General features: G+C 40.2%; 2 protein-coding genes across 2 annotated transcripts; both read left to right on the top strand.

Moving 5' to 3' along the window:
• The first annotated feature begins 2,069 nt into the window (after positions 1 to 2,069).
• On the top strand, positions 2,070 to 9,643 carry IFNG (interferon gamma). Its single transcript, XM_089674207.1, has 4 exons — positions 2,070 to 2,256; positions 4,999 to 5,070; positions 6,221 to 6,409; positions 9,316 to 9,643. Exons 1-4 carry the CDS (start codon positions 2,134 to 2,136, stop codon positions 9,463 to 9,465), a joined length of 534 nt encoding a protein of 177 aa, XP_089530333.1. The 5' UTR covers positions 2,070 to 2,133; the 3' UTR covers positions 9,466 to 9,643.
• A 33,152-nt stretch (positions 9,644 to 42,795) lies between these two features.
• On the top strand, positions 42,796 to 133,096 carry LOC149464859 (uncharacterized). Its single transcript, XM_089674187.1, has 11 exons — positions 42,796 to 43,266; positions 43,361 to 43,420; positions 65,760 to 65,906; positions 77,184 to 77,228; positions 89,211 to 89,255; positions 104,232 to 104,276; positions 105,563 to 105,607; positions 111,866 to 111,898; positions 118,482 to 118,526; positions 119,759 to 119,845; positions 130,278 to 133,096. Exons 1-11 carry the CDS (start codon positions 43,135 to 43,137, stop codon positions 130,386 to 130,388), a joined length of 795 nt encoding a protein of 264 aa, XP_089530313.1. The 5' UTR covers positions 42,796 to 43,134; the 3' UTR covers positions 130,389 to 133,096.
• Positions 133,097 to 144,179: the final 11,083 nt, after the last annotated feature.

Raw genomic sequence — 144,179 nt, 5'->3', positions numbered from 1 at the left:
CTCCAGGTAGCTCCAGGCCAGGGATTTTCTTGGGCAACTGGGTGTAGAGCAGATTTCATATGGGGTCGGAGGTGGTACACAAGGAGAGGCTGGCTGGCTCTCCAAGAAGAGAAAACCCTTCTGACTACTTGTACATAGTTTCAGGAAGTTGTCCTCAGTTTTACAGTTCCTTGGGCAACCCATGTGTCCCTCATCCCCATCCAAGTTATCAATCCCCTAATAAAATCCAAAAAAACAAGTTCAAGGACTGTTTACGGTCTCTGAAGTGCAAGTCCGAAAGGAAATGCGTGTTGCCTGGTTGTTCAGGACTATAGGGGGACCCAAAACTCTAGCAACTCCTAAGGGGATAGCGCTACATCAGTATCTGTAAGATTCTGACATAATGGAGCCAAATTTTGGGACAATGTAGCATGCATAAACAGGATTTACATCATCTATGCCTGCCCAATGACTAAAAAATAAAGATACTGGATGAAGCTTATTAAAATCTAAGTAGAGTAAAGTATCAACTTACAGTTAAAGGATAAATGTAATTTTAGACCAGCAGGCTTCCATTTTTCTATCCTTTCTCCCTTTAGTTCACATCTTATTCTTACTTGCATTCATACTGGGCACTACACAGCCTCCTCTTCAAAAGTCTCCGGATCTTCCTCATGCTGTGATCTCCATTCCCTCCTATGACATCTATCTTTAATCCCAATGGTGGAAGGCCTTTTCATAACAATGAATGGAGATTGTGACCTTTTGAAGAGCAGGCTTTGCATGTTCAGCAGGCCCTCTCTGAAGGTAAGCTAAACCTGCATTCACACCTAGGTAGAGCATATTCCTGGTGATTTTGAAGCATTTTTTTTCAGGCATAGTACAGATATTTTTGCGCATGTATTAATCTTCAGGAATTTGCGTCCTGAGCTAGGCAAGGAGACCAGTTTTTTGGGCATAAAAGTGCAGGTACAAAATTGACAAAAAAAAAGCAAAAAGAGAATAGGGTGACTGAGCATACAAGTGTGAACAGGGACAATCAGAAGGAATGGGACTTTGTGTAGTCAGGTGTAGTAAGGTGTACGGAAACAAGCAGAAAAATGCTCAAGTGTAAACAAGTGTTAAATGTTCAACTGAAAGGTTGCTGGGGAAGTGGTGGGAATAACCAAAAGTGCAGTTTTCCTTGAGATTATTGACTAACACTGCCATATTTGCTAGAAATGAATTGCTTGCTAAACAGATGGGACAAATTGCTCCCAAATGTGTAAATTGCAGAAGTAATATCTTGCATCAATTGCAATATTAAAAATCCTGTATGTAGTTCTAGGCTCAATAAAGAGTGGCATTTCACAATCAAACTATTTGAAATTCCTTGTTTAGCATCTGTCATAAAAACGAATGTCATACAAAGCAATTGAGACACACATTAACAGGATTTTAATGGTCATGTATCCATTGCATTTATCTCTTTTTTGTGGTCATACAACTTGCACCACAGTTTTAAAATCAAATACAGTTTTGCTGAATGAGAGTTCCTAAGCATTTGTCCATTTGCAATTAATTGGTAAATAATTTATCTGTTTGCATATTTTGAAAAGATTCTAAAATGACTAAAAATGTTATTACATGTGATTTTAGATACACTATACAGTAAATTAAAATGTAGTATATTGTTATGACAAAGTTTAAGTACACAGATGAGTGTATGCATTTTTGCACCTAAAGTGACACTTGCATGATTAAAATGTATATTATACATTTATTTTCCATTTGAAATATTTCCACTACTTAGGTCTTCAGCAATACTTTCTAAGGATTTCTTGATTTCCCAAAGCCCTTTACATTTAAGGTGGGCCTGCTTGCTGTGTCACTTAGAGGAAACTTAAACTTCAAAGCAGAAAATCCCACAAACCAAATCTACAACTACAGAAAAAACAGAAGTATCACACCGCCTATCTAACACCATCTACTTTTTTTTTTTTTCAAGCCTATGAAAAATGACTAATTGTGACGTCGTACAAAAAGTTAGGTGGGCTATAAATACCTGCTGTAGTCTCTATGAAAGATATTGTTTTTTTCACAATCTTGGTTCACTGACCTGAACCTGGTAAAAGGACACTAATTTCAATTCTGTGATTGATATCCTGAGAAACAATGACACATTTTAAGGTGCTTTTGCTCTGCAGCACTCTTCTTTACTGTATTGGACAAGTCATTGGACATAACATAGACCTCAACAGGGCAACTGCTGACATTGAAAAGCTGATAAAACACTTGGTAAGTATATCTTGTACTGTGTAGGTAACTATATGATATTTGCATAAACTGTTTGCATTTATAATATTCGTCAGATAATTTATGGTCTAATTTCCTTTTCCAGTTGTCGATAGACAAGTATTTTCTTCACCTATAAACTGACAAGTGATGGTTTTTTTCTTTTTCTTTTTTTTTTTTTACATAGATTTGTTAGCATCTCATCATATAAATATGGTAACTTTTCTATAATATGCTACCAATGTAAAAGTCCCTGGCAATGTCATAAAGAGTGAGTGATATGCTGCAAATAGTCATTATGATTTGCTAGAGTAAATACTTTTTGAACACTATTGTGACTATTCAAGTAAAGTAAAATACTCAAGTAAATGTAAGAAGCTGCCGACATGAGATGAGATTGCCTAACGTTTAGACTGCATGATTTTTTGGGAACATAGATGCCGTTTTTAGGCAACAATAATGACTTAGGCTCAATGGTTGTGGAACAAGTAGGCAACCCAGGAGACAGACATTTGAGGCTTTTGAAACATATATTGCTTTGTGACAGGTTCCCTTTAGATTGTCAGACATAGCACTAAATATTTCATACCTACAACAGTATAACGCTCATGGCGAATTGAGTGTTGTGAGTTACATTACACTTGACATTCTTTTTATTATAAATTGGCTCCTTTACTGTGCTTTAACCTATGTGTTATCTGCCATACCGCCTATTATTTTTTCTGCCAGGTGATTAGTATATTCAGTTTTCAGTGACTCTCATCATTGAGAGGAGTAACCTGCATGGAAAAGCATGATTGTGAATTGAGAAAATTGCCATTTATATCTGTCATGTGTGTCTACCTACATATCTGTTGATCGTGATACACTATATAGTTTTGGTAATGGATTTGAGGGTCATATCATGATCAGAACAGCTGTTACTGTCACAGCTGAAGCTCCTGTTCATCTTTGGAGCCAAGGCAGGTCTTTGGAGACAAGGAGATCACTGTGGGGTTTACTAAAGCTGTAAAGTGCAAAACCACTCTCACTTCAGCTTCTAACAGGCGCGGACTGACAACTCATGGGACCCCGGGGCAATAGGGGATCATGGGCCCCCTGCGTCCTTGCCCAAACTCAAAAAAGCCTATGAAAAAGGTACCAGGGGCATCTCATGGGGCCCCCTACTGACCCTGGCCCTCGGGCAGTGCCCAAGTTTCCAAATGGTCAGTCCGCCCCTGGCTTCTAACCTCTGCTTGTTCAATGAAGCTTTGACAATAAAACCTGGAAGCGGATTGGTTTCTATGCAGAAGTGAGTCTGATTTTGCACTCTCCAGCTTTATAAATAAACCCCTTTGTGTGGTGCTGCATGGAACAGATCTGCCTCATAACTATTACCACTTCCAGAAGATGAAGAAAGACAATCTCCAGCTTTGAAGGGCTGTTGGCTGTGGAAGTTAATAGCTGTGATGGCAAGTTTTGTGTACATATTTTGTATATGACAGCATAGAGAAGAATCTTGTAGTGATAGTTCAGTAATATTTAATGATTGAAATGTACTTGTTGGTCTGGAAACTTTGATGGAAACTGTGTATGTGGTCAAACATTTAACAAGTTGCTGCTTTCTGTAAGAGGAAATGGCACTGCAGCACAAAAGTTACACTACTCAGTTTTTAACTATAACCAGAACGTTTGCTAAGGTATTTTAAAAGAATATTTCTACTAGTATTTGTTTCTTTGCACCCCATAATGGAAGCTACTGAACACTCATAACTGCTCAGTTGCCTTTTTACCATCACGATGAAAATGACCTGTTTTTGTAAATGAAAGTGTCTTGACATGCACATAGTTGCAAGATAGTTTTGCAATATGACAGGTTAAGGTGAAATTTGTAAGCAGTCTTAAGTCTGTATAAACCCTTGTATGCAGTATAAGGTCAGATACAGTATATGACTATTGTACAGCATATATCTATTTCATAACACTATTGAACACAAGGTATTTAATATTGCAAGTGAAGCAATGAATACAATGCTGCCTTGCTACCGGCAGCTTCTAATTGTGAGGATTATCTGACGCTAAGTTCATTGTTCTTGGCAGATCCTAGAGAATCAATGAAAATTAAAATAAAAAAAGGGCACAAAGTAAATTATCTTGTCTCACCTTACTATTAAATGTGTACCATTTCTTCAGTCTGTTATAGACAAATGGTACAAATGTAATATAATATTTATAATTCTATAGCTGGTTCAAGTGAAAACTGTCTCCAACAGGTTTCTGAAATACTTCACTTATATAATAATGATCTGTGCTAAATAATTAATTAATAGTAAACAAATTAAAGGATCCATGCACCAAAACTTCTTGTTCAGTTCTGGAATGAAGCTGTAGAGACCATGTAATGTTTTTTACATTTTGTGACACCTCTTTTCGTGGCTCCCGGGTCTGCATATATGTTATGCCTGCATACCTGCAACACTTGTTGAATTTTTAGTTTTTTTTTTTAACAGATGTAGAATGCAATAGAAGGAGTAGGAACAGTAAAGACAAGTGGTAAAGATAAGTGAACTAAAAGTAGGCAGTGGAGGGCTAGGAACTGTGGCCAGAAAATCTCAGTATTTGAATTCCCAAAAGATATTAGAATCCAGAGGGTAACTTAACCAACCAGACTCCTCGCAGCTAAAATCTAACTTGTAAGCTGATCAATCTTTGAATCACTTGCTTTTATTTTTATTTTTAATGACAACGCCTTCTTTATAATTTCAGAATTCCAAAGACAAAAGTGATACTGATGATACAGATCAAATATTTGCAAAAGTACTGGATTCTTTTAAGGAGGTATGTTGACATAAGTTTAATAATACATTTCTTATAACAGCCAGGTAAATACCTACTGAGATACTAATGGAAAAAAATTATGGTTCTCTGAGACATTTAAATATTTTACTTAAATAACACAATACTAAGATGAATGTTGTGTTATTCATGATATTAATGTTTCAATAATATTAATAATACATGGTAAGTTGACTCCTTTATCTTTTTTAAGGCAACCAAGTCAAGTCTTTTTAGACTTTGTAGCTTTCTTTTTTGTGATCTTAAATGGAAGCTGCCATTCACTGGCTATTAGGAGTCATACTAAATATGTATCAATGTAGCCTTTATCCAATGTATTGGAAGTAAAGTCACTGTTGTGATTCCTTCCCCTTCAGAATATGTCATTATTCCAAGTGAATTTCATGTAATGAGATGTCTATTTTTTGCAATGATTATCTGTGCATAACACCATTTACAAAGGGCTTGTTTACAAGCTAAAACGCACGCGGGCTCGTTGGCATTGTATAGAGGAGGTGAGGAGTGGGGTAATATGTTGGGACAATGCATCAAGCTGTTTACTTTTTTATTTTTTTTTAAGTTATTGAAAAGTCAGAAAATGCCACTTCAGCTCTCTGCATTACAGTGTAATTATTTTCTATATGCCCTTTCATTGAGTCTGTATTGATCTATGCAGATCAGAGACGCTCAACTGACATGCTGTAAACAAACCCGGGGATACTGGATGGTAATTTTAAAGAAGCATTTGGAAATTAATATCATCAAAATAGAATGACTTATAATCATTGTTACAGGTGTACAGATGGCAGCTAGCCTATTGGTTCTGTAGTTAATATAGATCCAGACTTTTGTTTTTAAAACATATATGAAAAATCCACAAAACATTCACAAAATATGAAACATCCACAAAGATACTGTTATATCTAAAGAAAATATTGTATTGCAGGGTAAGATAGGAACTGTATTGTGCAACAATCTCAACATGCATGAACTATGGCAAAATTATGGCAAAATCAGAATTATTTATAAAGTCCACAAAGTACATTTATTAATATTATTGTTACAATTGTGGAAAAGTGTTATATATAGCTGGAAACTTTTCAACTTTTTTTCTAAGATTGCATCTCACAAAATATTCTCTTTAACTTTACAGGAAGGAGAAAAGAAACTATTGCTTAGCCAGATTGTTCCTATGTATCTGAAGATGCTTAGTTCTGTTGAAGCTACAGAAGTGAAAGACAGCATCACTAACTTGTCACTGATGTTGACTCAATCCAATGATGATTACTTGAAGCCAACTGAGCAGAAACTGAAACTACTGTTGAAGCTTAAGGATAAGCAGGTATGATTATAAAGTACTCATAATAAAACCAAAGAGCATGGAAACGCACATCAGGAGACCGCCTGGTCAAGGGGATTACAGATCAGCTTTTTATTTAGAATATTTGAATCAAAAGAAACAAAGTCAAAAGCAATATTATGTTTCTTAATTATAAAATAAGTTCAGTTTGGTCAGTTATATCAAAATCGACTTGACGGGACCTGTTGGAATTAAAAATAGTAATAAAAAGAGTTCATATCCCCAAATCACATTGTAGAGTATTTAATTTGTTAGTTGGTCAATGGATTGCAGGAGCAATGCAGTATTGTTTATAATTCTCTTCAGCAAGGGGGCTCAGCCATTTTTACAAGGAGCCCCAAATGTTAATGTGCCATTGTTCTGGGATCACAAGAGTATCTTTGCTAGTACTGGGACCCTAAGATCATATTGTTCTATTTTTTATTAGATCAAACATGTTTTATTAAAATCCTGTGCATGCATATAACCGCTTTGCAGAGAGTTACATACCAACAAAATTTATCATGTCCTTTCAGTAAAGCTCACAGTACATAATGGTGTTTTCCGGCCCAGTTTAAAATATGAATATATATGTCAGGAATACCTGGCAATGTATGACACCCCATTAAAATTTACTGTATGTATAAGGTTCACTAACACATGATGGTGATATTCCCAAAGTTATAATGGCAATATACAAAGAAGGGGGGGGGGGTTGTTTGATGCTACACTTAGAAAACTGAACCAGGAGTCTATGTTTTTGGCATGATTGACATTTCTTTAGCATAGGGAAATACTAGAAAGGTGATGGATCTTCCATCTGTCCCTGATGCATGTATTCATACCTAAATGCCTTTCTGACCAATGACACCACAAAACAGCTTATCCATGCCTTGGTTTTATCCTGCCTTGATTACTGCAACTTCCTCCTTACTGGTCTACCGTTACACAGGCTATCCCCCCTTCAGACTATTATGAATGCTGCTGCTAGACTCATACACCTTACCAACCGATCAGTGACTGCTGCCCCTCTCTGCCAATCCCTTCACTGGCTTCCACCAACCCAATGTATAAAATTCAAAATACTACCCACAGCTTACAAAGCCACCCACAACACTGTCCCTAGCTACATCACCACCCTGATCCACAGATACCACCCAAATTGCCCACTCCGCTCCTCCAAAGATATTTTCCTCTCTAGCTCCCTCATCACCTCCTCCCACGCTCGCCTCCAGGACTTCTCCAGAGCCTCTCCCATCCTCTGGAACTTCCTACCACAGTATGTTCGTCAGTCTCCACCCTGTCTGCCTTTAGGCGATCTTTGAAAACTCACTTATTCAGGGAAGCCTACCCCACCTCCGCCTAAGAACTGTACTTGAATCACCTCCACCAGATCATTCCCCGCAGCTATCATCTTTTGTATCACCTCCCCCTTCCTTTAGATTGTAAGCTCCACGAGCAGGGCCCTCATATTACTTCTGTACTGAACTGTATTGTAATTGTACTGTGTCCCTTATATTGTAAAGCACTGAGCAAACTGTTGGCGCTATATAAATACTGTATAATAATAAATGCTTAGTCTTAATGTAGCGAGTATAAAGGGATATATACTGTGTGTGTATATATATATATATATATATATATATATTCAAAACTAGTTTAAAGGCACTCACGGTTCTTGCAGAGGAGGAAGAACAAAAACAGCAGTGTTTTTATTGTCAACGTTTCGCTGAAGTTCAGTCCATCCTTCTCCATCTTGAGAAAGATGGACCGAGCTTCATCGAAACATTGGCAATAACAACACTGCTGTTTTTGATCTTTCTCCTCTGCAAGACCCGTGAGTGCTTCTAAACTAGTTTGGAATTTATATGGATTTCTTTGTGGGTGAGCACCTGGGCATTTATCTCAAATATAGAATGCCGTGGCTACCTTTTGGAACTATATATATTATATATATTCAATTGTGTTTATATCTCCATTGATGTGTTAGATCAATGCTGCAACTTTTAAAGACTGGTGCAACAACATGCACATTTATGTCCTGGGAAAGGAGGGGGGGGGGAGAAGCATAGCCAGCCATGCAGCCACTTCTGACATTAGCTTATTTTACAGGAAAATAATAGCAACCAATTCAAATGGTCTAACACATCTAATTATTATTTTCTCCAAAATCTGTTTCCCAAAGGTGTCTAGTGGGACCCATAGGCTGAAATCTGCCACACATAGCTATAGTTAACTTATTTCTATGATCGCTTTAAAATATTTAATAATTTATTCTGTTATACTCAGGCAAGAAACAATAAGAGAGGTTCAAAGTCATTTCATAATTTTAATTAACAGCCATTTTTATTATGGTATTGCTTTATAAATCATCATAGTCATGCCTAAATACAGTTAACATTTGTGAATATGTCAGTGACACCTTGGACTGCTTTTGTGCATTTTCTTTATTAGTTATTAAAGTAATATGGAGAGTATCACACATAATAACGTGAAAATGTGCTGCAGAAGGCACTCCTATAAACAATACCTATATCATTTTGAAAGTAGAAAGGGGATAGTAATACACCGAATCAGGGGCGGACTGACCATTTGGAAACTCGGGCACTGCCCGAGGGCCCGGGGTCAGTAGGGGGCCCCATGAGATGCCCCTGGTACCTTTTATCATAGGCTTTTTTGAGTTTGGGCAAGGACACAGGGGCCCCATGATCCCCTATTGCCCAGGGGCCCCATGATCCCCTATTGCCCGGGGGCCCAATGAGTTATCAGTCCGCCCCTGCACCGAATAGATGGACAGTACTAAACACAATACAATGTGTAAATAGATACTTTGATACACCACAATACAAGCACATAAACAGTGCATGCTCGTATTTTTATTAAGTTTCCATTATGTGTTCTTTTACTAGGTGTCAGATATTAAATTCCAGCGATCAGCCATGAAAAACCTGTTACGAATTTTCCGATGCACTTTTGACATTTTTGAATCTCAACATGCAAAAGAACCAAACACCCAAAAATGCAAAAGAGAAAGCAGACGAAGGAGAAGAGGATGTTAGACAGGATGAGTTTATTTCAGTCAATACTAATTTAAACAATGCTAGCTAACTTAATTTATATTATTTATCATTGTATCATTGTTTTACTATTATATATTTATATAAATAACACATTAATTTATATTTTATTTATCTGCTGCTAATGGACTAAATAAAAGTTTACAGTGTTTTCACAGTTTGATGACTCCGCTATTTTCTTCGGTACATTACATCTTAGACTTGATAGTTCCAAAATACATTTCCTTGCTAGGCTGCTAAACGGCAGAGGTACTAATTCTGTGAAATAGCTGATGATCTCATTCTGTACTTGTGAAGTGATTACCTAAAATTTCACTGCAGTATTTTCACAGAATTTAAATACAGTATCTGCATATACCGTGCCTGCATTACCTAAAATTTCACTGCAGTATTTTCACAGAAAGTTACTCATAGAACAATGGTATGGGTCGCCTGTCAGCCTTTCTGAATGTTGAATCAGCAGATGGAACCACTTAATGAAATCCCAAAGTTTGTTTATAACAGGTGGCAGTTGTAGGGGACTTTCAAGCCAAGTTACCTCAAGTGCATAAGGAGCATATGCAAGAAACTGGACCCTAGAAATAAGACACTCATATAGAAAGGAGTGGGCTATATCTCAGCAGAGATGTAAAGAATGTATTTTTTTGGTTTTGTTTTGGTTGGGGGTTTGGAGGGATTGTTGAGGGGTGGTTGGGGTTTCTGGGGGCAGTGGTGGTGGTGGGGAGGTGGGGATGGGGGATTTGGGTCCCTATTGAGGAGGTGCAGGTGCTGTGTGCACACAGAGGAGATCTTTGGTACCATCAGTGAGTGTCTATTGTGGGGAAGTTACTCCATGCCAGGGGAGGGGGCTTTCACGATTAGGAGTGATCACCAGGTCCCCGATGCAATGTGTTTTACTTTGTATGTTTTCTATGAATAAATACATTTTTGAGGTTAGCCTTTTAGGTCTGTAGCCTATTTTCTGTTTTCCTTGGTTTTTGTATTATATGCCTTAGGTAGCATTCTTCCAGATTGCTCTGGAGGCACCTCAACATTTTTTCTTGAATTCCAGTGGACTCCCCTGCTTCCCTCTGCTCCCCCCTTTTTTCCGCTTTTTTTTATAAGAATGTGAACAACTTCTATATCAGAACATAGGCTTAGTGTACCCTTAAACACTTGGGGATGGGAGCATATCCAGTAAACCAGGAAGTGGGCTGCACATGGCAGTAGCAATTAGACTCAGGAATGTTATCACAATATAACTAGACGTAGGCTTCTATTAATTTAGTCCTACAGTTGAATAGATTTTACCTTTACTACGCATTTGAGCTTAGTTTAGTATCTTGAAGCAATCCCCTTCTCCAGAATTACCCCCTGCTCTTCTGAGCAGAATAAATCCGACACAAGCAGAAAAATGGTGTCGCCACTCCCCTTCTCCTGTGAGTGAAAGGCTGTGCTGAAGACAAGCCCAGCATGAGCCTCCATGTAATACACTGCAAAAGGATGGGGGAGCGGGTGTCCTCTCCCTGCTGATCTCTGCCTTCACAAGATCGAGAACTCAGCAGCAGTGATTTATGACATAGATCGGCATCACTTCAGTAATGCTGTAGTTATCTAGGTAAGTCTGCTGACAGCTGATTAATGTCCTGCTCTATTCACAGCACCTAGCTTGTGAATTGCTGCTTACAGAATTTTACATGAGAATGTATCCTGGTCCACATTGCCACTTTAGACTGCAGGATTCCTAGAATTTTTAACATTAACCCCTTCCTATCAGCTCCTGATTAGCACAGCTCCTGTGCTGTAAGCAGAGCTGACATAGTCACTGGCACCTATGTATTCCCCTGAATGCACTCAGGAGACATGCTCGCAGGCATAGAGATGTCAGATAGCTGTGCATGTTGAGCCGAGGCTGGAGTGTGTGTATAACTGAGAGATTGTGTGACACCACATCTCCGCCTACTATTCTCTAGTCCAAAGCCACATCCACAGGCCAGCAGTTTTTGGAGGGCTGAGACAAGCTAAGGAAGCATTTTCTGAGGTACACTCACAGCTGTATTTATGTTCACATTAAAATGTATTCATTTATGGCAAAAAGTAATTTTTTTGGGGGGGTTTACAACCACTTTAATGTAGAACTATAGGCAAAACCTTTTTAAATTTCATTTTGAATAGAGTAAGGGAGGGTTTTAACCCCTGTAAGGTTTATTTTTGCCCTCGTTATCGCATTAGTCAAAACAGGAAGTGAAAGGAAGTCCCTGCAAATTAAAGGGGTTTCTTGGGGACTGCCAGGTCACCAGACCTAGTCCCCATTGGAAGATTTCCCCTCTATTACTTTCCTGGGGACAACCCTAAATTTGGGATTTTCTTTTCCATTTGATAATAACAGTAAATAGGACAAATAGAAAAAGTGAATCTCCCTAACAGGAGCACAGGCAGCAATAATACCTGACAGGTGTTCCAATCCCTCTCCACTCTATCCAAAAAAAACTAGAAAAAAAGTTTTGCCTTTAGTTATACATAATTTGTTTTACAGTTTGTGACCTGGTGTTAAGATTTTCCTTTACTTCCTGTCCCAGAGACACAATAGGATGTAATGGGAAATCCATTATTAGACAGTCAACACCACAACAGATGTCCCCATTGGAAAATTTCCCCTTACCACTTGTCCCAGAGTCAAACTGTCAGGGATCCGGGTATGACCAGAAATGTGTGGACTGACACAAGGAAGTAACAGGCTTCAGGAATGATATAATAATAATATAATTTATTATTAGCCACCCAAATATACAAACACACAGTAAACACACCAACCTTCCACTAATATTAGTATGCGCAGGAACACAGGCGTAGTCAGGGCTGGAGAGGTGGAATGGTCAGGCCGGCCGCATGGTTCTGTTAACAACCGTCTGGTGGTACCTCTAGCAGTCCTCAGGACAGGATTCCCCAGGGCGCGGAGTCTAAGTCCTAGTCTGCTTATTCAACAGGGCCCCTGATGGATGGACTTGGAGCAGACAGGAACCAGGTCACGGCCCCTGAGTACACCTGCTCATGGTAGAGGGTACCGCCAGAGGTATATGCAGCTAGAGAGCCTGATGTGAAGAGGCAGAAGGTGTGAGCAGGGATGGCTGGATCCAAGCAGGATGGATGGATGGCAGAGTTATTAGCGTAGTCAGATGGGCCGGGTCGGTAACAGCAGGTCAGCGTGGTACTAGGCAGCAGGCAGAAGAGTAGTTGGGTCACTCGCCGGGGGTCAGTAACAGGAGTTCAGATCAGATTAGGGATGTCCAGGAGAGTAGCCAAACAAGCCAGGGATCAAGCAGGAGAAGTCAGCAGAGGTCAGGATCAGGCAGGGTCGGCAGCAAATCAGATAGGCAGAAGAACAGGAACACAGGATACAAGGTACAGGGGCTCATGAGAGACAACACCAAGGGACTGATTGCAGGCCTGGTCCTGCTTAAATAGACCTCCTGCAATCAGCCTCAGGTGATGGCTTGATTGCAGGAGTGAGACCCTGGCTGCTGAAAGCACCCTCTGGTAGGAGCTGGTACTGCAGCCCACAGAGCAAGTGAGCCACAGCACCACCAGTGGTGAGTCCATTCCTGACACAAACGTAAAACTTTGGATTTGCCATTACTCTCTGTTCTGGTAAGAATGGCCACCAGGACAAACAGAATGGGTGAATCACTACTGCAGGGAAACAGACAGCAATATAAACCTTAAATATTATTATTATACAGTATTTATATAGCGCCAACGGTTTGCTCAGCGCTTTACATTATAGTGGGAGACAATACAGTAACAATACAGTTCAATACAAGAGGGATTTGAGGGCCCGGCTCCTTAGAGCTTACACTCTAGGAGGGAGGTGGGGATTATAAAAACTAATCATCCATCTGCTGCACCTCAACTCAAAAACAAAAATTAAAGAACGAAGTCTGATTCAAAATATATTTTGCTATAAAGCCCAAAAGGGAAAAGTGGTAAGTTATTGGATGCGGTCAACATTTGAAACTAAAATACTTTATTTATACTTTTAATAAACAGATATTATATTCAGTCCTCAAAATTTTCACTCGCCCGCATGCATTGGGTGAGTGGAAATAACATGGGGGTGAGCAGCACTGAGACTAGGGGTGGGTGGGAGTGGCGGCACTGATCTCCCTGCATGGCTTTCAATGAAGCAGCTGAAAACTGTGGTAGGGAGAGGAGAAGATGCGGCTTCCAGCTGCTTTATTGAAGGCCATACAGATCAGTGCTTGTAACTGCCCCACCACTGCATCGATCATCTCTGATCCTTCAATTTCTTTCCGGGCCCTCCTGTGTGCTCATCAGGGCCCAATCCCTCTGCCCCATCCTCTGCAGCAATAGGAGAAGATAGGTGAGAGGCTGGATCTGCTCTGCCTCCCCCTATGCCCACCCATACTTTAGTTTGTGCAGTGCAGAAGAGGATGTGTGGGCTGGAAATTGTATACAGAACAAGTGGCGGCTCTGTGATGCTTCTGACTGAGCATGCAAGCTGGGGACAATCCATGTAAGTTTGACCTTCCTTTCTTCCACCCCTTCCTTCCCTCCCTTCCTTCCTTTCATCCTTCCTTCCTTCCTTCCTTCCCTCCCTTCTTCCTTTCTTTTCCTTTCTTCCTTCCTTCCCTCCCTCCCTCCATTCCTTCTTCCTTTCTTTTCCTTTCTTCCTTCCTTCCCTCCCTCCCATCTCTACTTTTCCTTCCTTCCTTCCTTCTTTCCTTCCTTCCTTCCTTCCCTTCTTTTACTCCCTCCCTCTATTTCTTCCTTAATTTCTTTCCCTTCCTTCCCTCCCTTCCTTCCTCCCTTCCTTCCTCTCCTTCCTCCTTTCCTTTCCTTCATTCCTCCCTTTCCTCCTCCCTTCCTTCCTTCCTTCCTTCCTTCCTTCCTTCCTTCCTTTCTTCCTTCCTCCCCTTCCTTCCTTCCTTCCTTCCTTCCCTCCTTCCTTCCCTTCTTTCTTCCTTCTCTTCTTTTCCTCCATCCCTCCCTCCCTCCCTCCCTCCCTTTCTTCCTTCCTCTCCTCTCCTTCCTCCCTGTCTCCCCACCTTCCTTCCTTCCTCCCTTCCTACTCCTCTCTCCCTTTCTTCCCTTTCTTCCCTTCTGACTGAGCATGTGAGCTGGGAGGCAATCCATGTAAGTTTGACCTTCCTTTCTTCCACCCCTCCCTTCCTTCCTTCCCTCCCTTCCTCCATTATTTCCCTTCTTTTCCATCTTCCCTTCCTTCCTTCCTTCCTTCCTTCCTTCCCTCCATTCCTTCTTCCTTCCTTTTTCTTTCTTCCTTCCTTCCCTCCCTCCCTTTTCTTCTTTTCCACCCTTCCTTCTTTCCTTCCCTCTCTTTCTTCCTTAAATTCTTTCCCTTTCTTCCTCCCTTCGTTCCTCTCCTTTCCTTTCCTTCATTCCTGCCTTTCCTCCTCCTTCCCTTCCTTCCTTCCCTCCCATCCTCCTCTCCTTCCTTCCTTCCTTCCTTCCTTAATTCCTTTCCCTTCCTTCCTTCTTTCTTTCTTTCATCTCGTCCCTCCGTCTCCCTTCCTCCCTTCCTACTCCTTTCTCCCTTCCTTCCATTCTGACTGAGCATGTGAGCTATGGACAATCCATGTAAGTTTGACCTTCCTTTCTTCCACCCCTCCCTTCCTTCCTTCCCTCCCTTCCTCCATTATTTCCCTTCTTTTCCATCTTCCATTCCCTTCCATCCTTCCTTCCTTCCTTCCTTCCCTCCCTTCCTTCCTTCCTTCCCTCCCTCCCTTCCCTTCTTTTCCATCTTCCCTTTCTTCCTTCCTTCCCTCCTTCCCTCCATTCCTTCTTCCTCCCTCCATTCCTTCCTCCCCTTCCTCCTTTCCTTCATTCCTCCATTTCCTCCTCCTCCTTCCCTTCCTTCCTTCCATTTTCCTTCCTTCCTCCCCTTCCTTCCATCTCTCCCTTCCTCCCCTCATTTCCTTCCTTCCTTCCTCCCTCCCTTCCTTCCTTCCTTCCTTCCTTCCTTCCTTCCTTCCTTCCTTCCTTCCCTCCTTCCTTCCCTCCTTTCTTCCTTCTCTTCTTTTCCTCCATCCCTCCCTCCCTTTCTTCCTTCCTCTCCTCTCCTCCCTCCCTGTCTCCCCACCTTCCTTCCTTCCTCCCTTCCTACTCCTCTCTCCCTTTCTTCCCTTTCTTCCCTTCTGACTGAGCATGTGAGCTGGGAGGCAATCCATGTAAGTTTGACCTTCCTTTCTTCCACCCCTCCCTTCCTTCCTTCCCTCCCTTCCTCCATTATTTCCCTTCTTTTCCATCTTCCCTTCCTTCCTTCCTTCCTTCCTTCCCTCCATTCCTTCTTCCTTCCTTTTTCTTTCTTCCTTCCTTCCCTCCCTCCCTTTTCTTCTTTTCCACCCTTCCTTCCTCCTTTCCTTCATTCCTCCATTTCCTCCTCCTTCCCTTCCTTCCTTCCATTTTCCTTCCTTCTCTCCCTCTCTTCCTTTCCTTCCTTTCTTCCTTCTTTTCTTCCTATCTTCCTTCCTTCCTTTCTTCCTTTTCTTCTTTCCTTCCTTCCTTTCTTCCTTTTCTTCCTTTTCTTCTTTTCCTCCCTCCCTCCCTTTCTTGCTTCATTCCTTTTCCTTCCTTCCTTCCTTCCTTCCTTCCTTCCTTCCTTCCTTCCTTCCTTCCTTCCCTTATTTCCATTCTTTTCCATCTTCCCTTCCTTCCTTTCATTCTTCCTTCCTTCCTTCATTCCTTACCTCCCTCCATTCCTTCTTCCTTTCTTTTCCTTTCTTCCTTCCTTCCCTCCCTCCCTTCTTTTCCACCCTCCCTTCCTTCCTTCCTTCCTTCCTTCCTTCCCTCTCTTTCTTCCCTAATTTCTTTCCCTTCCTTCCTCCCTTCCTTCCTCTCCTTCCTCCTTTCCTTTCCTTCATTCCTCCCTTTCCTCCTCCTTCCCTTCCTTCCTTCCCTCCCATCCTCCTCTCCTTCCCTTCCTTTCTTAATTCCTTTCCCTTCCTTCTTTCCTTCCTTCCTCTCGTCCCTCTGTCTCCCTCACTCCCTTCCTTCCTCCCTTCCTACTCCTTTCTCCCTTCCTTCTGTTCTGACTGAGCATGTGAGCTGTGGACAATCCATGTAAGTTTGACCTTCCTTTCTTCCACCCCTCCCTTCCTTCCTTCCTTCCCTCCCTTCCTCCATTCTTTTCCTTCTTTTCCATCTTCCCTTCCTTCCTTTCCTTCTTCCTCCCTTCCTTCCTTAACTCCCTTCCTTCCCTTCTTTTCCATCTTCCCTTTCTTCCTTCCTCTCTTCTTTCCTTTCCTCCCTCCATTCCTTCTTCCTCCCTCCCTTCTTTCCTCCCCTTCCTTCTTTCCTTTCCTTCATTCCTCCCTTTCCTCCTCCTTCCCTTTCCTTCCTTCCTTCCTTCCTTCCTTTTTCCTTCCATCTCTCCCTCCCTTCCTTCCTTCCTTCCTTCCTTCCTTCCTTCCTTCCTTTTTCCTTCCATCTCTCCCTCCCTCCCTTCCTTCCTTCCTTCCTTCCATTTTCCTTCCTTCTCTCCCTCCCTTCCTATCTTCCTTCCTTCCTTTCTTCCTTTTCTTCCTTCCTTCCTTTCTTCCTTTTCTTCTTTTCCTCACTCCCTCCCTTTCTTGCTTCATTCCTTTCCCTTCCACCCCTTCCTTCCTTCCCTTCCTTCCCTTCCCTCCCTCTATTCCTTCTTCCTTTCTTTTCCTTTCTTCCTTCCTTCCCTCCCTTCTTTTCCACCCTTCCTTCCTTCCCTCCCTTCTCTTCTTTTCCTCCTTCCCTCTCTTTCTTCTCTAATTTCTTTCCCTTCCTTCCTCTCCTTCCTCCTTTCCTTTCCTTCATTCCTCCCTTTCCTCCTCCTTCCCTTTCTTCCTTCCCTCCCATCCTCCTCTCCTTCCCTTCCTTTCTTAATTCCTTTCCCTTCCTTCCTTCTTTCCTTCCTTCCTCTCGTCCCTCTGTCTCCCTCGCTCCCTTCCTTCCTCTCTTCCTACTCCTTTCTCCCTTCCTTCTGTTCTGACTGAGCATGTGAGCTGTGGACAATCCATGTAAGTTTGACCTTCCTTTCTTCCACCCCTCCCTTCCTTCCTTCCTTCCCTCCCTGCATTCTTTTCCTTCTTTTCCATCTTCCCTTCCTTCCTTTCATTCTTCCTCCCTTCCTTCCTTAACTCCCTTCCTTCCCTTCTTTTCCATCTTCCCTTTCTTCCTTCCTCTCTTCTTCCTTTCCTCCCTCCATTCCTTCTTCCTCCCTTCCTTCCTTCCTCCCCTTCCTCCTTTCCTTTCCTTCATTCCTCCCTTTCCTCCTCCTTCCCTTCCTTCCTTCCTTCCTTTTTCCTTCCATCTCTCCCTCCCTTCCTTTCCTTTCCTTCCTTCCTTTCTTCCTTTTCTTCTTTTCCTTACTCCCTCCCTTTCTTGCTTCATTCCTTTCCCTTCCTTCCTTCTCTCCTTCCTTCCCTCCTTCCTCTCCTCCCTCCCTGTTTCCCTCCCTCCCTTCCTTCCTCCCTTCCTACTCCTTCCTCCCTTCCTTCCCTCCATTCCTCCTTTTCTTTCTCCTTCCCGTCCTTCCTTTCTTCCTTCCTTCCTCCCCTCCCTTTTCCTTCCTGGCTCCCTCTTTTCCTCCCTTCCTTCCTTTCCTCCTTTCCTTCCTTTCTTTCATTCCATCCTTTATTCCACCTAAAATATTTAACAGTGCCATTTCATGAGATAATTTATGAGGGCATGTTTAGGGGTGGAATTAGGGGTGGGGCAGAGTAGGTGCTGGGTGGGGCAACTGGTGGCGAGTAACTCTTGAGTCCTGGCTAGTAGCTCAGGACTTGAAATTTTGAGCCCTGATTATATTGGACTTTGAATACATGCCCAATATTGAATTTCACATACATTTAAAACATTTTGGTTGTCTTTATCTTAAGTGATAGTAAAGCTTTGATTTTCTTTTTAATTAAAATAATAAACATGGCATACTTACCTGCTCTGTGCACTGATATTGTAAAGAGCAGCCCCGATCCTTCTCTTCTCAGGTCCCCTTCCAGTGCTCCTGGCTCTTCCTCTTCAGTGAGTGCCCCAATAGGAAGCTGATTCCTATGACACTGCATGGCTTGTTTTCAAGTCACCCTGTCTGTGTCTATACATACAGACTGTGCAGTTCAGCCCTGTTCCCCAGCTTCTTCATAGAATTTGATCGACAGCACTGGGAGCCAATGGGTCCCGCTGCTATCAATCTGCCGAGTGAGGAAAGAGCCGAGAGAGCTACTGTTAATGCTGGATCGAGATCGGCTCAGCTAAGTTTAAGGTTGGGGGGGGGGATCTTTTGGCACAGAAGGTTTTTTTTTAACCCTAAAGTGTTACAGTAAAATCAGTCTGTATATGCAGTAAAGCATACTTATTATACTCACTGTGAAACTTAAGAGACTCCCTCCTTCCTTCCCTTCCTTCCTTCCTTTCTTCCTTCCCTCCTTTCTTTCCTTCCTTCCTTCCTTCCTTCCTTCCTTCCTTCCTTCGTTTCCTCCCTTTGTTTCCTTCTTTTCCTCCCTCCATGTATTTCCTTCCTTCCCTTCTCTTACCTCATTCCTTCCTTTATTCTGCATAAAACATTTAACAGTGCCATTTCACAAGATAATTGGTATGTGTGTGTGTGGGGGGGGGGTTTAACCTTCAAGTGTTACTAAACCCAAAACAGTAAAAATCAGTCTGTATATGCAGTAAAACATGCTTATTATACTCACTGTGGAACTTAAGGGGGTAATCCTCCACATTGTTTAAAAGGGCTGTTTGATCCTGTCTTCTCTGATCCTCCCCCTCTTTTACTGTCCCCAGTCCATCTGCTGAGAGTACAGAGCCCTAGGAGGCACTCTGTACATGCTCAGTTTGGTGTGTAGTGCTAGAGAATTTTTTCTTTTTTTGGAGGGCACATATGATAATCATAGGGCCAATCAGCATTGTCCAGACAGAGGGTCAGGGGTCATGCAGCATCATAGGACAGTCAGAGGAGAATGAAAACTCCTCCTACAAGATTAACCAGTGCTCGGCTGGACACTGATAGAAGTCACAAGACTGCTATATACTATTGATTAGAAAAAGTATTCAGCAGTTTATATTTAATAAAATAATTGCATTTCCATGCTCTGTATACTGTGGGAGACCATATATAGTGAATACAGGGTCCTGGGTTTAGTAGCACTTTTATGCATAGAATGTATTAAGTGAAAATACTAAAGTAAAACATTTTTAGCTTTAGTATCACTTTAAGGCTTTAGAACCACTTTTAGCTTTCAGATCTATTATAGCTGATCATTTATATGCTACTGCTAGTAAATTATAAAAAAAACAAACAGTACTGCATAAATGATGTGCTCCCATCTTCAGAACATAATACCTGGCCGTTTGCAATATGGATGCTGTTCAGGTCATTCGTATATGACTTTGCCCATCTATACTGGTCAATGTCTTCATCATATGAGATTCAAAACTAAACGTATATTTCAGTGGAAAAAAGTTTATACTATTTTCCATGCCTATTTCTGTGTACTCAGGTTGATTTAAAATATGTTTGTATGAAATTGCAAGTGATGGGTATTTATAAACAGTTTGCTGTTTTGTTCTGGCTATTTTCAGTGTCTTTTTATAAGACTGACCACCTGTCTGTCTCTAATTTAGCAATTACACAACTTCTACAAATTACTCCCCTTTTTCAAATAGACATTTGCTGATCTCCCTCCCCTCTACACAGCGGCATCCACCATGCTGGTTCCAGGCATGCCAATGGGTGGTTTGAGCCTAGGAAACATGGTGCAGGTGCATGCAGGTGGGCACCATTACCGGAATGTGTGGAAGTGATCTGAGGGCTGCACAGACACCAGATCACTTCCATCTGACAGTAGACAGTTGACTTGTCAGATTTACACACACCCCTGGCAGCTGAAGTCAAGAGTGTGTAAACCCCCCACCCCCCCGAAAAGCCAGTGTATCAGTGTATTCTGGGGAACTCGTACTTTTTAGCAGCATTGCTTGTGATGTGGCTTTAAGCTTAAGACATGAAACTGGGAGCTCTCAATGTTGTATGACAGCTTTTTGCTAAATAAATGATAGCCACTGCTTATAGCAATCTAACAGCCCCCTGGAAGAATTTGATAGGAGATACTCTGGTACCATCCAAATTAATTCTGACCTATCATTAATAGCATGGAAAGGTGTAGAAGGCAAATACATTACTGTCTGAAACATGGAAGTTTTGAATAGCTTTGATTATAATGGAATACATTTTGTATATTTTTTATAATAACTGAGGCCACATATGTCATTAAGGTAACCACTTTAATCCCTGTACATGGATTTCTATACCTAGGTCCTGGGTTTTTTTAAAAAATTAAGGAATCCCATGCAGTCATACTGAAGTGAATGTACTGTATGTGGACAGAATTGGCTTTAAAGGCTATAGAAGAGATATAGAACTAAGATGCAGCAAAGGATGAAAAAAAAGGCAAAAACTAATATTTTTTTTAAAATAGCATTTTCTTACCCTTAGGGATGAGCTCAAGGTTTAGATCGGATACAAGTTCAGGCTGAACTATGACTGTTTGTGCATTCAGCCAAACTCCTGGCTCTTTTGATTGGACCTGAATGTCATTTTGGCATCAGAGACTCCGCTCTCTCATGGCTCTCCTCCTATCTATCCCAACGTTCTTTCAGCGTTACCTATAATGCTACCACCTCCCCCTCTCTGTTGGGGTCCCCCAAGGCTCTGTCCTCGGGCCCCTTCTCTTCTCTATCTACACCTCCTCCCTCGGCAAATTGATACACTCCCACGGCTTCAACTATCACCTCTACGCCGATGACATGCAAATTTACCTCTCCACCCCTCAACTCACCCCTTCAGTCTCCGCCCGTATCACCCACCTACTGAACGACATATCAGACTGGATGTTGCTCCTTTTCCTCAAATTGAACCTTTCCAAAACCGAGCTCCTGATTTTCCCCCCAGCCCGTGCCCCCCCCCCACCCTTTCCATCACGACCAACTATGCCACCATCAGTCCCACCCCACAAGCCAAAGTCCTAGGTGTCGCTCTAGACTCAAACCTGTCCTTCCAACCCCATGTCCAATCATTGGCAAACTCATGCAGGCTCCACCTCCGCAACATCTCCAAAATACATTCGTTCCTAACCCCAGACACTACTAAACTACTCATTCACTCCCTTATTGTCTCATGTCTGGACTACTGCAACTCCCTTCTCACCAGCCTACCTCGTCGCAGACTATCCCCGCTTCAGTCTATCCTGAACTCAGCGGCCAGACTCATCCACATTACCAACCGCTCCGCTTCTGCCACCCCCCTCTGTCATTCCCTCTACTGGCTCCCCATTGCCCAACGCATTAAATTCAAACTACTAACACAGACATACAAAGCCATTCATAACGCTGCCCCAAACTACCTCACCGACCTGATACCCAAATACCACCCTACTCGTAATCTTCACTCCTCACAAGACTGCAGGACTTCTCCAGGTTTTCCCCCATCCTCTGGAACTCACTACCCCAATCCATCAGACTGTCACCTACCCTCCTCACCTTTAGGCGCACCCCGAAAACCCATCTCTTCAGGGAAGCCTACCCCGCCCTCACCTAACAGCCGATCTCCTCCACTCCTCCCACCACTCCATCCCCCACAGCCACTTCCTCCTGTACCACTATCCCCTCCCTCCTAGATTGTAAGCTCGAAAGAGCAGGGCCCTTGAATCCCTCGTGTTCTGTTTTGTTACTGTATTGTCTCATGCACTGTCCCCCACTATAATGTACAGCGCTGAGCAAACCTTTTAGCGCTATATAAATACTGTATAACAATAATAATAATTTAAAGTAGTGATTTTACTACTGCTACTATGTATGACGGCTTCCTTCCTGTCAAAGCTTGTTAACAAAGTAGGAGGTGATGCAGCTTTAGCAACCAGTGATGCCTATGGACACCATTCATTTACTGTCATCACTGACCAAATATTGACACATGGCCATATTTGGTTAACCATTGCTCCATTGCTATATTTGGTCAATGACATCACAAGAGAGACCTGCCCCCTTTACATTTTACAGCTGGGCCTGCGAGATGTCAGTTGGCATGAGTGAGAGATGGGATTGGATTGGCTGAATAGTTTTTTTCTGGACAGTCATCATGTATTATTCATTGTTAATGACATGGATTTGCATTGCTGGACCATGTGACCAATGCTGGATTTACATTGTGGGACTTTTTTTTAATAAAGGACTTGACAAAACTGTGGTGTCAAAAATTACTGTTTACTTTTTTTTTTTGAATGAGTAGGGGTACTATGCATCCCTTACTCATGGTTTTTTTTTGCCTTCCTCTGGATCAAATGTGGGTATAGGATTATAACTTCTTTTTTTTAATGGTTGAACTGGATGGACTTTTGTCTTTTTTTCAGCTAGACTAAATATGTACCTATGTAACATGGGGAAGTTACATCCAGGGGCTACCTTATCTGAAAAGGGATAACAGATTCTTGGAAGCCCACCGACTGGAGACCTCCCCAAAAACTGAACTAGGACTGTGGGGAGGAGGCGCTTTCCTTCATTAAAAAGTTGCTTTTCAGTGGATTTCCCCTGGTGAGATACACTTCCCATGTTGAGGGCATGTGACCTGGTATGCTTCAAGAGGTTGTTCCTCCCTTCCTGGCCTGCCAAGTTGCATGCCTGGATAAGGGTCTGACATTGATTGTTATTCTTGTTTTTTGTATGGGGTTTCCTCTTAAAATTCCTACCAGACCCTTTGGGCTGGACCCCACCCTTTGACATCCATAGCAGACCCTCACCAAGGAAAAAAGTCTGGTATGTGTTTTAGGGGGAACTCCAAGATTTTTTTTGTGTGTGTGGGGTCCCCTATTAACATGTATACCAGACCCTCATCTAGAATAAAGGTCTGGTATAGCTGAAGAGAATCCCCAGCCACTATATTTACAAACAAAAGTAAATGGCCAAAGTTGTAATTTACTGGCAATTTAAAAAGCATTTTTTTTTTTAAATGTCAGTTGTGTACAGGTTGTATGCATTGTACAGATGTGCCATTTCACAGGCAGGTTAAGGGCATCCGGTTGCATGTTATTTAAATTAATTTTAACATCTTTATTGTTTTACTTTAAGGATTAAAAAATATTGCTGCTCCCTGCCAAACTTTGATGCATATTCCCGAGGGCAGTGCCCAGAACCCCCTATGCCATTTGTCTGAAAAAAACCTTGGCTATTGGCTTTTTTAAAATTTATCCCCCATTAAAGTTTGCCAAACCCACCTTGAACCAAGCCCAGGTACATTCAGCTTCTCCGTACTTGTGATACACAATGTTTAGTGTGCAAGCAAAATGTCATTCTGTTAGGGTTTACATGTCTACCATAAAGGCAGTTATTTACAGCAATGAAAGAAGACAGCCATCCTACAAGGCACAAGGCCATGCATGGTATCATATCTTTTCCTTTCTTTTCTTGTGGACCTTTTGCTAACAGTTCAATCATTTGAAAGGTCTAAGGGAGAGTTGCCTGGATTTTATGTGTGTTGTGTTGCACAGCTGCAGAAATGTGAGCTTCAGTCTCCATGCGAACGCTGCAAAAATCCGCCAGGTAGAGTGATGCTGCTTCTTTTAAAGTATGACTGGTACTAGTCCTTGCACCATAGTTCTGCAGCTTGGCAACCAGATATACCATTCTCTATAATGTGTGTCAACTTGAAGTTTAGTAATAAGTTATTATTTAACAGACAGAGAAGGCATATCTGTGTCTGTAAGGAGCGTTTTCTGCAAAGCAGCTTATGTTTCAATCCCTTTGTTTCTAGGCCAAACCAGACTAGTTGAACAGGTCTTTTCATTGTTCTTTTGTAACATTGCACTTTGTTAACATGACCTTGTTTGGTCTTTTGTAACACAGCAGTCTTGGAAACATTTGTCATTTGTAACACTGCATTATTTTGCGTTTTGCAACTTGGCATGTCTGGCAATACTGTATTGTTCTCAGTTTAATGGATTGTTATAGGAGGTGCCATGTTATACTGCAACATGGTACATCTGCTAACCTTGCACTATTTTGTCATTTGTAGTAAAGCAATTGATTTCTACTAACTGTTTTTTCATATTTTACACAACGCTATTCAAGAGTGTGCCATTGGGGACTGCATCTGATGGAAATCAGCAGGAATACTCTAGCCACAAGTGAGCCGGTATGCAGAGAGCTAGCGGCTCTACTAAATTAGTTTGTTAGCTGCACTACACATATGCATATGACAGCTGTACTGCACATACTGTATGTGTATGACAGCCATGTAATAGGGTTACTGATACAATATCAGTGACACCAAAAGGTGTATAATAGGGCAATTTTTTACTTTGTTAATAAAACAAATAAGAGAATGCACACCCTAATCAGTACAAAAGCATAGTTTTTTCAACTATAATTTGAAAAGAAATTATGGATACTCGAACTATAAATAAGGTTTTATCACAAAATCCAAATATTAGTACAGTGTTAAAAAAATGGCAGCACACCAGACAGCTAGTGTTTCAAATAATTGTGCATATTTTTGTAAATAGCTTAGAATAGAAAGTATACATCACAATACATACAATATAAGTAAATACATCTGATATCACCCTCCGATCCACTCACCTACTATGAGCTGCATAATTGCAATAGATAACAGTGAGATAATGGGGAGATTCAGAGTAACAGTACAAAAGGATACATTAATACACATAAATTGACTTTTAAAAATCAAATCCACCTGTCATAACAGTGTTTAGGTGTTTAAATGGGCGATGACATCACATATCCCTAGTCCCACTGCTTCTCCTGGCCAGTGTGACATTGCATATGGTAATGGTAGTCATGACGTTGTCAGGTATTGGAAGAAATCTCCAACCAGGGGCATGGAGTCTGTCTGACCTAGGAGAGGTAGACCTCTCTGGCTGCTTTAAGAAGCAAACATGGTATCTTAGAAACAAAGACAAACAACAGCAGAATGGGAAGTGAATCTTGAGTCTGAAGCATGCAATTTTGAGAAAAAGACCCAAGCAATGCATAAGCTAGAAAGAACAGTAACAAGTGCAAAACAAGTGTATAAACAAATATATAAAATATCAAAGTCCACAGGGGAACTTGATAGGATAGATGACATTCTGATTGGAGTAGCTGAAAAAGATTTGAAGATACACTGGGAGCCGTGCTCACAGGGAAACATACTCTGTGGTGCTTTTCGGCCCATGAGTTAGTTGGTACTGATGTTAGAGCTGGGGTTACTCTAAAACTCAGCTTGTATCACAGCATTCTTTACCGCATTTCATCTCTTGTGGGCATATATGGGTGCTTCCCTGAACACATCTTCAAGTTTGGGGTCACTAGCCAGGACACCTGGGATACCTGTTTCCTGATAAATTGATACATCTGGCAGTCTGCATTGAATAGGTGAGTTTGACAGGGATGCTCTTGGATGGAGACTTTGCATTGAATTTGAATAAGGATGCCCTTTCTTCAGCAAAGGCTTTATTCAGAAATTGTTATTTTTCGTCATCTTATCTTATCCTGACCAACTGACTATACAGCAATCTATTCTTCAATTTTTTTAGTTGGAAAATATTTTAATGGTGGTATAAATTTATATAAGAAAGTTTTGGATATATAAGTAGGTTTCGGAGTTGGTACTATACGCTATAGTAAAACTGATTGTGGAAGCACAGTTGTCAAAGTAATTTTTAACCTGAAGAAGCTGAAATTCAGGACACTGCTGTATGAAAAATATCTACTCAATCTAGTGATAGCAAATTGACATGCTGTAGAGAGAGTAGGTTACTATAGACATAATTTTTTCCAAAATGGAATACGAGGGAAACTCAAGTCAAACCAGAACTTTTGAGTTTATATAATAAAAGAACAAATTTCAAGGAGTGGAAACTGCATTTATTTTTCTACGTACTCCTCTGCTACATTTATACACATATCCCAGCATTTAACTAATGCCTGGAAAGCTTTAAAGAAAGATTTATCAGTACACCTGAACCCCTGAACCATCTCAGGACATTCATGAATGATTGTGCAATTTCACAACAGCTTATGGGTCGATTATCCACTATCAGGTGTCCCATGCCTTGAATATTCACAGGAATGACTGCTGTGGGCTGGGAACCACCATGGCCAGCATTATCACTGACGGATGTACAACCTTCTTTGAAATGTTTACACCATTCAAATGTCTTATTGTGGCTGAGCGTCTCATCACCGTACTGTGCTTGAAGTCTTCTGTAGATATCCGCAGGTTTTTTTGCCTTTGTTCACAAGAAACGATATCACCACACACACTAACACTGTTGTCTGCCATCTTGATTAACGGTCTCTGGACTGGCCAATAACATGTGCAACACCTATCAGTAATAGGACACACTTGCCACTTACTACTGCGTGTAGTACCACCACGCTAGAATCCCTGTTTATACTTGTAAAATTAAAAGTCCGGGTTTGACTTGAACGCCCCTCATACAAATTGGCAAAGCTTGGTGACACATTAGAGCCCGTGGCCGTGTTCTACAGGTGCTGGAAAAAGCTGGTTATCAAATAAAAAAAATTAAAGTGTAAGAGCTATTTTCAGCAGCTGCACGTCAACCAGGCATGTGGGGAGATGTAGCCAAAACCCCTTCTGTTACTCTCAATCTTATCATAATGTGGTGTAGATGTGTACAGACTATTTACTTCCATACTTCATTAGAAGCAGTCAGTCAGTAAATTGTCTACATGGCCAAGTGATTAAAAAAAATGTGTGGTGTCAAGGCTAAATGACCACATGCCTGCAGAGTGGGTCCAGAAAGATAGCCAAGGGTGGGATGATACAGTCAGGTCCATAAATATTGGGACATCGACACAATTCTAACATTTTTGGCTCTATACACCACCACAATGGATTTGAAATGAAACGAACAAGATGTGCTTTAACTGCAGACTGTCAGCTTTAATTTGAGGGTATTTACATCCAAATCAGGTGAACAGTGTTGGAATTACAACACTTTGCATATGTGCCTCCCACTTCTTAAGGGACCAAAAGTAATAGGACAGAATAATAATCATAAATCAAACTTTCACTTTTTAATACTTGGTTGCCAATCCTTTGCAGTCAATTACAGCCTGAAGTCTGGAACGCATAGACATCACCAGACGCTGGGTTTCATCCCTGGTGATGCTCTGCCAGGCCTCTACTGCAACTGTCTTCAGTTCCTGCTTGTTCTTGGGGCATTTTCCCTTCAGTTTTGTCTTCAGTAAGTGAAATGCATGCTCAATCGGATTCAGGTCAGGTGATTGACTTGGCCATTGCATAACATTCCACTTCTTTCCCTTAAAAAACTCTTTGGTTGCTTTTCCAGTATGCTTTGGGTCATTGTCCATCTGCACTGTGAAGCGGTGTCCAATGAGTTCTAAAGCATTTGGCTGAATATGAGCAGATAATATTGCCCGGAACACTTCAGAATTCATCCTGCTGCTTTTGTCAGCAGTCACATCATCAATAAATACAAGAGAACCAGTTCCATTGGCAGCCATACATGCCCATGCCATGACACTACCACCACCATGCTTCACTGATGAGGTGGTATGCTTAGGATCATGAGCAGTTCCTTTCCTTTTCCATACTCTTCTCTTCCCATCACTCTGGTACAAGTTGATCTTGGTCTCATCTGTCCATAGGATGTTGTTCCAGAACTGTGAAGGCTTTTTTAGATGTCATTTGGCAAACTCTAATCTGGCCTTCCTGTTTTTGAGGCTCACCAATGGTTTACATCTTGTGGTGAACCCTCTGTATTCACTCTGGTGAAGTCTTCTCTTGATTGTTGACTTTGACACACATACACCTACCTCCTGGAGAGTGTTCCTGATCTAGCCAACTGTTGTGAAGGGTGTTTTCTTCATCAGGGAAAGAATTCTTTGGTCATCCACCACAGTTGTTTTCCGTGGTCTTCCGGGTCTTTTGGTGTTGCTGAGCTCACTGGTGCGTTCCTTCTTTTTAAGAATGTTCCAAACAGTTGTTTTGGCCACGCCTAATGTTTTTGCTATCTCTCTGATGGGTTTGTTTTGTTTTTCAGCCTAATGATGGCTTGCTTCACTGATGGTGACAGCACTTTGGATCTCATCTTGAGAGTTGACAGCAACAGATTCCAAATGCAAATAGCACACTTGAAATGAACTCTGGACCTTTTATCTGCTCATTGTAATTGGGATAATGAGGGAATAACACACACCTGGCCATGGAACAGCTAAGAAGCCAATTGTCCCATTACTTTTGGTCCCTTAAAAAGTGGGAGGCACATATGCAAACTGTTGTAATTCCTACACCGTTCATCTGATTTGGATGTAAATACCCTCAAATTAAAGCTGACAGTCTGCAGTTAAATTACATCTTGTTCGTTTAATTTCAAATCCATTGTGGTGGTGTATAGAGCCAAAAATGTTAGAATTGTGTCGATGTCCCAATATTTATGGACCTGACTGTAGATTTAGTCCCAGCCACTATGGAATGCCCTGGAGGATTCTGGAGTCCCTTAGGAATCTTGGAGATGCAATAAAACAGAGGTGTTAACGGATGATCTGTGATAGGAAATTCTTTAGGTCTGGTTTCAATAATTTCCACTGAGTGGGCTTGTTGTACCAATATATCATCTGCTTTTCCAAGCTCTGGATAGGATCACCAACAAATTTACATTACACATTGCTATCTGTCAATTGGCGAGTTTCCTCAGCCTGACCATCTGTTTTGTATAGAACCACAATAGCACCACCTATATCTGTTGGTTCCACAATGATGGAGTTGATTTTTCTCAAAGAGTTTAGGGCCATTGTTTCATAATGGGAAATATTCCTAATTGCATACCTCATGCTGTCTTGGCCAATGCATGCTACGAATATTCCCCTGTAACAGCTTCACAAAGGTTTTTATCATGTGGAAAACGATGGGTGGGGAAGGGGTGCACACATGTTTTTTTTTTCTTACATTTTCATATAGAAACCTGTAAGAAGGGGTCTGTTAGGAGAACAATTTGGTCAGCAGAGTCAACATATGCTCATACTCTGAGCAACCTGAAAAATCCTTCAATTCCAAATCAATTTCAAGTCTGTCACCCAGGTAGAAGATACAAAATCCACACTCGTATTCAATACCTTGAGCTCTCCTTTGGATAGCGTATGTGAAGACTCTGAGGAGAGGTTCACCACTAGGTCAGTTTCTTCATTTTGCTTTTGGTGGAACTGCCCACAGTTGTAAATCACATTTTTCCTTCCATGTACATTTTTTTTTTTTTTTTGTCTAAAAAACTTTGCTGCAGTGAAGAAGAGGACTAACTCTTATTACCCTTGGATTGTTAGGAAAATTCTGTGGTATTATGCATGTTTTGATAAGTATGAAATTGTCTTTACACTCACCAAGTGTAGGCCCTCCATTTTTTTTTTGTTTGTTTACAAATGATTTTATTAGTCTTTATGAAATAGGCTGCAAAGACAACATTACAGCATCAAGTAACAAATAAAACAGAAACAAGGCACATCTGTAATTTACATTCCAAAAAGGTACAGTTATGTAAGGCATGAAAATTAAGTGTATGAGCAAGATAGGTAAGAGGGTAGGCAGAACAATAATGGCACCAACAGAAAAACACGATCAGTTGAGTAGGCCCTCCATTTTTGATAGTTTATGTTGTGTCGAAATGTGTCTAATTTTGTAGTCAAAATCTGTTTACAATCATTTTCTGTGCATTCTACACTTGCTATTATCTGATCAACCTCAGCCTGACTACATACCAGAGTGTCTGCAGTTTTATTGATCAAGTATTCAAGTCTGCAAATGACAAAAACATTGGGGTGCAAACAAAACACACCCCCTAAATAGTATATAAGCATAACTTTTTCAAGTATAATTTGTATACAAAGCATGGGTGCTCAAACCATAAAGCAGGTTTCCTCACAAAACCCAAATATAGTATCGTGTTAAAATAAAAGGCAGTGCACCAGGCAGCTAGTGTTTCAAATAATTGCATATTTTTTTGTGATTTGCGCAATGTATAACATATAATTCACAATACATACTGTATAAGTAAATACTGTATATCCAATCCCAATCTCTAATTCCCTTAGCTAGACAGAGGCATACTATCTGCTGCATAATTGCAGTCGATCCCACAGTGGTATAAGGGGGAGACCCAGTGTAACAGTACAAAAAAATACATTAATACACATGAATTGATACCATAAAAATGGAACAAAGCAGGTGGACGTGGATATCCCAATGATTCAGGGTGAGAACCTTTTCAAGTCAGGATCCGCTTTCATAGCAGTGGTACCTATAGTGTTTAAATGAACCAATTAGATCCTTAGTTCCGGCTCTTCCCTGATAGGCATGTCTGCCACCAGATGCTGTGCAGTTGTCAAGTAATTTCCACTCCGCTCTCTCTTAGAGGAAGTCTTCCAGCCACTGTAGGAACATGCCAACCAGTGTAAGTGTAAAAAACATAATATATACAAGGTGTTCACATTAATAATAATAAAACCATAAACATATAAAAGATCTAACCACTTCCTGCTAGGGGGATTAAAAATAGTCTGGAGCACTGATAATATATGAAGGCTGACAGATCCTTATCCTCATTCATATTTTTCAGAGAAAATTTATTCAGTTTAAAGATTCATATATTTTTTTACACTTGTTTTTTTTTCTAGGTAGATTATGTCCTCTTTCCAAAATTGCATGCCTCACACTCAAGATTCACATCTCCTTTCTGCTACTGTTTGTCTTTTTGCTCCTCCCCCAATTCAGACAGGCTTCCCATCCCTGGATGGCATGTTCCTCCAGTGGCTGGAAGACTGCATCTGAGAGAGCGTGGACTGGATGTGACATCACACCGTCCAGGAGGAAGAGGCAGGACAAGCGATATGTGGTACCACTGGGTGCATTTAAACACTATATGTGTCTTGCTATGATTATGTTATGGTGTATCTGACTTTAGAAAGTAGTTCTCACCCCAAAACGTTGTGATTTTCACCTCCACCTGCTTATGAGTGTCTGCACACCAATGGGTTCTTTCTCTTAATTTGTAACATGGTACCTCTGGTAAAGTTAATTTATTCTATCATTTATACCATGGCATCTCTGGAAATGTGATGCCATATTGACTGTGGTATATACAGTAGGTTCTAAATGTACCTATAGCAAACTGTCTCTATCAGATTGTCTATCTCCCAATTTCCCAATTTTGGTCTTGCTAACTTATAAAGACCAGTGTTTTATCAATATACGTACAGTGTAACTAGATACTGAAAATTTACCTATTTGCCCAGGGTACACTAAGCCTTTTTCATGAACTCTTCCAAACCTACTGCAAATTTCTAAGCCAGGTTTGATTATGATCAACCCAACAGATATGTAAATCAGGTCCTTAATGACTCAGTGCAATGATTATTCTGACATGGTACAATGATTAATGCATCTCTTGTTGGCACTACATTTCTTGGATGTGAGTACAGTGGCCACCATGGAAGGAAGGCTTGGAAGTTGAAACACTATGTAAATATCATTCTCCTTCATGGATGATGAATGCTATAAATGAAAAAAGCTGATCCATTGGTGAGAACTATACAGGAAGTTACTTTGGTGTAAATAGTCTAATGTCTTATGTAAGTCTTGGCACAGCACTTATGGGTGATGTGGTAGGTGGGACAGGTTCCAAGGACACTACAGGCATCGGAAAGGGGCACTAGTAGAGATCCAAAGTGAGGCTGACACTGTCTCATTATCACTAAAGCAGAATCACCATTTTGCAAGTTGTGGCTTTTTATTGATCAACAGATAAGATGTGTGGTTTTCCTTATTGACTAGCATGGAAAGTGGTGGAGGCTGAGATTGCTTGTCCCTTAACCAGCTGAGCTTTACAGTCGTTTTCCTACTTCAGCTATAAGTCTATTTATTCAGCAATATCCTTGTTATTACTTGAAATACAGGAATTAGATATAAATATTTTTGGAGGTGGATAAACAAGTGGCAGTATTGTCTTTAAAGATTTGTTTAATTTAATATATATATATATATATATATATATATATTTTTTTTTTTTTTTTTTTTAAATGCAAAAAAAAACAGAGACCATTTTAAAAACAAGTTTATCATAGATACAAAGTGCCAATTTTTTTGTGCAGTTTGCCCTGTTTATCTTAACTATCTTAACACATACAGTAGATATAGAAAATAATCAACCCCCTTTAAAATAATCACATTTTGTTGCTTTGCAGCCTGAAGTGAAGATAGACAGTTTTTGTTTTATCCAGCTGTATTTACTCTTGCAACGTATAACATCCAAGAGAAAGATATAACAACAACATATCAGAAAAAAAAATCAAAGACAGAATCACTGAGTTGGAAAAAGGATCACCCCCCCTATGACTTGTAAACTCAATCAGGTGTAGCTAATCACCTTCTCAATGGCACACAAAGCCATTTGACTTTCAACTGTGACCAGCTGTGGTCATTTTGATTATCTCAGCATGAAAAGAGCTTTCCTGGAGTCCCTGATAGTGCAACTAAAGCAAAAATCAGCTATGGGTGGCAAGGCACTGCCAAAAGATCTCTGGGATAAAGTTGTGGACAGGCAGGAGATGGATACAAAAAAAAAATCAAAGGCTTTATAAATGTCTAGAAGCACAGTGAAGTCTATCATTAACCTCCCTGGCGGTATGATTATTTCAGATTTTTGGTGCTGAAAGCGGTACCATTTTTTTGCATGGAAATATGTATTTTTTTTATTGTAGGCCTGTAAGTTAGGAATAACTCACTGAAATCTGTCCGAACAAGAGTCTAGTAAACATTCCAGATATGATAAAACTTGAAACACAAAATCATAAATTATAATTTAATAAATAATCATAAAAAATAATATAATAATAATTAATTTAATTCAATAATATAATCAAACCAAAAACACTGAAATTTGAATTATAGCGCAAAGTTCGCACATCGCTGAGCAAAGTCGCAGAATCGTTTTCAGTGTCTGATGACGAATTTCCCCACAAATCATTATCACTCAATTCTGCAAGTAGTTCTGATTTACTATCGCTGTTCTATAGCTGGTCTAAAACCGATTTTGACATAAAGGGACGCTTTTTGGACGCCATCGACTTTTCTAAGTTCCCAAGCAGAAAGAACAGTCAAAATGCAGGCAGGGTACAGGACTAAGCAGTAGGGACAAAATGTATGTGAAAAGTTTTGAAACAGCAATGTTTTACTATGTAATAATCATTTTTTAAAAAATGAAATTTTTAAAAAAATTTGGCGCCCGTACGTCCCGACGTCACAGGGACCGGAACACGGAAGCCGGATGCCAGCATTGGCCGGAGGAGATGGCTGGGGACGCTGCAGGGGACGCATCGCGGGAGCGAAGGACAAGGTAAGTGCTGCAGGGAATCCCTATGCAACGCTGCATGGTAAGCCCGAGTGTAGCTCGGGGTTACCGCTTTTGATACTGAAACTTTACCCCGAGCTACACTCGGGAATACCGCTAGGGAGGTTAATAAGTGGAAGGCATTTGGTACAACACAGACCCTCCCTGGATCAGGATGTCGCTCCAAACTAGATGAAAGATTTAGAAGGTAACTGGTCAGAGAGGCTACCAAGAGGTCTACAGCAACAGTAGTCATTATGTGCATGTGACAACAGTATCACAAGTTCTCCAGAAATGTGGCTTTTAACCTCCCTAGCGGTCTGATTATGTCCATATTTCTGTGCTGAAAGCGGTACATTTTTTTGCATGGAAATATATTGTTTTTTTTATTGTAGGCCTGTAATTTTTAGGAATGACTCACTGAAATCTGTCCGAACAAGAGTCTAGTAAACATAAAATTTGAAACACAAAATCATAAATTATAATATAATAAATAATCATAAAAAATAATAATATAATAATACATTTAATTCAATAGTATAATCAAACCAAAAACACTGAAATTTGAAATATAGCACCAAGTTCGCACATCACTGAGCTTAGTCGCAAAATCGTTTTCAGTGTCTGATGACATATTTCCCCACAAATGATTAGAACTCAATTCTGCAAGTGGTTCTGATTTACTATCGCTGTTCTCTAGCTGATCTAAAACCGCTTTTGACATAAAGGGACGCTTTTTGGATGCCATGGACTTTTCGCAGTTTCCAGGCAGAAAGAATAGTAAAAATGCAGGCAGGGCACAGGACAAAGCAGTAGGGACAAATGCAAGATAAACAAATTTATTCAAGACCATCTACCAGTGATCTGTAAATGCTGGCTGTTCTTCAAAAAATGTAAACTCAACCTTTTAAATAAAAGAAAAAGGAGAAAGAACACTTATTTTATTAAAAGTAGTTGTAAACCCTTACATATACCCAGTGAACTGACTGGCCGCGGATGATACAAAAAGATGAAACAAATCCTCTTGCATAGGTGGTACCTGTTTATCTACATCTTTCTTTTTCCCTACATTCATTCAAAGTGCAGAATTTACACAGGATCTTTCAGCTCTGAAAAGCAAGGGGTGGGGAGCTGAAGTTACTGCATTGGGGAGAGCTCTGAGAACTAACTGAAGGGAAGGGACATACCCTCCTTCATACAGCACACAGGAACTGAGCTGAAGCTATCAACCACAGACTAAGCCCTCCCGTCACCATTGTTCTCTTGGTGTCAGGAAAACTTGTGAGAAGGGACTCATGCAGATAGCAGCAGTACGAGGCAGCAGATAGAAATGACACTTTGTATTGTGACAAGGGCATACTATAGAGGCATATGGTTTGTTCATATTTTATGTCTGAGCTTTACAACCACATTAACACAAGAGTTAAACTGAATGTATTGGTTGGTGATATAAACTTTTGTCTGTGGTAAACTCCTTCCTTGCATCCACAATTCAAGCTAAATCTGGTCATCTCTCTAGATTTTAGTACTGTCAAGCAGCTGCGGAAGCATCTTGCTGCTGGTCAGTGTCATTTCATCCTTATTATCCATTACATAAACATCTGTCTTAGTGTAATACACACTTAAAGAAAATCATTTACTAAACCTTTGCCAAATAGCTGATCAAGTTAAGGGGAATTTAGCATTAATAATGCAAAAAAAACCCAACTGAATGGCTGTTTGAAGTGAAAACAGGTGTTCCAATTTGGCATGCCTTTTAGCAAATTGCTTCCTAAAATGTAAATAATTTCACATTACCTGTATTTGGCAGAAAAGAGCCACTTGTTTTGTTGTTTCTAACCAAAAAACTATGTAATGCATTGTCTATATTTTATAGAATCAGTAAGTAATTAAATGAATTAATTTCCCTCATTACACGTTTGTTATTAACAATAATTATATTAAAGTGCTTCTTTGGACAAAACCTTTTTTTTATTGTTTACAATATAGCATGGAAAGGTTATCAACATACCTGGGAACTTTTGAAAATCAGTGGACCTGAGAAGGGAAGTGGGACAAAGGGTAAAGTAGGGGATGAGGCTAATATAAGCACTAAAATGTGTTTAGGAGTTACAGCTTGCACTGAAATAGTGCCAATGGTTGTTGCACATTGCACTGAATTGAAGAGTTCAAGTGGAGCAAATATTGGAACTAACGATAGCAAAGGAAGAAATGCCCCAGCATCAGCGTGGATCTCCATAATGGGATTAATAAGTATCCCAGACATTTATTTAAGCTTGCAGTTTTGGTTGGGGAGCAGACCGCCTTTACAAGGTGCTTACTAAACACCATAAGCAGCCAAAGCATCACTAACGCTGCCTTCCCAATCCCAATTTGAAGTTTTAATAAATGCAAAATTCACATACACAATAACGAAACATAAAATGTACAAGTGAAATAATGTCCATAATAATCTTCTGCAATATTGAGATGGTGAAAAATTAAATTATACTGGTGCAGTCTTTGTGCAGTTATTTCACTCTGTCTGGTGCACAAATCACAAAACCGTGCCCCCCTCTGGTGTTCCTGCACCCATCACAATCTGTGGACTCTATGCATGAGCAATTGGAGTCATAAGCCCTTGCATACAGATTTCTCTGGCACATGTAAACTTCCTTGGTATACACTATTCTGTTTCCCTCCTCCTTCATCGCTTCTCCTGTGCAGTAGTTGGATTCAATTGCTCTCACATGTAAGAGACCAGACAAAAAGAATCCATATAGCGTAAATCCACTTAATTACCAAATCATGCCAAATTGTTTACACTCACTTAAAAGGTATATAGATGCATAAAAAAGAAAAAAAGCGCCAAACCAGCGTGCGCTCTATGGACCGGAAGTGACATCACCGGTTGACTCCATCTTATGAATTTTGCCCTTCCCACAAAACGGCGTCAGAAGCTATATACTTTGGACATCATGTGTTTATTTATTGAGTTTGTGAATTTTGCATTTATTAACAGATCAAATGGGGATTGGGAAGGCAGCGCTGTGAGTTGGAATACCATCAATTAGGGTTATAGAACCTTTGTAACAGCGGCAGTCTTATCACTTTATTTGTGTTTTGGTATTTTTATCATTTTAAATTTTATTTGATTTATTTCATATGTTCTTTTACACACTGCATGTTTTTTTCCCACATTTGCTTAAACAGTCCTAGTGTGGGTAGATAGAGATCCATATTATTAAAATATCAATAATGTCACTTGTCTCACTTTCTGCTTTAAAAAAGCCACTAATTAGGTGCATAGAGTGCCTTTATTTTAAAAGTCCAAAAATTAGATTGCTGTGGAGAAAATGGAAAAATTAAACACAACTCTGGGCTCGGGCTCATGGCTTACCTCCAGTACTTCCCAGTATTCCCCCCCCCCCCAAGGTGTGCAGGCTGTATTGTATACTATGTTTTTAATTTACCTTTTTCTGAAATCTTCAGAATGATGCAGTGCTGCCTCAGATATCACACAAATATTCACCAAAACACTGGGGACAGAAAAACATGTTAATGTTTGCTACCATTATAGATAAGAGCTTTGGGTGCCTCCAATCTCTAATTTTACTATTTATTTTTAGTTATTACAGGTACTTATATAGTGCCGTCAATTTACTCAGCACTTTACATATATATAGTATTTTCGCATCAGTCCCTAACCCTCAAGGAGCGTACCATCTAAGGTCTATAACTCACATTCATACATACACATACTAGGACCAATTTTGACAGGATCCAATTAACCTACCAGCATGTCTTTGAAGTGTGGGAGGAAACCCAGGCAGGCACAGGGAGAACATGCAAACTCCAGGCAGGTGGTGCCATGGTTGGGATTCGAACCAACGACCCAAGTACTGCCAGGCGGAAGTGCTAAAAATTTAGCCACTGTGCTGCCAATCTCTAATGTACCAATCTACAAATATATTCTAGATTGATGATATTTTGGTTTCTATTTTATATATTGTTGTGTTCATCACCCCCAAATATACATACTTAATAACCTGTTTTACCCATTGTGGTTGTCAAGCATATCAACATTAGCAGCAGAGTCAAATACACCATGTTTAGAAAACTAGAAACATGAATCCCATTTATAACAAAACAATCTCAATCTTAAAAATATGGTGTTAACAAGGCCTCAAATCATAAAAACACATATTGTTGACCTGGTTCTGAATGATATTAGGAATGCCTCCAATCTCTACATGTATGTATAAGGACATTATTATTATTATTATTACTACGAGTTTATATAGCGCCAAAGGGTTTGCTCAGCGCTGTACAATAGGGGGGACAATACATGGCACGACATGGACACCTGTACAGAGCAATATCCAAGTCAATGACCCACATGTTGAAGCCAGTGGAAAAGTATTTCAGCAATGATTATGAGAAGAGTTTAGAAATAGCAGCCTACATATTTTGTTCATCACTGGTTCCTTTACATTTTTTGTAAAATCATACTCTAGATGTTGTGGAAGGCATATATAACATGAATAAACTATGTTATACAGAACTGCATAATGTAATAAGCATTGGAAAGGCTGAGAATTAGAAACTGTGGTACCAGCAGAGTAGGTTTAAAGCTGGTAGCAAACAGCTGTGTGTCTTATGACGAAGATGAAACTTCAGAGGCACTAGCCTGCAGCTACGTACAGCAGATCCTCTCCAGACAGCCAGTGAGTGTGATAAGCAGGCAGGAAGAAAAGGAAATCTTTCAATGGAAGCATCTGTTCCATTGGGGATTTTCCTTTACCTTGGAAATATTTGCTTTAATTTCCTGTTGTGTCTCTGAGTCAGACAGTGAAGGGAAATTTCCCCAACAGGATATCAAAAGAGGGTAAAAGCACTGCCCTCTGTTTTGGCTATTGATATACTTTAACTGAGCAGTAGCTAGCCATCAGTTTCAAATATCAGTGTCTGTAACTATGAGACTCACTTTCTGACAACATTGCTTATGTTTGTGGTCAGGAATAGATGAGAAAAGTGAGCTGTCATATACCAATCCCAAATGACGTATCGTTAGCTTAAGTCAAACATTTGGGCAATGTTCAATTCGCTGAACACATTTATAAATATTATTTGACCTGATCAAATTTGTAAAACTTAGCTATTCAAATTAGGCCTATCACTAATGTGTTTATTTTTAGGCCTGGAGCTTGCCAAGTCTCTGATTGCACAAGAATGCTCGCAGCTCAGAGCATTAACTCCTAAGTTACCACTGTTCATCAGTTCATGTTGTAGTGGTCATTTAATCTTAATGGCTGGATTCAGTAAGAATTTGACCCTCTCATACAAACTCAACCAGAATACACACATACCAAGTTAATATTTATTTACATATTTATTATTTATATAGTGCCGTCAATTTACGCAGCACTTTTACATACAGATATTGTACATTCACATCAGTCCCTAACCCTCAAGGGGCGTACAATCTAAGGTCCCAAACTTACGTTCACACATACACACACTAGGGCCAGTTTAGACAGGAGCCAATTCACCTACCAGCATGTCTTTTGGAATATAAAAACTATCAGTGCAGTGCAGTGTTTGAGAAACAATTTAACTTATGTTCACAGTTCTACCTCAATTAAAGTGTCATGATGGCTTGAGGCCAGCAATTTCACATTGTTAGCATTTTACAAATAATTTATAGATGGAGGTTACTGCTATTGTGTAGCAACTTGTAGAACAACTGTTTCTTCTAAGGTCAGGGATCCAGAAAAAAAGGTTGACAGTCTAATTTTCACACATTATGCATTACTGACAAAGCTACACATTCTTTTAGATTTAATGGCACAATAGGAACTTTCTTTTAAAAATAATTTCACCACAACACATTAATTTAAATGTGTGGAAACAAGACCTTATTCATCTGCATATAGCAAGTAAATAAGAATCATTTATTTATATAGCTAAGTAAGATCCAAAACCACTTGCTGTATGTACGCCACACATATGCCACAGTCCTTGTACCCATAAAATATGCTTTAATTGCTGTTTCACAAGAAAGAGTCTCGCAGACATGTACAAATCTGAGCACAGTAATTTTTAAAATAAATTAAATGCTTCTATTACATACAGTCATGGCCGAAATTGTTGGCACCCTTGATATTTCTCCAGGAAATCATGTATTTCTCACGAAACGTATTGCATTAACACATGTTTTGCTATACACATGTTTATTCCCTTTGTGTGTATTGGGACAAAACAAAAAAAGGGAGGAAAGAAAGCAAATTCGACATAATGTCACACAAACCTCCAAAAATGGGCTGGACAAAAGTATTGGCACCCTTTCACAACTGCGGATAAATAAGAATGTTACAAGCATGTGATGCTCCTGTAAACTCACCTGGGGCAAGTAACAGGTGTGGGCAATATAGAAATCACACCTGAAAGCAGATAAAAAGGAGAGACGTTCACTTAACCTTTGCATTGTGTGTCTGTCTGTGCCACACTAAGCATGGACAACAGAAAGAGGAGACGAGAACTGTCTGAGGACCTGAGAACCAAAATTGTGGCAAAATATCAACAATCTCAAGGTTACAAGTCCATCTCCAGAGAACTAGATTTGCCTTTGTCCACAGTGCGCAACATTATCAAGAAGTTTGCAACCCATGGCACTGTAGCTAATCTCCCTGGTCGTGGACGGATGAGGAAAATTGATGAAAGATTGCAACGCAGAATAGTCCGGATGGTGGATAAGCAGCCCCAAACATGTTCCAAAGACATTCAAGCTGTCCTGCAGGCTCAGGGAGCATCAGTGTCAGCGCGAACTATCCGTCGACATTTAAATGAAATGAAACGCTATGGCAGGAGACCCAGGAGGACCCCACTGCTGACACAGAGACATAAAAAAGCAAGACTACAGTTTGCCAAAATGTACTTGAGTAAGCCAAAAGCCTTCTGGGAAAACGTCTTGTGGACAGATGAGACCAAGATAGAGCTTTTCGGTAAAGCACATCATTCTACTGTTTACCGAAAACGGAATGAGGCCTACAAAGAACAAAACACAGTACCTACGGTAAAATATGGTGGAGGTTCAATGATGTTTTGGGGTTGTTTTGCTGCCTCTGGCACTGGGTGCCTTGACTGTGTGCAAGGCATCATGAAATCTGAGGATTACCAAAGGATTTTGGGTCGCACTGTAGGGCCCAGTGTCAGAAAGCTGGGTTTGCGTCCAAGATCCTGGGTCTTCCAGCAGGACAATGACCCCAAACATACGTCAAAAAGCACTCAGAAATGGATGGCAAAGAAGCGCTGGAGAGTTCTGAAGTGGCCAGCAATGAGCCCAGATCTAAATCCCATTGAACACCTGTGGAGAGATCTTAAAATTGCTGTTGGGAAAAGGTGTCCTTCCAATAAGAGAGACCTGGAGCTGTTTGCAAAGGAAGAGTGGTCCAAAATTCCGGGTGAGAGGTGTCAGAAGCTTATTGATGGTTATAGGAAGCGACTGATTTCAGTTATGTTTTCCAAAGGGTGTGCAACCAAATATTAAGTTAAGGGTGCCAATACTTTTGTCCAGCCCATTTTTGGGGTTTTGTGTGACATTATGTCATATTTGCTTTTCTGCCTCTGTTTTATATTTGTTCCAATACATACAAAGGGAATAAACATGTGTATAGCAAAACATGTGTTAATGCAATACCTTTTTTGTGTGAAATACTTGATTTTCAGGAAAAATATCAAGGGTGCCAACAATTTCGGCCATGACTGTATGTTTTTGTGCATGCTGAGGCACCAAAGCAGCTTGACCCGCAGGGTGCAGATATTGCAGTAGAATCTTCTGATTTAGTATGTTGAGAGTGTAGAGTGATTAGTAGGCTGCAAGGCAAAATGGGTCAAGTGATCTAGACCGCAACACATGTAACTTGTAGAACGTGGAATTTTAAGTTTAGTAAAGTGTGACTGGGTTTAGCAATGTCCTGGGTAATGTAGATAATTTGTGGTATGGAGCTCTCTCATCCATGGCTACAGTCAGGTAGTGGACAGTCTCTCTGCAGATGCGGGACCCATGTTCCCTGGATTCCTGCAACACTGAGCGCTCCAGATGACAGCACTCTGGTTTGCCCACTTGCCAGGCCGCCAGTCCAGCTTGCCAGCAGTCTCCAAATTTTTCTCATTCCTTCACTCTCTCTGAGGTTCTGGCCCAGCCTGGATCTCCGGCGTCCCGCACAACTTTCTAGTAGCCTACACATCTCACAATGCTTTTCTTTGGTAGAGTCTGTCTAACTGAGCTGCAGAATGCTATCATCTTATGTCCATTTAACATCCTGCACCCAGTATTTCTGCAGGGTGTTACAGGCAATTATAAAAAAAATTGGAGTAAAAAAATTGGAGTGGGATTCTAAAACACAAAGGTGTACATTGGGCTTAGTTTTTGGCTAGGACTGCACTTGAAATTAAAAATGTATGCTTCTAAATGGAGAATGAAGATTCAGGCTCTTATAAATGCCCATTCTTGAATGGTTCTCAATTACATAAGCATTTTATTTGCTGTTTATTGAATGCTTTTTCTTTATTCCCTTTACAAAATATTTTTATGTCTTATAACTCCATTTGACCTATTTTTTTTGTCTAATTTATTTCAACTGAAACAGTAGCTGAAAAAAAGCAATATTTCCATTCATTCTGTATAAATGATGACTTGAAAGGCACTCATACAATTAAATTCAGAAGCAGAATAGTCGTTATCTGACCTAGATATCAGATTCTTTGTGGGTGTTTGACTTTTCCTAGTCAAATACAAAAAGAAGACAAGCAGTTATGATCAGCACAAGTAACAGCTGCAAGCCTTCAGATGTTTCGGTAACTGCTGTACAAGTTCGTAATACAAGCAGAAAAGAGGCTCATTAATAAATACTTTGTCATCACAGGATTTATTGTTTTGCCAAATCCACATTCTTTCACTCTTAGGACCATATATAAATACTTCCGGTTCCTCCGGTTCCTGTAAGCATTCCAGCCTCACATCTACAAACTGTATAAGAATAAAGCAGCAAGCGACAAGACTGAGGATTGATAAGGTGAAATTCTGACCTTAGGATGGCTTTACAAACCCAGCAAAGGATATAAAGGGATTAAAAAAAACTACACTACAGCAGAAGACAATCATTGAAGCACAGAAGAAGTTGGAAGGACAGTGCAATAATAACCTAACTGTGCGACTGTTCCCTTGCTGTTACATTTCAGAATGTCACATCCCTTCTGATTCTAGAACATGAGATTGGCTGCTACATGTGCTTGCCTGTTCCTGATGCCTTTGGCTTTCATGCAAAGTGTAAGCGACTGTATGGTTAATATTAAAATTGAACCGTGCCGTCACCTTCTCAATTTTAAATACAACGCTGAAGTAAGTAAAAAATAATTTCCACTTCTATTTTTCTTCTCATATTATTTTTCAGATTTTTTTTTAGTTGGTTAACATTGTGTACTTTTGCTTGCAGGGCATGCAAAACCAAACGAAGCGACTTCTCATTTTCCACAAGCACTTTGATAAACTCAGTGTAAGTTCTCTTTTCTAATAAGTGAATAAAACAGACAAGACAGGTGTTTTTCTATAATGGAGAAAATTAAATATGGCATGACTGCTATTGCTTTTGATGTATATCTTTACATTCCGACTACTGATGTTTGCAAACGTTGATTTACAATTAGTGTATTATAGTGTTTTAGGCATTTATGTGATTCTGTGATATGCTCGCTTCTTCACGTGTAGGTACTTTGTGCTTTGTGGTATGCTTAACTGCACAAATATGTGAGAATTATACAGTCCCCATTGAAATTTGTGAGAAATGGTTGAAAATAAGTAGAACTGATTCATAATGACAAACAAATGGACAGAGTGACCATAATTACCATATATTTTCACATTGTTTCTGGGGCACCTTGCAATTGCTGAGATTAATATTTGTACCTAATGCTTGTATAATCTATATGCATTGTAATATAGGTAAGTGGTCCGCAGTCAGTGTGTCTTCTATCTCTCTGTACGCAGTTGCTTAGTACATGTGTGCTAGCTAAATTAGATATGTTCTACTATATGCATGTAAAAACAAAGAAAACAATGCTTTTAACTATATTTAAACCACTTAAATATTTCATTATTTTTATGAATATTGATTAATTGGTGCTATCTTTCATACTCTGTGTCTTACTATTGTTTGTACTTAAATGCTACTCATAAATGGACAATGTCTAGGAAACTGATTAATATGAATTTTAGTGTTTTTCATTTATAATAGTAGAAGTGGCGGAGGACTTAAAGGGAAGTTTAGTGAAAGAAAAAAAAGGTGGCTGGTTACCCTAAAAAAGTAATTCATTTTTAATGAAATCTTAAAGTATGGAATAAGTAGCTCAGAAAAAGTAGACCAATAAATTAAAAAAAGGAAATTCAAATCGAAACGACTAACAGCTATTAAAACGTATTCTACTCTAACAGATCTGATCATGGCATGCCTTTTCTTTGCTGATGCCTGGTGTGAAACACTCAATCCACCTGTAGTGTGCAGTGAGGTGTGGTTTTGTTTGTGTATTGATAACTATATCAATGAACTGTATTTTTATATGCTTATTGACTATACTTGTATAGAGACCCTGCCTTAAGTTGGAGTGTCCCTAGCTAAATCTTGTGCATTTGCTGATGGGCTGTAGCCAGATTGAGTTTTGTATTTTGTGCTTACGGTTCAGGACATTGATTATTTCTCCTCCCTGCTGTTGAATTGTCTCCAGTAGTTACTCTGAGACGTAACAATATATTTGGTCATGAATGTTTATCTACCTTAGCCAATCAATGAAAGTTTTGTTTCAGAGATGTGAGCTGAAGGAAGTGGATTTTAGAAGGTGGTTTGTAGCCACCTTCTAGAAGGGTCTTTTCCCTTCCCTTCTGAGCTGCTGGCTGGACATGATGTCACAATAAGGAGGTCTTTTTTAGGACTTTGCCCCTATTGGGATCCTGAGTCAAGGCTCAAAAAATCCAAGCTGTCCTGTGTTAGGGAAAGAGAATCAGGAAGGTGGCAACCTGTCTGGAGCCTCTTCAAAGGAGCGTGCTTCCTGAAGAATGTCCAGGAGAGCTTGAGAGCTGTTGTCAGATAGATATTGCATAGAGGCCTCATTACTCATCTCTCTAAGCTACCTGTGCCTGCTTGCATATGGTCAGATTCCTATAATGAGGCTGCTGTTAAAGTATTAGGGCTAACAAAATTTTCTCCTAAAAGATCTATTATAATTGGGAGAATGCTACTGAAGAAATTAGGGCCATCAATAGTTGCTCTTGGAGAATGTTTACAACTACTTAGTCACTACAGAAATAATGGAGCCACCAATAATTCTGTTACTTTTGGGAGACTGCTACAGAAGTCATTAATTTTTTGTTATATTGGCATATTTTGCAAATTTTTGGTGATCCTGTGCCCCTAACCCTCCCTCCATAAATGTATTGTGTAAATAAAATATTGAAAACACTAAAGTGATTAGCACTCAACTGTTTGTTTTAACACAATAAGTCAAGAAGATGATAATATGATAGCCGCACTGCCTTAAAGTGTTACTAAACCCACAACAGTAAATCTGTCTGTATATGCAGTAAAGCATGCTTGATATACTCACTGTGGAACCATGCTTAGTTTGGTGTGTATTGCTAGAGAGTTTTTTTTTCTTGGGAGAGTGCATGTGATCAACACAGGGACAATTAGCACTGTCCAGACAGAGGTCAGGGGTTCTGCATCCTCCTAGAGCAGAAATAAACCTCCGCCTACAAGCTGTAACCAGTGCTCAGCCAGAGACTGATAGAAGTCACAAGACTGCTATATACTGCTCATGAGAAAAGGTATTTAGCAGTTTATAGTTACTAAAATAATTGCATTTCCATGTTGTGTGTACTGTGGGAGATCATATACAGTGAATGCAGGGTCCTGGGTTTAGTAACAGTTTAAGAGACATTCTATACTATACCAGTTTTACTTACAGAATTTTTTTTTATTGACAGGTCTTCCTTAACTTTGATTTTTTAAAGCTTGTTAAGTGAAAAGAATCCAGGTTCACAGTAAACAGGGTGTTTTATATTTCTTTGATGTCGGCATAGCTTCAAGTCACATCAATCCTTAATGCTGTACTACAGACATTGGTGCATTTAAAAGTGTGGTTTTCAGTAATAACTTTTTGAATGGATAATATGTTTATTAGATCTACCAGTTTAACTTACACTATAATAGATTTTAATTTGTAAGTCTTCTTTAATTGTTACACATTGCAGTTTATTTGAACAAATTCCAGCTCAACAGCATAAGCACATGTTCAGTAGTAGAGTGCATGTTATAAGCTTTACCAATGCAGAGTGACAAGGGGACATACCTTCTTTGACATCAGCTTAGCCTCAAGCAACATCAAATATACTTACTGATGACAGTACTTTCAGTCTATGGAACAGAGATTAGGTTAGTGTTCAAACTGTATTTGGAGCAACTATAGATATTTTGTCAAAGAGACTCTCAATATTGGAAATGAGCCAGAATAAAACTTTGATTTTTCAACTGTCATTTTGTAGGCATTTGGTTTGATAAACAATTATCTATGTGCGTAGACAATGAGGGAGATTTACTAAAACTGGTGAACTCAGAATCTGGTGCAGCTGTGAATGGTAGCCAATTAGTTTCTAACTTCATCTTGCTCAATTAGGCTTTGGCAATTAAACGTGGAAGCTGATTGGTTTCTATGCAAAATTACACCAGATTGCGCACGCATCAGTTTTAGTAAATAGCCCCCAATGTGTTGTAAGGATGATATATATATATATATATATATATATATATATATAAAACAATATTCCTACATGTGTTTGTGTGAGGTTTCAGCTAGTTGCAGGACTACACTGTGTTGTCAGATCCAGAGGCAAACTGTGACATGGGGGCACACCTTTTTTTTCAACTTGACACTGTTTATCCAACAACTGTGCATTTATTCTGGATACCATAGTATGTGACAAAGTAGTTATACTTTTCATGGTATTTACCATACAATATCGCAAATTTGCTTAGCAAAGCTCCATACAAGGGGGTAGAAATGTTTGTTACTTGAAAATATTCATGTTATGAAGGGTGCTAGTCAGCAGCCAAGCAAGATGGCCACTAACTAGGTTAGTTCAGTGATGCCCATACATTGGAGCTAACACTGGCCACTAGCTTTTTACTCACCCCACCTTGCTCTCATTTCTCACTTCAATGTGGCCCTAGTAACAATGCAGCAGTGCAATATCAGGTGGTGAAAGACCCAGAGATCTAGGAAATACTCCACAGACAAAACTGTACCCGCACCACCAGAGGAGACTGGACACCTGTCCCCAGACCTCTTCTCTGAGGTTATAGACACTTCCTCCCTAGACAGCATTCCTTGTTCACTGGACGATGCATGAGAACCAGGGGAGATGGTCTAGGACACAGCTCTGGTATCCTAATTCCAGGTCATGCTATAGGCTGGGCTCAAAGTCCCTACAGACAGAGTAAGCCTCGCACATGAAATCCATGAAATAGGAGACTGCGTAGACTAGCTGGAATGCAAACTAGATGATGTTAGCATGGGGCTGGATTCCCAATAGAAAGACTTGGACACAGTTGGGTTTACTTACTAAAGACAAATAGACAAATTCATGTTGGAACTTTCAAGGGAACTTTCACCAGGACTTAGTATACGAGGCAAAGCTCTGCTGACTTCCATCGTTCAATCATTTGCAAGCAAAAATGTAATTTTACTTTGCTTGCACAGGATTGGGTATTCTTTGCAAAATTAAATTTCACTACATTCACTATTCTCTAGGCAAAATCCTCTTGCAAGGTGCACCTTCCCTTGCAAAGTGAACAACCTATTTGCCGTTAGTAAATGGATTCTAGTAAGTAATAGTCTCTACTCTGCCCTTCTTAAAATGGAAGACTGTGAAAATCATGCTAGAAGGGGGAATTTAAGAATAAGAGGTCTCCCAGAGTCCATAGAGGATCTTACATCCACTGTTATAGTCTTGTTTCAAGAATAAAAATACCTATTGAAAGGCAAGACTTTCAAATCAGATATACCTTCCAATTAGATGACACAGACCAGAAGGCCCCCCGAGGGACATTACAGTAAAATCCACATTTTGTCAGACAAAGGAAACCAAAATGCGGGCAGCAAGGGGTTTCAGGGAGCTTTTATCTCTAGGACACCCTTATCAAAAATATGTAGATCAAACACCTGCTACCATATAAAATTCAGAGAACTCAAACAATACATTGATGTGCTGCAGACATATGATGGAGTTTTCTCTTAAAGCTCTTTTTCAGCTACAATAGTAAAATGCACCCAGTAACCACGCTTTCTGAAACAAGTAAACTTCTGAAAGATCTTAAAGCAGAACTCCAGGCAAAACCGTCTTTACATTTCCTTGTTGCTGATTTCCTACCTTCACTGAATACGCCATCCATCTTCTGGTTCACTCAGTAGTTGCTCTGAAATAGCCTATTCATTTTCAAACAAACTGGTAATTCTCCTTGGTTTCCTGTTTGTTGTGCCTATTTCCCCAGCCACTGGTCTTGTCACACCCCTCCTGTAGTTCTTTCTCCAGGAAGCAGTGATATAATTCAGCTCCACTTGCAGTAGTGTATGGACCAAGACTCTCAGACACATTCAACATGTACAGGCCTAGTGTACCCACCTACATTTACTACAATTCTCTGTGGTTGATGGAAACTGTAGTTTCCATTTACTGCTGAGAGAGAAGAGAGGATATGATGTAATCCCTGCTGTTTCACTTCCTCCTTGGCAGAGTAGATTCTGTTATCTTTTGAATTACAGAGAAGAGGTCATGAAAAGTCATATGCTATAAATAGTAAGGATTTTTAAAATGGTATTAACTGGCTAGTGTTTTGTGTAGGGGGGGGGGGTGTACTTATGGGTGATTTTTTTGCCTATCCCAGAGCTCTTCTTTAGGCTTTTCCATGTAGATTTGCAGAATTTACCACAGTCAATCCCAAGCCAATGATCTGTCTTGCTAATTCCTCTCTGGGAAGGAAAATTATGGGATTCCTTGAAGCAGGCTAAAGCACATCTCCACCCTAAGGATTTGTATCCTGCTTGACCACTTGCATAAGATCTAATGGCCCCCTACCTACCTTTCCCCTCCTATTGCAGTAAAATTTTATATTTCCTTAACCCTACATGTGGACTGTATAGACTGATCTGTTATTGTTTTTTTTCCTACTGTTTGGAAACCAGTATTGTTAGCTACAATATGTCTGTAATCCCAAGAACATTTGCTTCTTACAGATAGGACACCTGCATACTTTTTCTGTCCTGCTGCATTACTAAACCAACCTAGCGAGACAGCCTAGTGCTTGGACTATAACTGTTTGATCCCTTTGCATTCTTTTATAGGATTCACATTTGTTATAAAGGCATAAACAACTCTCCTGCCTCAGGGGTCTACTTTAGACTAAGAAAATGTGTTACCTCCTAAACTGCCCTCATATCTTTACCAAGCTGTTAGGAACATTTAAGTCCATAATACCCCTTGTAGCAATCTTGCGCTCAGAGATGGACGCAGCGCCGCCATTTTGTCAGGCACATCCATTTTTATACATTTCTCCCTCAATCCTTTATTCTCCTTCCCCCTCCCTTCCTGAGAGGCACAGTGACAGATGTGTGTGTGTTAAAAAAGTCACTGGCAGGTAGAGCAGCAGGGGGCCCAGAGCTACAAAGCCCCCCCATAGAGACAGAGCCTCTCAGAGACAGGCTGTCCAAGAGCCTGTGTAAACTTGCACCTCCTAACAGAGATAAGGTAGTTTTTCCCCTGGACTTGAAAGAGATTGTAACCTCATAAAACCTAGCGGCTAGGTGACAGAATTAACTGAACATTCCTCAAGTCAGTTGTCCCCTATGTTTCATATCATGGATTGTTGGTTTTAATGCAGAGTCCATCTGACGATCCCTCCCAAAACAGGGTATTGACCAGTTGCTCAGAGCCACCCCCCTGCTGGGGGACTTTAAAACACAGGCTAGCAAGCCTAAAAAGTAAGCTAAAGAGATCTCCTAATTTTCCATCATAACAACGGGAGATCAAAGACCCCTTCGCTCTGCAACTTGGATCTGCTTACATCAAAGGTTTAAATGGCAAGTAACTTAACCCTTTAACTTCTCCCTGGTATCTCTTTGCTGTGCTGTTTTCTATGCATATATATATATATATATATATATATATATCTTAGTTACATCTTTTTCTGTAAATATTTTATTGCACCTGTTTGACTCTTTTAGTAATAAATCTTTCTTTCTGAAAGTGTTAAACTTTTCTAAAGTGCTTAATCCTAGATTGTAAGCTCGTAAGAGTAGGGCCCTCTTACCCCTCGTACGTTGTTTGTTGTTGTTGTACTGTGCCATGTATTGTCCTACCTATTGTACAGCGCTGAGCAAACCCTTTGGCGCTATATAAACTCGTAGTAATAATAATAATAATAATTGCAATTTACGAATTCCTGCCTTTTGAAGAGACGCTACTGTGTTTGTTTAATCCTCTGCCCAATCGGCCTGCGGTGACCGTATTAGACAGGCGACTTTTCAACCATTACAGTGTATATTGGATAAAGAGAGTTTCCCCTTTCGCTGTACAAAAAGGGGTGGTAGCAGTGAAGGGTTAGTTGCGTAATTAACCCGACCCAGTAACAAGCGCATTCAGGCTGCCGGTGCGTCGATTGCATTCCATTAGCTGGACAATCGTTGTGCAGGGCGCAGCTGAGTGTGGCATTGTTATGCACGTCACATCGCGGTCTGGATCGGCCAGTCTTTCGGTCACGAGTTTGGTGAGAAGGTCTGGAGTCTGACGCCGCAATCATGACGTTTTGCTGGTCATGGTCATGAGATTGTCGCATGTTGGTGGCGGCGATCTTGCGATCGTGACATCCCTGATCATTGGTTCTTCAGATGATTTACGCTCCTTTTGACCACTTATAATCAATACTGGTTACTGCTTTGAAACTCATTTATTTATGAATATTGTTTCCTATCCTCACCTCATTTTTTTATTTAATCCTGACCCCTGTTGCTTGCTGCAAAGTGGTGGGGCTCTGAAAGAAAGAATTTAGTTCATTTCCTGAAGTTAAAAACAAATTACAGTCAAAGAAAGACTCGCTAGAATCCAAGATGATAAACATAAATGTATTTGAAGACCTGGAAACCCTAGATATTACTATACCACTCAGAAATGAAAACTGCTCATCTTAGAAGTGCTTGGCATCTCTCACCCTGTTGTCTTGCTTCTTATCCTACTTATAGGCCGGTCATTTTTGCTCCCTGTTCACTCATGAGTGAGGATGATGGTGAAGTCACCATTTGTGCCAGTCCCATCCTTACCATCTTCTCATTTTCTTACCACCCACTTACACTCATGATTTTCTTACATGTTGTACCTGATTTCAAGCAATGACTGAATCTTCCTTGAAACTTAAAAAAAATATATATTGAAACAGAAAGCATTCCCATTATTGCAAGAATACAGCACGCAATGGGGTTTATTTACTAAAGCTATAGAAACCAATTAGCTGCCAAAACTTAATTGAACAAGCTAAGGTTAAAAGCTGATTGGCTACCATGCAGAGGTGCTACAGATTCTGAGTGAACCAGTTTTAGTAAATCTCCCCCAATATTTGCATCTTGCAGTTGTTCACTTTGTCCTAATGATAATTCAGGAATAAAACATTTAAATGAGCTCTCATTGCTCCTGTCATCAGATGGAAGGCACAAAACACAAACATGTGTAATCCAGCTTCAGTGATCTAACTTGGCAGCTCCCCAACTGCATATACTGTGCACAAATTACCTTCCATTTAGGTGCTTGGAGCAACGGAACTCTTGTGTGAATTGAAAGTCACCTTTTGAAGCTTGCTATTAGTGGAGTACTCTCTCCCAGACACTGTATGGCAATGGTGGGCATTTGAGTGACCAACCACTAATATCTAGTACTGTCACATCATGGCAGGAAGGGTTGTTGTGAGTCATGTTCCTCAATACCTTAATGAACAAATACATTTCTTTGAGAAACATGCTGACCAAGTAGCAGGGGAAGCAAATGATGGGAAGGAGAATCGAATGTGTTCTGCTGGTGAGGGAGGCAGTAAAGTAAACTTGCACTGGCAAAGCACTATTTTACTGCAAAGTTAAGTCAGATTTATAAAAAATTGCCTATGACATTTTTCTGCAAGTGCACAAAACAGAGTAGTTTTCATAGCCAAGCCTCATGTACAATGAGTAACCTATGAATAGGTCAGAACCATTTAACCTTATTAACTACTTGCCCTCCTGAGGATTTAGCCCCCTTCCTGACCTGGCCTTTTTTTACGTTATGACGCCTCAGTACTTTAACTGAGAATTGCGCGGTCATGCAATGCTGCACCCAAATTAAATTTACGTCCTTTTTTCCCCATGAATTGTGCTTTCTTTCAGTGGTATCTGATTGCCTGTGCGGTTTTTTATTCTTTGCGCTATAAAAAAAAGACTGACAATTTTGAAAAAAAAAACAATATTTTTGACTTTTTGCTATTAAACATGTCCAGTAAAAAAATTTAAAAAATCAAATTTCGTCATAAATTTGGACCAAAATGTATTCTGCTACATGTCTTTGCTAAAAAAAAATCCCAATACGTGTAAATTAAATGGTTTATGTAAACGTTTTAGCGTTTACAAATGGCGGTATGGATACTGGAATTTTTTTATCATTTTTTACTAGTAATGGCGTCGATCAGCGACTTAAAGCGGGACTGTGGGACTGCAGTGGGCATTCTGACACTGGGGGGAACTGACTTGGTGTCACTGACATGCCCAGTGACACCAATACAGTGATCCGTGCTAAAAAAAAGCACTGACACTGTACTAATGGCACTGGGCAGGAAGGGGTTAACATAAGGGGCAATCAAACTGGTTAACTGTGTGTTGGGGGTGTTTTTCTAGGGAGCTGTGTCAGTGCGCTTCATTGTTAGCACACTGCTTTGGATGGCTGAGCTGTTAGTAAACAACACAGTTCTCTTTCCCACTGGAGATCATCAGAAATCACCTGGCGCTGGCAAGTAATCACCAGGCGGGACCTGGTGATTGACAGTCGCGGCCGCGTTTGGTGGAGCAGGTAGGGCGTGCGCTTGTGTAGGGCACGAGCACGCCCCCTACCCATGTATGCTAAATCACGTATATATACGTGATTTTGCATACCCGTGCCACCCTGTAGCAGTATATCTGCTATAGGGCGGACGGGAAGCGGTAAACATAAAACTATCTACAAGCTAACAAGCTAACTATCTACAAGCTAACTACAACAGGATATTATTTATTTACTACCTGAGTTATTTAAATCATACTCATAGTTAAATGATTTGGAATAACTCCTAACAGTTTGAGTCACTGAAAAACATACCATAGGAAAAGCAAAACTCTCACTAGGCAAGACAGTGCCAACTTGCCAAGTCAATGATGCAACATCGGGTTGCACTCCCTCACCTTTAGGTAGGAATAGATTTATAAAATTAGAAACAACTCATTTATAACTATCTGAGCTGCCAAAAGCCATTTAGCTCAGGAAAAAGAAAAGGCACTAGGCAAAGACTGTGCATGGTAGACAAACAGCTTCTAACTTCAGCTTGTTTAATTAAACTTTGTCAAAAAACCTGAAAGCTGATTGGTTTCTATGCAGAGCTGCACCAGATTTTGCACTTTCCAGTTTTAGTAAATCAACCCCACTGCCAGTTTGATGTAAGAACAGTATAGGCTAAGGAAAAGATTAGCCCCAAATATAATTGTTGCAACCTATGTTGGCTCTTAATAATCTAAATTTCCTGGAGTTTGTTGACCGTAGTCTTTGTGTTTAGCTTTAAAGTGTATTTCCACTTTTGCAGCCAAATTGGGTTAATACCTACTATATTGTACTGTACTGTATACAGTATACTGTATACCAGGGGTCTCCAAACTTTTTAAACAAAGGGCTAATTTACTGTCCTTCAGGTTTTAGGGGGGCTGGACTGTGGTCATCAGGAAAATAAATTGTCCTGGCATCAGAGGGAGTAAACAATGCATCTTTGGTATTAGGGGGAGGAATAGCACCCCATCGTTGGTGTCACTGGGAGGTTTAGAGCCTCATCATTGGTGTTAGCGGGAGGAATAGTGCCCCATTGTTGGTGTCAGTGGGAGGAATAGTGTCCTATTATTGGTGTCAGTGGGAGGAATATTGCTCTATTGTTGGTGTCAGTGGGAGGAATAGTGTCCTATTATTGGTGTCAGTGGGAGGAATATTGCTCTATTGTTGGTGTCAGTGGAAGGAATAGTGCTCCATGATTGGTGTGAATGGGATGAATAGCGCCCCATCATTGGTGTCAGTGGGAGGAATAGTGCCCAGTTGATGCCAGTAGCAGGAATTATGCCCCATTGTTGGTATCAGTGGGAGGAACAGTGTCTTGTTTTAGTGGGAGGTACAATTTCCCCAGAGGTCAGATAAAGCAAGCAAAGGGCTGCATCTGACCCCGGGCTGCAGTTTGAAGACCATTGCTGTATACAGTATTTTGTTACATGTCTCCAATCACAGAGCGTAGCTTTAAAAAATAATAAAACAAATTGCTGCTCACCTGTTTTAGATGCTCTTTTCTGTAAACTCTAACACTGTAAAGAGATATTTTTGCCATAATTAACCCTGCCTATACTGTGCTGGCAGATATCACATCAGTGGTAAACTAGATTTAAACACTGTATCTTAACAAAGGGTTAAACACTTAGAAGCTGGACTACTACATTGCATGTTTATGAGAGTTGGACTTAGCCAGTCCCCAGCCATTCTTTGGGATATAAAGATCACAGCAAATTTCTTGAAAAATTATTGCACTCAGCCATGACACCTTCACCTAAGAGACATTGAAAAGGTAAGAAATATTTATTTAGTTTTTTTAGGTATGTTGTGTGAATAGGACCACATAACAAACATATTGGTAGGGTTTTCTCAAAGTTGACTGCAAAGAGGGGAAATACATGTTAATGATTTATTAAGGCACATTTATTAAGGATGTCACCGTGAACTAAATTTCTGTTGATATCCTTTCTGTGCTCAGTAGAGTAATAAGTACTTTATATACTGCTGAAAGGTTTGTATATGCAGCAGACTGCAAGTTATGATCATACGAAATCATTTAGCAACCAGTAGAACAATTTTCACATGCTATACATTTCACGTCAACTTCTCAACTTAATCATCAGTGATATTTGAAGGAGGGTATGTTTTTTTGGAACTAGATAATTTTCTTTGAAATTTTAAATTATAACCTAAATTTGAACATTATAAACACCAGTCAACTGAGCTCCAATTTGCAAAGCTTCTTTTGCAATATCACTTACTTTGATCTGACTAAACTGCTTCAGATCTAAGGACAAATCATCAAAGTTTAATTTTTGGAGGATTGTTTCAGGCTGGTTGTTGCCTGATCAATGACTACATAGAAAAACTGATAATGAAACCGAGGGGGGAAGTTAAAAAGGGGTATATCCTCTGACAATTCTACAGACATTCTTTTTTCCTTGTGGGCCTTTTCTAAGGCAAATGGCTTTCAATTGCAGCATTGGCAGAATTTTCTGGGGTAATGCTTGCCTTTGTGACATTTTTTTCACCAGTGTAGTTAGGTTTACAATTGAATCTTTCATGTCAGATTTTGCTTTTTGATTATTTCCGCCATTCGCCACAAAACTGGACTAGTAGTTTCAAAGATTTGCATAGGAATGAGATAAGGATGTATTATGTCAAAGCTTGAAGATTGAAGCTTTTTTTTCTCACTTACAGCTTTATTGACAAGCAGTAAGGTAGATCACTATACAGTTCCTTTGACTGGTGTACAGTGGAACTAAATATGATACTGTAATGCCTATGAAATGTGCTGACCTTGGACTCTTTGTTTCTTGGTTAATTTTTACAATGAAGCATTGTTGTCCAGATGCCAGGAGCATGAGAAGTGACTGATGTAATTTCTCTTGGCTAAAGGAACAGAGTCACAAGATATTCTGCTTAAAGCAAGATAAAAACGTGCTTGTGGGATTGAATGTCACATTAGAAGATAAGAACTTGTTTAAAGATGTCTACTTGCTTGAGAAGAAGTTTAGGGTAGATGAGAAGAAGTTTAGGGTAGCTAAGAAGCTGATCTGAAGTAAAAGTGTGACTTTTCAGATAACGATGTGGACTCAATATGGTGGCTGAGTGTGACTCTGTTGTCCTCAAGGAACCTTTCCGCTAGCCCCTCCTAGAGAGGGTGTGGTGCCCACTCACTTATGGAAAGCTGCCAGGAAAATGGTTTAAAAGCCGGGAGTCCAAACGGGATCGATTAGGAAGCCCTCCTAGCAGACAAGGGACGCTCTGACGCTGGGAATCTTGCCAAAGTTATATGGACTCATTGATTGGTTGCGATTACAGCTTCCCCATGACCCCCTGTGCAGTATGGTTCTGATGGGATCTGTTCCTTCCCGCCTTCACATAGCTTTGGTAATGTATTAATTCTATGCTGTGACGCTGTCAAATGATGTGTCTATTTCATGTTGTAATGCCCACATTATTATTGGTGTGTGTTATTATGCAGATTGTGATGACTAAGATATATCCTCCTGTGTGTCGTGTGATAATAAAAGTGGAGGTTTTGACAGTGCAAGAATATTGCAGTTGAATTCTGTATTTCTTGGAGTGCCGAGTGAATGCTATGATGTGCCAGGGCAGGAGTTCATTTGGTAGTCTTTCACATGCGTAGAATATGTAATAGGGTAAATGTTGATTAAAAGTACCTGTGTGTGACTATCTGTCAATTGTGTGTGTGTGTATATGACTTGCTTTTAGTTATTGCACCCAGCATTGCCATTACAGATACACAATGCTTTTGCAATTTTCCTAAGTCTAGAGAGTTTTGCATGACCTGGACCCTGAGAGAAGACCTGCTTAGTCCAAACAGAAAAGTGTTTGAACGGCTTTGAAAGACAGCTGCTTTTTCTTAGAATCCAAAGAATGATTTCACAGGAATTGTACACTATGTGACATCAATAATCACCAAATTAAGAATATGACCCCCTCTTTATGGGTGGCACAGCACCACTAGTAAAGAAACCTGCACAACATGAGTGGGAGTCGTGAGAGTATGACCAATTCTGCATATAACAAACCTTCTTCAAGTTCAGATATGCCTCTGACAACTGCCGAAAACATTTTTTTATATGCAGACATTATCTGAAAAGTGTTGTGCTCTTTAACCCCACAGAGTAAAAAACCAAAAGTATCACTTACAATTGGAATTTATATACATGTGTGATCAAGCAAAAAATGCGAAAATCACAAAAATATACACAAGTCTACAAAATAACTTAGTACTTAGTACAAAATGAAAGGCTGCAAGTCCAATTCACTGAAGATTTCAATCAGATGAATCATCACAAAGAAGTGAATATAGCATAAAATGACAATATAACGTGCAAAGAAGACATCCACCTTCTGACATTGACTCTTATAGTAAAGGTCATATAACACTTTTGGTAAATGCAGGCTTCGTAGCTCAGGAATCACCCTTTTCCTCTCCAGGTATTGCCTTGTTTATACCAGCAAGCATCAAAGATTCTAGTATTGTAGGATAAATCTTTCTCTCAAACAAAGAATGAAACTGGCATAGTGCTCACTGTATAATTTTTTTTAAATTAAGATAGTTAAAAATTACATTCATATGAGTGAATAAAAAACAGGGTTATCACTTTAAAATTGCACAAGTGCTGCTGTTAGTTCAAGCAATTGCATCTATCCCAAAATTAATTGACCCAGCCAGCCCATGCACAGCTCTTTCTCTCCTGGATCTCCGTCCTCCATATCCAGACCACACCCTACATGTTTCCTCAATCTGACATCATAAGGGGCATACAGCTGGACAGTGTGGAGCGAGATATTTATGTTCCAGCCTTCTGTCAGTAGCACTTCAGAATGTGCTCACCAGGAAAGCTGATATAAATGGAACTATAGTGTAAACAAATGCAGAAAAAAGGAGTGGGGGGGGGGGGGGGGGGCTGCTCTATCCACATGTCTGGCAATGGCGATGGCATGCTAAAGTTTGAAAAAAAAATGTTTTCACTATTTTGGGCCAGATTTCCTTTAAATGCCCAATTTGTCCTAAAAAAAGTTATAATTTACAGTTTAGTTGTCAGGGATACCTCCGTGCAGCTGTGCGACGGTGCTGGATCCCCTCAGGCCGTAGCGGTGCGAGCGCGCACATGCGCAGTAGCGTACACGTCATCACAAGGCAGGCTATTTAAACCTGCAATACAGTTTAGTCAATGCCTTCTGGTCTATAACGTTCTGCACATCATAACATAATTCTGTTGCCTGTATCTGATCTGACCTGACTAAGAAAGAACTCCGCCTGCACTGACCCCGACCTATCCCTGACTATCCACCTGCCTGCTTCCTTGTACTTGATTTGCTCGTTTGATCTTGACCCGGCTTGTCTGACTCTGCTGCATCTATTTACCTGTATTTGCACCTGGCTTGTATCCTGATTGCTGCCATACTTACCTGCTGCTGCACCCATGGCCCTGCACCTGGCCTGCATCCTGGTCACCGCCATACTTACCTGCTGCTGCACCCATGGTCCTGCACCTGGCCCGCATCCTGGTCACTGCCATACTTACCTGCTGCTGCACCCATGGTCCTGTATCCGGCCTGCATCCTGGTCACCATCATACCTGCTTGCTGCCGCATCCACGCTCCTGTGTCCGTTCCCAGTATGCATCATGATTGCCGCCATACCTGCCTGCTGCTGCCACCAGCTCCGGACCTACCCGGCACTTGTGCCACTCCTGGCTCGGCACCCTCTGTTCCCACTATCAGGGGCTCCGAGCAGGAGTGGTAAGAGGACGCCTCCTCTCCATGTCAGGCTCCCCAACCAGGTACTTGACATTAGTGATGGATAGCTGACAGTCTTTCAGGGAGAGAGAGTTGTTTAGTGTAGTGCAGTATGTTGCTACTGCTTTGTGCTTTATGTAATACTAAGTGCTATGTACAGTACTATATTCGGTGCTGTATATTTTCTACTGTTACTTTGCAGTGAATTGCAGTTTGTGTGGCCTTTTTTGTTATTTTGGGGTGTTACTTTGCTTTTCGTCAATAGTTAGTCCTCTTTTATTTTTTTCCTTAAAGTGGAACTTTAGGTAAAAGAAAAATTGGCAACAGACTGAATTTTTAATGCAGAAAAGACATCCAAGGGGGTTATTTACTAAGACTGCAGAGTGCAAAATCTGGTGCACAGAAACCAATCAGCTTCCAGGTTTTATTACCAAAGCTTAATTGAACAAGCTGAAGTTAGAAGCTGGTTGGTTACCATGCACAGTCAGTAAGCCCTGTACACACAGCTCCATGCCGAGATGAATGAACACCCACGCATGCGCAGGAGTGACGTCATGTTGGCAGCAACAACAGCAGCCTGAATCTGTTTATGTCACTTCAACAGCTGCACTTAGTTTACAGCAGAGCAGAACAGATCATTGAGGATCTGTTTAGTCCATCAAAGCACCACAGTTTACAGTGCACCCAAGCATCAATATCCCCCATACAACTCTTCCAAAAGCTGCAAATAAATGTAAGGAATAACCCCCACATTATTAGCATCATATTTGGCAGGCCTACAGGGAGAAGCAGAAGTTCCCATGCATTTATTAAGGGATGAGCATTCTCTTTGCCCACAGGAGAAAGTGTAATTTGTTGATTTACAGATGCAGTCTGCCTGCTCTATCCCTCTCAAATTGCCTCTAGTGGCAGCTATTTACCTTCTGTGCAGCAAATCGGTATGATTTCTAGATTACTGTATCTATGTTCTGCCTCCAGCAGGGAACTTCAGCCTGCAATATAACATTTGACCAACAGATGAAATCCAGAATAAATTCAGTTTTGCAGAAACCAGAACTTATATCCCCTAAAGGCAGCATCGCTAGTGAGCATGCGCTTATTGCCATCCACAGCTTAATCATTTCATGTTTTCTGTGTGCTTCATACATTGATTGTATGTATTTCTTATCAGTTTTTTCCTAATAGTTTCACCCGCCCTGTTAATTAAGCTACAAGATTACATTCAGTCTGGCTTGTTGCAGAATATGAGGGTTTAACTGCATGTCGAGTTACTCACAGGGAAATGTATGTGAGCACAGAACAGTATACCGTATATACTCGAGTATAAGCTGACCCGAATATAAGCCGAGGTACCCAATTTTACCACAAAAAACTGGGAAAAACTATTGACTCGAGTATAAGCCGAGGGGGGAGGAATAGTGCCCCATCGTTGGTGTCAGTGGGGGGAGGAATAGTGCCCCATCATTGGTGTCAGTGGGGGGAGGAATAGTGCCCCATCATTGGTGTCAGTGTGGGAGGAATAGTGCCCCATCGTTGGTGTCAGTGGGGGGAGGAATAATGCCCCATCATTGGTGTCAGTGTGGGAGGAATAGTGCCCCATCGTTGGTGTCAGTGGGGGGAGGAATAGTGCCCCATCGTTGGTGTCAGTGGGGGGAGGAATAGTGCCCCATCATTTGTGTCAGTGTGGGAGGAATAGTGCCCCATTGTTGGTGTCAGTGGGGGGAGGAATAGTGTCCCATCGTTGGTGTCAGTGGGGGGAGGAATAGTGCCCCATCGTTGGTGTCAGTGGGGGGAGGAATAGTGCCCCATCGTTGGTGTCAGTGGGGGGAGGAATAGTGCCCCATCGTTGGTGTCAGTGGGGGGAGGAATAGTGCCCCATCGTTGGTGTCCGTGGGGGGAGGAATAGTGCCCCATCGTTGGTGTCAGTGGGGGGAGGAATAGTGCCCCATCGTTGGTGTCAGTGGGGGGAGGAATAGTGCCCCATCATTGGTGACCCCTGCTCCAGCCTGGGCTCGCTCGCTCCCTCCCTCTCCCTCCCTCTCCCATGGTACACACTTACCGGTCAGATGTCTTCCTTCTCCGGCCGCTCTCCTCTTCTTCACTCGCTCGATCTTCGCGGTGCCGCTCGCCTCCTCTCCAAGCTCCACCTCCTTGCAGGTGATTGGCCGCCGGAACTGTAGCTCAGGAGAGGCACACAGGCGCCCAATCACCGGCGAGGAGGTGGAGCTTGGAGAGGAGGAGCCGAGCGGCACCGCGAAGATCGAGCGAGTGAAGAGGAGGAGAGCGGAAGACATCTGACCGGTAAGTGTGTACCATGGGAGAGGGAGGGAGCGGCGAGGATTGATCCCGGTGTCCAGATGACAGGGACGGCATGTCATCTGCAGACGTTGACTCGAGTATAAACCGAGGGGGCCGTTTTTCAGCACAAAAAATGTGCTGAAAAACCCGGCTTATACTCAAGTATATACGGTATGTCAGAAAAATAATATTCTGATTGAAAACTGATGGCTGAAGTGACATCCCCCTGCATCCTAAATTTCCTTTTCTTAAAAACCATTCTTTTTCTTAAATTGCCTTTTCTTAAGAATCAAAAATGTGCATAAAATATGAAAATTTGTGCGTGATAAATAGCTGCAAAAATGTCATGCAATATAAACAATTGCAACAATCATCATTTTATTTTCCAGAGCCTCTGCTTTCAAAAAATATATAATGTTTTGGAGGGTAATTTTTCCTTCTTCAGCATGAAAAAAAAAAATAATTGTAAAATGCAATCTGTTTGCTTAATCTCTTTGTCACAGAAATGATATTCAGTCTGAAAAGGTTTAACAAAGGTATACATCAAATCTGTATTGCCTGAAAAAGGAAGTCAATTATTTTTGGCAAATTGCCATACAGTTACTCTCTTCCTCATAAATTGTGGCCTTGACAATGAAGGCTTCAAAGCTGTCTTGCAAATCTTCAGTGTCCAAACATGGTCACTGTCACACAAATTCCTGGTGTAAAATGCCAGCCTGCTCTATCTTCAAAACTGCAGACTGTCCACAGGGCTGTGGATAAGGGGGTACCACCAGTTCTCCTGTACGGGGCTCACCCAGGAATGGTTGCACACAGGGGGGCCCAGGTAGCTGGATGAATCAGATGAGGGCAGGGAGGGTGATCGGCATGGTGGGGGGGCAATTACTGGAACCGATCCCCTGTATGGCTCTCTCTGCAGCAGCTGGAAGATGGATTCTTCTTCTCTCCTTCCCGCTGGGGATCGGTTCTAGGAATTGCCCCTCCCCCAACCGCACCCATCATTCTCCCTGTGTGTTTCCCCCTGCTGCCCAGGCTGCAAGAACACAATAGGATCCTTCAGGATGGTTCAGGGTGGAGAGTAGAAGAAGGGTCAGGTAAATTTGTCATATTTACCAGCCCTTTCTTTCCTGAATGAACACAATGAGTGATCTGTGCCGATCACTCAATGTGTTCATTCATAACTGAAGCATAGTAAACTTTGTTTTTTGGGGGGGGAGGGGGGCCTGTCAGGTTGGCTGTATGGGGTCCTGTGGTTTCTAACAGCATCCCTGACTGTCCTCATTGCTGAATATATATAGATTCTTATTTGTGTTCTTCCTTTTTTTGTGGGTATAGACCAAGATTTTAACTAATGTATAGAGCAGTGTGCTCCAAACCTGTCCTCAAGTCCTAACAACTGTACAGGGTTTGTAAGTAGCCTTGCGCACAGCTGGCTAATTACAATGTCATCAATGCTACCTGTGTGGGATATCCACAATTAGGAGTACTGTTGGTTGAACTTGAGGAGAGAGTTTGGAAATACTCTTGAAGGGAACAGGTCTATTTGAACACGTAAATGCCACTGTAATATTAGCTGTCAATGCTGGTCAGGCAGAAGCTCCTCCTTTTTAGCATGCTGGTTACATGGACCTCTGACACATTTCCAAGACTATATACTGTATATATAAATGCAGTATATATATATATATATATATATATATATATATATATATATATATATATATATATATATATATATATATAGTGAGAACTAGCATCAAGGATAGAGCTTTAAAGTACACCGCCACTCGCTTTCTTGTTTTTAAGGGCCGTTTTCTCTTTTCCAAACACATATTTTAGCCTCCTGGCTCATACATACAATCCTGCTGCTTCTGGCCTTCCACCTCAAGCCACGTCTGTCTCCTGTAGACTCTTTTCTAAACGGCTCTTTCAGGTACACAGCTAGCAGCCCCTTGCTGCGCTGGCACCCACCTCTCTTAGGTGGAGCCCTCCTGACTCCTGGGCATGACCTCCTGTCTGCCATTGTGGAGCCCAGGACCATGGTTAGACTTCTACAAAAAGGCCTGCACACACCTGTGTAATCAGTGTGCTGGCTGTTCACAAAACATGGACTCAGGATTGGAGATTTCATTCCTCTCAAATCACTTCGAAATTTCAAGGCCCCAGGTCCCAAAACGGGCTTTACGAACCAACGAGGAAACTGACAAACCGGTTTCCTCTGCATTAAGCAAACTGCCTGGAGCCCCTCAACCTGTTTAGTTGAGAATCCTGGGTTATAACCTTGATTTAGACCATGGCAGGATACCGCACTGCCACAATATATAATTCAACCAGTGGAAAATACATTTTATATATATATAATGTATTTTCCACTGGTTGAATTATTTCTTGGAACCTATCTTTGTGCAAGTTGTAGATGATAGTTAAAGAGAACCTTTACAAACTCTTCTTTCAGCCCTACTATGTACACTACATTCCTACATGCCGGTACTCTAAAATGGAACATACACTTCAGAGTTTCACATCTCCCTTACTTTCACTTGGTAATATGTGCTCCCACTACACCTTTGGGAACTGATGAGGGGTCAGTTTGTTTTTTCAATAAAAACATAACCAACGTGTCTGTACCAAATAGCCTAATTAACATTGTCACACTTTAAATGTCCTATGTTAGGTGTATTTCATGACTTTGAACAATGCTGTGAAGGCTTCTGTGCCACCATACAGTTTTATGTCATACATTGCGTTTTTTTTCTTTCCATAGATGAGTTGTAATTTACTTGCAATATGCCTCTGAACTTGCTAGCAGATTTGACTACTTCAGTAAATTCCCTAGCACAGTCACCTTTTCTTTGCACATTACAGGCCCCTATTGTTCATGGGAGTATCTAACCACTGTATGTGCTGGTATAGTATCTTTCTCCTCCCCTCACCTTCCTACATAATTTTATGAAGGAAAATACCATACTACAAAGTGTCACTTGAATGGCATCTCTTCAGGGGTGCTAAAATGACATCCAAGATGGCAGCTCCCAGCAACAGTTTCAGGGAATCCCTGATGAAGTCATGTGGCCCGTGATGATACACATGGGGTAGAGCCAGATGGCGCTGGAGGAGGAGGACTGGATGTGAGCTGGATACTTTTTTATGCTTTTTAAAACTACATAAATGTGAGTGCAATTTTAAATAAACTAAATATGTATTTAAAATGCTACACAATGACAGCATCTTTGTCTTTTGCTGAGTTGATTTTATAGAGAGACACAATCACACTACCGAGCATTAAAAGGGACAGCTACTTGGAATCCACCAGTGGGAGCCTGGAGTATCTGTCAAAACTGAGGGGCACCTGATATAACTCTCTGGAGTGGGGGCAGTGCATTTAAACCTAGCACAACTACTATCACTGGATAGGTGTATGCACAGATTGGGAAACGTATGAGCTGCAGCACCGGGATTGTGTGATCAGTACCCAATAGGAGCATACCAGCAATGTGGACTGTAATATTATGGTGTAAAAGGATGCACCTTTGGAGACTGGATTTAATTACACTTTAGGAATTTTGATGGACATAAATGCATGTTACATTTATGCATGTTTGTTTGATTTGTATTTCATTTTATGCTGGTTTTTCACATTGTATTGCTGAGAATTAGCAAATTTATGTGATTCAGTTATGGGCAGCAATGCAACACATTGTTTTGATTTCATTTTTACAGGTAAATACGAGTTGTTAATCATAAAAGCAGTTATTATCACATCCGTTTTTCTTTCATGTGTTAAAAGCAATAGTTATCATAAACAGTTCCCAATGCTGTATGAATGCTGGTGAATAAAAGCAAACCTATGCTTTACCAATGGAGGCAAAGCAACAAGTTTACTTTAAGGCTTGGTCCTTCAGCAGCACATATTCATTTTCTTTTCAACCTCTCATTACTCCATTTAGCTGGCAAGAGTAATGGGAATACCCAGTACTTCAAGGTATGCAGAAGCATGTGACTCACCCTATGTAAGAGCACAATCACATACGGTATGGAGGAGAGACATCCTGCACCTTGTAAGCTCTGTCTGGAAAACTGGCTTCTAGCCTATGTAGGGTTGTTTACCTTTACTCCCGGCAGCAAAATGGTTTGACAGTAGATTGTAGAAAGGTAAGCATATGCTGCTGGGGATGGGGAAATAATTCAAACCCTAATAATGCATTGCCCTGTTTAGGAAAAGCACAGGTTCACTTTAAATTTCATTCTGACTTCTTACGTTTATTGGTTTCTCCATTGGAGAGATATCTAACCAGAATTCCCAGTTCTGCAACACTGTTATCGCTATTACAAAGCCATATGATGGTGTCAAATGTATGCTGTGGTATATCAATAATGCAAAATAAAGCAATCATTGGGGAGACTAGCTGCAAGAGAGCAACACCTTTGTTTGTCCTGTTGGAGGTGGCAAGGACATTTTCTACAACAGGGAAACCTTTCAACTTGAGCCTCTGAAATAGAAGAAGCTAAAATGTGCAACATTCTATCTGTTTCTGTCCAGAAACAACTTTTGGTGAAGTTGGCTGTTAATTTTACAATTTAAAGTAAATATCCAGTTCAGCCTCTGCTCTCTGATGTCCTTTATTTACTTTATTATTTTTTCCTTACAGAACACTGAAAAAATATGTCTTTTACAAAAAGTGTTGGAATTTTATATGTTAGTTAATGAAGATGTATGGACCACGAAAGTCCCAGAGCAACGTATATGTGACCTGCATGATCGTCTAGTGTATTTTAAAGAAAACTGCCTAAAATGTGTAAGTTCAGTTATATAACTGGTTGACATACTGTGCATTTCTATGTGGTGTGTTTTGTTTTATTGTCTGTTATTACAGCAACACCAATGAATCCTCACACTGATTTTTTTTGTAGGTTGACTTTTATTTATAACAGTAAATGCAGATGCAGCGAAGAAATTTGACATTAAAGAGGGGTGTAGCACTGTCTCCCTAGGGAACTGCTAAGATGTTGGGTCCTTCTGCTGCTCCCAATATTGACCCACCCTAAACTGAACCCAACACTCACTGATACACCATTATCAATACAAAGGGATATAGTAGGGCCAGGGCAAGCCCAGCAAAGGGAAGAAAAACTTAAACATTTACAGCAACCAGTTTAACCCAATATTAACCTTGCGGCCTCTCAGGACCGGGCTTTTTTCCATGGGGCCGCATATTTGTGTACCTGACTTTGTACTGGGACCGCGCCGCACAGCGTACTCCCAGCACAAAGACTGGTGTGTCACTGAGAGTTCTAACGGTTGAGACCCGGGACTCCCAATTCTGGGTCACATGTTCGCTGTTATAGTCTCTGATTAGCTATCACAGTGATCAGTCACTGTACAGCCCTTGTTTTTTTTGTTTCTCTATAAATGGAGGAGAGAGATACATTGTATCTCTCTCTCTCCTGGCATAGAGGGATAAAAAACAACTGTTTGTTAAAAATAAATAAATAAAAGAAATATTAAAAAATAAACAAAAAAATACCTAGATCTAAGTTTGATCTAGTTCAGTGCCAGGGTTAGTATTTGGGTCAAGGTCAGGGTCAAAGGTCAAGGTCAAATGTCAGGGCCCAAGGTCAGATTTTTAAAAAATTTATTTATTTATTTTTTAAATTGTCAGTGTGTTTTAGGTAAAAAAAAAAAACAAACCCCAAAAAAACAAAAATCACCCTATTGTTTCTGGGCTGTACTACGGGTACAAACAAATAACATGAACATATATGGTATCGCTGCGATCGTCAAGTGCTGGAAAATTTATTTTGGGTTGTTCTTTGGTGGTAGGTTATGGTAGTAACAAGAAACACAAAAAACAAGGTATAATCCACCTGGATGTACAAAGTAGTTGTGATGATATGTACAGTTTTACTAACACATGTCAACATTGCAAGATTGTGCTTAGGCGTTAAGATTTGTTTTCCCTTAGGCATGAAGGGGTTAAAAAAACAGTGGTTAAAAAACTATGCTATAGAGAGGGTTCATGACTCTCATTCCCTCTTAATGCCTGAAGATGTGGTAATTGGTATGGCTTATCTACAGTTCTTAGGCCCTATTTACACCACTGCCCAATTGAAGATCAAATATGCAGAAGGCAGTCGGATAATCTCTGGATCAACAATCTCTGGTATTATTACCTATAAATATTACAGCGGCGGTGTTACACTCAAAAGCAAACATATATTATGTTGCAGATTACCAATTCTTAGCTGTGATGGGTGCATTTGTTTTGTTTCTTTTAGGCTTTAGGCTGATCCTGCCAATAAATCTGTAGTTTTTCAACGGAGCAAGCTCTCCTGAAAATGTATCAATTAAAGTGCTGAAACAAACCATTTAAAACTGTCAGGAGTGCTTACATTGATCAGCTGTTATTTATTCATGTAAAGTCTTTATCCCAAAAGAAAAAAAAACTGTTGTAACTGCTTGTGTAATGTGGAGGTTAAAGTGTTACTAAACCCACAACAGTAAAATCAATCTGTATATGCAGTAAAGCATGCTTGTTATACTCACTGTGGAACCTAAGGGGTTAATCCTCTACATTGTGTAAAAATGCTGTTTGATCCGGACTTCTGTGATCCTCCCCTTCTTCCAGTGTCCCCTCTTATCTCCTGATAAGACATATAGTGTAGAGTCACTCTGCATATGCTCAGTTTGATGTGTATTGCTAGAGAGGTTTTTATTTCTCTTGGGAGAGTACATGTGATCAGCACGAGGCCAATCAGCACTGTCCAGACGGAGGTCAGGGGTTCTGCATCCTCCTAGAGCAGAGAGAAAACTTATCCTACAAGCTTTAACCAGTGCTCTGCTGAACACGGATAGAAATCACAAGACTGCTCTAACTGCTGATGAGAAAAGGTATTTAGCAGTTTATATTTAGTAAAATAATTGCACATCCATGTTCTGTGTACTGTGGAAGACCGGATATAGTGAATGCAGGATGCTGGGTTTAGTAACACTTTAAAGCATTTTTCCTCCTAATGTAAAGAGAGCCCCTTTTCCTTTTTAATGACTTTAAAGCGAATAATTGAAGTTAACTACATGAACCACTTATGTAGTTATACATAAAAGTGCTGTGCAAACTGTTGGCGCTATATAAATCCTGTATAATAATAATGATGATCATATTCCCCCTTAATCTCCTCTTCTCAAGAGAGAATAAATTCAATTCCTCTAATCTTTCCTCATAGCTGAGCTCCTCCATGCCTCGTATCAGTTTAGTTGCTCTTCTCTGCACTTTCTCTAGTTCTCTGATATTCTTTTTGTGAATTGGTGCCCAAAATTGAACTGCATATTCCATATTCTCTCTCTCTCTTTCTGGGAATGTTAAATACAAGAAAGCGTATTGCATAACTATGTAAAACATTAAAAATAAGTGCCTATACTGTTTAAAATCCAGTAATACACTGTCTCACTCTGCTGTGCACATGCTCAGTTGCTCTCTATTTTTCAGCACTGTGCCAAAAACATAGAGGCCGATTTGCTGACAGCCTAAAAATTTGCTGCTGCTCAGGGCTCTGGGCTTCAGTAAAATGGCAGCCTTCAGCAAGAAGAAACTGGAGCAATGCTGGAGACAATTTACAGCACACACTAAATTTGGTAGCACTATTAATGTAGAATGTATGTTCCTTGCTAACGAACATTATTTTTTATTACATTGTTATGGGTAAACTTCCACTTGTCTATGATTTACCAGAACACCCAGATGCTTCTCGACCATTGATTCCCCAGTTGTGGTGCACTCAAAATCTGGTGCAGCCGTACATAGTACCCAATCAGCTTCTAAGTTCAGCCTGTTCAATTAAATCGATTCTAAAGGTTCATTTTTTTTTCTGTAAAATAGCAAACATGTCATACTTACCTGCTGTAAGCAGTAGTTTTGCACAGAGCAGCCCGGATCCTGCTCTTCTCGGGTCTCCCACAGGCTCTCCTGGCTCCTCCTGTCTATCAGGTGTCCCCATAGCAAGCAGCTTTCTATGGGGGCACCAGCTGCTCCGTGTATCCATTCACACATGGAGCTGCGGCTTGGCCCCACCCCTTTCTCTCCTCACTGGCTGTGATTGACAGCAGTGGGAGCCAATGGCTCCTGCTTGCTGTCTCAGCCAGTAGGGAGGCAGAAACCAGTATTGAGGGGGCTGGGGCATTGCTGCACACAGGAGATTTTTTACCTTTATGCAAAGAATGCACGAAGGTAAAAAACCTTCAGCCTTTACAACCACTTTAAGCTTTGACAATAAAACCTGAGAGCTGATTAGTCTCTATGCACCAGATTTTGCACTCTCCAGTTTCAGTAAATCTCCCCCATAGTACTGTATTTGCCAATAGCTGTATTTAACCTGGGAATATCCTTATTACCCACCATAGCCCCCCCCCATATTTTCCCCATTCCACCCTTTATTAGTGTCTGACCCCCTGTCATTATATTCGATTTCTCCCTCGCATTTCTAGTAAGTGTATTTGTAATATAAAATTTGGGGCAGATTCCCCACCAACAGCAGGATATCAACACTGATGCTGCAGATGGCCTCAATTCCGGTGAAGACAGACACAGTACAGCTCCCTTCTTCCCTAAACACATGATTCTGGTAGATCATAGACTGAATAACAGCATGCAACGCCAAGCTGCAGTTATTAAAGCTTACAAAATACTTTCTTGTATTACAAGAGGTATGAACTCGAGAGAGAGAAAGACAAACAGTAATTTTGGCCCTGTACAAATCATCAGTTAGAACTCATCTTAGTTCAGTTTTGGGCTCCAGTTCACAAAAAGGATATTGGGGAACTGGAGAAAGTACAGAGAAGGGCAACCAAACTGATAGGAGGCATGGAGGAGCTCAGCTATGAGGAAAGACTAGAGGAACTGAATTTATTCTCTCTTGATAAATACATAGTGAACTTGGTGTAGAGTTATTCACTTTCAGGTCATTAAAGAGGACACGGGGACACTCTTTACATTCCTAAATGTACAAAATATAACTGGATATTAATATTTAGCGATAATAACACCAGAAGTAGTTGTTCCAGGCAATATCCAATTGTCTAATAGGGAATCAGGAAGGAATTTTTCCCTCACTGGAGTGAATTGGATCATGCTGTAATGAGATTGTTTGCCTTCCTCTAGATAAACTGTGGGTATAGGATTGTGTATATGGAGGTTTTTTGTTTATGTGTGTGCTTTTTTTATAGGTTTTATTGATTGAACTAAATGGACTAGTGTCTTTTTTTCAAGCTAACTATATAACTATATAACAAGCATGACAAACATCAAAACCCCCACTCACCCCTTGTATAGTCCTTGGTCCAATCAGCAAAAATTAGTAATATCAGGAAGGATGCCGCTATCCTTGGTAAGGTAAGCATTTCGCCACCAGCTTTGCCCTAGGCATTTTTCTTCACCTTACTAGGAGTCACGAGGTAATGCTCTTCTACTCCAAAAGTAGGAGGCTTGTGCGAGAACATCATTTCAAGAGAGGAATCCTCATGTCTGATCCCGTTACAAACACCCTGCTATAAACCTGTTCTACTGGTATTCCAAGATGATCTGCAGTAGTGACCAGATGGGTTATGGATAACCAGACAGTAACAATCAAGAAATGTCTGATATTAAAACTTGTTGTGTACTCCAACAGTCTCTCTGCTCTGTGCACTGCAGCTCTCTCCAAGCTTAATATTTGCTGTCCAGTCCCTCTCTTTGTGGGCTCCCTGGAAGCTCTGTTTTCAGACTCACCTTGCTTCAGTGCTAATGATGGCGGGGCCCCATGATAAATTTGTATTACATCATACCAACTGTCCAGGATTTGCCAGGACAGTCAAGCTTTTTACTAAGCTGTCCCTGGATGGCTGTCTGTCCAGGGCAGCATTCTGGAATCTGGGCTGCGCCAATCATATAGGATGAATAGGAGATGGCGGCCCTCCTGATGCAAGAATTGTGCCCTCCTGAATCCCCCCGTACTGTGCCCTTTGTATTGATTAGTGTTTGATTTAAGGCATGTTTTCTTATTGTTTAAAATTAATTTTTATTGAAAGTACTAATAAATATATGGTAAATTCTATCAATTATTTATACTTTAATTCTTGAGAGTAGGTGTGTAAATTTGGGCAGGCTGGTAGGGGCCCATGATGCAATGAAGATGGACCTGCTCTGAGCACACTTTCTGCAGCTTGGCTTACCCTGTGCAGAGGAGGCTGAACCCCCTCCCCCAGTCCTCAGGCAGATCAAAGTCCCAAAAGGCTTATTCAGACCTTGTCACCCTACCTTCTTCCCCCTGAAGGCTCCTGTAGCCATGCAGCTTCCATTTTCTCCCACAGCTAATTGCTCCTCAATTCTTCTCTCTCTCCTTTCACTTCCTGTGGGTCCGGTTAGTGGGGCAATTGTCCAGCTGGTAGTGTAGCCATACAGGATCCTCCTTTCTTCTCTCCCTGCTGCACTATCCTTTCATGGGGTGGCTTCAGGAATGCTTTCGCTGTGTAACGTTTAAGAGCAGCTAGCCAGGGCTAAAGTGCTATTTTGGAAATGCAAAAATAGAGATATTCTATTATTCAAAGGATTATGCAAGGTAAAACAGTATGCTATATTTAAATGAATCGTTGCACCTTGCAATAATATAAGAAGCTTTTTTCATGTAAATAAATACCTCTGCTATTAAATGGAGAAGCTGTAACAAACAAAATGGCCTCTTTCCAAGTTTTGCACAACCAAATAAACAAAATTGTGCTGGAAGTCTATCTAAACCACTGCAGTGGCAGTTAAAAAGCATATTTATTAAATTGTGACCCCAGTTTCAATCATCTGGTCACTTAAGATCAGGAAACAAAATAAACTCTGGGTAATAGATTGCTTTGTTTATAGCCAGCAAACAATCACAAAATACTAAGTGGTGCAGAATTTTAGAGGCTGGGGTAGTGGCCCCATGGAGAAATAATGAAGCATGTTTTTAGCAGTTTTACGCAATGTGATCTGTCTTTGTTCCCCCTTCTGTTCTCTGAGGTTACAAGTGATCCATTTTGTGAATGTTGAGTAGACTGTGGGAGCTGTTGCACAAACATTCATTAATTCAAATGGAATTACAGATTCCATTACTACAGATCTCTTATAACTTTAAAGTAGAACTATAGGTAAAACTTTGTTTTTTCATTTTGGATAGAATACGGGAGGATTATAACCCCTGTCAGAGTTTTTTTTCACCATCTGTGTCCCATTGCGGAGATTTCGTTTCCTGTCCCATGGCCTAACAGGAAGTGAGAGGAAATCCCTACAAATATAGGAAATTTCCTGGGGACCCCTAGGTCCCCAGAACTGGTGTCCCTATTGGAAGATTCCCCCTCTATTACTTTTCTGGGGTGAATCTCCTTAACGGGGGCACAGACAGCAATAAAATCTGACAGGAGTTCTAATCTCTCTCCACTGCCACTCTATCCAAAAAAAAAAAAACAAAAAACATTTTTGCCTTTAGTTATAATTTAATTTATACCTGGTAAGACATTGAAGCACTTGGTAAAGGGAAGCACTGGATTGCAAAAACAAAAAGTTTATGCAGCCAGCTGTGTTTGTATCTGAACTATGCCATTAAAAAGGGTTTTTTATATTATACATGCAAGAGAATACCTGCTGACCATGTCAGAAAATCAGAGCTGTCCTGCATCCTGAGCGCCTGTCAGGTGTTATCTCAATGAGTCTGTATACTATATTCTCCTTAGTTCTTATCTTGAGCTACAGAATAATTAGTGAGGGAGGAGAGTGGAAGGGATTGAGTAGTTTAACAAAAGACTACTGGGCAGGGCATACACCACTTAAAGTGAAACTTCACTCTCTAAAATCAACATTGACTGTTAGGAAAATGATTTCATACATCCCAGGTTTTCTCAGCTAAGCACACCTTCTTGCCTGCATACCTGAGCTAAAGGCAGATGGATTACAGGAAATAAATACTACATGAATTATCTGCCCTTACTCAAGATGACTGTAGCCAGAAATGCTGGGGGGTATTTATTTCTCAGCACAATAAAGCATGGATACATGGATGGATGGGGAAGTTTGCTTGAATATTAAAAATGAAATAAATAGTATTTTTGATTTGTGGTGCTCAGATGCAGTGTAGTTCCACTTTAAACTGGCTATACAAGTGGCTGAACGAAAAAAATGGAACCAATTTCCCCATCCACACATTAAAGGTGTACTTTAGTTTGGATCGCCTTCCTGTTCTAATGAAAATATATAGGATGTTTGTAGCTGAACGTTTGCTTTTGATTAGATAGACTGTTTGACACCCGTGAGATAGAGGAACTGTGGGGAGTTCTTGCGCTTGTACTATAATTTACTGTTATGTCTTTATATGATGCTTCCTTTCATAAATACATTATATGACATTTGAAAAGTTAGCTGGAGTGCTGCCTGTTATTTACTAGGAGTTCATAAAGATATTTTGAAACCAAAATATGTAAGAAAGGAAATTTTTGCTATGTTGATTTCCTTTCTTACATATTTTGTTATATTCTTTGTAACGTCTAAATGATAAAAGTGTTGTTGTTATTATTATTATTATTATTATACAGTATTTATAAAGCACCAATAGTTCGCTCAGCGCTGTACATTACAAAGGGGGACAGAACATGTGACAGAACAATACCAATACAATGCAAAACATGAGGGGATTGAGGGCCCTGCTCTGTCGAGCTTACAATCTAGGAGGGAGGGGGTGGTGGCACAGGAGGAGATAGCTGTGGTAGGAAGAGTGGAGGAGGTTGGTAAGTTAGCAGGGGGTGGGGTAGGCTTCCCTGAAGAGATAGGTTTTCAGGGTGCGCCTAAAGGAGAGGACAGTAGGTGATAATCTGATGGGTTGGGGCAGGGAGTTTTAGAGGATGGGTGACACCCTGGAGAAGTCCTGGAGGCGGACATGGGAGGAGGAGACCAGGGAACTAGAGAGAAGGAGGTCTTGTGAGGAGCGGAGTGTGCGTGCTGGGCGGTACTTGGATAATAGGTCAGTGATGTAGTTCGGGGCAGTATGGTGGACAACTTTGTACGTCAGCGTTAGGATTTTGAATTTGATCCGTTGCGCAATCGGAAGCCAGTGGAGGGATTGGCAGAGGGGGGTGGCGGAGACGGAGCAATTGGAAAGGTGAATGAGTCTGGCAGCCGTATTCAGGATCGACTGAAGCGGGGATAGCCAGCGGCGAAGCAGGCCAGTGAGGAGGGAGTTGCAGTAGTCGAGTCGTGATATGATGAGGGAGTGGATGAGCTGTTTAGTGGTTTCTGGAGTTAGGAACGTGCGGATTTTGGCGATGTTGCGGAGGTGGAGTCTGCACGAGTTTGTTAAAGATTGGACTTGGGGCTGGAAGGATAGGTTGGAGTCCAGAATGACACCAAGTACTCTGGCCTGCGGGGCGGGTTTGATGGTAGCGTTGTTCGATGTGATAGAGAAGTCAATGGGGGGTGGTGTCCGGGCTGGGGGGGAAGATCAGAAACTCGGTTTTGGAGAGGTTCAGTTTAAGGAAGTGGAGCGACATCTAGTCTGATATGTCGCTCAGCAGGTGTGTGATTCGGGCGGAGACCGAGGGGGTGAGGTGGGGGGTTGAGAGATAGATTTGTGTGTCGTCGGCATAGAGGTGGTAGTTGAAGCCGTGAGAGTGCATGAGTTGGCCAAGGGAGGAGGTCTAGATGGAGAAGAGAAGGGGCCCGAGGACAGAGCCTTGAGGGACTCCAACAGAGAGGGGGAGTGAGAGGGAGGTGGTAGCATTATAGGTAACGCTGAAAGAGCGTTGTGACAGGTAGGATGAGAGCCAGGAGAGAGCAGAATCTCTGAGGAGGAGGGGGTGGTCGACTGTGTCGAAGGCCGCAGAGAGGTCAAGGAGTAGGAGCACTGAATAGTGGCCATTAGCTTTGGCAGTTAGCAGGTCGTTGGAGAGTTTGAGTAAGGCAGTTTTGGTGGAGTGTAGGGGACGGAAGCCGGACTGTAGGGGATTGAAGAGGTTGTTGTCGTTGAGGTAAGAGCATAGTCGGGTGTAGACTAGGCGCTCGAGGAGTTTAGATGTAAATGGGAGCAGGGAGATGGGTCTGAGGTTGTTCGGGTCATTGGGGTTCAGGGAGGGCTTTTTAAGTATGGGGGTGATGTGTTATTTTGTTTTTATATTTTTTATATGCTCTCTTGTTATTCTTTATGGCTTTGTTGACATTGGACATGGGCTACATTAGTTTTACTTTTAGCTTTTAAAATGTATTGCCCATGGGTATGTATTTTGCAATGTTTTTGCATATAGTTGACTTCAAACATTCCTAAGTCTGTTCTGTGTTCTTTGATGACAATTTTTCCTCCTTGTCTTGAAGAGCAGCCTTCGGCATTGTGTTTTCATTTTTCCAGTAGCCACTTGGTGTTTACAAACTATGTTAAATTAAATCACATTATGGTGACTGTTACCCAGATGTTTTAAAATAAATCTAAAATATTGTATATGTATATTTTGTATTTATGTTTGCATCCAGCAGGTAAAACACTGGATTTATTTTCACATGTACACTGATTTATTCACATACACAACTGAATTAGCCAGAGAAGTGACTCATCCTCTTCCTCCCTCTTCTGGTTTATTCTGTTCAGAGAAGCTGTACAGGGTTTAGTCAGAAAGAAAAAGTCTGAAGGCAAACAGCCTCTGTTGCATTCTATTTTTTGAAGATCCATAATCTTCCGTCAATCCAATAGTAAATATATGCTAAATATTTATAAAATATGTAAAGAATAAAATGGATATAAAATCATGTAGTTTAACAGTTATAGAATATATTTATTTGATTCTTTGTAACGAATGATTGTGTAAACAGGGCAGTGATTTTAATCTTTTTTTTTAATACTGCCTAAGTTTGTAGTGTACCAAGTGACCTGCTTTGAAGTCTGTGAGTAATTACAAACTGCTGGAATCCAGCTGCAAAAAGATGGTAGCTTAATTATGGCTTCAAGGAGAGAAACATTTGTTTTGATTGATCTAAACTTTAAAGCTAAACTCCAAGAAAACAGCTGCATACAGAGATTAAATACATAAATGGGAGCTGTCTTATGCACCACAGGACTTGTATTTCTGTGCATTCAGTTCTGAGATTTACACCTGACTTTTCCCTGCAACATTTCAGTAACTCCAAAATCAGAAACAGATTTTGCCCCTCCTCTAGCCTGAGACTGGTCAGTAAAAGGAGAAGTGGGCAACACAGCCAGGCACAGCAACATACTGGTACATCACCTGGCACATGAGCACTAGCAAGCCCTCATTAACAGTACAGCCCCATAAGTGCCAATCAGTGCAGTACATTAGTGCCCATCAGTACAGAATATCAGTGCCCATCAGTGCTGCCTATCAGTGCCCGTAAGTAGCACCTATCAGTGCTCATCAATGCTGCGCTGCCTATTAGTACTGCCTATCAGTGCAGCCTCATCAGTGCCTCCTATCAGTGCCCATTAGTGCAGCTTATCAGTGCCTATCAGTGCAGCCTCATCAGCGCACATCAGTGAAGAAGAAAAATTATTTATTTGCAAAAATTTGTAACAGAAACTAAGAACATTATTGCTTTCTTGAAATTGTGAGCACAAATTTTAAAAAATGTAGTGGAGATTAAAACAAAAAAATGATAAAAATGTCATACGGGTTTATGGTTGCATGACCACAAAATTGTTATTTAAAGTGCGTCTGGACTGAAAGTTAATAATTGGCCTTAGCAGGAAGGGGGTGAAATTGCCTGGTATTGAAGTGGCTGATTGGTAGCTTTTTTACCATCACTTTTTCCTAGTTAATCATCTCTTAGATTGCAAATATGTTTACTTTTATTTATTACTCTATTACAGTAAACATATGAATACTTATATTTACATATATTTGCAATCTAGGAAATGACATAATAATGTTAAAAAACATGTATTATTTCAATTTGTTCAACTAATTGCTAGTAAATACAAATGTGTTAAATAATATTATTATATATATGCTTGAAGTCAGAATACAATTATTCACTGTTGACTAGAAGTGTTTAAATTCTAATCAGCTTCACATTCTTATGTTTAAGGAAGCATGTCAAGAAATATTTAGAAATAAAACACAAACAATGAAGGTAAGTGATGAAACACTCTTGTTACAGTAGAATGTTGCAAATATTGCACAATAATTTTTTTTTTAGGTTAGCATGTCACTCTTTTTAGTATTGACTTATCAATATGTATCTTCATGATATACATTTTATTAGCAACAGCAATGTTTAAAACAGTAGTAAATCGCTACAAAAATACTAAATAATTGGGTCGCTTGCAGGTTTAAGTAATAATCTGCCACATTCTAGCACATTATGACATCGCGCTTTAGCGATTAAATGAAGCGAACATCTACGGAAAACTAATTTGCAAAACACCAGAGTGCAGGTGACCTAATTTTTCCCATTCAGCTCTCCTTCCTCTCTGTAATGTTTTCACAATTGTGTCCTCTCTCCTCAAACTCTGTTTCCTTCACCCCTCTTCTCCACCCTATAATCTGTATATATCACCCTTACTTCTGTCCTCCCCTTATCAGTGCACTCATCATCTTTTCCTAATTCTAATCCCACATGCTAATAAAACCCCCAGGATGCTGAGGCATGTCCCCTCATATAAATCACACTATCGTATTACCTCTCTCACCCTTCTGCTTCTCTTAACCTCTGGATACATACCGTAACCCCAAACCCTGGGCCTCCTTTATTTAACTGCAACCCACGTACCCATCACCCTGTGCCCTCTTGCAGCAGCTGCAATCCACAAAATGTAGTCTACATTCTTCTTCCTTCTTCTCTTCTTCCTAAAACCAGTCCACCCTTCTCCTGTGCTCTCTGGAATGCTGGCTCTGTCTACTACAAACTCACCTCTGTTCACGACCTCTTTGTCACTAACTCCTTTCATCTACTTGCTGTCATCGAAATGTGCCTTCATGAATCTGATACTGATTCTCCTGCTTCCCTCTCCCACGGTGGTCTTCTCTGGACTCACTCCCCTAGACCCAGTGGACACAAAGGGGGTGGAGTGGGAATCCTCTTATCCCCACAGAGCACCTTTCAGGTTCTTTTCTCTTCTCCCTCTTTGTCCCTCTTATCATTCGAAGCTCATTGTGTATGTCTGTTTCTCCAATTTCTTTAAAAACTGCTGCCATCTACCGGCCCCGGGACCTTCCTTGATGACTTCTCTGCCTGACTACCCTACTTTCTCTTTTCTGAAATTCCCACAATCATTGTCGGTGACTTCAACATCCCTGTTAACACTAACACTCCTTCTGCTTCTAAACGTCTTAGTCTAATCCTCCTCATTTGATCTGAAGCAATGGGTACATGCTCCTACTCACTCTGAAGGCAACACCCATGACCTTGTATTCTCCTACCTATGCACTCTGTCCACCCTCTTCAACAATCCCTTTCATCTCTCTGATCGTCACCTTATTAGTTTCACTTTCTCCATGTCCATCACTTCTCCCTCCAACTGGCTAACAATTACCCATAGATACCATTGCCACTTCTCTCTTGTCCACTGTGCTACTGGCCACCACTATGACAATATAGCTCACCCCTGTCCTGCCCCAATCTATCCACTTCTGTCTACAACAGATCCCTGTCCCACCTAAATGAGCTTGCCCCTCTCACTACACACAGAATCAGGCCCCGATCCCCCTAACTCTGTCTAACAGACAATTCCAGAAGTCTCAAAAATGCAGCCGCACTCTTGAGCGTCTGTGCGTAAGACTAAGTCTCACATAGACTTCAACCAATGTAAAACTGCCCTCCAAAAACACAACTCTTGCCTCCACACTGCCAATCAGACCTATTTTATCACTCTTATTAACACCTTCTCATCCAGTCCCTGTCAACTCTTCTCACCTTTAACTCTCTTCTTCATCCTCCACTGCCTCCACCCACTAGCTCACTCACTGCCCAGGAGATTGCCAATCACTTCAAAAATAAGATCAATGCACTTCATAATGAAATCTCCTCTCTACAGATAATTCCCCGCTTAACACCCCATTTCTACAGGTACACTCAATACTACCCTTATTCAACCCTGCTACTACAGACGAGGCTGATAAATTTCTTTCTAATGCCCACCTAACCACCTGTCCCCTGGACCCTATTCCCTCTCAAATACTGCAGTCACCCTCTGGCTCTGTGCTACACTCTCTAACTCACATCTTCATTCTCTCCCTTTCTTTTGGCACCTTTCTCAACACTCTAAAACATGCACTAGTCACCCCCATACTTAAAAATCCTTCTTTGGACCCCACCAATGTTAACAACCTATGCTTCATCTCCTTGCTCCCCTTTTCCTCCAAACTCCTTGAACGCCTGGTCTATAACCAACTGAGCAACCACCTCATCAAGAATAACCTTCTTGATCCCCTTCAGTCTGGATTACGCCCTCAACACTCCACAGAAGCTGCTCTCTTAAAACTCACAATTTAAGAACAGCAAAAAACAATGGACACTATTCTGTACTCCTACTTCTGGACCTCTTGGCTGCCTTTGATATGGTTGACCACCCCTTCTTCCTCAAAAACTTTACTCCCTTGGTATCTGAGACTGTGCTCGTCACTAATTCTCATCCTACCTATTCCACTGCACCTTCAGTGTCACTTACAATTCTACTTCCTCCTCTCCTCTTACTTTTTCTGTTGGGGTCCCCCAAGGTTCTGTTCTTGGACCTGTCCTATTCTCAATCTACACTTCCTCCCTGGGTCAGCTGATAGCCTCCCATGGCTTTCAATATAATTTCTACGCTGATGACACCCAAGTCTATCTCTCTACCCCTCAGCTCACAACTTCAGTCTCCTCACGTATCACTAATTTACTGACTGACATATCAGCCTGGATGTCCTAATATTTCCTCCCCCACGTGCCCCTTCCCCTGACTTCTCTGTTAAGATCAATGGCACAACCATTAACCTGTCCCCGCATGACAGGGTGCTAGGTGTAATCCTGGACTCTGTACTTTCGGCTCCACAGCCAAACACTTTCCAAAACTACATAGGCTAGCCTCCCTTCAGTCCATCATGAATGCTGCTGCCAAGCATCCACCTTACCAACCTTTCAGTGTCTGCTACCCCTCTCTGCCATTCCCTCCATTGGCTGCCACTAACCCAACACCCAACAAATTAAATTCAAAATACTAACAACAACTTACAAAGCCACCCACAACTCGGCCCTCAGCTACATCACTAACCTAGTCTCAAAATACCAACAAAATTGCACTCTTTGTTCCTCCAAAGACCTCCTGCTCTCTAGTTCCCTTATCACTTCCTCCCATGCTTGCCTGCAGGACTTCTCCCGAGCCTCTCCCATCCTATGGAATTTTCTACCCCAATCTATCACCTACTCTGTCCCTGAAAACTTTTCTCTTCAGAGAAGTCTATCTTGCCTCCACCTAAAAACTGTACTTGTATTTTCTCCATCAGCTCATCCCCCACAGTTATTACCTTTTGTATCACTTGATCCTCCCCTTTTAGATTGTAAGCTTTAATGAGCAGGGTCCTAAGATTCCTCCTGTATTCAATTGTCATGTAACTGTACTGTTTGCGCTCACATTATAAAGCGCTACACAAACTATGAGCACTATATAAATCCTGTATTATAATAATAATAATAATAATAATAATAATAAAACTTGATTTATCTCAATATAGGAGACATGAAAGTGCTATATTCTGTTTGCATGTATTTAACGTAGCCTGGAGAGGGAGGTTTTAGATGATTTTCTACTTTGCCTGGAGTTCAGCTTTAAGGTTACATAGATTACAACAGGATACATGTGGCTGCATTACTGATATCTACTGTGTTGCACAAAAAAAGAAAGTAAAAGTAATTGAGAATACCATGTACAGTCAGATCGGATAGTGTATCAGACAACTCTGAGAAGCACAAAAATTGCAACAATGAAGATAAGACAAGATAACAAACTAGAAGTGATTAATTTTGTGAGTAGCAGAAGTGTAATAGAAGTCTGTTTGATGTGTATATTTATCGTCTGACTTCAGTAGAAAGCTGTAAAGACTTGGCGCAATCCCATTTCAAAAAAAGTGATGTGTTAACAAATGTTCTTAGTAGTAAACAAGATACAGAGCTTTTAATTTATTGTCTGCCTGCTTGTTCTGAGCGAGTGATATTTATGGAAGAGACAGCCTAATTTTTTCAGAAAAAGGTCAATAATGGCAGTCAACATATATTTGAGTGCAGACTTTTTTCTAAAGCCAGAATAATGAGTGCCAAAATTACTGGCTTGGGGATGAGCTGAACATACCTGGATTCGGTTTGAGGCACGTTCACAGAACATGGCTAAAGTTTGGATGCTGAATCTGAACCACAAATCAATGGTAAATTTGTTAAATAAACAATAATGGCCATATACTAGGCTGATAGGCAAGGGATTGTCAAGCAAATTGGGGTCTGGACACTGCCCCGGGGAACGTTCACCAAAGAAAAAAAGCAAAATAAAAAATTCAGTTTGCAGGGAGTATCGATATGGTCAACATTAAAAATGCAAACATTTCTTTAAATAACATGCCTAGAGGATGCCCATAAACTGTCTGTGGGGTGGTGCATATGTACAATGTATACAGTCTACTAAGGCAAAACTGACATGAAAAAAAAAATGCTATTTGAAGTGCTGGCAAATAACAGTTCCTGGCTGTTTCCTTCTGTTTTTAAACCAATGGCTGAGGATTCATCTATACCAGGCCCTTTTTCTAGATGACTGTCAGAAATAAATGGTAATGGAGGACCGCCACAAAAAAAAAAACAGCGTGGGGTTCCCTCTAAAAATACATACTAGAAAATAATGCTTGATAAGGATCTGGTATGGATGTCAAGGGAGACCCCAAGCATAAAAAAAAGTTGTCATGGGGTCCCCCCAAATTCCATACTAGACCCTTAACTGAGCATGCAGCTTGGAAGGCCAGGTGGGGGTGTTGGCATGTGCCTTCCAAACCATACCAGGATACATTGCCTCAAAATAGGGGGATACCTTATAGTATGTTGGTGAGGACAAGGGCCTCTTCCCCATAACCCTGGCTCTGGGGTTGTTGGGGGGCTTGGAGTCTGGAACCCCCTATACCAGTAAGGGGAAACACTGCTACCCATCCCCATTTGAATGAGTAAGGGGTACCTAGTACCCCTCCTCATTCATGCTAAAAAGAAACTGTAATAAAGACACAGTTTCTGAAAAATCCTTTATTAAAAAAAGAAAAAGCCCTATAATGTATATTCATCATCAATCATGTCACCCTGCAATGCAGATCCATGTTACTCAACACCACAAAAATCCCATCGACTGGGGATACCATTCCCTAATTAGCATCAAATGACTTCTCCTGAGCCCAAACACTAAATAAAAAGTGGTACTCAAAAGGAACTCACCTAATGATGTGTGCTATATCACATGCTCTTCCTCTCCTGGGCAGAACTTTGCAACTCATCCAAAAAATCAATCCAGTAAACACTAAGAGCTTGTTTACACTTGCTTTGACTTCAACACAAATTAAAGAGACTACTGCTTCAACATACCCTGCCCTGCGTGACCCTTGCCCTTTTCACCAACTTGTGACAAAGAAGCCACCAATCTCACACAGCTCTGTCACTTGCATAACAATGCCACTCTCAGCTGCACCTTGCCCAAAGCTAATCCAGCTCATGGGACCACAATCTTCTGTATGTGCCAGCAGACTGAGAGCGATTTTCACTGGATTAATTAATTAAGCAATTAACTCTTTAAACTGCCGCCACCACCTTTTTACCAAGGAGTAAACTCACAAATCTTAACAATAATGCAGGCCATAGACGGGAAGAAAAACGGCAGATTTTTCTTTTAAAAAACGAAAAATCGGTCGTTCAAGCGGCCGACGTTACCATCAATGGTAAAAAAAAATCGGCCGATTTTCATCCCGTCTACAGCCGGCAAAAAGTGTCCCTGCAGAGAGCTCCGCTATTTCTGACAGTTCTTTGACAGTTCCTTGACATTTACAGCGGTTGCAACATTGTATCTATTCGTTTCCATTTAGGATACAGATGTTTTTATTCAGAAACAAATAGATACAATGTTGCAACCGCTGTAAATGTCAAAGAACTGTCAGAAATAGTGGAGCTCTCTGCAGGGACACTTTTTGCTGGACTGGAATTCCTCTTATTTTTCATCCTACTTCTTCTTCTTCTTTTTCTTCTTCTTCATCATCATCCTCTTCTTCTTCTTCTTCTTCATCATCCTCTTCTTCTTCATCATCATCATCCTCCTCTTCTTCTTCATCATCATCACCCGCTTCTTCTTCTTCATCATCATCATCCTCTTCTTCTTCATCATCATCCTCTTCTTCTTCTTCTTCTTTACCATCATCATCCTCTTCATCATCATCCTCTTCTTCATCATCATCATCATCCTCTTCTTCTTCTTCTACTTCTTCTTCATCATCATCATCTTCTTCTTCTTCACCATCATCATCCTCTTCTTCTTCTTCATCATCATCATCCTCTTCTTCATCATCATCATCATCATCATCATCCTCTTCTTCATCATCATCCTCTTCTTCTTCTTCTTTACCATCATCATCTTCTTCATCATCATCCTCTTCTTCTTCATCATCATCATCATCCTCTTCTTCTTCTTCTACTTCTTCTTCATCATCATCATCTTCTTCTTCTTCACCATCATCATCCTCTTCTTCTTCTTCATCATCATCATCCTCTTCTTCATCATCATCATCATCATCATCCTCTTCTTCATCATCATCATCCTCTTCTTCTTCTTCTTCATCATCATCCTCTTCTTCTTCATCATCATCCTCTTCTTCTTCTTCATCATCATCATCATCATCCTCTTCATCATCATCATCATCCTCTTCTTCTTCTTCTTCTTCATCCTCTTCTTCTTCATCATCATCATCCTCTTCTTCATCATCATCCTCTTCTTCTTCTTCATCATCATCATCCTCTTCTTCTTCATCATCATCATCCTCTTCTTCTTCATCATCATCATCATCCTCTTCTTCTTCATCATCATCATCATCCTCTTCTTCTTCTTCTTCATCATCATCCTCTTCTTCTTCTTCTTCTTCATCATCATCCTCTTCTTCTTCTTCTTCTTCATCATCCTCTTCTTCTTCTTCATCATCATCCTCTTCTTCTTCTTCATCATCATCCTCTTCTTATTCTTCTTCATCATTATCCTCTTCTTCTTCTTCATCATCATCCTCTTTTTCTTCTTCTTCTTTTTGTCTTCCTCTTGCAGGTCACTGCTCATGCGCAGATTTTTTATCGGTAAAAAATCGGCCGATTTGCCCATCAATGCCACGAAAATCGGCCGATCGGCAAAATCAGCAGAATTTTTTCCAACTTTACCGATAAAAAAAAACGGCCAAAATACCGAAAAACGGCCGAACAAATAGCCCACTAACGATCCGAAAATCGGCCGATTTTATTTTCGGCCGAAAAATTGTCCGATTTTCGACCCATCTATGGCCTGCATAATACTATGATTTTAGCATAAACGTCTGCAACACACACTGTCACCACAGACAGGTATATTGAGAGGATTATTATAAGTAGCAGTCTTCAAGAGACAGGGCTTCTTTAGTTTGCATTAAAAGCCATAGAGATTGTTTTAACATTTTTCAAAATAGGGTTTATTAATGAAGAGGTCAAATGGTGCAATTAAAATATTTACAGAAAAATATGTCGCAAAGACATAAAGAAAACAATAACGCAACAGAGAAATAAAAGGAGGTGAAAATGGAGAATACTTGCAAATTCCTGGTTTTAGCAGAGTCCAATTGTCTAAGCAAAAACGTTGCCATGGCTCTCTTGGATGTTCCTTGGTTGATGTTTAACGAGAGCTTCCTTACCAGGTCCTGTCACTTTTTTATCTGTAATATCAAAGGCTGGGTGCTGGGAGGCCACCACGTTTATGACCAAGTCCCAACTGCAGTTTACACTAATATTATTAACCTCCAATACAAGAAGGTGGTATTCTAGAAACTGACAGAATATTATTCAGAATTATATTTTGTATCCAGGGATACCAAACACAGTGTAACTTTGTCACCCATGAGGCAGGAGACTGCTTTCTCTCCTTTCATATGTGCTAGGGTAGTCATGTATGACCTTGATTTATTCGCTATGATATTCCCCATTCAAATATACACTATATTGACAAACGTATTGGGACGCCTGCCTCTACACACACATGAACTTTAATGGCATCTCAGTCTTAGTCAGTAGGGTTTAATATTGAGTTGGCCCACCCTTTGCAGCTATAGCAGTTTCAATGCTTCTGTGAAGGCTGTTCACAAGGTTTAGGAGTGAGTCTATGAGAATGTTCAACCATTGTTCCAGAAGTGAATTTGCTAGGTCAGGCACTGATGTCGGAGAAGAGGGCCTGGCTCGCAGTCTCCACTCTAATTCATCCCAAGGGTGTTCTGTCAGGTCGAGGTCAGGACTCTGTAGAGGCTAGTCAAGTTCCTCCACCCCAGACTAGCTCATCCATGTTTTTTTGGACCTTGATTTGTGCACTGGTGTGCAGTCATATTGGAACAGGAACGGGCCATACCCAAACTGTTCCCACAAAGTTGGGAGCATGAAATTGTCCAAAATGTCTTGGTATACTGACGCTTTAAGAGTTCTCTTCACTGGAACTAAGGGGCCAAGCCCAACCCCTGAAAAACAACTCCATACCAAAATCCCCTCTCCGCCTAATTTTACACTTATCACAATTCAATCAGGGAAGTACCCATCTCCTGGCAACCCCCAAACCCAGGCACATCCATCAGATTTCCAGACAGAGAAGCGTAATTCATCACTCCAGAAAACACGTCTCCACTGCTCTAGAGTCCAGTGGCGGTGTGCTTTACACCACTGCATCTGATGCTTTGCATTGCATTTGGTGATATAAGGCTTGGATGCAGATGCTCAGCCATGGATACCCATTCCATGATGCTCTCTATGCACTGTTGTGCTAATCTGAAGGCCACATGAAGTTTGGAGGTCTTTAGCAATTGACTCTGCAGGTAGCTGGTGACTTCTGCACACTGTGCGCTTCAGCATGCGTTGACCCTGCTCCGTCATTTTACATGGCCTACCAATTTGTGGCTGAGTTACTGTTGTTCCCAGTTGCTTCCACTTTGTTTTAATGCCATTACAGTTTACCGCAGAATATTTAATAGCAAGGAAATTTCACAGATGGACTTATTGCACAGGTGGCAACCTAGCACGGTACCACGCTTGAATTCTTTCACAAATGTTTGTAGAAGCAGTCTGCATGCCTAGGTGCTTGATTTTATACACCTGTGGCCATGGAGGTGATTGGAACACCTGAATCCAATGATTTGGAGTGGTGTCCCAATACTTTTGGCAATATAGTGTATACCTAATATTGATGTGTCCTGTTCATGTTGAATTCTATGAAAGCTGTGAAGCGCCCTGGTAGTTCATTGAATCTTCCTGCTGTCAGTATATATATATATATATAGATATATACTGACAGGTCTGCAGGAGCCCTGCTGGTGCTGATTGCTGGTGCAATGCTCTACAGCCTTTTGCAATGAAAGATAATAAATACACATTTTTGTACCTGGCCAAAAGGTGAACTTATCTTTTAAAAGGGGTATTTACTCAGATAAAACTATAATACTGCTACTTTATATAACTGGTTCGGCCACATCTTAAGTATGCTGTTCATTTCTGGTCACCAGTCCTCATGAAAGATGTGCTGGAACTGGAGAGTCCAGAGAAGGGCAATAAAGCTAATAAGGGGAATAGAGAACTCTGAGGAAGCTGGAGGTTATGAGGAAAGACTACAAACAATAAACGTATTCTTCCTGTAGAAGAGGCACTTGAGAGGAGATATTATGGCAATATACAAATATCTTAATGGTGATTCTAGCATAGGGAATAAACTATTCAGTCTCAGGAAATTTAGGAAGACATGGGGCCACTAAATGAAAGTGATTCAACCTTAAACTGCGTAGAGGGTTTTTCACTGTCAGGGCGGTAAGGATGTAGAACTCACTTCCACAATTGGTGGGATCAGAGGGAAGTGAAATCACAGTATACAGGGATAAGGGATATGATTTTGGACGTGAACACACACACCCACACGGGTTGAACTGGATGTACTGGTGTCGTTATTCAACCTTAATAGCTATGTAACTTTCACATGTTGCACACCATGTGTTCCATCGCTAGTTGCTTTGCTTCAGTCCCCACTCACCTTTCTGCGGCTCCATGCTGGAACTGGAACATGAACTGGAAGTGACAGTTGATGATGTCTTTTTGGTTCGCTTGTTGGTCTCCCAGTGCATCTTGGGATATCTTATACCTGCAATTCCTTCAAAACAAAGCAAAGCTGCCGGTGCTGCAAGCGAGCAATGTCATAGACTTCTATGGAGGCTTTAAAGACGCTTTGAAGCACCAAGAAAGCAACATAGGGTATCATCTTTGAAGTGAAGCAAAGCAAACACAATGTGTGAATGGTACTGTAAGCTAATCATTATACATTATTTAGTGACAGGTGCTTTCACTGACTTTCAGAGTGCTTTAAAAACGTGTATCCAATGCCACATTTTGCAGCAAACTTACTTTGACATCACACATTAAAGTGCCTATCACTTCAACATGCTTTTTTGATTTTTTTTTATGGCTTGGCGATGCTTCTGTGATGCTTTGGTAATGCACTTTTGAAGCTTTAATGAAGATTGGCAAATGCCCTATGTGTGTGTTCATTTTCAATTTGCTTAAAAGGGGCCCAGCAGATTCCCAGCTCATTAGAACCCCTGTTCAGCAGATCCACAGTTTAATAATACCCTCATTCAGCAGATCCCCTGCTCAGTAGTACTCCCAGCTCTGCTGATGCCCCACTCAGTAGTACCCTCAGATTTGCTGATCTCCCACTCAATAGTAACCCCCAGCTCTGTTGAACCACCACTCAGTAGTATCCCCCAGCTCTGCTGATCATCTGGTTTACTGATCCTCTTTTATCTCTGGTTCCTGCTCACCTCCCGTAATATTGCTCCCATGCTGCGCACTATATGTGACATTGCTAGTTTCTCTTGCTCCGGTCCCCCAGCTCTGCTAACCTTCCACAATAGCATTCCCATGTTGCACACCATGTGTGCCATCTGCTAGTTGCTTTGTTATAGTCTGGATCCTGCTCACCTTCCTGCTGCTCCACACTGCAAACAGGTGTGAAGTCTTCACCAGAATATAAACACATCAACCAGAAGTGACTGCTGATGACATCTTTCCAGTTTGTTTGTTGGTTTCCCAGTGCATCCTGGAATATCTTATACCTGCAATACCTACAAAGCAAAATGAAGCTAAAGCTGAATAAAAACCTTTAAAAAGCTACAGGTGCTGTTAGTGAGCTTTGTTATAGACGTCTAATGAGGCATTGGAAATGCTTTGAAGCACCAAGAAAGTGACATGAGATATAATTTTTGAAGCAAAGCACAACAAACACAGTTTAAACAGGACTGTAAGCGTACCATTTTATTTAGTGACAGGTGCTTTGACTGGCATTCAGAGTGCTTTAAAATAGCATGTCCAATGCCACATTTTAAAGCAAATGTAAACAAGCCCTAAGTGCACAGACCAGATCTGGGTACTGGAACAAGAGTTCCAGCACTTGGCTCTAGGACACAGCTTGGATCCATGGGATGCTATGATTTTATATATATTATATACAGTATATTCATACATAATTTTTGCTATTATTGACCATAAAAAAGTTGTGGTATATATAATTGCAATCATTACATATTTTAAAAAATATACATAAATAAATATATACTAACACTTTCTAGGGCGCTGTCGAACAACAATGTAAATACTGAGGCTCTGGAACCCATTGGTGGCCTTGCACAGCAGTCTGCAGTTCATGTCAGAAGTACAGTACATATAAGGGTACCTGACCTATTATTGTCTAAGAACAATAGGGTGCTCAATATCCGGCACAGCTACTATACACCAAATGGGGGTAGGATTTGATTATATAGGTGCTCTTTGAAAGTATAATATTGACTAATATAATAGTAATCTTATATTTTACAGACAGGTTGCAGAGGAATATTTGAAAGTACAGCAAAATCAAAGAAGGTAAGCACCATCAAAAATATTGGCATTAATAAGGTATTTCATGCTCAAATGCCCCTGCTCTTTAAATGTCGCATTCATCAAATTCTGGATCAGGATCATACCTATGAGGTTCCATTTGAGCTGTAGTGTTCTGAGATTATCATAATAATTTATACCCCATTCACACCTGAACATTTTGTAGCTTGAATCTAGGAAATGCTCAACATCCTATTGTTTCAAATGGTGCCTGTTCACACCTGAGTACTTAGGTGCCTGCCACCCAAGAAGTACAGGAAATTCTTTCAGGAAGATTTGCAGATTTGGGCATTTGGCCCCACAGACTTCGATAGGAATGTCTGGAAAATGCACAAAAATATGTGCTACATACATTTTTCAGGTGCTCCCAAGAAAATCTATCTGGCCAAAAATGCACATACGCTACCCTTGAATGTGAATGTAGTCCTAAAGTGTACGAATAGCTACTTTATTTTCAGTTTTGGATACAGAGTGGAAGGTTTAGAATCCGTGTAAAATATTTATTGAGCTGAACACCAGTTTCTGTTTGAGAAAAACACCATTAAGGTAATAAAACACATAACAGACTCGGGGTTATCCAGCAACATTTAAACCCTTTTGATTGTCTCGATGGACCACACAAATTATGTCAATTTTATAAAAACAAATTTTTTAAAAAATATTTTGCTCTGTAAGAAACCTTTTGTGATTGTGAAAGACCATTTCAAATTGCACGCAAATACAATTTCAAAATGTCTGTATCACATCGAGAAGTATGAATATAACTTTTAATGACTATAATGTATTTAATCACATAACGTATTTGACACACTGCATGAGTTTAACAGGACTATAAGTGTTTTGCTGCTGAGTTTCATTTGCACTCAGTGTCTGGTCCATCTCTCTACAGTGTCCAACATTAGTCAGCTTGTATTGATGAATTTCAGTTGCCCTGATACAGATTTTCGATTGAGGCAATGTCCTGACTGTCACTGACTGCACCCAGATTTTCAGGAAAGATGTTCAAGTGTGAATGCAGTGACATGTTGCACTTCATGGTCTTGTATGCTATAAGAATTTTGACAGCCAGCTGAATGTTTTTTGGTGCTCCGCAGTTGCCAAGAAAACTCTCAATGACATCCATGGAAGATTTCCAGGTGATTTTCTCTGGCCCCACAAAAAAATCTCCAAACCGCTTATTAATGATGACTAGGGATGAGCCGATGGTTTTGGACAAAGACCTGAACTACTGCCCTTTTGGCCCCCTGTTTTGTAGGAACAGTGCCTTAATGTATAGAAGCAATGTTTCTACCACTTCTATATACTGTATGACAGCTTCCTGCTTTTAATGGTTCCTAAAGAAGCTACAGATGTTTACACCCACTTTATCCCTAGGAATCACTGATATCACTGGGAATCCATGCCCATTTTATGCAAAGTTGTTGTGATAAAAGTGCCATCACTGCCCAAATATGTCCAGTGGCCAAAACCCAAAGGTTCCACTATGGATTTCCTGGAGGAACACATGCATTTTTTCTGTTTATTTACATGAGTTAACTCCTAACATCTATTCCAGGCTCAGAGGATTTTTAATTTTTGGTATAGGATGTACTACAACAAAAGAGACATGTACAAAGAAAACATTATACAGATTAAATGTACAGGTGAAACTCAAAAAATTAGAATATTGTGCAAAAGTTAATTTATTTCAGTAATACAACTTAAAAGGTGAAACTAATATATAAGATAGACTCATTACATGCAAAACAAGATAGTTCAAGTCATGATTTGTCATAATTGTGATGATTATGGTTTACAGCTCATGAAAACCCCAAATCCACAATCTCAGAAAATTAGAATATTGTGAAAAGGTGCAATATTCTAGGCTCAAAGTGTCCCACTCTAATGAGCTAATTAAGCCATAACACCTGCAATGGGTTCCTGAGCCTTTAAATGGTCTCTCATTCTGGTTCAGTAGGAATCACAATCATGGGAAAGACTGCTGACCTGACAGTTGTGCAGAAAACCATCATTGACACCCTCCATAAGGAGGGAAAGCCTCAAAAGGTAATTGCAAAAGAAGTTGGTTGTTCCCAAAGTGCTGTATCAAAGCACATTAATAGAAAGTTATGTGGAAGGGAAAAGTGTGGAAGAAAAAGGTGCACAAGCAGCAGGGATGACCGCAGCCTGGAGAGGATTGTCAGGAAAAGGCCATTCAAAAGTGTTGAGGACTTTCACAAGGAGTGGACTGAGGCTGGAGTCAGTGCATCAAGAGCCACCACACACAGACGGATCCTGGACATGGGCTTCAAATGTTGTATTCCTCTTGTCAAGCCGCTCCTGAACAACAATTAATGTCAGAAGCGTCTTACCTGGGCTAAAGAAAAACAGACCTGGTCTCTTGCTCAGTGGTCCAAAGTCCTCTTTTCTGATGAGAGCAACGTTTGCATCTCATTTGGAAACCAAGGACCCACAGTTTGGAGGAAGAATGGAGAGGCACACACTGCAAGATGTTTGAAGTCCAGTGTGAAGTTTCCACAGTCTGTGCTGATTTGGGGAGCCATGTCATCTGCTGGTGTTGGTCAACTGTGCTTCATTAAGTCCAGAGTCAATGCAACCATCTATCAGGAGATTTTGGAGCACTTCATGCTTCCTTTCGCAGACGAGCTTTATGGGGATGCTGACTTCATTTTCCAGCAGGACTTGACACCTGCCCACACTGCCAAAAGCACAAAAACCTGGTTCAATGGCCGTGGGGTTACTGTGCTTGATTGGCAAGCAAACTCGCCTGACCTGAACCCCATAGAGAATCTATGGGGCATTGCCAAGAGAAAGATGAGAGACACGAGGCTGAACAATGCAGAAGAGCTGAAGGTTGCTATTGAAGCATCCTGGTCTTCCATAACACCTCAGCAGTGCCACAGGCTGATAGCTTCCATGCCACACCGCATTGAGGCAGTGATTGCTGCAAAAGGGGCCCAAACCAAGTACTGAGTACATATGCATGCTTATACTTTTCAGAGGTCCGATATTGTTCTATGTGCAATCCTTGTTTTATTGATTGCATGTAATATTCTAATTTTCTGAGATTGTGGATTCGGGGTTTTCATGAGCTGGAAGCCATAATCATTAAAATTATGACAAATCATGGCTTGAACTATCTTGCTTTTCATGTAATGAGTCTATCTCATATATTAATTTCACCTTTTAAGTTGCATTACTGAAATAAATCAACTTTTGCACGATATTCAAATTTTTTGAGTTTCACCTGTAGTAGCACACAGACTTCTCCAAATACCCCCCAAAATACATAACAGACCCTTGGAGGGGCCTGTGTAATCATTTTATTTTAACAAAGAAGCTGTCAATGAGATGCCATTTGTCCCCAGGGTTAAACCCTTTTTTTTCTTTTGAAAATGTCAGTGCTGCTGTAGTACTCTCTGTACATCACAGAGATGCACCCCTTCATAGGCAGGATTAGGACGCCACCAGGCATGTTAAGATAATGAATCTACCAAGGCTATACATCTCAACTTGTAATTGAAAGGAGATGGAGGAGTGTATCGCAATCATCACCCCCTTCCTTTGATATTAGCAAAAAAAAAAGTAAAAAGCCTGTGCTGACAGGTAGGCATTTTGGCATTGGAGAAGTGCATTTCTTGCACACGTAATATATCTGTGTTAAGCTTGAGAGCTTCCTTTCATAGCAGTGCTCTTTTGACAGGGCTGTTAAGCCCATTGGTGTCAAAGGTAGTAATCATGATAACCATAGAGGCGGTGATAGGGGCAGTGTGACTGAATTCTGAGAGAGGCTATACCTTGAACCTCATTCAAAAAACAGGTGTAATAAGTGAAAAATGTATTAGCACTAGTAACCCTGAGTATGAAAATATTCTCTGTGGTAAAGTAAAACAAGTGAACACGTACAAGAGATATAACACAGCAAACGTTCAGTGTGCTTAGCACGCAATACATCTGGAGTGAGGCTCGATAACAGCAGAATCCCCTCTACCAGGGACTATAGAGCTAAGAAAAACTGGAACAAATACATGAAACCTCCCACCTTTGTGAAATATGAGATGAACATGTAAGGTTGTTATGCAAGATTAAGTACTGTATTTCGTACTGTAGACTATGAGTTGAAGACCCTGGTGTGTAGTTTGGAATGTGGTAGCTGAGGTGGTAGGCTGCAAGTGAGACCCCAATTCTGAAGTTGTTTGATACCCCTTCAGTGTTGTTATGGGAACTGTCTGATTTTGATATTTTGGAGGGATAACTTCATTTATAAGGAATGTTATTTTCCCTGAGCACCTTGGTGATTGGAGCACATTCAGGGCTGTTGCAGCAGAGAAATCCACATATAGTGTGTTATGTGCGTAAGGTTCAGGAGACCATGGTGGCTGCAAAAATCTAAGAGGGTTTGAAGATTGCATGTCCAGTCAATGATAAAATCATCAGGGGAAAGATTAGGGCATAACTTGAGAAATAGCTAGAGGAGGTATAGTAGCAAAATGTTAGGTTTGAGTGACTCTGGAATGCAACTAATATTAATGATGTTTCTTCTGGAGTGATCCTCCAGATCTGAGATTTTATTTTTGAGATATTGGAGTTCTTCCGTGTGGTCATTATGTGAGCCAGCTAACTAGTTGTAATTCCCCCATTTGTCTCTTTACATGATCTATGCTTTCTTCTATTTGACCAATTTTAATTTGTATACGTAAGATAGAAGAGCTTAAATCTCTTTTCAGATCTTTCTGCAGACAGCAGCAAACTTTTCAATGTACTCTCTGATGCAGGATTATCTGAGGCAGGCATGGCAGCTAAAGACTTCAAATGCTACCCCTCGCTGAAGGTATCCTAAAGGTATCAGCTTCAGCCCAGTGTTGTGTTTTTACACTGCAGAGTTTTGTTGGAGAGGATGCTGCTCTTTGGAGGGGATGCTGCTTTTGTGTTCTGTATCTCTCTATCTTTGCAGGGAGAAAGCAACTGTTTGTAAAAATAATAATATATTTTAAAAAAGAGGAAAAATAGTTAGATCAAGGATAAATCTAGGTCAGTGCCAGAGTTAATGTTAGGGGCAAGTAAGGGTCAAAGGTCAAGGTTAGGGTCAAAGGTCATAACCAGTATTTTTGGGGCAGAATTTTTTTTTTTTAAAAGACATTTTTTAAATTAGTATTAGTGCCAATTAGTGTCAGTATGTTTTTGGCAGGATAAACAAAGCAAAATGCACACTATTGTTTCTAGGCCCTACTATGAATAGTAGTAGCAAGAAATATACAATAAAATTAAAAAAAATTCCGTTTTTCATTATTTGGTGCCAGATTTTCTCTGATAATAAAAAAAAAAATCAGGAGATATCTATTACCATTTACTACCAAATGAAAGTCCAAATTTGTCCTAAAAAAACAAGGCATATAATCCATCTAGATGTACAAAGTAGTTGTAATGATATGTATGGTTTTACTGACACATGTCAAAGTTTCAAAATTGTGTTCAGGCATTAACATTTGTTTTACCCTCAGTCACTAAGGGATTACTTGAAGAATTTCATTTGATTCTATTCATTATATTGAATAGATTCTCAGGATTCTCAGGATTCTTTTCATATATTTGGCATTTGTTTTGTAAATCTGTTTGCATCAGAAGAATTTGATATTTTTTAATCCAATCTGAATTCATTGTGTAGAATAGCTGGTTGTTAAGGAGTGTCAGCTGCCATGTCTTTAACAACCATGACTTATCTGCTAACAAAATTAGCACCATCTGTGTATGTATAGCCTTTCTAGGCAACTTCCATCCAGCTTAAACATGCAAAGGCTTGCCCAGGGCTTTTTTTTCAACAAATAGGTGCAGGAAACCATCTTTTCAGAGTCACAATTTGTCTTCGTCCCTACCCACCTCTGAGCACCGTTCCTTGGATCCACCCCCTACCCACCTCCCAGTACCACCCTTTTTAGAGAGTACAGAACCAAGTATCATTTTGTGGTGCTAAGTAATTTGTATAGAATATGATAACAAAAAAAGCAGTAAATAAGATCCCTTGAACCTAGGAACAGTAGACCCCCCAGTAACAATAGATCCCAACCCCTTAGCAACAATAGACCCCCCAGCAACAATGGACCACCAGCAACAAAAGCAGAAGCAACAACAGATCTCCCTGCAGTCAGCATCAATAGACCCTCCAGCAGTAACCAACAGTAGACCCCTCCCTCAACAGCCGATCTCTCCCAGCATCAACTGACCTCCAGCAACATAAGACCCACCCCTAGCTACAATAGACAATATATCCCAACGCCAGCAACAATAGACCTCCACAGCAGCAATAGATCCCCCCCCACAAAAATAGATCTCTTCCAGTGACAATAGATCCCCCAGCAGACACCATCAACAGACCCTGCAGCACACCTCAGTACCCCTAGCCATTCCATACATCAATCAGTGCTGGAGGTGCCGAAGCTGTGTTCCCCACGTTCCCGCTGAAAATAAGCTCTGGGCTTGGCCAAACTGTACCTGTTCCACAAATGTTATGTAACATGCTATGAGTAGGTGCCTAGAGATGCATCAGCAACACAAAGTATCTTATAACCCAAGCAAAAATTAGTAAATCTAAAATATATATAAAAAGAAGTTGCAAAAACAGAGTTTTTCTATAAAACAGTACATTTTCTTTAAAACAGTACAGATTATTTTCATGTTTAGCAGCGAAAATTCTCTAAGATACACTCAAACGTGTTCAGGAAGTAAAATCTTTGTTGTCCAGTGTGATCTTGGACAGTGCATGATTTATGATCTGATGTTAAATATATATCTGCAATTAATCTTGGGGTGTGCAGTATTCCAACAATAAAGAACTGGAACTGGGTGTGCATTGTGTATTTTGAAATGCTATACACAAAATAAATAGTAATACTAATTCTGTTATAATATATCTGGCTTTTTGGCTTTTCTGACATTGTTGGCCCTGCATTGGTTTAAACCATTATTTCTTTAATGTGCTACAGTAGTGACTGAATATGTATGTCTTTCACACTCTGTAGTGTTTTTTTCACCTCATTCAAGCTATTTTTGATAAATTGAAGATCACACTGGGGGAGATTTACTAAAACTGGTGCACTCAGAATCTGGTGCCTAGCCAATCAGTTTCTAATTTCAGCTTGTTCAATTAAGCTTTTGTACTAAAACCTGGAAGCTGATTGGTTTCTATGTAGAGTTGGAACAGATTTTGCACTCCCCACTTACTAAATAACCCCTAGTGATTTACAAACTATATTACCTAATCCTCTATGACTTTTTTTGTGATATATTGCTGCACATACTTCATCCATATTGAATCTTTCTCATACCATTAAGGAGAATACTCATAATATTATTCCTTTGTGTCCAAGTAACTCATATGAGATTATCCCACATCCCACATTTTCCAGCTATAGTCTGCTTTCATTCATTTGTACACAGCTTGATTATACCTGTATATGTGAATTTATTTTATGCTGGACACTTGCATTATTCATTTGTGTTTACATCTCTGAGGATCTAGGTTTTTAACACTAGTTATGCCTCATTGAACCATAATGCATTGGCGATACTGCATATAAAGATTATGCTTGTGCCATCTGTTGTAAAACACTTTATTGCTACTAACTGTGTCTATGCTGTTCTTGTAAATTTTGATACTACAACTTAGATTTGTTCAAATTTTCAAGAAAATTCATGAAAGTATACTTACCTGCTTGTGATTGTCAAGAGACATCGTTATGAAAATGATATACAGTAGAAGACTATTTTGATGCTACATCCTGTATGTAAAATGATATGGATTACCGTGACCTTTATAAGGGTTTTCTTAACCACTTTTCCTCTAGTGCAATTTTTAAATTTTTTGTACACATGGTAAAATCTGCATTTTTGTCTGTAAAAGTACTTAAATGTATTCTAAAAGCAGAGGGCCTGTAGAATAGAAAGATGTTAGTTGCATTTTTTCATGTCCTATGATATTTACACAACTGTTTATCAAATCAATATTTTCAGGAAAAAAAACTAACACAATTTATTCACCAATGTTTTGTACAAAATAAAAGACAAGATAGTGCAGAGTAAATAAATGTGTGCCTATTAAATGGGGACACATTACAATACCCAAATGATCAATGTCATTTAAATGACTTCAGAGCTCATCAGTTTAGAGTACATGTGAAAATTCAATGGCATCTTAATGCCTTTTTGTTAAATATACTGCCCTATGAACCTTGTTTGGATCAAAAGATGGAAATTGTTTATGGCCTACAATGTATCTGCATCTACTACAGGTAATGTGTGGTATGCCCTGAAAGCATATATGAAGGGCTTTTTTTATTAAAAGTATAAGCCGCTGTAAGTCAATTTCTAGATCTATTGAAGTGAGTCTTAGACCACAGATATCAATAGCTTCACCGAAGCACACACAGAGTTGCTTCAAAAGCAAAAACAACTACAAGAGGTTATATCTGCCAAAGCGCTTATGGAAGAAAAATCGTTTGTGGATTCCCCTTTGACTATAGAACTTGGAAAGGCCCTTATGACCTTCCCTAATTTGAAGCAGGAAGAGTTGGTATTCCTAAAAAGTACTGTATAGAAAGATTTGAGGAAGGTTATCCTTCCTCATCTACTTGATACCTTGAAGGATGCATTAAAAACTAGTCTCTCACCTGATTCTATGTATGAGGCCATCATAGTTATTATGTTACCTGAAATAAATTAGGGGGTGGTTTTTGGATTTCCCCCTACTTATATTAAAATATGTACTATCCTATTGGTCCCTATAATTAGCTAGTATATCTAAGCTCTGACAATGTTGGTGGTAGTAATATATTACAATATTAGCTATAATGATAAACATAATGCTCAAAGATACAAGGTCTTATTTATTTACAAAGAAAGTAAAACACTTAACAGCGGAATCTAAACAAATATTATAGAGCAGGCTAACCTGTGGCTCTCCAGCTGTTGTGGAACTACATTTCCCATGAGGCATTGCAAAGATGGGAAGTTACTGACTTGCAGAGGCATGATGGAACTTGTAGTCCTGCAGCAGCTGGAGAGCCGCAGGTTGGCCACCCCTGTTATAGAGCATATAAAAATAAAATAGCAAAGATGATACGTTACGTAAGTCTGTCCTCTGAGTCCAGTATCTGGCTGGTCTCTGGATAGATAAAGGGGCGTAAGCATGGCCGGGCCTTGCATTTAAAGCACTCACAGATACCACCTATACAAACACATTCGACCCGCCCAGTGTAGTCCTCTGTCCAATCAACAAAAATGTCTGATATAAAAACATGTTGCCTTCCAACATTACAAAAATAGGTAAAGACCAGGGGCGGACTGACAACTCATGGGGCCCCCGGGCAATAGGGGATCATGGGGCCCCTGTGTCCTTGCCTAAACTCAAAAAAGCCTATGAAAAAGGTACCAGGGGCGTCTCATGGGGCCCCCTACTGACCCCGGGCCCTCGGGCAGTGCCCGAGTTTCCAAATTGTCAGTCCGCCCCTGGTAGAGACCCTTATTTACAGGACTCATATCATCCCATATCTCTGTTAACAGATGTAAAAATCCTTGTGAAAGTGTTAGCTTTGAGATTAAATAAAGTTATCTCTACTGTAGTGCATCTGAATCAAACTGGTTTCATTCCTCTTAGTATAACAACGCAATATTGGATAGACATTTCCTAATATGTAGGTCCTCATGGATAACCCCTGTAATAGAGTCTTATTGGCTCTTGATATATCCAAGGCTTTTGATAGTGTGGAGTGAGATTTTTTGTGGGCAGTCTAAATTTGGAATAGGCCTGATTTTTCTCAAGTGCCTAAAACACCTTTGTCCAAAATCAAGGGCTAGAGGGAGCAGACAGGGTGTATTATCCAAATTTGGGATAAAAAAAAAATTCAAATTCAAATTTGAAAATAAATTTGAATTAGAAAATTAATTCAAATTCAAAATGGAAATATATTGCAATAAGTACAGTAAGGTATAAAAGTGAAATAAGATGGAAATTCCTACTTAGGCTGCTTTCACACTGCTCCGTGGCAAAAATGTAAATGCATTTTTGCTGCATTTTTGCAACGGATCAGTGTGAAAGCAGCCTAAGTAGGAATCATTATTTATTGCGTTTTAATGTGTTTTTGCATGTTTGCATTGTGTGTTTTTCCAGGGCACGTGACTAGACAAAGGACTTTCCACAGGTGTGGTTAATTTTTCTAAGGCTTTTTGCAATGCAAAAGTATCAAGAACGCAACAAAACAATGCAAAAATGCAAAGCTTACAATAGTTACCTATCCTCTCATAGGGATCATGTACATGGCAGGATAAGATAGTATAGAATAGAAAAAATAGAATAGAATTAAAAGGAATACAAAATAATAGAATAAAACAGAATAGAATGGAATGGAATAGAATTGAATTGAAAGAAACAGAATAGAAAAGAATAGAACAGAATAGAATAAAAGAATAGAACAGAATAGATTAGAATAGAATGAATATAGCCATCTTCCAAAGTTCAAACCATTTTCAAATCGATTAAAAAACTACGAATACATGAAAAAAAATCCGAATATACAAAATGAATTCTGAAAACAGATCATTCTAACATAACGAATATGACAAAACAAAATTATTAACTTAACAAACAAATCCGAAAACAAAACAAATTTTTTCATCGTGCATATCTCTAATGCTGACAACATCAGATACAAAATCATCTCCTTCACGCATTATGAATCTTCTGAATGAATTTGGTGTATATTTGGGTTAGTTAACTGAGATAAATCTATGCTTCTCCCCATAGATCCACTTCCTTAAAAAAATTAAAGGGCTCTATTCGATTTAAAGGTGGTACAGCAAATTACTTAATTAGGCATTCATATTATTCCCTTTATTAATCAATATATAGAGCTTAATGTGTCTCATTTGCTTCAGATGTGTAGGATAAAATGTCAAACTTGATGTAAACGTCCTTTATCTGTTATAGGCAGGATCAATCTGGGCAAAATGCCTTAATTGTTGTTTATACTACATAAATCCCCTATGTGGATCCCATTAAAGATATTTACACAATTCTTGGACGTATATCGGGTTTGACTTTGAAGCAAGAAACAACCTAGGATTATTAACATTCCAATACCCTAAAGATTTGTGAGGTCTTTCATTGCCAAATCCTTATCTATATTGTTTGGTGTCCTAGTTACAACACATTTGGATTGGAATCATCCCAGTTGTTCTTCCTATGCGTATTCTATACTGAGACATTTATTTGATATTTGCAATCCTTTCTTAGTTTTGGAAACTCCAATTTACACTGTTTTATTCTAAATATCCTACTGTCCATCTTATGAAGAAAGAGTGGGAGTGTTTGAAAAACACACTCAAATTAATAATTATAAAATGTTAACTCCTGTATGGGAGAATAAAGCACTTCCAGAATTTATGAAATTGCAAGGTTTTTGTGGTTGGAAGACCGTGGGATTTACAATGATCTCACAATTATATTCGGGAATTGATTTAAATAATTCAACAATAACAGGTGGAGTTTAATCTTCACAGGAATGTTTTTTTTATCAATATATACAACTGTGCATTGTGGCCCAGGCTCAGTTTGGGGTATTGGGGCCAGTTGTTGATGAAATTGGGATAATAGATGCAGTGATTAATTCAAATGATAAAGACCTGACAGCATCCTTATATGCTCATACATTTTTGTATAATGCCCCTTTTAGATCTTAGGTTAAATGGGAAGAGGATTTGGGTGATATTTCAGGGGAAATATGAGAGGCAGTGCTTCATAATCTCCCATCTGTTACTCTTTCCCCTACACATAGACTAATACAATGCTTTATCCTTCACTGAGAATATAAAACACCAGCATTCCTCTATTCTATTGGGCAGAGGGATTCTACAAAATGTAGTAAATATGGCATGGAGCCATGTGATCTGGTGCATTTATTGTGGGAATGCCAACATTAGTGGGATACAGGGACAATGTCCTTTCTCTCCCCACTTACTTGCATATTTGGTTACATTGATACCACTGGTTTATATAACACACTTGCACTGTGGTGCAGAGATCTCTCTTTATAGCACACAACTGCTGAGTTGTAACTATAACAAGAGGTGAGGGTAAATCTTCGATTGGGTATGCCTCAATTAGTGACACATTTCTAAGAGGGGAGTTCCTTCACTTTGTAGAGATTTAATATTCAATTCAATCTCAAATTCAATCTCAATTCCTCAGGCAGTTGACAAAAACAGGGACCAAAAAACGTTTTGGCTATTCATACACTTTATTGGTACCCCAGATCTCACTGTTCCTATGTTCTATACTGTCATAGTGAACCTTCACATGGTTATATGTTCTTGTGCATGGGAAGTTTTACAATAGTAATTTAATTGATCCTGCTGTAATCAGGCTATGATCCTCTCTTGTTTAAGAGTAGCTTTAGAGATCATGTGCTTTAACCCCTTCACACCGAGCGTACGTATATATGCGGCCTCACAGAACTGGGATTTTTTCCATGGGGCCGCATATATGTGTATCTGTCTTTGTCCTGGGACTGGGCCGCCATTGTGAGCCCCGGGTCCCGTACTAATGATCGGGACCCAGGACTCCTGGTTTAAAGTTACCTGATCTCTGTGATAGCCTCTGGCTGACTATCACAGTGATCAGTCACTGTGAAGCCCATCCCTGTGTTTTTTTTTCTTTTTGAATGGGAGAGAGATGCATTGGGGTTGATTTACTAAAGATAAATATACTGTGCACTGCAAGTGCAGCTGCTTTATCTCTGAGGGGAAGCTCTGAAATGAGGTGCTGATTTTTTTCATCCAATCATGTGCAAGCAAAAATGCTATTTTTTTTTTCCTTGCATGTTCCCCTCAGATCTAGAACAACTCCACTTTCAGTGCACAGCCTATTTGCCTTTAGTAGAACCCAGAGTATCTTTCTGTCATTGCAAACAGAAAGTAAACAAACGTGTATAAAAAATACCTTAGCTCTAGGCCAGTGCCAGGTTAGTATTAGGATCTAGTAAGGGTCAAAGATCAGGGTCAAAGGTCATGGTCTGTAAATATTGGACAGGATTTTTTTCTTTTAAAGCATTTTTAAAATTAATATTAGTGTCAGCTAGTGTCAGTGTTAGTATGTTTTAGGTACGATAAAAAAAAGCAAAAAGCGCACTATTGTTTCTGGGCCTTACATATGTGGTATTGCTTAGATCCTCAGGAACTGTAGCATTTTTGGGCGGTCATTCTTTGGTGGTAGGTTATGATAGTAACATGAAATATACAGCTACATTTTAAAACAATTTGGTTTTTTTTACTATTTCAGGCCAGTTTTCCTTTGATAATGAAAAAGAATCAGGAGATATCTGTTACCATTTACCACCAAATTTGCCCTAAAAATAACAAGGTATAATCCATCTGGAGGCACAAAGTAGTTATTATTATTATACAGTATTTATATAGCGCCAATAGTTTGCTCAGCACTGTACATTATAGTGGGAGACAGTACAGTAGCAATACAATGCGATACACGAGGGGTTCGAGGGCGATGATATGTACAGTTTTAGTAACACATGTCAAAGTTGCTAAATTGTGTTCAGGCATTAAGATTTGTTTTACCCTTAGTCACTAAAGGGTTAAAACTAATTGATAATCAGAAATGAATTTCCTTTCCAGCCAAGAGCATTGATAGACAGTCAGTTGCTAACACATAAACTGTCTGAAGCTTTATAATTATTTAGGGGTTCTGAGAATATTTGAAAATATCTGTCATGTCCCTGATTGAGGCCAAGTTGAGAAGAGGGCTTTCCCTTATATCTACTGTCCTGTTTCTCCCGGAGGTAATGACAGGATATAACAGGACACGGAGTGGAAAACCTTGCAGTAGGTGCCAAGCAGAAGGTGGACTGATGAGCTGGCCAATGCAAAGACACAGCAGCAGGTGCAGAGCAGTGGGCAGCAAGCAGGCGATTTCAGGATATTAGGTGGTCAGGTAGGCAGAAGTCGGTATCAGCGAGGCAGCAGAGGTGCAGAATCAGGAACCAAAACAGAGTTAGAGCCAGGTCAGGGTCAGTATCGGGTGAGCAAAGAAGGTACCAAAACAGCAGGCAGAAGGCAGAGTCAGACCACAAGCCAGAATCAGCAATAGGGTATCAGGAACAAGCAGGGTCAAGACAAGCCAGGTAGTACAGTATCAGGTCACAAATGGTAGAAGCTGACAACCCCTCAGCAGTCTTCTGGTCTCTGGAGCCACTTTAAATAGGCAAGTAAGTGCCAAGTATTCACACTCGCTCACACTAATGCGCATGCGAGCTAGGGCACAACTAGTTGTCACTCGAGAAATATTATGAGCATGTGCATATCTTTGTGTGTGTGACCGTGCATACGAGATCGCTAACAATAGTCTCTAGGTCACTAGGGGAGAAACAATAAAACTCATGGGATAAGAGGTTTACCTTTACATGCAATATATTAAGCCTCAAAATTAAATGAAACCTAATTTACTATACCCTTAACTTCTAATACATAACTGAGGTCCATTGGCTGCAGCCACTGATTGAGAAACTTTTTCCAGTATGTCTCTTTAAAAGAAGTAGATCAAATTATCAACTTCTGTTGAGCAGGGATGGCGACACACTGACTGACTGAAATTCAGTCAATTATTTTGATCAATGTATATCTAGCTTTACAGAGGCCTAAATTTTTAAATAACATATACTGTACTTCAAAATGGGGATGTTATCACTCCAACAAAGTCCTTTTTTCCTAGTCAAATACATTAATTGTTTGTCTGGGGTTCAGCTTTGAAGGATGCCACAAAGCTCTCATATACAGTAAATTAATTGACTATTATTTTTTTTAGCCTTGTGTTCCTGTAATGGCTTAATTAGTTTGTCTGTAGGCAATCTATTTCCTTTAAGGCACACCAAAAGTATTTATATTGTATTGTTTTTTTTCTAGAAATGTTACCAAGAAGTAAATGTAAAGAAGAGAAAAGGAAAAAAGGTAAATTATAGCAAAAGTACTAACATACTACATTTTCAAACTACTAAATACTCTGAAATATTCAGAGCATATAAGTAATTACAATTTATTAAGTTAATTTTGTTTTATAAGCCAGAGTACTAGCCAAGAGGAAGAAGGATAAGATGGGATGGTTTTGAACCTTATCATTCCGTAAGAGCTGAAGTTCCACAATATACTATATGTAAATTATTTATAAACTCAATCACCAAAATTTCATATAAGCTTTACCATGTTAATGTAATTTGAAATGTTATTTTCAATATTTTTAAATCTGCTACTTTTATTAAAAGAATACCTGGTGATCCTACTGTGAAGGTCCTTGTTCCTGCACCTATAGTGTGTTTAAAGGTTGACACGAGGGTGACAACGTTCTGTATCTGTTTTCAAATTGTGTTGTCCCCATCTCACATGCTCTCCCAATGGGGATTGCAAGCGGCTATACCAATACATGCTGTCCTCTATTGTCAACAGCCTGAACTGAGAAATGTCATGCTGTCATTGAATACATGCATGTAGGCAAAAAGTGATCCTAAAAAGGTTTATGGAAATCAGCAGCATTGAGAAGCAACAACGGACACAATAAAAGTTAAAACAAGCAATTTATTTTAAGACAATTGGCAGTCGTCTATGATAGGGTCTACATCTACATCCTATAAAACACTATAATTTACTTTACTGGGTGAGCTATTTACTCTCCCTTGAAAAATCCATTGGTTGAACCTCCAAAACTTTGACAACAGTTTGCATTCTGGTAGAGCAGCACAGTTGCCCACTACCTTATATTCACGATCCAATGCCCTTTCACTTCAGTCAATATATTACATTAATAGGTTCAGATATCAATAGAACTCTTCAGAAATTTGTTAGTATCTAAAGTTTTCCAAATAGGTGATGTTAATCTTCTCTGCAATAAAAATCCCCAACATCTGCCACTATCTAGGCATATACTGCTATTTAAAAAAAAATAAAAACCTAACCCTCGAGCTGTGTTCTGTATGTCATCCTATTAAGAAGAACACTATAGACTGTAGGTGTTTACAGCTTAGGCAGATGCAAAATGAAAAATAACAAGAGTTGCTTCTGTGGTAAGTGTGGGTTGGGATAGTGGAATTGTTTGAGAGGTGACCTAGACTCACAGTTGTAAGTTATCTTCTCAGTTTAAGTATTGTTGACAGTGCAGAAGTGTTCCTGAGGCTACCAGCCCACAGGGCAGTCAAACAGCTTTTATTTTTAACGCAATCTGATTTTCCTTTCTATTTTTACAGAATGTTTGCAGGGAAGTATCACAAAATAAAAAACAATCAAATGGGGTAAGTTATATTAAAAAAATTAATAAAACTTTACATTTACTTCTCTATATCTTGATTTTTTTTTAAAGTGGAACTGCACTGCATCTCAGCACCAAAAAGCAAAAATGCTATTTGATTCATTGTTAATATTCAAAGCAAACTCACCCACCCATCCATGCCTTCATGCTTTATTTTGCTGTGAAATAACTCTGAAAAACACCCCCTGGCATGAATAGCATTTACTTCCTGGAATCCATCTGCCCTTAACTCAGGCATTGGCTGAGCTGAGAACCCTCCCTCCCCTCCTGAAGACTGCTGGTATGTATGACATAATTTGCCTAGGCATGGAAACCAGGAAGTAACTGAAGAAGTGTTACAAAAAAGTTTAAAACAAGTAAATATGATATACTTTCCTATCTACGTACTAGTGCTAGCAGCATAATTAAAAATAGCCAATGCTGATTGTATACAGATTAACATTTTCTGCTAAAATCACTTATAATTCCACTGTAAATTTTACATGTTCCTAATGTAGCGCTACTCCCGTGGAGCCACAGGAATATTGCCCAGGTCTTCCCCAAATACTTTGTTGTTTTTATTTTTGGATAGGGAATTAGGTGGGAAACTTCAGAAATAAGAACTATGTACAGCTGAGGACTTTAAGTAATCTCTTGGATAAGATATGGCGAAGTCAATGCTTGAAGCAAATAATAGACTTCAGCTTTAAGGCAACAGTAGTAAAATTAGTAACAAGCTTGAGCAGAGTCCCATGTAACAAGAGGTTAAATGGACAAAGATCTTCAGAACGCCAGCTGGAGTCCCCTTTAGCCCAGACCCACAGCTGACTTCCTGGGGTTAAATAACACACAGTCTCTAAGATCCTTTAGGGGTGTCTGTACTCACAAGGCCCAAAAGCAGTTGGACGCCTTCCTCTGTGATACCAGACCAGATATTCAGTAGATGACCCCTCAGTCAGCTTTAGCAGAACCTGGGTCTAAACATTAGGCCTTCAAGTTGTCCACCTGAGACTGCACAGCAGTAGTTACCTGGGAGGGCAGTGTTCCCTCTCCCAGGCTGGAACAATCCTATACAGGAAAGACCAAGAACTCAGTGTGCTCACTGAATATATACAGTTACCCAGTATGCCATCAGAGCCAGTCTCTCTGGGATAGGCTGGGGCTGCATCAATATTCATGCCACACCTATTTTCCAGAAAATTTTCAAGCTTTCTGGACACAGAGGGAGCTATCAGGCTGTCAGCAGATGAGCAAACTGAGAAGACCTAACTAGCAGAACACAGCAATACTGATTACAATGTGCATGTTATGCTTTTACCTAGCAACAATTACATCCACACTGCTTACAGTGGGACAACTAAATTTACCTATCAAAATACAAACTAGATCTAATTATCTACACCTAGGAGGATGCTATACAAAATTTCACAAACTGATACTTTTACAATGTTGAACGATTTTCTGTAATCACCAGTTGTAAACAACAAAACTGATCGCTGAGCTGAAACTGACTACAACTCTAAATAAACAAGTGTTTTTAAATGTATCAGATGATGTGATCTGGATCCATGGCACCCAATGTCATATCATTGTTTACTTTCATTGCATCTACAGTATATCTCCATTCCTCTGCCTCTCTAATTTCCTGTACATTTACTATCCAGTCCTTCTCTGATGGAGCCGTGGCCGATTTCCAATTCAAGGGTATTAAACTCTTCCCTGCATTTAAAACTTGAGAAAACAAAGATCTTTTATATTTTGATGGAAAGCACAAAACAATACTAGTTGAGGGTCATCGGGTAATAAATGCTGTGTTATTTGACCAATTAAGCTGCGAACTTCATCCAGAATGGTTTAATTAATGGACAGTCCAACCCAGGGGCGGACTGACAACTCATGGGGTCCCGGGCAATAGGGGATCATGGGGCCCCTGTGTCCTTGTCCGAACTCAAAAAAGCCTATGAAAAATGTACCAGGGGCATCTCATGGGGCCCCCAACTGACCCCGGGCCCTCGGGCAGTGGCCAAGTTTCCAAATGGTCAGTCCGTCCCTGGTCCCACCATATGTGCAAAAAATGTCTCCTTCAAGCCACTCCCCCTCCAGTAATTCGCTAAAACAGATGAAAAAATTCTAGTCAACTTCTCAGGGACTAAAGCTGGCCAAGAATTTTCGTTTCAAGAATATTCGTTTGATTTTCTAATCATTAGTGGGGTCAAATCGATGTTTGTTTTTGACTGCAGTGATGGGAAAATTCGAATGGGCATTAAAGAAAACTTTTCTCGATCAAACGAATTTTCGGCCAGTATATGTTGTTATCATTCAGAAATTACATTCATTTTAAACTCGAATGTTAAAAGCAAAAGACAATTTTCGAACGACATTCGTCGATTCACTTACTGTTCAAAGAATTTTTGTACGACTTTTTGTACGAATATTATTGTCCGAAAATCTAAACGTGTATGGCCAGCTTAGGAATCTCACTAAGAATTTATAGCAAGATTCCAGTGTTCCGGAAATGATGAGGGATGTATGCGTTAGCTTAGTTATTTTCTACATCACACTTTCTGGCAGAGTCTTACCCAATTCCCTCTCCCAATCTCTGATATAATAAGGAACCATTTGTGAGGCTAAGTCTAGAGGCAATTTATAGGAAATAGAGAGCAATCTAGTGGCTAGAACTTTTGAGATACACAAGGGTTCGAAAGAAGTTAAGGACGTCACCTGTCTCTGCTTTTTATCTAAGCTATTAAATAAAGCTTGAATTTGGATATATTTCCATTATCTTTTCTAGAGGAATCCACAGTTTATCTTGAACATGCAGGTTCCAATTTACAATCCTCACCAGTGCATTGGCCTGGTACAAATAGATATCTGGAAGACCCAGCCCCCCTTCCTCTTTATTCCTATGTAATAGATTATTTAAAAGCCTGGGGGATTTTCCTTCCCAAGCAAACCTTATTAATTCCTGATTTACATGTTGGAAATAGGATTTTGGGATCCTTTAATGGGGAACATTTGAATAAAAAATAAAAATCTAGGGTGAATTGCCATTTTCAGACTGTTTATCCTACTAAGCTAAGTAAAGTGTAGGTTATGCTTTTGTTTCGGGTTTTCTCCTTTGTTTTTTCCTTTGTAAAAGTGGTGGAAAATTAATCTTGAATAAACCCTGTATCCTAGTAGTCAACTTAATTCCCAAATAGGTATTATCGGCATCATGCCACTTAAAAGGGGAGGACGCCTCCAAAGACTTACATTCTGATTTTGCCACATTAATGGGGAGAATCACAAATTTGCCCATATTAATTTTAAAAATAGAAAGGTCTTGGAATCTCACAAATTCTCTCTGGAGGGTAGGTGGAGTCATACAAGGTTTGGTAAAAAACAAAATATCATCCACAAAAGTGGCAAGTTTGTGCTCTGTTGACCTACTGTGACTCCAGAGATGAGGTAAGCCCTAATTTTCATCAGCAATGCTTTCATCGTTAAAATGAACAGCAAAGGAAATAGAGGGCATCCCTGAAGTGTCCCGTTTATGATAGGAAAACCTGATAATTGTATTACTTATTTTCACTCAAGCTGTAGGTACAGTATAAAGTGCAGGGTCCAGGTCTGCATTTTCTTCCCTAAACCTAATCTATTCAGGATTGAGGATTTGAAGTCCAACCAATCCTGTCAAATGCTTTCTCTGTATCCGAGGACAGGATCAGGCAGGGGGTTCAATGTACTACTACCCAATTTACAAGGGAGATAGATTTTTGGGAATTATCTCTACTTTCTCTGCCTTGAATAAAAACCTGCTGGGTCTTTGTAAAATATTATTGCTGATAAATATATTTAGAATCTATCAGCCAAAATCTTTGCAAGGATCTTTATATCTAGATTTAGCAAAAAAGATTGGCCCATAGCTCTGACACAATGTAGAGTCCTTTCTTTCTTTCTTTCTTTCTTTCTTTCTTTCTTTCTTTTCTTCTCAAAACTACCATATGAGTCTTCAAAGCGTCTCTAGGGATAAATCCCTTCTTTGTTAAGGAATTAAAATACAAAGTCATATATAGTTTTAAGAGGATATCAGAATATTTAAAAAAATATGCTTTAATGAAACCCAAAGGCACATTCTTAGGAGTTCACAGAGTTTTACTGGGTGAGATATCCTGTTCTAATTTCTCTACAGCCTGTGCTGCTGCTTATTGGGGGTCATTTATTTCAGATAGTTATTTATCCAACAACTTCTTTTTTTTTGTTTTCTCTTTCTGATTCCCCTACTTTTAAAATACACAAGGATAATATTTCTGAAATTGTTCAACAATTTGTGAAGGCTTGTACAGTTTCTCACCAGTTTGAGATATTATATATGAAACATTAGTTCTCCCGAATGTATGTTGGTGGGTTCTAGCTAACAAGCAGCCACATTTATTACCCTGCTCGTAAAACCTGTGGGCTAGGAATCTAAACCTATGCTGAACCTGTAAATCAAGCATCTGTTTCAGCTGCAACCTAAGATTCACCAAGCTTTGCCCATCTTGAACGCCATCCCTTGTTTTAGGACGATGTTCCAAAATAGTGACTCAATGTATTCCCTCTCCGGAGCCATTTTCATTAAAATAACATTTAAGAGTAGGACTAATTTTTTTCAGTGACAGCTGGGTCATCCAGAATATTTTCATTAGGTTGCCATGTCCAAGATTTCCTTTCTTTATTAAAAGAGGTTAAAATAAGCTCTACTGGAGCATGATCTGAAATAGCGAGAGGATAAATCCTCACTAATGACACTAATGTCTAAGTAACCTTGATCAATTTAAAAAAGATCTATTTAAGAATATGATTGGTGCGCCATTGAAAAATAGGTGCAGTCTTTTCCCATAGCATGCAGGACCCGCCAACTGCCCACCAATCTCAACTGTTGAAAAAATTTGCAAAGATGTTTCCTTGCAGCCCTGACAGAGTTGACTTTCCGGAGGTAGTATCCAGTAAATGATCCAAACTCACATTAAAATCACCTCCTACTATTAACATCCAGGAGAAAATGTTGCTTAGCTTGTGTAATATGCCATCAATAAAGGAAATCTGTCTTGAGGTAGGCGCATATATGTTAGCAAATGTAATCAGAGACCTATCCAGTGTGCCCCTAACCATCACTTATCTTCCTTTTGGGTCTGCAAGATGATCCAGTGGGATAAAAGGTCAACATTTATGTAAAGCTATTGCCACCCCTTTTGCTTGTTTTGAGAAGCACTTAAAAGTGATTTATCAAAAACCTGATTTGGCAGTCTGGGTATGGACCTCTGATTAAAATATGTCTAGAGTATGAGTACTTGGGGTCTGTATTTTTGTAATTCCCACCAGACTATTGCGTTTGGAGGAAGAACACACACCTCTGACGCTATATGTTATCAATTAAATCCAACATTTATTCAATATAGTAAAACAAAAATTATATTTGGTACCACTAGGGTTGTGACAAAGAAGCTCAATTAACAATTAAAAAAAAAACATTTAGGAAAATGTTACAGTAATGGTCTGAAATGTGATCATCTCTCCGAATTGAACTGAGCTGAGGGTCACAGATAAGGACACAACCCTTGAGGGTTCTAAGCCCACAGCCAGTGGGGGTAAACCTAACAGTGGAAGATAAAACTTTAATTTAAATATATTCCACAATAACAACAAAGGTCATAAATCCACTTTGTCCACACCAAATGCTTTTGAAAACCGATATATTACATTGAAAAGTAGCAGCAACACCATAATTGTGCTACAAATAATCTGTGTAGAGAGCAAAGCTGCAGGAAGGACCCTGTAGACCCACTCATTACAGGTTGCCTGCATATAACTACAATAGGGGACAGACACAAGACCAGTTATTTTTCAAAAGGAGAAACAGCAGCAGTGACTGGTCTTTGCTGGTCTTAGCTCAATCCACTGTATCTATTGAGGAAGACATGAACACCCCAGCACTACAATCATGTCTTCCTCTCTTCAACTCCATTATATAGGAGACATGGTAGTTAGTAGTATATCAGTTTAGTTCACAGTAACTCACAAAGGATCAAAAGGTATTGTACTTGCTGAAAATGTTCTGAAAATGTGCCTAAAAATTAAAACTAATGCAGTCACCACATCTAAGGACTGGAAAGCTGCAAAATATAAACATTTTGGCTCTTGGGTTTAAATACACTTTACTACTTTATTTTATACTTTAAGATAGATAAAATAGCCACAAATTAATTGCTGTAAAAATTATCTTTGCATTCTGTGTTTACAGACACGTTGTACAGAAATAAAAAAGTCAAAAAAGGTAAGTAAAACCAAATATGCAGCTTAAAAATTATAGAAAACATTATTAATTTTAATTGTTAGTATTATTTATATTTGTTTATTTAAAAGGTAATGTTATATACAACTTTAACAATTGCATTTTTTACTTTTATTAGCATGGATTCACTAAACTACCAAAACTGCTAGTAGTTGATACCTGATAGTTAGGGATGAGTTTATCTACCAAGGTTCAGTTTGCAAGAGGTTTGTCAAACCAGGAATGAAGTCTGTGAACCCAAAACTTGGTGTTGTACCCAAATGAAGTCTAAGGAAGGTGAATCTGTATAATATATTGTGGCCATTTTCAAAACTAATAGGGCTATTAATGAAAAAAATGCATGGGTAGTTTGGAACTGCAGTGGGGGAAATTTATATGAATATAGTTAAAAAACAATTATGTTCAGAGGTGAAAGGGTGTTTTCATGCTGCTTCAAGGATAACATTAAAACTATACAAATTCTTCAAATAACATGCTTGGGGTTAAATGGCACAAATTTTCCAGTCCCAAATCTAATTCTCCTGCTGTCCCCTGAACGCCAAGTGCAAAGGCTAGGAATGGAGCCATATGCACTGCAGCCACATTGTGAAAATAGAAGACAGCCACACTCCAATGACAAAGCTAGAGAGTTTATTCCACTGACCCACCACATGTAATTCCCACCCAGAGACCACCTGTGTTTCACCTGATAGGGCTTCATCGTACAGACTGGGGGGGGGGGGGCTACATGTGGTGGTTCTGTGCAATAAACTGGGAAGTTCTGTTACATTATCAGAGTGCGCCTGTCTTTCATTTTCTCAATATGCTTGGAGGATGCCTTAAAGCTGCACAAGGTGTTATGAACAAGTACAACACAGTGTATTTCTTAAAGAAAGGGGGGATAGTGTGGGGTTCCCCTTAAAGTTTCACCCAAACCCTTATCCAGGCTGCAGCTTAGGTAGCCAGGAAAGGGAGGGCAGTGAACGTGTCTCTCAGTATAAATCCACATTTATTATGATGTCCAGAGATTTATATCCATGGTCAGTCATGGCATCCAGCAATTTAAATCCATCAGCCCAACGTCCACTCTTTTTAACTGTCACTAAATGACAGATTCCTAGTGCAGCAATAATGTAAACACTTTGCCAGGAATCCCAAGTGACACATTTAACATTTTTTTTTTAAATCAGATAATCTCGATTAAACTTTTTCTTTTAACAAAACACATACATACAGTTTGTTAAACAAAACTCTTGGCTCAAGGTATCTTAATGTTTAGATATTCCATTAACATACATTGAATATATATATATATATATATATATATATATATATATATACATACACAGGTGAAACTCAAAAAATTAGAATATTGTGCAAAAGTTCATTTATTTCAGTAATGCAACTTAAAAGGGGAAACTAATATATGAGATAGACTCATTACATGTAAAGCAAGATAGTTCAAGCCATGATTTGTCATAATTGTGATGATTATGGCTTACAGCTCATGAAAACCCCAAATCCACAATCTCAGAAAATTAGAATATTGTGAAAAGGTGCAATATTCTAGGCTCAAAGTGTCCCACTCTAATCAGCTAATTAAGCCATAACACCTGCAAAGGGTTCCTGAGCCTGTAAATGGGCTCTCAGTCTGGTTCAGTAGGAATCACAATCATGGGAAAGACTGCTGACCTGACAGTTGTGCAGAAAACCATCATTGACACCCTCCATAAGGAGGGAAAGCCTCAAAAAGTAATTGCAAAAGAAGTTGGATGTTCCCAAAGTGCTGTATCAAAGCACATTAATAGTAAGTTATGTGGAAGGGAAAAGTGTGGAAGAAAAAGGTGCACAAGCAGCAGGGATGACCGCAGCCTGGAGAGGACTGTCAGGAAAAGGCCATTCAAAAGTGTTGGGGACTTTCACAAGGAGTGGACTGAGGCTGGAGTCAGTGCATCAAGAGCCACCGCACACAGAGACGGATCCTGGACATGGGCTTCAAATGTCGTATTCCTCTTGTCAAGCCGCTCCTGAACAACAAACAACGTCAGAAGCGTCATACCTGGGCTAAAGATAAACAGACCTGGTCTGTTGCTCAGTGGTCCAAAGTCCTCTTTTCTGATGAGAGCAACTTTTGCATCTCATTTGGAAACCAAGGACCCAGAGTATGGAGGAAGAATGGAGAGGCACACACTGCAAGATGCTTGAAGTCCAGTGTGAAGTTTCCACAGTCTGTGTTGATTTGGAGAGCCATGTCATCTGCTGGTGTTGGTCCACTGTGCTTCATTAAGTCCAAGGTCAATGCAGCCCTCTGTCAGGAATGGACTCACCATTAGTGGTGGGACTCATCTGCCGTGTGGGCTGCAGTACCAGGGCTGGCCAGCGGGTGCTCTCAGCAACCAGAAGCTCACTCCTGCAGTCAGCCATCACCTGAGGCTGATTGCAGGAGGTGTATTTAAGGAATGGCCAGACCTGCAGTCAGTGCCTTGGTGTATGTTTCCCATGAGCCCCTGTACCTGCATCCTGTCTGCTTCCTGCCTGATCCTGACTCTGCTTTGTTCCTGACTCTGAACAAACTCCGCCTGTCCTGACCTCGGCTATTCCTGACCACTCTTCTGCTCGCTCCTGGTACCCCGTTTGCCCGTTTGCTACCGACCCAGCCTGCCCGACTACGATTGATTGTATATATGGTTATCTGTTGGAGGTTGGGTTGTTTGCATTGTGTTATGTTTACCTTGCACTGCGTTTGGGTTATTTAGTCTTTAATAAATTGTCTTGTTTACACTATACCTGAAGCCTGTGTTTCCCTGTGTCAGTCCACACACCTCTGGTCATACCTGGAGCCTTGACACCGTCTACCAGGAGATTTTGGAGCACTCCATGCTTCCTTCCATAGACGAGCTTTATGGGGATGCTGACTTCATTTTCCAGCAGGACTTGGCACCTGCCCACACTGCCAAAAGCACCAAAACTTGGTTCAATAACCGTGGGATTACTGTGCTTGATTGGCCAGCAAACTTGCCTGACCTGAACCCCATACAGAATCTATGGGGAATTGCCAAGAGAAAGATGAGAGACATGAGACCGAACAATGCAGAAGAGCTGAAGGCCGCTATTGAAGCATCCTGGTCTTCCATAACACCTCAGCAGTGCCACAGGCTGAAAGTTTCCATGCCAGGCCGCATTGAGGCAGTAATTGCTGCAAAAGGGGCCCAAACCAAGTACTGAGTACATATGCATGCTTATACTTTTCAGAGGTCCGATATTGTTCTATGTACAATCCTTGTTTTATTGATTGCATGTAATATTCTAATTTTCTGAGATTGTGGATTTGGGGATTTCATGAGCTGTAAGCCATAATCATCACAATTATGACAAATCACGGCTTGAACTATCTTGCTTTGCATGTAATGAGTCTATCTCATATATTAGTTTCACCTTTTAAGTTGCATTACTGAAATAAATGAACTTTTGCACCATATTCTAATTTTTCAAGTTTCACCTTTATGTATGTATTTATATATATATATATATATATATATATATATATATATATATCCTCTAACACTCTTATAACTTACTTATTTTATAAATATACCATATATTTATGACTTTCTGAATATCTGGGAGTTTCTCCACAACTTCCCATATTCAGGGGCGGACTGACCATTCAAGCACTTGGGCACTGCCCGAGGGCCCAGGCTCTGTAGGGGGCCCCATGAGATACCCCTGGTACCTTTCAGTGGCATTTTCATAGGCTTTTTTGGGTGTGGGCAAGGACAGAGGAGCCCCATGTTCCCCTATTGCCCGAGGGCCACATGAGATGCCCCTGGTGCCTTTTATTGGCTTTTTCATAGGCTTTTTTGGGTGTGGGCGAGGACACAGGGGCCCCATGATCCCCTATTGCCCGGGGGCCCCATGAGTTGTCAGTCCACCCCTGCCCATATTCCATTTGGTGTTAAATGATTATTTAAACCTCCTTGTGTAATCTATCCTACCACCCCTTATGTGTGATAATCTTAAAAAAAAATCCATCTATTAGTTTCCATACACTTAGTTTCCATAGATGCATATACTTGTTCACTTTATTATTCCCTCTCAAAAAAAGGGGGGAGGGGCAGGGACAGTAAGGGTGGGAAGGAAAGGCTAGATGATGCTAAACATCTTCCACTCAGGTCATAAAATGGGCTCCTTTAGACTTGCTGGATGCCCTAATGCACACTGTGAAAAGCTTACAGTGTGCAGTAAAAGCAGAGTAGGCTATTTCACTACATAAAGACTAAAGGAAAGATTGGAGTTCAGCTTTAAGACCAAATGCACAATACCTAAAATTATTTTATAAAAATGTGATCCACAATGGTATGCAATATCGCAGACCTATAAAAAGTCCACAGTAAAATGATGGTACTGTGGATATGCTATATAAACCCTGAATAATATTAATAACAATAATAATATGTACTAATAAATGTCACAAAATAGCATGTTATGCAGACAGCAGTTCATTCGGATTGCTTTTTCAAAATAGGTTTACTAGTCTGTAGATGTAATTCCTTATTATATTATCCCAATAGAAGAATGGTATTAGGACTGATGCTGTACACAGTGTTGTTATGGGAAAAAGGTTTTTTGACATGTTTCCACAATGAATGTAAACAAGCCAGCACTTGAGATAATCCTTCAAGATATATGTTATTGACCCATAAAACACATGAAACGTACACATTTTAGCCTGGAAGGGCCTTAGTCGTAATTGTCCGTAAAAAAACATAGTCGATTAAAATACACTAGTCACGCAATGGTGGGAGGGGAAACCAATCAACCACTATAAAAACGAAAACAATCATACAAAAAATACATTGAAACATCTGATTAAAAGTCCCTAAGCAAGCTTAGATTTATTAGCCATGCTATGGTGGGTGATTACTTTGAGAATTTTTCTGCAGATGTAGACAACTGATCTTCTATATGTGTGAGTGACACAGAAATAAAAGTCACTTGACCCTCATAATTCTTTGCAAGTAGTCAGAGGAAGGAGTGATTATCTCAATTGCAATAACAATCCATCAGCGTGCACACGTTGAAGGAAAAATGCAAACCATAGATGTATGCTCTAAACTTGTATCCAGCCCATGCTCTACTATTTTGGTGCTCAGTAACAGTCCTTTCTCTAAGCTGAATCTATACAAAGAATGTAAATAAGACAGAATTTGAGTTAATACTCACAGATATACTTTATTAAAGAGTTATGTCATCCATGAAACAAATATAGCTTCCGCATTTCAACCTGGAAGGGTCTTAGTCATAGCTATCCTTAAAAAAGCTGATTAAATTACCATAGCCACTCAATGGTGGGAGGAGTAAATAATCAATCAGCTATCTAAAAAATAAACAAAGTCTATATATGGGAATCAAGGAACCTTTCTAAAAAACATACCAACAAAACGCACATGCAAAAATTGCATTAAAACAGCTAATGAAAATTCCTTTTCACACAATGGAGGTAGAGGCAACCAGTCAATCAGCTGTATACAAAAGAAACAAAATCTACTTAAAGGGATCAAGGATATTTTGTAAAAACATATGTACTTCTATATATAAATACAAAAGTTACATTAAAACCATCATAGAAATTTAAAAAATACACATTAAACCGCTGATCACACCATAATAGGAAGACAAGCAAAATAAGGACGATAGTTAGTATTTATAACTATTTATTATGTAGATTTAAGTCCCATCTGTAATTAAGCTCCAAAGGTATTCTGCTATGCAAAACAGAATCTTTCCATGTGATCCCACTTGCAGAGTGCCATTGATATTCTGTGTCTTCCATAATCTGTGGACACTGGTAAAATTCAGGGTAACATTCAAAAATGGATGTTACCCTATATCAACATGTCATCATTTGTTTTCTTGGATTTTGCTGAAACTTTTGGAGAAATCACAGCTTTCTTCCTCAGAGCTTGCCAAACAAGTGAATTGTTTTTTTTTGTTTTTTTTAACAATTCTGTTAAACCTATTACTATATAAATGCTACCAGATTTCCAAAATGTAAAAAAAATCATCACAATAGATTCTCCCCATAAACTTTTAAAATAATAAATTATAATTTATGAAGTGACCATATCAGCAATGTTTAAGTTCATATAATCCCTGACATATAGGTAATAGGTAGGTAAATGCTTACCTATTGTGCTGCCTGCGCTGCCCAATGCTGTTTTGATCAAGAAGAATAGCTTGGTGAAGTTTCTTCTGAAACCAACACTTTTGCGAGAACCATTGTAGCATCAGCTTATTGATGTCTGCTCCTAGGAACAGTATGCCCTGGACTCAGGTTTGAATGAAGGAACGTTAAATAGAGGGAATGAGCTCCCATGAAGGAGGATGAAACTCACAAGAGGCCCATGGTAACGATGTAACTCAGTAAGCCCAAAACTCTTCATTCTAATTAGTAGGGTGAAATTAAATAGTTGCATGCTTGTAAAAGATAACAGTATGGCCAACCTCATCTTACTAAATTAAAAAGAGAAAGTGTAATATTTCTGTAATTGTTGAAATGTTAATCTGCTGTCATCTTCTTTTACAGAAAGTTTGCAAAGGAATATTTGGAGATAAAAAACAATCAACAAAGGTACATAAAAAAAATCACCAATGTAGGCAATATTTCAAAATAATTTCCAGGGGTATTATGATGCTGAAAAAATGTATCTAATCTTGTTTCTCACTAAGCTAGTAGAATGTTGTGGAATATTTACTGAAAAAGAATAAAAATACTTCTATCACAAAATAAAAGTGAACCTGTCACCACAAGGTCACTTTTGAACAAAGCTAACACAGTAAAAGAAGAACATGTATACTTACTTTTCTAGTGTCCCTTATCTTCTAACACAACTAATTGTCTTCTTGTATGTCAAATACCGGCTCCAACTGCCACATGCTGTGGTTCCTCCATAGTGTGTTGAATACCTGCCTGGTTCCTGGTCACCTGATGGCTGTGATAGCCTCTGATTGCCTATCACAGTGATTAGTCACTGTATAGCCCTCCCATGTGTTTTTTTTTCCATTAAGTGCCCGTTTGTTTTCTTTCGCTTCTGAATGGAAAGAGAGATACATTGTAGGAGGGAAAGATGTAAACAAACAAAAGTGTGTAAAAAATGTTTAAAAAAAATCAAGGTTTCTTCTAGATCAGTGCCAGGGTTAGTGTTAGGGTCAAGCTAAGGGTCAAAGGTCAGGTTTTTTTTTTTTCTAAAAAAGCATTTTTAAATTTAGTATAAATGTCAGTGTGTGTTTTAGGTAGGATAAAAAAAGGGGAAATGTGCACTATTAATTCTGTGCTGTACTACGGGTTGTTCTACGGATGGTGCCAAGTTATGGCAACAGCAAGAAATATACAGCTCCATTTAAAAGTTTCAGTATTTTGGGCCAGTTTTCCTTTGATAATAAAAAAAAATCTGAAGATTTCCATTACCATTTACCACCAAAAGAAAGACCAATTTGTCCTGAAAAAACAAGGTAATATCCACCTGCATACACAAAGTAGTTGCTATGATATGTACAGTTTTACTAATGAACATTTTTAAGTTGCAAAATTGTGTTCAGGCATTAACATTTGTTTCACCGTCAGTCACTAAGGAGTTAAGCTAGCCTTCAGCAAATCAGGTATTTTAATGTCATAGTTTAGTGAAAATGATTTGACAGTTTAGTTACTTACTATATCACAGAATTATAAACAGCCTTCTTCTATTGAACAGAACTGGTAGCTTCTATATAAATTCTGAATTTATCATGAGCATTTACATTCCTTCCTGTGCTTTCCATGTAGGCAGTTTATTTATATCATTTGCTGTATGTTTTGTTTTTCAGTGCAGTAACTACCATAAGAATATGGATTTAAATGAAACAGCAATAATAAATTGCCAATTAAGCCATTTAAAACTTGAAAAGAGAAATGTAAGTTATGTGCCAGTATTTTCTTTTTTTTTCTAATCTCCTGTCTACAAGACTCAATTTTTGCTGTAGCTTTATCAACAATTCCCCCCCCCCCCAAATTCATTATAACATCTGTTTACCAGCACTGCATTATATGGTTATTAGTTCATTAAACAAACACATTTCTTTTGCTGTCAGTTGTTCACATATCTTTTTTGCAGTGGGAACATGGGAGAACACAGTTCCGGCCCCTCCAGCACTGAACTTATGTAATGGCCAGAGGTGCTGGGGTGTGCTGGAGGGTTTATTGATGCTTGGGGATCTATCATCACTGGGGGAGAAGGGATCTATAGTTACTGGATAGATCTATTAATGCTGCTGGGGACCAGCAGGGGGTCTATTGTTACTGGAGAGGTGTATTGTTGCTGCTGGGGTACATATTATTGGTGGGGGGACCTTATGTTTCTAGGGGGTCATTTGTTGCTGGAAAGAATCTACTGTTGAGGGAAGGGTCTATTACTGCTTACTGCTAGAGGGTCATTTGTTGCAAGGAGTCTGTTGTTGCTGGAGTGGGGTATTTCATTGCTTGGGGAATCTATCGTTGCTGGGGGAAGGGGGGGGGGGGGTCTAACGTTGTGTCTGCAGGGGAACTATTTCTTGTTATTATTAATAAATTCCATACAAATTACTTAGCACCATAAAATAATACTTGCTTCTGTATTCTCTATAAGAGGCGGTAATGGGAGATAGGTAAGGGGTGTAACCAAGGGATGTTGCTCGGAGGTTGGTATTGGGCTTAGACAAGGGGTGACTTATCCCTGATTGTTCATATTTACAATACACACTTAACAGAAATAAAGTCTTATTTAATAGGATTCTAATAGTTTAAAGATGATGTATGGCCTTTCCAATGTTTTATTGCTTTAGATAACCATTAAAGAGAGATCATCTTGAAGTAAAAATACCCTATCAATATATCTTCAATGGTTATAAACGTTCGATTTTATTTTTAAAAAAATAAAAAAAATGTTATACTTACCTTGCTCTGTGTAGTGGTTTTGCACAAAGCAGCTCTGATCCTTCTCTTTTGGGGTCCCCCGCCAGCTCTCTGCGCTCCCCTACAGCTGCCGAGTGCCCCTACAGCAAGCTGTGGGGACAATTACGCAGGCTCGCTCCCAAGTCAGCTGTGTAGGTTCAGTCCCCCCCTCACTGGCTGTAATTGACAGCAGCAAGATGCAATGGCGCCCGCTGTTGTGTCTGAGCCCATGAGGAGAGAGAAAGCTGAGAGATCAGGCTCAGGTAAGTATAAGAAGGGGCTGGTGGGGTGGGGTGGGAGCTGCATACTGAAAAACTTTTTACCTTAATGCAGAGAAAAAAAATACTTCAGCCTTTACAACCACTTTAATGTCATAAAGCTTTGTTGCTGTGTATAATTTGTAATTGCAGTATATAAGTACATAAGACAGATATATTTGGTCTTTACAAATGCAGGCTGTCATGCCTGCTTTTTGTGCTGCACAGGGATCATGCTTTATTGCTTTCTTTCAAAATGCAAGTCTTTGAGTTGGCTGATTTCTTAAAGACAATGCACTCCTAAAAGTATAACTAAAGGCAAAAATGTATAGTGGAGTTGGATTAGAAAACCTATTAGATTTTTTATTGCGGTCTGTGCCCCCACATTAGGGAGATTCATCCTCTCTATTTTTCCTGTTTGCCATTATCATTGAAAATGAAAGTAAAAGAAAATTGCAAATCATGGGCTGCCCCCAGAAAAGTAATACGGGAGAATTCTTCCAAGGGAGACACTAGTTCTGGTGACCTGGGGGGCTTCAAGGACCCATAATTGCAGGGATTTCCTGTTACTTCCTATTTTGGCTATGGGTCAGGAAGTGAAGGTAAATCTCCGTAATAGGACACTGATAACAAAAGAATAAACCTGACAGGGGTTATAACCCTCCCTTACTCTATCCAAAATAAATGAAAGTTTGTCAGAGGTTCTACTTTAAATGACTAGTATATTGATATTTGTTCAAGGAGGGAGTATTTGCACCAACCCAGTGAGAGCCCCTTCTGGTATATCATTTACAAATCTCTATATTCCAAATAACAAAAATATAAAAGAGCAATGGCATCACTGAATATCTCACCCCCAATTTGAGCAGTGTCCCATAACTTGTCACACACCAAATGACAGATAATGACTAAAAATTGCATATTAAGGAAAATTACCACAAATAATAATCTTTGATGCATCACTCAGCAGGGCTGTTGAGTTACAGGACTCTTCTAAAGGTGACATCTTGCACCTGTTTAGCCCTTATGGACAAGATCAATTTTTACATTTTAACCGTATTGTCATTATTTAAGGTATCAAAGTACCCTCCAAAGACATGCTGGAAGGTTAATTGGCTCTTGTCTAAATTAGCCCTAGTATATGTATGTATGAATGTAAGTTAGGTACCTTAGATTGTACGCCCCTTGAGGGTTAGGGACTGATGTGAATGTACAAAATATATGTAAAGCGCCACGTAAATTGATGGTGCTATATAAGTACCTGTCATAAATCATAATCATACCCTGTATATTATTTTTTTGTACAAAGAAGTCCTTTTCTTGGTAATACTGTCTTAATTTTTTTTTATTTTAGATGCAATCTATAGACAAAACATGTTGCTTCAAATACAAAGTGCATCTTTTATTCTTTAATTTGTCTCATTTATAATGATACTAAAATTATATTCTCCTATTACAAAGCATGTCACTTTAAATAATCTTGTGCTAATGTGCAATAAATACTCAGTTCATAAAATATTGTTCGGTGCTCATGTGCAATGTATTAATACGTGGTAAAAACTCACTAACATAAATAAATTCACACTTTATGAATTTGAGTGGGCTTTATTTGTTTATGGAATGATATGCACTTAAACACTTTATGAGTTATTCTATAGCATAGTTTACAGCATATGTGAATTTGTTGACATTAATTGCACATGAGCACTGTACAATGTTTATGAATTGAGTATTTATTGCACATCAGCACTTTACAAGATTATTTAAAAAGACACAGCGCATCTTTTCCGGTTTATATTGTTTGGACATATCCTGTATTCAGATAGAGTGGGTTGCAGAAGTTTCAATTGTTACTGGGACACAGAGAGCAGGTATGCCTTGTTTTTTTATTACGAAGCATGGCCAAGTTATTTACAAATTAATTAAAGGTTTTTCCCAATTCTGCCCCTTTTTTTAATTGCTTCACTAAAAAATTGTTGCCCCTTTTTTTAAAATAAGTCACAAAAAAAATAATGGAAAAAATGAATGAAAACATAAAGTTAAAATTAAAAAAAAATAGAAAGTATTAACAGTGTAGCACAATAAAATTGCTAAATCATAAATATGAATATTGCAGATCCTGTTCTGCTATACTGTGAATTTACATAAGTGCAGCAAGATCTACTTCTGTGATAGTAAAAGAATCCCAGCTGTCAAAGTGACAGCTAGTAAACATAGCCACAGTGCTAAAGAGATGGAGAAAGAGCAGGATGTTCCACAGATGCCCAGTGTATTTAGGTTAAAGGATAAATTCACCGTTTAACAAAAAATAATACATGTACGGTACATTTTTTGCAGGTAAAAAAAAGCTGCATTTACTATTTTTTGTTTCTGGAGTTTCTAAAGCATTGCACCAGTGATCAGCAGATCATTTGTGCCATGCAGGTCTTTTGTAGACCTTTCAGTGTTTCTGTGTGCCCTTACATCCTACGGACAAGCAGATATTTACTGACAGGAAGATTCAATGAACTAACACGGCACTCCACAGCGCCATGGTAGTTCATTGAAAACTACAAGCTGACAGCCACAAAAGCTGTCTGAACTTGTAGTGTTCTCATTGACAGAATACTGTGAATGAGTGACGTGGCTAGGCTGGTGACAGCTACCGGGGGGAGAAGATCCCCTGTTAGCTTTCACAACGGAGGATCATGGGGTGCGGGGGCCTCTCTGTTCGTAACATGTTACATGTTACACCCTGGCTGTAGCATGGAACATGTTATGAAAGGTGAACTTATCCTTTAAGGTTTTTTTGATTATTTAGAAAGCCCAAATTCCAAATTTGTCCAACAGCAGATTTGTCAATGTTGGAAATCCATTTTGCTCACTTGCAAGGGTACTAATCTGGCATGTATTGGATGTCAATATTAAGCTGGAACGTTTGTGCTTCTTGGTTGGTGGGCTGTTGCCATAATGTGCAAGTACACTATAGTACAGCTATACTCCAATGTGCCCTTCTTAGCAATATGATGCCCACACTTTACCTTGAATCTCTGTCTCCACTGCTGACATCTTTTGCCAGTCTTTTTCTGGGTCTAGTGGCTGTACCATTTGGCAGTCTTGATGATGTAACTGCACTGATAACAGACTCTGAGCTAAGTTCTGCTTTAAGGGTTATGTGCATTTCTCTCCCCCTGCGAACTGGCATCTATACGCCTTCAGCACATGCTTAAAAGAAATACTACTCCTACCAAAGATTGTACACCCCTTGAGGGTTAGGGACTGATATGAATGAACAATATATATGTAAAGCTCTGCGTAAATTGATGGCATTATATAAGTACCTGTAATAAATAATAAATAAATATTTACCAAATTAATATTCTAAACTGTAAACATTTACAATCCAAAAGGAAATCTCAAGGTTATTGCAGTCTTACATCTGCCATCTATTTTTCTCAGTTTAGGGTGAACTGTGGGAGAACAAAACTTCCAGGGAACTGCACTTGGGAATATTCTACTGCCACATAACATATCCTTAGAGAAAATAGCTTTAATGTCTATTGAACCCCAATAATTTAAATATCATAAAATCTTTCACTTTTTAATATAATTTCAAGTTTGTTTTTTAATTAAAATTATACCTGGTAGTCCTTCCATGAAGGCTCCTGTTCAGGCACTTCCTGTAATGCAGTGACAGCTCCCTCCCAGTTGTGCTTCTCCAATACCTATTGGAGACTACTGGTCGTCCTACAGATATACAGTGTGCAGGCATAGTCCACTCCTGCACAATGTGTCAGGAAGCTGGTTCAGAGCAATGATGTACAGTGGATGCATCAGGTGCCGAGGGTGAAGTGTAAGTAGACAGTAAGTGGCTGGAAAAGGCTGGATGAGATCAGCAGTACTATGGTGAGAAAGGATGGAATAAATGTGAAAACAAACAACCTGGATTTACTATCACTTTCCACTGAGCTGGCTAGGGCTCCACCCCAAGTTTTCTTCTGATAGGGTACACATATACCTGCCTTTAGGAGAAACGCCACCATATAGTGTCACAGATACTCCAGCTCTGAGGCCCACCACCTTGAATAAAGAATGTCCACACATGATGTCTTGCCCATAGTTTACTGGTAAGTAATGGAATAACCTTCTGTACAGTCTTTTCAACAAAGTCACAAATCAGACTTCCAGTACAGTTCAACTTAGTGCACATAAATCAGAACTAAGAAAGTTAAGCCAATTCTCCCATCCTCTCTCTGCTGTGAGTCCCCCTACTGTGGCTCCTTATCGAAAGCCTACTGTCAGTCCAACCCTGAAGGGCCCTCTGTCCTGCCCAGGCCACAAACCTACAATACGTGTGTCGGGTGACCTGTTCCCATGCTCCCATGTGACTAGAGCTCTACCCACAACAGTTTATAAAAGGAAACTGAATCCACCCACAACTATCCAGGGGAGGGGCCTCACTAAAAGGGAAACCAATCCCTGCTTACATGCCCTCCCTGTTGTCACTGGCACGTCCCTATGTCTGTGGGTACAACACTATTGGGAGAAACTGCCCTGAACCACACAGTTAAGTAATATATTACACAAGGCATATATAACACTATAACTGGTATAAAGATTAAACATGTTACAAACTTTAGAACATGAACCTACACAGTTTGCGTAATAAACAAGAGATGGCAAACATTACGTACCCCATGGTAGATTATATATACGATTATAGGTAATAATTGGGATCAGTGTAATGCTTTCACTCTGCAGTCATAGGATATTGCATGTGCATGTAATGCCAAATGCCACCTCCTCTTGGTTAACACAACACCACCTTGTCCATGTGTACATGGAACCATAGTCCCAATCTAAGTAATAATGATGGAACTCTTGTGTAGTCCGGGAATTTCCAAGGGACCACTTATGTTTAGGTACCTCTAAGTGCCCGTATTGTATATCTTTTGCCATTCGACTTCCACCACTTCAAAAAGGGCTTCGCAAATGTATTGAAACTCATGTATGTAAACTCATGCCCATATAGCTTACGCACATGGTGATAATAAATTTTGGAGATGTCTCTTTTATTGACCTTTTGGGTTTTGTAAATTTTATTTCTTTGGTTTTTATAGGGAATAAATAATAAATATATGTAAAAATGGACTTTCCTGTAGTTTTCTTAACTTTTGTTTACATAATCTGTCCCATATATGTACCACAAAATACAAGCTACAAAGTCTGCTGATTGAAATTATACCACACTAATGTGACTTTTCTGTCCTAGTGGAATATTAAAGCTCAAAAGGTGAAGTATGTTTTTTACTTTAGGAGCACTTTATTCCCCTTTTGACTTATGCTGCAATGCCTGCAGAAAAGGGTTACAAAGGCTTTGGGATTCCAGCAAACCACAATGAGAACCATCACAATTCATTTATGATTTAGCAAAGGGGGGGCAATTACTTTTAGGGCCAGGCAGGTTTGGGCAGCTTTTTACCCTTAATAAATGAAATCATCGCTTAAAAACTGCATTTTGTATTTACTCGGGTTACCTTTCTGTAATTATAGAATTTGTTTGATGGTGATCAGGAAGGGGGCAGATACTTTTTCACAGCACTGTGTATATATACATACACTAGGTTGCCAAAAGTATTGGGACGCCTGCCTTTACACGAACATGAACTCTTAGTCTGTAGGGTTCAATATTGAGTTGACTCACCCTTTGCAGGTATTACAGCTTCAACTCTTCTGGGAAGGCTGTCCACAAGGCTTAGGAGTGTGTCTATGGGAATATTTTACCATTATTCCAGTAGCACATCTGTGAGGTCAGGCACTTATGTTGGGCGAGAAGACCTGGCTTGCAGTCTCTGCTTTTATTCATCCCAAAGGTGTTCTATTGAGCCGAGGTCAGGACTCTCTACAGGCCAGTCAAGTTCCTCTACCTCAAACTCGCTCATCCATGTCTTTATGGATCTTGCTTTGTGCATTGGTGCACAGTTACATTGGAACAGGAAGGGGCCGGCCACTGTATCCAACACTTTGCATTGCACTTGGTGATGTAAGGCTTGGATGCAGCTGCTCGGCCATGGAGACCCATTCCATGAAGCTCTCTACTCACTGTTGTTGTGCTAATCTGAAGGCCACATGAAGTTTGGAGGTCTTTAACTATTGACTCTGCAGACAGTTGGCAACTTCTGCGCACTGTGCGCTTCAGCATGCACTGACCCTGCTCTATAATATTATGTGGCCTACCACTTCGTGGCTGAGTTGCTGTTGTTCCCAGTTGCTTCCACTTTGTTATAATACCACTAACAGTTGATCGTAGAATATTTAGTAGTAAGGAAATTTCACAGATGGACTTTTTTGCAACCTATCACGGTACCACGCATGAATTTACTGAGTTCCTGAGAGCGACCCATTCTTTCACAAATGTATGTAGAAGAAGTCTGCATGCCTAGGTGCTTAATTTTATACACCTGTGTCCATGGATGTGATTGGAACACCTGAAGCCAATTATTTTAATCAATATCTAAATGAACACAAGAACAATTTACAAAATTTTGACAAAACTGAGTTTTATAGAACATTTGTTTAGTTCATTACATGAAAGTAAGGTCAATATTATAATTTACATTGCAAAAACTTCAGTTTTACTCAAATTAGTTGATGCAAAAATGAATACAACCCACAACAAAAACTACTACATGTATTTTGTATGACCTCCATGATTTGTAAGAAAAGCACCAAGTCTTCTAGGCATGGAATGAACAAGTTGGCGACATATTGCAACATCTATCTTTTTCCATTCTTCAAGAACCACCTCTCTTAACGCCTGGATGCTGGATGGAGAGTGATGCTCAACTTGTCTCTTCAGAACTCCCCATAGGAAATGCAACAATGGCCTTAGATGTGTGTTTTGGATCATTGTCATGTTGGAAAAGTGCACAATGACCAAGGCACAGAGTGATGGTAGCATATTCTCTTTCAATATAGAGCAGTAAATCTGTGAATTTACGATACCATCAATGAAATGCAGCTCCCCGACACCAGCAGCACTCATGCAGCCCCACAGAAGGACACTGCCACCACCATGTTTCAGTGTAGGCACCATTTAATTTTTTTTGTACGCCTCACCTTTGCGACACCATACAGATTTTAAGCCATTCGTTCCAAAAACATTTATCTTGGTCTCAGAGTACAGAGTCTAAGTAGTCTTCCTCTTATTCAGCATGGGCCCTGGAAAATTCTAGGGGAGCTATTTTGTGCATGGGCTTTAGGACAGGCTTTCTTTGTGGACAACACCGATGCATGCCATTCTTCTGCAGTGTACGCTATATTGTGTCACGGGAAACAATCACCCCAGTTTGGCTTTCAACTTCTTTAGCTAACTGCAGTGAACTTGCATGATGATTTTCTTTAACCCTTCTCATCAGAAGACGCTCCTGTTGAGTTCCATGGAGGGCTTGGACGTTTCTTGTAGCCTTCACCTTTCTTGTGGTAAAGAAATGATTTTCATTCTCAGGCCTTGTGACATTTCTCTTCCATGTGGTTACATTGCTGACAGCATGAAATGGAAAGGGGTTTTCTTTGTTAAGAAATGCCCTTTTATAATTAACTGTCTGCTGGACACCTGCTTAATGAATAATTAGACTCACCTGTAATTGAATTCTTGTTAATTAGAATTTTGTTGTCTAAAATTTAACTTTGCTCCTAAAACTTTCATTGGGGTGTATTCATTTTTGCAACATGGTCTGGTCTTGAATGAATTTGTTAGGAGAAATACTTTTTTGTGTGTGTGTGCGAATCAACAAATCTTGTTTGCAATCAATGGCCCATATTTGTGGAAGTATTTTGTAGTATAGTGCCCCATAGAAAATGTTGATTCTGAAAGGAAAGTAAACGTTTTCTGATAAATCTCTTGGGGTGTACTCATTTATTCTGAGCACTGTGTCTATATATATATATATATATATATATATATATACACACGCACACTGTATATATACATACACTTCTGATAAGCATATTGAATCTTTGCTCTCTTGCGGAGCTTTGCTACTATCGAACATTTTTGGGCATGTGCTCAGCTGACTGTTGTGGTTCTACCAGGTGTCTCCTATGCCACTACAGGACATATTACTGATGTATTTACAGGGGAATCACAGTGGCCAATGGGTGGAGCACACTATCTGACACACTCAGAAGGGCTTGATATCTGCGGCACTCAGAGCTCTGCAAGGGAGTGAAGTGCAACACTATCAGAAGGATGAGTATTCCTTCTCTTCCCCTGCAGGGTAATTTTAGTCTGATTTTGTCAGTGAGGCAGAATACTCACCTATCCTACAAGTGGTTGGTTCAGTCTTCCCTCTCTGGTAGAGCTTTGTTGCTATCCAACACTTCCTGTGCTGCCTGATGTAGATTCTCCTGCTGACCCATAGGCTACTGCAGGACATAATAGTAACATAATTGTTGGCAGAAGGAACCACAGTGACCAGCAGTGAGAAATATTATCTAAGACAGGGTCAGACAGCAGTGGCGCTCAGAGTATTACTCTACTTCTCTTGCAGGGTACTTTCAGTATGACTTTGTCAGTTAAGTGACATTGTTGCAATACTTTTATTGTGATCAGTCTAACGTTATGGTCAATGTACAGCTAATATGTTTGAGATTATAACATATACAGTAATTAAAGTGGTTGTAAAGGTTAAAGGTTTTGTACCTTTATGCATTTTATGCATGAAGGTTAAAAATGTTCTGTGTGCAGCAGCCCCCCAGCCCCCTTAATACTTACCTAAGCCCCATCTTGATCCAGGGAGCAGTGAGAGCAGTGGCTCTCCCAGGTCTTCCCTTCCTCACTGGCTGAGACAGCAGTGGAAGCCACTGGCTCCCCCTGCTGTCATTTATAGCCAGTAAGCCAATGAGGAGAGAGCAGGGAATGAATGGACACACAAAACAGCGGTTTGGGAGCGAGCCTGCTCAGGAGCTCCCATAGCAAGCTGCTTGCTAGCTTGCTATGGGGGCACTTGGCATGAGGGAGGGATCAGGAGCTCTGGTGAAGGGACCCAAGAAGAGGAGGATTGGGCCTGCTCTGTGCAAAACCTTTGCACAGAGCAGGTAAGTATAACATGTTTGTTATTTTTAAAAATCTGCCTTTATTATCACTTTAAAGTTATACAAATATTTTTTTTTATTCCAGAGACCTGCAAAAGTACAAGAAAAAATTTTTTTTGAACTTGATATACTTAAGCAATTTTTACGGTCATCAGTGGAAACTGTTTCCAGGGAAGCCAATCATAATGGAAGATAAAGAATACTCTGATCACTGCAGAAAATTCCTTCAAAATATTTGTATTCTACGTGGCAGTTTACAAATTACAATATCTGAAGAAAGTAATAATGGAATACAGAAAAAATGTATCAGTGCCAAAGAGATTCAAATGTGGTATCTCTATAACACGGAAGTGAGGCTTGAAATAGGTTACCAGCTAAACATTTTTATGTTTTGGATAGAGTGGAGCAAGAGGACCTCTGTGACAAGTGAGAGCAGACCTCTCTAAAGTGACATTAAATTAGGGTTAATCTACTACATTGGGTACACATAGAGTAGTAACTACCTGAGAGAGGTTCTAATCCCAAATCTACACAAATCTGTGACTATAGTTCTACTTTAAAGACCAACTCCATGAAAATAAACCCCCCCCCTGCACTTCAAGGGTTAATTGCTTGATGTTTCAGGTAGGGGATTAAGGAGTAGAGCAGCTCTGGTTAAACTCCAGCCTGCAAAGCATATAATACAAGGTTAATGTTGCTGTATGGTATGTGATGACACTGAGGCTTCACCCACTAATAAGAAATTCTGAAGAAGGTAGAGGGGACTGGAGAAGGGTGTACGGTAAGTGATAGATCCTGTACTGAAGCCCCCTAACCAGAACAAGCATTTAACCCTTGTAGTGTGGAAGGTGTCCACTTAATGGTAAATGTTTTTGATTATCATGGAGTTGGGATTTAAACTAAAGATATCACAAACCCAGGCAATTCAAATGAAGAATATGATTAAAAAGGACTCAATCTGGGGCTGTGTTGTGGTGAAAACACTCTCCAATAACTTCCTATTTAACAGTGAGGCAATCAGTCACATTAAGGAACCAATATGGTAACTTGGGAAAAATATAGGGTTAAAGTTTTTAGTCAAAATGTACATATAATGTTAATTTCCTATGGACCCTTCCACACTGCCCAGTGCATTTTCGATGCTTTTCTGGTGTGTTCTCTGGTTGCCGAACTTCCAGGACATGGACATGTGACTCAAAAAGCAAAGCAAAAATGCAACCATGGTGTATTTTTGATGATTCCATTCATTTCATAGGGAAGATGCATTTCTGGTGCACTTTTGAAAGGTGCAGACTTTTCAGAACTCCACACACCTACAGCGCACTGGTATGAGCAATCCCATAGGATTTAAAAGGAAATATTTTAACTGCATTTTTCCTGCACTTTTAGCAAGGTAAAAGCGCAGCAAAAAAGCAACAGTGGGAAAGAGACCTTAAACTCTGTATTTCCTTATCCCTTGATATGTTGTTATCACTGAAGTTAACCTCTGTATCTTGTCATCATATGCTCATTTTGAATTTCCAAAGCTTGTGACAGGGTTATTTTAATGTAAATCCATCTTTATGTACCTACCACCTATTCGCAAAAACAGATGGCTGCACAACAAGAGTGTTATACTGAAGATGTTGCCCATTCCATTGGACGATTACTCATTTGACTAAACTGAGGTCTAGAAAATTTAATTGATATGACTGAAAATTGTTTTACAACATTACCTTAACCTCTGCCATAATCCATAAGCAAGCTCAAAAAGTTATTTTACAAGCAAAATATGTTAAACTGATGTTGTTGCTGTGTTGTTACATTCCTGCTATGCTGCATTTAAGAGCTGTCTATCTACATGGACATCCATACTGCAGAAGACCAACACATGGAACAAAATGAAGAATTATCCAGCAAAAGAAGAAGCTATTTTATGCACAATTTATATGAAAATAATTATTTATATTTATTATCAGTATTACAATATAGCCCCATATTTTATTAAGTTTAGTTGTTATTTTATGAATCATCACCTGCACTAGTGATTGGTAATCTGCTTTGGTTCAATTTGTGGGCCCTTCATAGAATTCATAAAAAAATCTACAAATAGTGAACTTTAATGCAAACTCCATTGAAATCAATGGAAGGAGAAATCTTGAAAATAATTCTGTCAATTTTTAAGACAAATAGGCAATGGATTGACAAACAAACAGCATGAGAAGCTGAACACTGACAGGGAAATACGTACAATGCAAAAAAACAAAAAATATTTTTAATAAATGTTTGATAGGGAGAGTGTCCTCTATTTTATGCAACTTTGAGGGTGATATTGGAAAAATACTAATTCTTTACATTGCATGCTTCAGAGATGCCTTTAATGCTGAATTCCAGAATACCTAAAAGTTCTTCCTTGCAGTGGAGCTGCGACAGTTAATTGCTTGTTTATATCTAGGGGATTTGGTAAAGCACTTTAACTTATCCATTCTCTTGTGGTTGCAGACTCCTCTGTGCTACTAGACCAATCCCCGCAGCCTTTTCTCCCCTATGCTACAGTGGTCTAAAGTCCTATGATGTCATCAATACTAATACAGGGATCATAGTCTTGCATTGTACATGAAAATGCTGCGGAACAGTCCACTGCCACAGCATGGGGGAATGCTGTCTGCTGGGTGAGCGGAGGAACAGGTAAGTAAAACTGCTTTTCTGTCCCCTAGACATAAATTAGCAGTTTACCCTGCTCATCTCTATCAGGCCACATTTTGACATTGCAGCCTAAAATAGATTTTTCAGTTTTGCAGGCAAAATATCCACATTTAAGTGTATATATTTCACATGGAAAAGGAATATGCAATGGAAGGAATTATACAATTTTGTTGAGCAGGAGGGATCAAACAGTTTTTAATTAAAAAAAAAGAAAATCAACTTTACAATGTATTTATTTCCCACAAAAAATAGCAAAATATTGTATTGACTCTCTACACAATAACTTAAAAAGTTTGTTTGCACTTTTAACAGGAGAGATACCAAGCAGCTTGTACTCAAAACATTTACATTAGAGTGCATTATTTCACCACAAAGAAGTCAGCAAACTATTTTACAGACTATCTGCAAAGTACGTAAACACTTTTATTAGCCTGCAGTTTATGAAGGAGAGAACAGGCAAATTTAAAGAAAAACAAACACTTTTTTGCACTATTTTAAAGGGACAATAACCACAAATATTATGGCTTAAAAAAGCACTGAAAAATGCTAAAATGGGAGACAAAGTATGATTTAGCCTGCAGCAAATACTATAAATTTTACAACTGAAGACCACCAGCATAAATATTATTTGTGACATTTTGATAATGCTGGAGCAGAATAATACACAGCAATGACCCTGCAGGCAAAAATTCTCAAGTTTGGAAGATGAGGAGCAACCACAAAACATCAAGGCTGCCCAGCAGCTTGACTGCATATTGGGCAAGCTGGAGTCAATGGTCCATCCTCAACACTCAGTAGTCAAGTAACTCATCTGTTGTAAGGGTGTCCACATTTGCCCTTCACCTCATATACTCATTGTTAAGATGGGTTTTTCACTCCCTGTGACTGATACCTGCTGCCAGGACTGGGTGATGTATCATGAGGAAGGATCTAAAAGCTTCACGTAGGCAGCCACCACCTCCGCTGCTCCCCCTTTCACTGACAGAAGAATCCAAATTATGTTGACCATGAAAGCAGTTACTGCCACTCTCTGTAAAGAGATTCCTTCACAGCACATCCTCCAGGGGTTTAATCTTTTGGTCCCTTGGTGATGGTGATACATTTTAATCTTTACTTGATGGTCTGAATCCTGGGGTTCTTTTGCAGGCATCAGAGCATGAATGAATCCATCTGCCACAAATTTCAAAAGGCAGAGGAAACTGAGTTTTAAAGGTTGCTGAGGGCAATGTTGTCCTTAGTTATCCCCCCATCCACGTACATCTCCCAGTGGTTGGAGGGGTGAAACCTGGAAGCCTGTCCCATGTACTCCTTATCAAAGCACTCCAACCCTCCTCCTTTATACCCTCATCTTTCCACTGTACTGCCTCACAGGAATGTGTCATAATTAAGTGAGTCTCGAGACAGCAGGAAGTCTTCTTCCTGTGGCTGTGTCTCCAGTGCCTGGTCCATTATGTAATGCTTACTTTAGGAATAACACAAGAGGAATTGTATTGCTGATCCCTACCTCATCGCAGTTCACCATTCTAGTCACCTCTTTAAACAGTAACAGATGCATGCATCCTGAATAAGGAGCCACTGATGTGGTGAAAAAAAAAACAGATCCCCAGATCTAGCCCTTGTTCAATATTTGCACAAATACTCATTTACAATGGCTGATGCAAGTGTGGCTGCTACAGCATGGCCAAAGTCAAATTCCAGAAAGTGGGCAAATTGCGAATCTGGCAGGCAGCTGGTGTTGCTGCATAATTTCAGAGTCTGACAATTCATTTAGACCTTCCATGAGGATAACAGGGGATTACCTAAATGTATTAGCAGCTTTGGCAATAGGGGATGTGGTACTTTGATGCACTTGACATTACGGTCCAGTAAACTGGACTGGAATGAAATGGTCATATGCTGTTAACATGGACTGCTTTGCCTGTGTCACAAACAATTTCACACTGCTGACCCGGACAAAAAATAAAGATGATATAAAAAATAAACTATGCCTCCCTTCAAAAATAAAATGTAACTAAAACCCAATAAACCTAAAACCATATTATATACTGTATATACTAAATATACAGTATCTTACAGAAGTGAGTACACTCCTCAAATTTTTGTAAATATTTTATTATATCTTTTCATGTAACAATACTGAAGAAATAACATTTTGCTACAATGTAAAGTAGTGAGTGTACAGCTTGTATAACAGTGTAAATTTGCTGTCCCTTCAAAATAACTCAACACAGCCCATTAATGTTTAAACCACTGGCAACAAAAGTGAGTACACCACTAAGTGAAAATGTCCAAATTGAGCCCAAAATGTCAATATTTTGTGTGGCCACCATTATTTTTCAGCACTGCCTCTTGGGCATGGAGTTCACCAGAGCTTCACAGGTTGCCACTGGAGTCCTCTTTCACTTCTCCATGATGACATCACGGAGCTGGTGGATGTTAGAGACCTTGCACTCCTCCACCTTCCATTTCAGGATGCCCCACAGATGCTCAATAGGGTTTAGGTCTGGAGACATGCTTGGCCAGTCCATCACCTTTACCCTCAGCTTCTTTAGCAAGACAGTGGTCATCTTGAAGGTGTGTTTGTGGTTGTTATGTTGGAATACTGCCCTGCGGTCCAGTCTCCGAAGGGAGGGATCATGCTCTGCTTCAGTATGTCACAGTATATGTTGGCATTCATGGTTCCCTCAATGAACTGTAGCTCCCCAGTTCCGGCAGCACTCATGCAGCCCCAGACCATGACACTCCCACCACCATGCTTGACTGTAGGCAAGACACACTTGTCTTTGTTCTCCTCACTTGGTTGCCGCCAGACACATTTGACACCATCAGAACCAAATAAATTTTTATTTTGGTCTCATCAGACCACAGGAAATGGTTCCAGTAATCCATGTCCTTAGTCTGCTTGTCTTCAGCAAACTGTTTGTGGGCTTTCTTCTGCATCATCTTTAGAAGAGGCTTCCTTCTGGGATGACAGCCATGGAGACCAATTTTATGCAGTGTGCGGCGTATGGTCTGAGCACTGGCAGGCTGACCCCCCACCCCTTCAACCTCTGCAGCAATGCTGGCAGCACTCATACATCTATTTCCCAAAGACAACCTCTGGATATGATGCTGAGCACATGCAATCAACTTCTTTGGTCGACCATGGCAAGGCCTGTTCTGAGTGGAACCGGTCTTGTTAAACCGCTGTATGGTCTTGGCCACTGTGCTGCAGCTCAGTTTCATGGTCTTGGCAATCTTCTAATAGGCTAGGCCATCTTTATGTAGAGCAACAATTCTTTATTTCAGATCCTCAGAGATTTGTTTGCCATGAGGTGCCACGTTGAACTTCCAGTGACCAGTATGAGAGAGTGAGAGCAATAACACCACATTTAACACACCTGCTCCCCATTCACACCTGCGATCTTGTAACACTAATGAGTCACAAGACACAGAGGAAGGAAAATGACTATTTGGGCCCAATTTGAACATTATCACTTAGGGGTGGACTCACTTTTGTTGACAGCGGGTTAGACATTAATGGCTGTGTGTTGTGTTATTTTGAGGGGACAGCAAATTCACCCTGTTATACAAGCTGTACACTCACTATGTTACATTGTAGCAAAGTGTCATTTCTTCAGTGTTGTCACATGAAAAGATGTGATAAAATATTTACAAAAATGTGAGGGTATACTATTATATATATATATATATATATATATATATATATATAGTCATGAATAGCAATCAACATAACATTAATAACAGCAGCGCTCAACATTTTTTAAAAGTCTTCCACCAAATGGTGATAAAAAGTGCACCAAATCCCAAACAGTCAATTTCTCAGTTCCTCTGGCTCAAATAGCTCACAGATTCACTCCTCCACCTTTAATCAGAGTAGCAGATCAATCACCCTTCATGCTCAGTGAACCACATCCCTTAAGGATACAATACTCACAGAAAGCAAATGCCTGTCATATAACTGCACTTTTGTTTGATCATCCATTTAGGTGGATCCATTCAAAATCTTCCTTCCCCACATTGGTACTTTAAAACTCTAAAAGCTCGAGATAAGGGAACAAAGAAACACACATAGCGTAATCCCATTTAACAAATGTATTGCTTATTCATTCCCATTAAAAACGTACTCACAAACATAAAGAGAATAATCGCTTATCACAATCTCAAGTCATTAGACGCCAGACCTTTGCCATCACAGTAATGCACCACCCTGTCGATCTACAGTCTGCCATTTAGCCACGTCCCTAACATTCCGTCCTTATGGCTTCTTCTGAGGGAATGCATTGACCCAGAGGAAAACATCTCGCTGACTGGGATTTAATGCACTTTTCATCACCAATTGGTAGAATACTATGAACTTTTAAAAAGTGTGGAGCGCTACTGTGATTAATGTTATATTGATTGCTTTTCATGACAATTGTTTTGAAACATAAAGTAGCTAGCTCTCAAGTTTAGTTGTATTCACCATTCTTGCATAAGCACTGGGTAATGTGCATTGGTTGCATGCATTTTTAGCACATTTTTGTTTTATATATATATTTATTTCAGGTACTTATATAGCACCATCAATTTACACAGTGCTTTACATATATATATTGTACATTCACATCAGTCCCTAACCCTCAAGGGGCTTACAATCTAAGGTCTCTAACGCACATTCATATACAAGGGCCAATTTAGACAGGATCCAATAAACCTACCAGCATGTCTTTGGAGTGTGGGAGGAAACCAGAGTACCTGGAGGAAACCCACGCAGGCACAGGGAGAACATGCAAACTCCAAGCAAGAGGTGCTGTGGCTGGGATTTGAACCAATAATCCTAGTACTGCCAGGCGGAAGTGCTAACCATTTAGCCACTGTGAGATATATATATATATCTCAAACAAAGCAAAGAAAAATAACAAAAAAGGGGGCCAGCAATAGCTAAACAGCAACAGCAGTTGTTGCTAACACAAAAAAAGGGTAATCCTAAAAAAAGAGCTAGGTTAGGTCTACTCACTGTGAATACAATGGATGCTGCACACCAACATGCCTTTCACAATAATAGAGCACTGAACAGCACAATGAATATGGGAAGGAGGGAAGAGTACACTCTACTCTCTGTAATCCAGCACATTACAATTCACCTATGTAATGTACCAGTGACACTCTACAGTACTGTATATAGTACTGTATAGCTCTAAACGCAAGTAGTACGGTTCTGTGGCCCTAATTAACGGTTCTGTGGCCCTAAGTAATGGTTCTGTGTCCCTAAGTAACGTTTCTGTGGCCCTAAGTAACGGTTCTGTGGCCCTAAGTAACGATTCTGTGTCCCTAAGTAACGGTTCTGTGTCCCTAAGTAACGATTCTGTGGCCCTAAGTAACGGTTCTGTGTCCCTAAGTAACGTTTCTGTGGCCCTAAGTAACGGTTCTGTGGCCCTAAGTAACGGTTCTGTGTCCCTAAGTAACGGTTCTGTGTCCCTAAGTAACGATTCTGTGTCCCTAAGTAACGATTCTGTGGCCCTAACTCTCTCCCTGAATACAGACAGCTCTGCCTCTCTTGAATGACTGGAGGCTTATGTAGAATTCTAAAATGGCCGCAATTTATAGCTCGACCATTACACAGTGCTGGCTGGCTGCTGATTGGCTAATGCGATCACATGTCATGAATGAATGCATAATGGGTCAGCGCGCCTTGTCTGCGCGCCTTCCCAGAGATCCCCGCTCCGTCGCCGCACATGTCGCCGCCATTTTAGGAAAAATTTCGATTCGCGCATCCGAAGTCTGCTAATTTTCGGATTCGGCGCGAATCGATTTTTTCCTAAAATTCGAAACGAATTCCACTTCGCCAAGTTCGATTCGCTCATCTCTATTTGTTACAAGTAAAGGCACCTGGATAATAAAGGGGATCTAAAAAGAAGCAAAATGGACGACTGCAGGAACCTCAGAAAAACATCATGAGACTTCAAGAGACAGTCCAGGCATCATACAGAACATTGGCACTATTGGACTGGGTATTAGATGATACATTAATAAACTGAATCTTGCCATCAGACAGGACCTCACTGGAGAAAACCTAGGCAACAGATTGTACTTTGGCAGACTTAAGAAGAGTATACACAGACTTTCAGTCTGTGTGTACCGCTGACTGTTCTAATGACCGGTTCCTGTCAAACGGTCCTGCTTGAAAACTTTTGATCAGCACTTTCAGTTGCTGGCTGCAGCAGTGATCAGAGTATTTTGATGGGGAGGGGGGGGGGGGCAAGGGGGCAGTCCCCCTTGTCAAAATACAGTAGCTCAGTGGAAGAGATCCCTGCATCACACATTGTTTGTGATGATGTTGGAATCTGTCAGGTTTTTCTTTTTTTTGCTCAACCCACTGGTTGATTGAAAAAAAAAAACTGAGCATGTATACCCTTACAAATAGCACCAATTTTTTACTGGCAAAAAACATGAAATTTACCGACAGAGCTGCATTTTTTAATGACTCTTCAAAAAAGCATAAAAATTGCCGTTGTAAGTGTAAATATCAATATTTAGGCTATGAACATACTTTATAGCTAGTGCTATTAGCGATGTGTTTGAGTTATAAGAAAATTCAAATTCCATATTTCTCAATTTCTATGAAGGTCAGGGTAATATAACCCAGCCAGCACAGAGTTCCCCCTTACATCAGAATCTACAGGATTCCCCCTTACAGTGCAAGGGGAACTCTTATGTAAAGGGGAACACTGCAGATCAAGATGTAAGGGGGAATGCTGTAGACTTTGATGTAAAGGGGAACTCTGATATAAGATAGTCTCTGGTCACCAGAGCCCCCCTTACATCAGAGTCCAGACTTCCCCTTTACATCAGAGTTCCCACTTACATTAGGGCCTGCAGAGTTCCTCCTTGCAATGTAAGGGGGAATCTTGCAGACTCTGATGTAAAGGTGAACTCTGAGTTCACTGATTTAAGGGGGAACACTGGGAATTCTGATGTGACGGGGGGACTCTAGTGACCAGAGACCACCTTCTGCAGAGTGAATACACTAAGGTAAGGGTTAGTTACTGACAGGGGCGGACTGACAAATCATGGGGCCCCCGGGCAATAGGGGATCATGGGGCCCCTGTGTCCTTGCCCAAACTCAAAAAAGCCTATGAAAAAGGTTCCAGGGGCATCTCATGGGGCCCCTTACTGACCCCGGGCCCTCAGGCAGTGCCTGAGTTTCCAAATGGTCCAGTCCGCCCCTGGTTACTGATAAAGAGTTACTGATAAAAGGGGGAACTTTTATATCAGTCTCCCTTCCCTGATTCCCTCCCCGTTACATAAATGACACCCCGCCCCAGACTGCCCTCATGCTGCTGTCACTGACCTCCTCAGGTGAACCGTGCAGAGCTCAGTCAGATGGCCCTCTCCAGGCTCCAGCTTGGTGGCTCTGGTTTAATCCCATATTCTCCTCTCCACAGTCAACACACCTCTGACTCCTCCTGTGAGCCTCTGCTCTTGATTCCTCTCCAGGCTCCCCCACAGAGACTGCAGAAATGATACAAGAGATAGTCAGAGACTGTGGACTTGATACAAGAGATGGTTAGATATTGTGCACATTATACAAGAGATGGTTGGAGGCTGTGGAAATGATACAGGAGACGGTTAGAGGCTGTGGAGAGGATACAGGAGATAGTTAGAGGCTGTGGAGAGGACACATGAGACAGTTAGAGGCTGTGGAGAGGCTACAGAAGATGGTCAGAGGCTGCAGCAAGGATACAGAGGATGGTTAGAGGCTGCGAATAGGATACAGGAGACGATTAGAGGCTGCGGACATGATATAGGAGACAGTAAGAGGCTGTGGAGAGGATACAGGAGATAGTTAGAGGCTGTGGAGAAGATACAGGAGATTGACAACTCATGGGGCCCCAGGGCAATAGTGGATCATGGGGCCCCTGTGTCCTTGCCCAAACTCAAAAAAGAATATGAAAAAGGTACCAGGGGCATCTCATGGAGCCCCCTACTGACCCCGGGCCCTCGGGCAGTGCCCGAGTTTCCAAATGGTCAGTCCGCCCCTGGTATTGAGCTGCAGAGTAGGACGTCAGTAGAGGGGTTCAAGGTTTTAAGTTGAGAAGCCAGTACTGGGGTGCAGAGTGGTGAAGCAACCAGTTTTGTGGTTCGATATTGGTGTGCCAGTTTTGGGGTTCTCTTTCCAAGTGAGTGTGCCTGTGATCTATAGAGAGCTGTGCTATTTAAGAGGTAAATTAAAGAGAGAAAAAACACAGCAAGGCAGTGCTGAACAGAAAAAAGGAAAGGACAATACAGAGCAACTGAGTAACCCAGAGTAGAGTGCAGGAGCAAAGAAATTCCACAGAGAACAGTTTTCACAGCTTGTGGCAAACACCAGGGGGTGTGGACTTGAACCAAGGACCTCTACTGTGTCTTGTAGTAACACTTCTCACTGAGCTACCTGAGATGCTAGACAGCACTCTGCCTGATCCATTGGACAATCCTGCCTTGTGCCTTGTTGTCTGCTGAACCTTGAACTCTTTGCTTCTCCCATGAACTTCCTGGTTTAAGCTATGTCTCTGCACTTTCTGATTGCCAGATTGTTGTGCCTTCTCCAGCCAATATCTCGCTCTTGTCTCTCCTGCTACTGTCTGTACTTTTGCTACCACTCATTACCAACCTTTGGCTTGTTCCTGGACGATGCTTCTGCTGGATCCAAACCTGCAACCACTTGTTACTAACCTTCGGCTTGTGTACTGACTATGCATCTGTTTGATCCCTACCTGCTATATCTGCTACTGTACCCTGGTTTGTTCACCTCCTGGTGAGGTGATCCTGAGGACCGCGACTAACATGCAGCAAAACCCATCTCCACCATCAGGAGCTCTGGTGAATACCGGATTGTGCTTAGACCCCGAACCTCAGGTGAGCCCATGCCATCTGCCAGGATGACCTGCTTGTATACCATCCTGCTGATTGGTGGGAGCTTTTCTGCTGCTATGGCTACTGGTCTTGGAGCCTGACACCTGACCATGGCAGGGGTTCTATCCTCCAAGTCTGCTGGTCTCCAGGTTGGGAGGCAAGCCTATTCATAAATGGCAGCAAGCAGTGTCATGATGTCACTGCGAATGCACCTGTCTGCCCAAGAACAGCCAAAAATCAATGAGCGTGCAAGAGCTCGGCTGCCTTTGAAGTGTGCATGCACCCACCTGCCTAAGAACAAATGAATATGCCTGAGCTTGTAGGACCCCAGCTGACTTTGGAACTGCACATGTGCAGTTCCAAAGTAAGCCCGCAGCCATATTTTTTACAGACAGCTGCCACCAGTAGCAGACATTTACAGACAGACCGTAAATGGGTTAAAATTTATGGATTGTCCGTAAATTTAACAGTCTAGATGGAACCTCAGCACAAGTAGTCTGGTTAGAAGACAGGATGTCAGTAGTGATGGGCTGAACAACCCTGTTCAGTTCGCAGTTGGGCATTCGAACATAACAAAAGTTCAACCACGAACTTCGAACGGAGGAGACAGTTCACTAAGCAGTATCTTACCGCATCTGAGTATGCAGTAAGATACCACACAGCTACGAAAATACCGCATGAGTTATATTATTAACCACTTGAGCCCCAGAGGATTTACCCCCCTTAATGACCAGGCCTTTTTTTGCTGTTTGGCGCTGCACTAATTCAAATGATAATTGCGCGGTTATGCAATGCTGTACCCAAACAAAATTTACGTCCTTTCTTTCACACAAATAGAGCTTTCTTTTGGTGGTATTTGATCACCTGTGCGCTTTTTATTTTTTGCGCTATAAACAAAAAAACCACGAAAATTTTGAAAAAAAACAATATTTTCTACTTTCAGTTATAAAAAATATATCGTAAACTCAAAGTTAGTCATAAATTTAAGCCAAAATGTATTCTGCTACATGTTTTTGGTAAAAAAAATCCCAATAAGTGTATATTGATTGCTTTGTGTGAAAGTTATAGCGTCTACAAACTATCGTATAGATGCTGTAATTTATGCCTTTTTTTGCTATACAGCACTGCACTAAGTCAAATGATAATTGCACGGTCATGCAATGCTGTACCCAAACAAAATTTACGTCCTTTTTTTCACACAAATAGAGCTTTCTTTTGGTGGTATTTGATCACCTGTGCGCTTTTTATTTTTTGCGCTATAAACAAAAAAACCACAAAAATTTTGAAAAAAAGCAATATTTTCTACTTTCAGCTATAAAAAATATATCGTAAACTCAAAGTTAGTCATAAATTTAAGCCAAAATGTATTCTGCTACATGTTTTTGGTAAAAAAAATCCCAATAAGTGTATATTGATTGCTTTGTGTGAAAGTTATAGCATCTACAAACTATGGTATAGATACTGTAATTTATGCCTTTCTTTGCTATACAGCGCTGCACTAACTCAAATGATAATTGCGCGGTCATGCAATGCTGCATCCAAACGAAAATTACGTCCTTTTTTTCACACAAATAGAGCTTTCTTTTGGTGGTATTTGATCACCTGTGCGCTTTTTATTTTTTGCGCTATAAACAAAAAAACCACAAAAATTTTGAAAAAAAACAATATTTTCTACTTTCAGCTATAAAAAATATATCGTAAACTCAAAGTTAGTCATAAATTTAAGCCAAAATGTATTCTGCTACATGTTTTTGGTAAAAAAAATCCCGTGCATTAGCGGGCAAACTGGCGCTATCTAGGAGGGGCGCTAACACTATCGGAAGTCACCAGTGACACTAATACAGTGATCAGTAAAAATCTGTTCACTGTAATCAATGACACTGGTGACAGGGCAGTGAAGGGGTTAACTGGGGGGGGAGGGGGGCGATCAAGGGGTTAAATGGGATTTCTGGTGCACTAGCGGGCAAACTGGCACTATCTGGGAGGGGCGCTAACACTATCGGAAGTCGCCAGCGACACTGATACAGTGATCATCAAAAATTGGTTCACTGATCAGTGACACTGGTGACAGGGCAGTGCAGGGGTTAACTGGGGGGGCAATCAAGGGGTTAAACTGGATTACTGGTGTACTGGCGGGCAAACTGGCGCTATCTGGGAGGGGCGCTAACTCTATCGGAAGTCGCCAGCGACACTGATACAGTGATCAGTAAAAATTGGTTCACTGATCAGTGACACTGGTGACAGGGCAGTGAAGGGGTTAACTGGAGGGGGGGGGTGATCAAGGGGTTAAACGGGATTACTGGTGTACTGGCGGGCAATCTGGCGCTATCTGGGAGGGGCGCTAACTCTATCGGAAGTCGCCAGCGACACTGATACAGTGATCAGTAAAAATTGGTTCACTGATCAGTGACACTGGTGGCGGGGC

This window comes from Staurois parvus, unplaced genomic scaffold (assembly GCF_062004578.1).
Source record: "Staurois parvus isolate SC_StPar_1 unplaced genomic scaffold, SC_StPar_1.0 ptg000147l, whole genome shotgun sequence".
Lineage (NCBI taxonomy): Eukaryota > Metazoa > Chordata > Amphibia > Anura > Ranidae > Staurois > Staurois parvus.
Note: the sequence above shows the minus strand (reverse complement) of the source record. Positions and strands in the feature narration are given on the sequence as shown.

Excerpts from the sequence above, each read along its gene's own strand:
- IFNG (XM_089674207.1), top strand. The coding sequence starts at position 2,134 with ATGACACATTTTAAGGTGCTTTTGCTCTGCAGCACTCTTCTTTACTGT. Across the intron at positions 2,257-4,998 it reads AAAAGCTGATAAAACACTTG|AATTCCAAAGACAAAAGTGA; the intron begins GTAAGTATATCT and ends TTATAATTTCAG. Across the intron at positions 5,071-6,220 it reads TACTGGATTCTTTTAAGGAG|GAAGGAGAAAAGAAACTATT; the intron begins GTATGTTGACAT and ends TTAACTTTACAG.
- LOC149464859 (XM_089674187.1), top strand. The coding sequence starts at position 43,135 with ATGAGATTGGCTGCTACATGTGCTTGCCTGTTCCTGATGCCTTTGGCT. Across the intron at positions 43,267-43,360 it reads ATTTTAAATACAACGCTGAA|GGCATGCAAAACCAAACGAA; the intron begins GTAAGTAAAAAA and ends TTTTGCTTGCAG. Across the intron at positions 43,421-65,759 it reads AGCACTTTGATAAACTCAGT|AACACTGAAAAAATATGTCT; the intron begins GTAAGTTCTCTT and ends TTTTCCTTACAG.